General features: G+C 45.1%; 1 protein-coding gene across 5 annotated transcripts; it reads right to left on the minus strand.

The window, feature by feature from the left end:
* Positions 1-490: 490 nt before the first annotated feature.
* RNF130 (ring finger protein 130) lies at positions 491-111,006 on the minus strand. 5 transcript variants are annotated; one of them, XM_084885267.1, is made up of 9 exons: positions 110,683-111,006; positions 77,313-77,507; positions 67,158-67,408; positions 42,051-42,122; positions 37,436-37,518; positions 29,127-29,223; positions 26,734-26,938; positions 23,582-23,675; positions 1,688-2,413 (listed from the first exon to the last, which is right to left on the minus strand). In XM_084885267.1, exons 1-9 carry the CDS (start codon positions 110,927-110,929, stop codon positions 2,341-2,343), a joined length of 1,317 nt encoding a protein of 438 aa, XP_084741393.1. In that variant the 5' UTR covers positions 110,930-111,006; the 3' UTR covers positions 1,688-2,340. The 5 variants fall into 5 exon arrangements, with proteins under 5 accessions (XP_084741395.1, XP_084741393.1, XP_084741394.1 ...); XM_084885268.1 differs by lacking the exon at positions 1,688-2,413 and adding an exon at positions 17,419-17,612 and having other exon boundaries at positions 110,683-111,004; XM_084885269.1 differs by lacking the exon at positions 23,582-23,675 and having other exon boundaries at positions 491-2,413.
* Between the last annotated feature and the right edge of the window lie 33,173 nt (positions 111,007-144,179).

Below are 144,179 nucleotides of genomic sequence, written 5' to 3' on the forward strand. Positions count from 1 at the left end.
CCCCCTTTCCTCTGAGCCTGAAGTAACGGGAAAGGAGGGCTCCCGGGAGTTCTTCCCCTAGTAAGTTAAACATCACCGAATTGTAGGCATTTGCATTTTAACTGCCCCAACCCAATTCCTGCCGCTCCCATCTCAGCCACATGCGCCTGGGTCTGCTGCCAGCGGAGGCCACTGCAGGGACGGAGGCCTGCGGTGAAGTCAGTGTTCTGCCCCCTCTCTCTTCAAATAGTCCCCCCACTGCACCCCCAAACGATCAGAGGTCATACACTCCCCATAACATCTGCGGTGCTGCGAGGCCTGCACCAGCGAGACCTCTCTGCACGCCAACCGCGTGCGCCTGGCCACCCAGCTCCTGGCCACCCAGCGCCAGGCCACCCAGCTCCGAGCTGAGCTTCTCAGGGGGGCTGCCCCTGCGGAGGTGCGTTCTCACGAAGCTCCGGCCCAGCAGCCCTCCTGCCCGCCCCGCCCCGCCCCGCCCCGCCAGGCCCCCGGTGGCTGGAGGAGGGTTTCGCTCAGCTAGGCAAGGAGGCCGCTGTTGGAGAGATGGATTGATTGGTCAATGGTGCCACCCTCCCTCCGGCCGAAGCGCAGGGCCGCGGAGAAGCCTCTGCCCGGTGGCGGCGCCGCGGAGCGGGAGGAGAGCAGCTCGCTGCCCAGAGGAGAGGGAGCAGCTGGGCCTGGAGCAGGGGCCGCAGGGCGCTCCCTCTGAGAAACTCCCCGCTATTCGGCAGGAAACGGATGCCCTAGTGTCACCAGAAATTCAAACATGGTATCAAGAAGTGGGTTCTCAGGGCCTGAATTTGAATCTCTTCCCAGGAATGTGACTGCTTTTGGGAGGCGGCACAGGCGGAAGAAAACCTGCGCTGGAGCCGAGTTCTGGGCCAGAGAAGCGGCAGCGCGGGGAGCCCACCGAACCCATGTCTGGGCCTCCGTCCTCGCCAGCCAGCGGCAGACCTGCCTACGAACAGGGCTTCTTGAAACTGCTTTTTATAAAAAATATTTTTATAGTGCAACGACTGTAACTAGGAAACAAGCAAAAGCCCTGGGTAAAGGGGAAAGAAAAACCTGCCAAGACCTTAAACTTCGCACTGTTCCAGCCTCAAACTTCGAAAACCAAACGCTGCTGGTGGCGCCGAGGCTGCAGGGTTCGGTGCGGGTTTGTTCGGGCCTCACTGTGTCCGAGGCACCGTACACAAACCGCAGGCGGAGGCGCCGGGAGCAGCCGGTGCGGGAAGGGCCGCGTCCCCAGCCTCTCAGGCCGCGGGAAGAGCCGCCCGGGCGGGCGGTGTGCTCTGGTCTCACTCCGCGTGCGATGGGGGCTCCGGCACCTCTCCGGGCTGTCACCGCGAGAAACAGGCTGAACCGGCGTGTCCTTGAGCAAGAAGGATGTCTAGAATTGGTTTCGTAAATTTGCTCATCATGATTCCGTGTTGGGATTACTCTTATAATGCATGTTTCTTGTGATGTTAACTTGATGCCTCCCAGGTGTGTAGGAAGAGCACGTGTCCCCGATCTGTGCTGCACGGGCCACCATGTCTTCTTCTGGAAGCTTTGCCTTCATGCCGCCGCCAAGACCCTTCTGATTTGACACCCACTGGCTGTCATGCTCAGATAATTGCCAGGCTGGCCTCCTGGGTGCCAACCTTCCCCCCCCCCCCCCCACACACACACACTCCTTATTGCCAAGCAAATAAGTCCCAGGCCTCGGGGACAGAGCCTTCAGGGTTCGGGGGTCACATCAGGCCATGCTGGGACGATGGGGACGCCAGTGTGTCCTGCACAGCCCGCCTGCTGCCCGTGGCGACGCTCCGGGCGGTCAGTCTCAGAAGAGGGAACCTTCAGAAAGAGGCCTTTTGACAGGAAGTAGATTAAGAGACGGGAGGAGACAGAGGGCCATGCAGCAGAACTCGTGCCCACGTCGGTAAGAAGCGCGCCCTGGGCATCGCGAGGAGCACAAGATATTTAAAAATGCCAGCATCGCCCCGACCCAGAGAGCGCGTGGCTGCTCAGACTCGTTTACGACGCACCGTTCACAGGGCCGACTCTTCTGCAAACAGCCGGGCTTGTCGGGCCGTGGTCTGCGGCCAGCGGTGGGCGGCTTTGGGTGCCACCAGGTCACCTGGGAAATAGGCTGTTCTCGAAGCCTCACCAGGGGGTCTTTGCAATTCAACCCGGAGCCCCAACCTGAGCTTGGAAAGCGCCGCCGTTCTTCCAAAACAGACCGCTGACAGAATACAAAACAAGGAAGGTGATCATGTATCAAATCACAGAAGAGGTGACCCCAACGGCCCCTTTTTAAAAAATCAGGTTTTGTTCTCATCATACATGTCCAAAGAAGGTTCAAGTGTGGAGAATTCGCTCTCGTACACCAGGCTCCGAGGGGACAGAGAGCTTCGATGAAAGAAGTGGCCACCTGGAGAAGGAACAAGAAGCACACACTTACTAGGTCATCAGGCCCTACTCCCCTTCCCACATGGCTTGGAGGAAAGAAGGTGAATTACCTTCAAAGCATCACATTTCCTCAAATATGTGTCTTTATTTTGGGTTCTTACCGTGAGAAAAATGCAAAGAGTTCAGGCATCCTTCAATTTAAGCAACTTAAACATGCCAATTCCAGCGTTTGGGTCCCCAAAGACGAACCCCTGAGCTCTTCAGAGCAAAAGCTGCCTGGTGCGCTTACCCAGCCTCCACTCGCAAACTTGAAGACTGTGTCCGAGGACCCGCGACCACATGGGACATTCCGTGTCTCCTGTCCGCGCCGTGGTGGGGCACAGAGCCGCTTCACCACCGGGCAGGCCGAGGTTGTGACTCTGAGGCTCTGATAGTGCCCTACAAGTTTTTATTTATATTAAAGTCACACCTTAAAATGTTCAGACAGCTCCTCCCATATGTGCTATGACCAGTAATCTGCGACCCCCTTCCTCAGAGACAGCTCCTACTGATTTGTGGCATACTTCCCTCCTTGTCTCTAACTACATGTTTCCAGCCTTAGACTTTACCTGCTGAACCCCACTGTGGAGGACTCCCCACCTACCCCTTTACACAGCCAATTGATTTCTGGCAATTTTCATGTGCTTACGTACCAATCATCTATATTTTGTGAAGCATTTTGTTAAAGCCTTTTACCCATTTAAAAAAGTGGGTTGTCTTTCTATTATTGAGTTGCCAGAGTTTTTTTTGTTTTGTTTTGTTTGTTTTTTTTAGAAATTTTGGACACAGGTCCTCTGTCAGACATACATGTTTTGCAAACATTTTCTCCCAGTTTGTGGCTTGCCTTTTTATTTTCTTTGAAGAGCAAAAGTTTGAAATTTTAGTAAAATCTGATTTATTGATTTTTTCTTTCTAGAGTGGATGCTTTTGTAGCAGAATAAAGAAATCTTTGCAAACCCCAAGGCCATTAAGATTTTTATCCTATGTGTTCATCTATAACTTTTTTTTTTTAATAGTTTTAGTTCTTACATTTAGATAAACCACTTCAAATGCATTTTTGTATATGGTGAGAAGTAAAGATTGAAGTTCATCTTTCTGCCTGTGGATAGGTTCAATAGTTTCAGCATCATTTGTTTAAAGAATTAGCCTTTCCCCAGTGAATTGCCTTGAGACCTTAGTTGAAAATCTATTGCTCTTATAGGTATGGGTTTTACTGGGCACTATTTTGTTCCAGCAATCTGTTAGCCTATCTTTACTACAGCTTTTTAAAAAAATTCTTTATTGATTAAAGTATCACATATTTGTTTACTACAGCTTTAACTATTAAAGTTATCCATCTTGTCATTAGTTTCCTAAACATACTTAAAGTTATTTTAAAGTCCATGTCAGATATTTGCAATATTTATTTCTTGTGGATCTATTTCAATTCTTGTTTTTCCTCCTTTTTGGTCATTTGGTTTTCTGTTATACCTGTGTTTTTGTTGTTGTTAATCCTTACCTGAGGATATTTTTCCATTGATTTTAGATAGAGTAGAAGAGAGGGAGGAAGAGAGAGACATTGATTGGTTGTCTCCCACACAGGTGCCAGGAATCCAATGTGCAACCAGGTATGTGCCCTTGACTGGGAATTGAAACCAAGACCTTTCAGTGCGCTGGCTGAGGCTCTAATCATTGAGTATAGTGGCCAGGGCCAAAGTTATGACATTATTGAACATTCTCTGTGCTGTACATTATATCCTTATATTGGATATTACTTTGTAACTGGAAGTTTGTACCTCTTAATCCCCTTCACCTTTTTCACCCCTTCCCCACCCACTCCTCTGGCAACCATCAGTTTGGTCTTTGTATCTATAATTCTGTTTGTCCATTTGTTTTCTTAGATTCAACATATAAGTGAGACCATATGGTATTTGCCTCTGAGTTATTTCATTTAACATAATATTGATATATGTTAGGTCCATCCATGCTATCACAAATGGCAAGATTTCATTATTTTTTATTGCTGAATAATATTCCATTGTAACCTATATAATAAAAGCCTAATATTCAAATCAACTGAATGGCGGAACAACTGGTGGAACAATCAGTTGCTATGATGTGTGCTGACCACCAGGGGGCAACGCTCAACACAGGAGCTGCCTCTAGCTTGCAGGCCACAGGCCAGCCAAGGCGGGTTCCAGTGGGGCCCCTGATTGTCCTGCTGGTTACCCTGCAGAGGGAGGGGATTGGTGGTGGTGGTGGGGAGGTGGGGCCAGCAAGTAGGTGGCACCAGGCTGGCCAAGGTGAGTACCAGCTGGGGTCCCCTGGTCTCCCTGCTGGTTGGCCCATAGATTGGCCCTGATTGCCATCCAGGCCTAGGGACCCTACCCTAATATGCAAGTAGACTGAACAGTGGAACAACTGAACAACCAGTCACTATGACATGTGCTGACCACCAGTGGGCATGCACAGAACATAATGGGCATTGGCCACAGCGGGATGGTGGAGCAGGTGAGCGGGGCACCAGACCAAGGGGGTCACCAGTCTCTGTACATCATCAGTTTTGGTAGTTATATGGCTTTCATAGAAATTATGAAGATTTTTAAATAACTGAAATGTCCATCAATTTAGAATTGATTCAATATAAAATGCATTTATTGATATTAAAGAGAAGAGTGCAGACAGATCTATATGCACTGATGTAGAAAAATCTCTAAATATTGTGGAAGAAAAATATTATGATCCACATATTATTATTATTATTATTATTATTTTGGATAATCTATTGTTTCTAATATTCTTGGTCTCAAATTTATTAAGTACTTGTTTTCTGATTCATTTCTAGCAAAGATAAATGGAAGCCTGTCTATGCCTCGGGGGAATTGCTGATGTAGATGCCAAATGGGAAAAGAACTGTGTAGAGTTGAGTCATTGAGGAGAAAGCTGTCAGGTTAAGATGAAGACAGGAAACATTTACAAAAGCATAGGTCTTCCCTACTGACAAATGTAACCGTCAGAGAATCTGTGACAGTATTGGGGAAACCCTTCCCTGAGATTTCTGATCTTCAAAGATGTAGTTTTCTTCTGGGATGCTACATTTAATTCCTAAAACACCCTATGTTGTCCTGGCTGGGTGGCTCAGCTGGAGCATCATCCATCTGTACACCAAAAGGTTGCGGATTCCATCCCAAGTCAGGGCATGCATGGGAGGCAGCCGATGATGTTTCTTTCTCACATCCACGCTTCTATTGCCTCCTTACTCTCCCTCTCCTTCCCTCCCTTCCCCCACCCCTGCCTCGATAGGGGGAAGGATACACAGTAAGAATAGGATCACAGTTGTTTAATGATTGTTCACCTTACTAACTTACAGACCCTGGGAAACTGGAGGATGTGTTTTGAGGGGCTGTAAAAAAAAAAAAAAAAAAGAGATGGGAAATTTGAAGATGGCGGCATAGGTAAATGCCTGCACTTGCTGACTCCCACAACCATATCACAATTACAACTAAAATACAGAACAACCATCATCCAGAACCACTGGAAATCTGGCTGGATGGAAGTCCTACAACTAGAGAGGTAAAGAAGTACACTGAGACTCGCAGGAGGTGCAGAGGCCCGGGACAGGTTGGTCAGGCACCCACGTGCACCTTTTTTTAATCAGGAGGGCGACTGTCTCTGCAGAGGCTGCCCAGAACCCCAGCCCAGGGTCCCAGAGCTGGGAAGAGAAGTCCCTATAGGCAGTAAGAACTATGGGCTGTAAAAACCAGGACGGATTGGGGCTCAGTGACACAGAGGCTGCTGGAGACCCAGCTGCTCCTCTTAAAAGGCCAGCACCATGAACTGAACTTACAAGGTCCCACTTCTCTGAGCTCCAGCCCCAGGGGGTGCAGACACATACAAGGAGGAAGTGGATTGTCTGGCATCAGGGCAGGGACATGAGGGCAGCTTTCTCTCAGACAGAGATGCTCACAGGGGTCATTGTTTCTATGCTGGGACCTCCTGGGTTGCAGAGCTAACTGGCAGCCATTTATGTTTGCTCCACCTGGGTGATTCCCTAGGACAGTGGTCAGCAAACTCATTAGTCAACAGAGCCAAGTATCAATAGGACGACTGAAATTTCTTTTGAGAGCCAATTTTTTTTTTTTAAGCTTAAACTTCTTCTAATGCCACTTCTTCAAAATAGACTTGCCCAGGCCATGGTATTTTGTGGAAGAGCCACACTCAAGGGGCCAAAGGGCTGCATGTGGCTCGCAAGCCGCAGTTTCCCTGACCATGGCCCTAAAACCTTGCCTCAAGCTGTGTGCAGTGGCTTTTGCATATGAATGGCCTGTCCTTGCTCAGGCTAAAATCTGTCAAACAAGGGCCAGGTCAATAAAAGGCCCAACACCTAGCACCTGCACCAGTCTGCCTTGCTTCACATCTGGGCCTCATCTGGGCACTTCCAAAACGATACAAAGTGGAGGAATCTGTAGATCTTTCTGTAGCTCCTTCTGGGTGGTCTCAGGCAGTGGCTACTTTTCACCTCCCCGGTGACCCAAGTGCCAGTGTACCCAGTGGTCAGTGTGAGACCATCCCAGATTACAAGTAGACACACATCCATAAGACACACTCAAGGATCAGATTCAATGAGCACCAAAGCCCCGCTGAAGCAACACCTGCTCCATAGGGGTGTCTCCTGCACAGCAGCCCTTCTGCTGTTGTTAGAGATGGTCCTCACAGCCAACTGGCCCGGAGGACAATTCCTCCCAGTGACGGTGGCATGAGGACATGACTGATGTCCCAGAGGAAGTTGCAGTCGCTGTACTTGTCAGCCTTTCATTGTGATTTGAGAGTTTTAAAAAAGTAACTGGGGCGTTTTACTTTTTGCCTTTATAAATTGCCCCAAATCCCTAGGATGTAACCCCCCATTACAGTTTGTTAAGTATGTGACCAAAAGCAAGGTGCTGGAAATGCATTTTTCTGGGTTTGAAGAGCAAGAAGTCGCTCGTGTCTTTGAATTTTGAATGACTCTTCTCCGTCCATGAGCCTGGGCCATTCCTACCGTCATGTGCGGTGTGCTTTGGTCACCAGGAGAGCCTCCGGGAGGGAGGGAGGTGTCGGCTGGCTGCTGCCAGGACCCCCTGCCTCTGCCTCTGCCTGGAGAAGAAGGGCTGGGAGGGGAGGAGGAAAATGGGGGCTCTGACCCGGGTGGAGGAAACTCCTGCCCCTGTGCGGTAAGACAAACTGACATTTTCTTCAAAAGGAACTTTATGAAAAACTTTAATGAACACCGGAATGAAGGAACTGTGTAACTTTTACAGATTTGCTAGACTTCTTCTAGTTTTCAAAGCCTCCTCAGAGACTGCCAGGCTGCTGCTCCAACACAGCTCACCCTCCTGGGCATCTTCTCACTGGCTTTCCCTCACCCTTACCCCCAGGCTGAGCGCGGCTCTGATGCTGCCGGCTCCTCTGTTTGGACCTGCTTTTTAGGCTCCTCAGTGAGGAAAACGCTCTCCAGCAACATCTCGAGCTTCGCCCTTTGGTGGTTCTGCTGCTCTCCTGTCCCAGGGCTTCTGCCCAGAGGTCACTTTACCTATGGGTGTTGAGAATCTTCCTCTTGTCACTGACCCAACTGTGCCAGCCCTATTTCTTGCCCGTGGGCTTGTCTGTTAGGAAGCTCTGAGCTACAACCTTCTAAACCAGCTCCCCGTCCTGCTTTCTTTTGTGTCTCCGTTCTTTTAATTCCAAGAGCCAACCTGCACCTCCTTCACTCCTAAAATCCCTGGGCCTCCGCGTGGAAAGCCATGCTCTGTGAACGTTATAAAACTCTTAGAAGTTTTGTGATCTTCAATTACATAATCATTTCCTAGATATGACACCTAAAATACAAACCAAAGAAAAATTAAAAACTTGGAGGCGGGCCCAAGATGGGGGTGTAAGAGGATGCTGAGCTCGACCCTCCCAAGAACACACAGACCGCACCCCTCTATTTACAGCAATTCCTGCCGAGAGGCACGCGAGGGCCAGTTGAACAGCTTCTGTCCAACAAGTGAGGCGGACCTCCTACAGCAAGCTGGGCGCCTCACGAGTGCAGGGCTGCTGCGAGGAGTCTCCAGCCCCCCCACCCCCGGGGGCTAGCTCCAGCAGGAGTGCGTGCACGAGGCCCGCAGCTGGGGACCGATCCAGTGCGCACTGCAGGACACACACACATGTGGGGCTCCCCAGCCCCGAGAGTACCTCGCACAGGCTGTCCCCTGGAGAAAGTGCAGAGCAAGTAGGGCGTGCGATGGCAACAGACAAAGCAACGGGGCACGCCACATGCACACGGGGCAGCCGCCTGATCAGAGGAGCGAGGAGGCACACACCAGGCTGCCCAACCCGGAACCCACTCATTCTGGCCACGCAGCACACCAGGTACCCACATGCACCCACCCTGCCTAGGAACAGCCTACCCAAACCATCTGGCACACAGTCTATATAGAGACCACATTGGCAAGATTGGGAGAGAGAGCTATTTCATCAAACCCTTAGGAACAAACACAGAAAGTCAAACGGAAAATGGGAGACAGAAGAACATCTCTCAAATGAATAAACAAAAATAACTGGAGAGCCGAAGCCGGTTTGGCTCAGTGGTAGAGCGTCAGTCTGCGGACTGAAAGATCCCAAGTTCGATTCCGGTCAAAGGCATGTATAATACATTGGTTGTGGGCACATCCTCGGTAGGGGGTGTGCAAGAGGCAGCCGGTTGATGTTTCTCTCTCATCGACGTTTCTAGCTCTCTATCTCTCTCCCTTCCTCTCTGTAAAAAATCAATAAAATATATTTAAAAAAAATAACTGAAGAAAAACACTAATTAAACAGAGATAACTACTATGCCCAATAAAGAGCTCAACTTCAACAAAGAGGTAGAAAATATAATAAAGAGCCAATCATGGATGAAAAAAACAGTAACTGAAATGAAGAACATATCAGAAGGAATTAGAAAAGGGGCAGAAAGTATAGTTGAAGAAATAATGGCTGAAAACTTTCCTAATCTGGGCAGGAAACAGACATCCAGGTTCAAGAAGCACAGAGAGTTCCAAACAAGATGAACCCAAAGAGGCTTACATGAAGACATTCTGTAATTAAAATGGCAAAAGTTAAAGATAAAAAAACACACAACCAATTTTGAAGGCAGCAAGAAGGAAACAAGTCACATACAAGGGAAATCCCATAAGGCTATTATCAGCTGACTTCTGAGCAGCAACTGTGCAGGCCACAGGGAGTGACAGGAAATATTTAAAGTGCTGAAAGAAAGGAACCTACAATCTAAAATATTCTATGGCAAAGTTATCACTCAGAACTGAAGAAGAAAAGAGTTTCCCAGATAAGCAAAAACTAACGAACTGCATCACAATTAAACTGGCTTTCCAAGAAATGTGAAACTATCTTCTTTATGCAGAAAAGGTCATAACCAGAAATAAGTATAAGAAAAAAACCTCAATGGTAAAGGCAAATATATAACAAGCACAGTAAATCAACCACTTACAAAGCTAATATGAAGGTTAAAAGACAAAAGTAGCAACAATAACTATAACTAAATAGTCAAGGGATACACAAAACAAAAATATATAGAACATGTATCAGCTTAAAATAGACTGTTGTATATATCTATAACTATATATAGATGAATATGTATGAACCTCATGGTAACCACAAACCAAAAACCTACAAAAAATATAGAGGAACCAAACAAAACATTAAAGAATATCTGCAAATCAAAAGGAAAGGAATTAAGAGAAGAAAGAAACAGAGAACAAAAACAGCCAAAAAAATTAACAAAATAAGCACATACCTATCAATTATTACTAATTTTTAAAATAGATTTTTCAGAAAGGAAGGGAGAGAGGAAAGAGAGAGAGAGAGAGAGAGAAACATTAATGATGAGAGTTATCAATCAGTTGCCTTCTGCATGCCCCCTACTGGGAATTGAGCTGGCAACTCAGGCATGTGCCCTGACCAGGAATCGAACAGTGATGTCTTAGTTCATAGTTTAACTCTCAACTACTGAGCCACAATGGCCTGGCTCAATTATTGTTTTAAATGTAAATGCTCCAATCAAAAGAATGAATGGATAAATGAACAAGACTCTTTTACACGCTGCTTCTAAGCGATTCACTTTAGATAAAAACAAAACAAAACAAAACAAAACAAAACAAAACAAAACAAAACACTTAGACTGAAAGTGAAGGGGCAGAAAAAATAGTCCATGCAGGAAGAAATAAAAGTAAGCTGGGGTAGCAATACACATATCAGGCAAAACAGACTTCAAATCAAAGAATGTAAAAAGAGCCTGGCTGGCATGACTCAGTGGTTGAGCATCAACCTATGAACCAGGAGGTCACGGTTTGAATCCCAGTCAGGGCACATGCCCAGGTTGTGGGCTCGATCCCGTCATAAGACGAGCAGGAGGCAGCAGATCCATGATTCTCTCTTATCACTGATGTTTTTATCTCTCTCTCCCTCTCTCTTCTTCTTTGAAATCAATAAAATTGATTAAATTATTAAATTTACTAATATATTAAATATATTAAAAAGAAAGACAAAAGAATATTACATAGCCAAAACCAGTTTGGCTCAATGGATAGAGCGTTGGCTTGGGGACTGAAGGGTCCCGGGTTTGATTCCGGTCAAGGGCATGTACCTTGGTTGCAGGCACATCCCCAGTAGGGGGTGTGCAAGAGGCAGCTGATCGATGACTCTCTCTCATCGATGTTTCTAACTCTCTATCTCTTCCTCTCTGTACAAAATCAATAAAATATATTAAAAAAAGAATATTACATAATTATAAAGGAGTTAACCCAAAAAGAGGATATAACAATTATAAATATATACAGTATACACCCAACATAAGTGCAAGTATATATGGACATAAAGGCAGAAATTAACAATAATAATTGCCGAAACCGGTTTAGCTCAGTGGTAGAGTGTCGGCCTGCGGACTGAAGGGTTCTGGGTTCAATTCCGGTCAAGGGCATGTACCTTGGTTGCGGGCACATCCCCAGTGGGGGGTGTGCAGGAGGCAGCTGGTTGATGTTTCTCTCTCATCGACATTTCTAGCTCTCTATCTCTCTCCCTTCCTCTCTATGAAAATCAATAAAATATATTAAAAAAAAAGAAATTAACAATAATACAATAGTTGGAGAATTTGATACTCCACATACATCAATGGATAGATCATCCACACAAAAAATTAACAAGGAGATAATGGTTTTAAATGCCACATTTGACTAGACAGACTTAATAGATATTCAAGGAACATTTCATCCCCAACTGCAGATTACACATTTTTCTCAAATGCACATAGAACATTTTCTAGGATAGATCACATATTAGGTCACAAAATAACTCTCAACTTTAATAAGATTAAAATTATTGTATATCAAGCATATTTTCTGACCACCATGGCACAAATCAACTACAGGAAGAAAACTGGAAAAAACACACATATGTTAAGATTAAACAACATGATACTAAACAACCAATGGATCAAAATGGAAATCAGCCCTGGCTGGTTTCGCTCAGTGGTTAGAGTGTTGGTCTGAGGACCAAAGGGACACGGGTTTGATTCCGGTCAAGGACATGTACCTCAGATGCATGCTTAATCCTGCAGGAGGCAATCAATGGATGTGTCTCTCTCACATGGATGTTTCTCCCTCCCTCCCTCCCTTCCTCCCTTCTTCTTCCTCCCTTCCATTCTCTCTAAAAATCAATGGAAAAAATGTCCCTGGGTGAGAATTAATAACAACAAATAATCACAAAAAATATCCCCCAAAACTTCCTTGAGGCAAATGAAAACACAACTTCCCAAAATTTATGGGAAGTTCATAGCTTTATAGGCTTACATTTAGAAACAGGAAAAATCCCAAATAAACCAAACAATCCACTTGACACCTGAAGAAACTAGTAAAAGAACAAAACCCAAAGTAGAAGGAAAAAAATAACAAAGGTCAGAAACTACAAAACAGAGATAAAATAAAACAACAGAAAAGATCAATGAAACTAAGAGCTAGTTCTTTGAAAGGATTAACCTCTAGCAAGATTCAAGAAAAAAAGAGAAAGTGCCTAGCTGGTGTGGTTCAGTGGAGCATGGACCTAGGAACCAGGAGGTCACAGTCTGATTCCCAGTCAGGGCACATGCCTGGGTTTCAGGCTCAATCCCCAGTGGAGCACATGCAAGAGGCAGCTGATCAATGATTCTCTCTCACCACTGATGTTTCTGTCTCTCTCCCTCTCCCTTCCTCTCTGGGTGTGTGTGTATGTATGTGTGTGTGTGTATGTGTATGTATGTGTGTGTGTGTGTGTGTGTGTGTGTGTGTGTGTATATATATATATATATATATATATATATATATATATGCCATTAAAAAGAAAAAAGAGAAAGAGCTCAAATAAATACAATTAGAAATGAAAGAAGAGGGATTACAATCAACATCGCAGAAATAAATGATCATTAAAGAACACTGAACAATTATATGCCAATAAATTGGACAACTGAAATGGATACATTTCTAACAACATACAACCTTCGAAGACTAAATCAGAAACAAACAGAAAATCTGAACACACCAAATACTAGCAATGAACTTGAAACAATAAGAACTACCAAAAACAAAAGCCAGCACCTGTTGGCTTCACAGGTGAATTCCACCAAAAATTTAAAGAATTAATACCTATCCTCAAACTATTCAAAAAAATTGATAAGGCAGGCTTCTATACTCCTTCTACAAGAACAGCATTAACCTGATACCAAAACCAGGTAAAAAAAAAAAAGAGAATTACAGGCCCAGATCTCCGATGAACATAGATGTAAAAATTCTCAACAAAATACTAGCAAACCCAACTCAACATACATTAAAAAGCCTTTACACGATGATCAAGTGGGGTTTATATCAGGAATGCAAGGGCAGTTCAATATCCACAAAACAATTAATGTGATACATCACATCAAGAAAACCAACGATAAAAATCATATGAAAAAGTATTTAACAAAATTTAACATTAATCTCTGATAAAAGTTCTAAAATAAATAGGTACAGAAGGAATTTACCTAAAATAATAAGGGCCAATCCCACAACTAACATCATACTCAGTGGTGAAAACTGAAAGCTTTTCCTCTGAGATCAGGAACAAGACAAGGATGCCAACTCGTACTACTCTTATTCAGTACAGTATTGGAAGTGCTAGCCACAGCAATCAGACAAGACAAGAAAAAGAAAGCCATCTAAAATGGAAAGGAAGAAGTAAAACTGTCATTATTCGCAGATGACATGATACTATGTATAGAAACCCTAAAGAATGCACCAAAAAATTAACAGAAGAAATGAAGTCAGTAGAGTATCATGATACAAAACTAATATACAGAAATATGTCACACTAATAATGAATGATCATCAGAAGAAATTACAAAAAACAATTTCATCATTTACAATTGCATCTAAAGAATAAAATAATAGGAATTTAATGGAGGTGAAAGATCTGTACTCTGAAAACTGTAAGATGCTAAAGAAAGAAAATAAAGAGGACACTAATAAATGGAAAATATACGGTGCTCATGGACTATAAGGATTAATATTGTTAAAATGACCACCTAGCAGGCTACAGATTTCAATGTAATCCCTTCAAAATACCAATGGCATTTTAAGTTAACAGAAGTATAACAAATGATCCTAAAATTTATAAGGAATCACAAAAGACCACAAAGAGCTAAGCAATCTTGAGAAAGTAGAACAAAGTTGGAGATATCAGGCTCCCTGATTTCAAACTACTACAAAGCTATAATAATCAAAATAATATGGTCGTGGCACAAAAACAGAGCCCAGATATAAACGCTTGCCTATAAGATCAATTAATTGAAGACAAAGGGGGCAAGAATATACTATGGAGAAATGACGGTCTCTTCAAGTAGTAGTGCTGGGGAAACTGTACAGACATGTGCAAGGAAATAAAATAATATTGGACCACTGTCTAGTATCATATACAAAAATAAACTCTAAATGAATTAAAAGACTTAAATGTAAGACCTGAAACCATAAAACTCCTAGAAGGAAACAGGTAATAAACTATTTGACATCGATATTAGAATTATCTTTATGAATATGTCCCCTTGAGCAAGGGAAATAAAAGCAAACATAAATAAATGGGATTTTATAAAATTAAAAAGTTCCTGCACAGTGAAGGAAACCATTAATAAAACAAAAGGACAACCTACTGAATGGGAATTTATTTGCCAATCATATATATATCTGCTAAGGGGTCAATATCCAAAATATGTAAGGAACTCATACAACTTACCACTAAAAAACAAACAAACAATCTAAGTAAAAAATGGGCAGAGTACCTGAATAGACATTTCTCTAAAGAAGCATACATATGGCTGATAGATAAGCAAAAAGATGCTCAACATCATTAATCATCAAAGGAAATGCAAATCAAAACCACAATGAGGAATCACCTCACACTGTCACAATGGCTACCATCAATAAATCAACAAAGAAGCACTGGTGAAGCTGTGGAGAAAAGGGAAACCTCATGCATGCCTGGTGGGACTGCAAAATGGTGCAGCGCTAGGGTAAATAGTATAAAGGTTCCTCACAAAACTAAAAATAGAACTACCATATGACCCAGCAACCCCACCTCTGGATATTTATCTGAAGAAAACAAAAATACTAATTTGAAAAACATGCAGCACTATGTTCACTGCAGAATTATTTACAATAGCCAAGATACGGAAGCAACCAGGTGTTCATTGATAGAGGAATGAAGAGGATATGGTATATATACACAATGGAATATTACTCAGCAATTAAAGAATGAAATTTTGCTATTTGAGACAACATAGATGGACCTAGTAGGTATTATGCAAAATGAAATGAGAAAGACAAGTACTGCATTTCACTGATAAGTGGATTTTTTAAAAAAAGCATAACAAATAAAACAAAAACAGATTCAGAAACAAAGAATAAACTTATGGTTGTCAGAGGGGAGGGGTGAAAAAGGTGAAGGGGAATACAGTCAACAATGGTGATAAGTTAGCATGGTGACAGTTACTATACTTAGTATGATGAGCAGTGTAAGGTATATAAATGTCAAATAACAACACCTGAAACTAATAGAATACACATAGTTAACTATCTATGTACTCGTGGCCTGGTGCACACATTTGTGCACATTGAAAGGAAATTAGAAGAAATATTTTAATATCGCTATTCGCCCTTTCTCTATAATAGAAGTGTCAACCAAATTCATGATCAACAATGACAGATGGAAACACACACCTGTGATTGGCGCCAGCAAGAGCTTTATATGTATTGCGCATAAGCAAGTCGACTTAGCCTTTTATAGCTATAGAATAAAAACTTGATTAATTAGACCTGCTTTCTGATATAGCTAAACTTTTTCCAGCCCAGTGAAGCACCCCAACTACTCTTTCAGGTAATTGTCAGCAACACAGCAGTAAATATCAACATGAAGCAGATTATTATTGTAGATCTTGCAGGGAGAACAAAGGATAAATCAATAAAAAATCAATTAAAAAATATATACACAAGAGATCTGGTGCATGAAATTCATGCACAGATAGAGTCCCTAGGCCTGGCCAGTGATCAGGGCTGATCTGTGGGGTGACTGATGGTTGGTTAAAGGGCTCCCGCTGGCACCTGCCTTGGCTAGCCTGGCACTGCCCGCTTGCTGGCCTAACCCCCCACTGCCACCTGTCAGGGCCTGTGGACTGTGGGCAGCTCCTGGTTTGAGCGTCTGCCCCCTGGTGGTCAGTGAGCATCATAGCAACTGGTTGTGCCGCCATCCAGTCAATTGGCATATTAAGCTTTTATTAATAGGATTAAAAGGCCACATACTGTATAATTGTATTTATAGAAAATGTCCACAGTAGGTAAATCTATAGAGACAGAATGTGAATTAGTGAGAGGTTACTGTTAATGGGTATAGGACTTCATTTTTGAGTGATGAAAATGCTACGTAGTTAGACAGTTGTGATGGTTGTACAACCTTCTGAGTATACTAAAAACCCCTGAAATGACTTACCCTTTAAAAGGTGAATTTTATGGTATGTGGATTATAGCTAAAAGAAAAAAATATTCAACCCAGCCTACCAATTTGAGTGTGACTACTGAAAGAACCTACTACCAACGGGAACATGTTGCATCCTCAGGTATGCTGAGGTGGAAGGCTGAGAACTCAGTGCTCAAAATGTCACACATACGACCCCAGCCGGTGTGGCTCAGTGGTAGAGCGTTGGCCTGTGCACCGAAGGGTCACCAGTTGGGGCGTGTGCAGGAGGCAGCCACATCAACGTCTCTCTCTCACATTGATGTTTCTCTCTCTCCCCTCCCTCCCTTCCACTCTCTCCAAAAACACCAATGGAAAAAATATCCTCGAGTGAGACATAGACTGGTAATTCTTCAAGCTCATATGATTCAATATAACAAATATTTCAACATTTTCCTCATCAATAAATTATATATGTAAAATTGCTTTCATCCAACTTTTTAGAATTTGCTATATTTAAAATGATGCTGTAAAAACTAGATTTAAAAAAGTCAGACAGACTTATTAATCAGTGTGAATTTCGGAGATTTTTTCTTACACTCAACCCTTCATCCCACAAGTATTTATTGAGCACCTACTATGTGCAAAGCACTCTGCTAGGTAGGTGGATAGTGGCAGGCGATGCACTGTCTTATCCCTGCCCTGGAGCTGCCGCTGTGGCTGGAGGGATATCAACCACAAACAAGGGAACAAGCTGTGATTGGAGAGTGAATGGTGACATTGAAGAGCCCGAAGGCATTACCACACCCAGGTGCCCAGCCTGGGATCTATTTGGGTACAGAGGAGCCGACATGAAAACGCCAACAGAGAGAGGGACAGGCTCCTCCAGCGGGAGTCACAAGCACATTCTGTCTCTGAAGCAGAAATCTGGGCACGTGATCCCCAATCTGCCTTCCAAACACAAGTGGGTGATTAACACGCAACAGCACAGCCTTTTCACTTTATTATTTATTTATTTTAATACAAAGCTTTGGCATTAGCAATTTATGAAAAAATAAAATGTACTAAAAATAAATGCTTGTGTGGCATGATTGGTAAATGATGCACAAAAATAGGTTCTTTTTTCCCTTCAAGGCAATCAGTCAGAAAGCAGTTTGTTTCTTCTTTAAAACCATTCTACCCTAGGGGATAAAAGGAAAAGAGACAGGTCAAGCATTAGGTACAGGGTAGTTGTCAGTTTTAAAATAACAGAGAAAGGGATCTTGACTGGCAGTGGCCTCGGGCGGCCCCACGCCCACTGGGAAGCCAGTCAGCCGTCAGCACTTCCCTGAACTCAGCAGCTTCACCCTCAGTCACCTGAGTGTTAGTTCCCAGAGAAATGCAGGGACGTGCAGGCTAGCAGCTTCTCGTTTAAAAGGCGGGGACAACTCCACACTGAACGTTTCCTGGTTTGAACACACGCTCACACTGAGAGTTCTGCAATCTGTCGCTGTGGTTCTTAAAACATACTCCTTCTTTTTCCTCAAACACGAATGCTATTATTTATTCTGAAATAATATTTAAAGAGCACAGGATGTATGGCTCCTATGGGAATTCCCCAGATCAGGGGTGTGTGTGCTTTCATCAGGTGTCTGAGGGGCCTCAGGCCCTTTGCTGCTCCCTCACTGCCCTCGGCTGGTGCTGCCTGCCTGAGGCCGGCCTATGGGCTGCCCTCCTTCCGAACCCTGCGGGTCTGATTCACCTCCAGTTCCCACATCAGGTCCCCAGCTCTGTTCTCTCTCCTCTTTGCTGAATTCCAGGTCCATACTTCAAACCATGACCTGTGTTACCATACAATTTGCTAACATTTCTTGATTTCATCTCCTCCCTTATCACCCTGACTTCCTCATTCAATTTTGCATTTTTACCTCACTGATCTTACTGCCTCCAGTCTACCACACTGGAGCAACTTCTAGCCGCCAGGAGTTACTTTTTGCTGAAAAGCCTTACACATTACCCACCGTTTATAAGAATAATGTTCAAATTCTACAGATTGCCTCATTCTAGAGTCCTCCGGGGGGAGTCAGGAGCACGTTCTGTCTCTGCCACCCACAGTAGACACATCAAACTCACAACTCCCTCAACTGCTTTGCCTTCTCCTCACTTTGTGGCCAATTATATGCCCAGCCTGGCTCCGTCACCCCCTCCAGGAAGCCCCTCAGCCCCGCCGGGAAAGTGGAGGCACCTCACGGTGAGACACCGAGCTACGGAGCTCATTCCCGGTGGCAGGCGCTCAGCTGGCATGCAGAGCACACTGACATCTGAACAATGACACACCATTCACAGCGCTTCCCTGAGCGCTGGGCTCTGTGCACATGTAAGATACTTGTTCTGATCATATGTCCTAATAAAAGCCGGATATCAGATAGGAGGGCTTTGAATGGGTGAATAAAAATTTTTAAACTTACTTATTATAAACTAATGCAGTCATAACATTAAAGGTACTTCTGAAAAAAAGTACAGAAGTCCAATTAAAGGTCCCTCTCCTTTTAGTCCTCTTTTTGCCATAATGTTTTTAGAAAACCAAATTCGTCATCTTCACCCACACCGGCTGGAGCCTTACATGGCCTCTGGAGCAGCCAGAGACAAGCGGTGAGGGAAGGACTGACCCAGAAACTCCGGTTTTAATGCCGTGCTCTGCTTCCGACGGCATTTCCTGGGGCCACTTAGGCCATATAGGCCTTAGGTCACTCCTCTGTATGTATCTCAGGCTCAGAGAGGCTACAAGGAAAAGAAAATACTCAGATGAAGAAGAGGGAGGGTCTATTAACCAGCTCGGGCAAGTTCAAATCTCTGCTGGCATTGCTACAAGAAAGGCTCTCTCAGAAAGATAAACAAAGACGGGTGCTAGTGTGAGCAAAAAGTTGAAAACTAAAAATTCAAAGTTCTTAAGATCAGTGTTTTTCAAACTTATCAATGGATTGTAAGTCAATGTATGAGCTCACGACTAGCATTAACAACAAAGTACTGAACTGATCAGAGTAGTGCATGAATAAGGAAAACGCCCATGAAGTTTCTGCCCCAGCTGCACACAGGAGTCCTGGGTCACAATGTAGAATGGATCTCACAGGGAGATGGTCTAAGAAGCCCCCTTCCTCCTTGGAAACGGAGCCAGATGGGAGTGACAGCCTAGGACAGGAGTAAGGAAGGTCTTGGTAGGGGCTAGTCTCATCTTTGGGAGTTCTTCCAACACCTGGAGACCCCTTTCATCTCACCCAGGTTCCTCTTTTTCTAAGCTATGCTTTCCCAAGACATCAAATCTTGAATCTTCAGACCCTTTTATATTGAGACACGACTGTGTTCCTCTTAAAGCCGGAGCAGAACCATTCAGAAATGTTGAGTGGAGTGTAAACCAGAGACATCGACTCCTTTGATCTGGTCTAGACGCTTCTATCATGACTCCTCGGAGGACAGCTCAGGAGGGGTCCTGGGAGGCAGCCCAGGCCACGTGCCTGCTGCAGAGCTGGTGGTGGGGTCTGGGGCAGTGTTACAGGATTTGACATTTGTCCCTTCAGCATGCTAACCACAGCTGACGTATTCCTCCTGCTGAGACGGTTTCAATCTCAAAAGTTTGGGTTACACTCCTCTGCAAATTTTAGGACATGATTTCCATGAATCCAAATCTAGGAACTGAGAATGGGCTGTAGAGACTATCTAACTCATCCTTCCATTCAACTCAAACTCTCTCCTACATCACCCACAGATTTTACTTATAACTTGTTCCAAAAAAAAAAAAAAAAAAAAAAAAGAATATTTACTTCTCTTCTGTTGAGAGGAAATCAGCTCGATACAAACATAAGCCTGTAAAGCTAGGCTTTACCAAGGCTCATTGAATAATGAGGTAGAGGAGAAAGCCTCCTTGGAAACGGAACTTCAATAACCTTTCTATAATACTTAGGTACTAAGAAACAGAGGCATGAAACTCAAATTCATAAAAATACATTTACCTGGTTTATTTACTTCTTTGACTACTATCCTGTTTACATTGCAAAGTCTCAAAATTCACTAGATTTGCAATGTTAAACAATTAAAAAGCACAACTGGTGACGGTTGAGTACCTGGAATATTTCATCACAACAGGAGTGACCGCAGGTACATGGACTTTTGATTGACTTTTGATTAAGCCAATAGCGTTGAGCCCTGGGTAACCCTGCAGAGTGGTGAGGGAGATGACACTGTGTTCAGCCCTGGGGGCAGCAATCCTCCCCTGTGGGGGGAAGCCCAGGCCCACCAGGTGACGCCACATGCCCGCCCTTTCATCTAGACAGTGTGGCTTCATCTTGCTCACATATTTTCACAAGTGACTGGACTGGGTCTAGATCTGGTTTAAATCACAACACAAGTTCGGTGTCACACTGTCGGAAGAGTAAACTGTAATAGAAGTTTATCTTACAAATGAATGAGGTTACCTAGAAAATTAAAAGCGAACTATTAACTTGCATTCTCATTTTGGTTGTAAGTTTTTGGTAAAGGCAAAAAGGGAAGTAAGATAGATTGTAAAAAATTCATTAATGAAGAATACTTACAAATTTACTTGCTAAAATAAACTTTTCTCTGGAATTAAAATTTTTTATCAACATTTTGGGGAAAGAGACATAGAGTGATTATTATCTCCTACAATTAAAAGGGCTCTTAAAAATTAAGTAATTCATGCTATAAAAAATCAACACATAAAAGCACAATAGGAGGGAAAAACACCATAAGTCAACTAAATTAAGATTCACCATTAATATTCTGGTGACCATCTTTCATGCATCTCCCCACACTCTCTCACATTCTCTCAATTTCTCTCTTTAAATGGGATCATGAAAATCATCTTTCAGGATGGTTTTGATTGAAGGCACAGAAATAATATTCAAATGAATAATTGCAGTATTAAGGCTAATGGGAGAAAGGTGGGACTAAGACATGGATCTAAGATCTATGACTTAGTCTAAATCATGCAGGCATTTATGCATGGAATGGAAATATGATGTTTCCGGCACTTTGGTGTCTAACAGGTAACATGTCCATTGAGCATTCTAAAGTATCTGATGTATGAACTGAGCATCTGCCGATTCTGAGGGGCTGCAAGGTGACCATTAAATTACTTTAAAACTTTCTGAAAGTGATCATAGCGACACTATTTGCTGTGACTAGTTTTCACTCATTTGTAAAATTACCTAATCCAGTGGTCGGCAAACCGCAGCTCGAGAGCCACATGCGGCTCTTTGGCCTCTTGAGTGTTCTAATGCCATTTCTTCAATAAATAGACTCCCTCAGGCCGAAAACAACTTCTACGCATGGTCCATGAAGTTTCAATCGCACTGTACATTCGCCCGCACGTGGTATTTTGTGGAAGAGCCACACTCAAGGGGCCAAAGTGCCCCATGTGGCTCGCAGCTGCAGTTTGCCGACCACTGATTTAGTCTGATGGGCCAGCATTGGAGGAGGCAAAAGAGGTGACTGCAGGTGAAACAAATATTTCCCTCCAAACCGTGGTTTGAATCACAGTCACTCACACAGCTCTTATGACTCTGTAATCTATTTCATGAAAGAAAATGATAAAGGCAGATGGCGATCTTACTCACAGAACTTAAAAATCTCAGCGGAGCTAGTGGCTAACATTTATTGAGCACTTATTAGTACCAGGCACTGTGCTGAACACTTCAGGTGCTAATTCTCACAACGACCTACGATGCACTCCTACCGTTATCCTTGTTTTAGGAAGGACTGAGATGAGCTTCAGATAAACATAACTTCCCCGCTCAGGGAATCATGTTCAGGTATGTCGCCTCCTGAACACGAGCAGTTAACGCTGTGCTGCAGTAAAACTGTGCCAGCTGGGCTCAACAGAAACAGCCGGCTCCTGACCTGTGGCTGAGGCTGAAGGATTGAGGGTTGAAGAATGCCTCCTGAGTATGACGCCCCCAACGCGTCATCCTTCAGGAATGCCAAGGCACTTCCTACAAGCATCTAGCCAGCGGACCAGGTGAGGTGATAAGTCATGTCACTGAATGGGGGTTCTTGTCCATAGCTTCTATAGCCGAGCCCCTTACATGAGCGTGGCTGTGACATGGCAGACGTGACTGAACGTGAGCAGCACGTGAACCACCGGTACGTTTGTGTTCAGACCAGCGGCCAACGCACAAATGCGTGAAGGGGCTTGGCCCTCGCAGCCCAGGCTTTGTTTGGAAGGTCTGGAAGGTCGTTCAGCTGTCTGGACCAACTAGCATATTATGCTTTTATTATTATTGATTTGGGCAGTGTCCCAGGGGTGCTCCCGTCTTGAATTAGTTTGCCTGAATACTGGTAAATGATTGAATATTATCCTACAGTAAATGCCCAAATAAAACAAAACCAAACCAAAACCGTATTCTATATCTTACCCCTATGGAAAGCTAACCTTGGAAAATCACTGGGTCAAAATGGACTGGAACAGTCATCTAACCCAATGTTCTATCCTCTGAAAACCTCTCCCTACAGCAGCCCTGACAAGTGACATCCAGCCTCCTTGTTCTGGGCACTCCCCACAGCGAACCACCTCACTGGTATGTAGCCTCCGACAGACACTCTTCCTTTTGCCTTCCTGTAACCTGCTCTGTGGGCCTCATTTTGCCTATGGACACACATTTCACAGTTATTTCCTCCTCCCTTTACTCCTGACAGTTTTCCTGATTGCATCTCTGCCTCTTTCGCGCAGGCTAATCATTGGCACCCCTGTTCCTGGACTGCCGGCCAGGGTGCCGCTGTGCCGCCCAAAGCCCCGTGCATTGAACCAGGTGACGTCCGACAGGAGCGTGGCCTTTAGAGGGGGCTGTTCCTGCCAGTGATCAGGACACCAACGTCTTTACCCTTCAGTTGTACTGGTGCCCTTGGCATTAGCTTCACATCGCTGATTCACTCTAACCTTGTGGCTAATGAGAAGCCCTGGATCTTTTCTCAAGTGAGCTGAGCGAGGGGAACTCCCAATCTGAGGGACTGTTCCTGAAAGAAATGGTTTTGCTAGGAGTGATCCCATCAGAATCAGTATGAAACTGGTGAAAGCCAATTCTCACCACCTTATTAAAATTCCTCTACCTATTTTCCTGGGATCTGGCACATGCAATCCAAAAAACAATTTGTTACTTACTCATTAGCATTCAAGCTAGCTGTGGCTCTGATGATCATGTAGCAGAGTGTGAGAGCACTGAGGAGGCCAAAACTGGCAATAATAAACCATTCTTCTGTTGACAAAGGAAAGGGAGGAAATCACTCAGGGGAGAAGGCTTAAGTCAAATCGATGTAACATTCCCTCAAAAGCAACGACGCAGACGTCACGGAGGTGTGAACCCAGACTGGCTCAGGAAGTGAAGCAGGAGGAGGGTTGCCAGAGAGCTACTGACTGGAGAGGTTAGTGGAGGAGTGGTGAAAGCTGCAGGGAGAGAGGAAAGTACGGCCCACACATGTCTTCAGTCCAGGTCCTGTGGTCTGTGAGAAGTGTGGCCATCAACAACCGCGTAGTGAAAATATGTGGATAAAACTGCACATGGATGTAGAGTTCTTTACTTGTTAAATTAAGTGACAGTGAAGTGGACTAGCCATACATGAGACCTTTCCTTCTTCGTTTGTCACTTCTGCACGGTCATGCCATTCATTCTTGGAGGATGGCTTAGAAATATGGCGCGGGTTCCCGGGTCCTGTGGGCGGTCTGCAGGGGGCCTTCCACGGCATTCGCTTCTGCTGTCTTTCCTCTGACGCGTGGGTCACTCCGAGTCTTTACTTAAAAAGCACAGGCTCTCCTGAGGACTGCCCTTACCCCCTCAGTGCTGGACGTGGCACCGGCTGGTCTGGCTCTGCCAAGCTTTAGGAGGAAGGTAGGTGATTCACAAGATACGTGGCCCAGCACAGAGTTGAAAGCCTCTGCACACAGAACCCTAAGGATTTTTATCTAGTCTCACTTCAGGCCCAGGAAGTCATTTTATATTTTCCCTGACGTTTCAAAGTCTATATTGCAACTTTCCAAATACGGTATTTACTGAGAATCTTGAAAATAACCTGAGAACCAATCTGATGTCCTAAAATGTTTTCTGGAGTATACACTGACTAGGACTGGCTTAACCAAGTATCACACAGTAAACTCCTACATATCTGCATTAAGGCAGACAAAAGAGATTCCTGCTTGAAATGATAGTTGTTTATAAGCAAAAGCTGTGTGCAACTTGGTTGTTTCTCAATCTTGTTTTCATGAATCTTACAACTTTGCAAAAACAGTGTGTGCCTAGGAATTTTTCTAGAAGAAGATGATTCTACTTTCACTGGATTTTAAAAATGGTGATCTTTAATTCTCTGCCCAAGTTGGTTTAGATTATCAAAAGACTTGGCAAAGTCATTCTTTTTAAATAACAATGCAGCCACTGCTCCTTGGATTATAGATTTCTCATTAGAGTGAATTTATGAGGTTTTTAAGTAAAAATAAACATTCAAGAACCCATACAAAATGCACTATTTTACATGCATATATTTTAAGTTAGGAAAATGTATGCTGGTATTTAAAAAAAAATTAAGAGATGATTGGTCATTAGTATCAAGAAGCTTAACACAGCGTTTTGAATTTTTTCTACTCAGAGACTTTTATACAAGGAAAGGAGACTAACTTTTAGAACTTCAATGTCCATGCTTTTGATTTCTGAGTGTACCATCCACATATGCATGGACTTTCAGTGACAAAAACTAGTAATCAGAAGGAAAAAAACGCCTATATCGTAACAATGCCGGAGGGCTCAGGGGTGTGTTAGCAAAGGTGCACTGCAGCTGGGGCCGCTCACCTCTGACCCCCACGGTGTAGTTAGCACAGTGCCTTGCACACAGTGGGCGCTGTCTGAAAGCATTGTAGTTACTATGGTGCTACAGAGCTTCGAGGGCAAATAGAGGCAGCTGTGGCGTAATTTAACCACATGAATTTTATTTATTAGCATGCATAAATTCTTCTCACGGTGATTAACTTGTTGAGTAAGTAGTATCTTTTATCATCAAAATAGAAAATTGTGAAAGGACATTTCTACATAAGACATAATGGAATAATCAGTAGTTAATGTTGTAGTAGGTGCTCAATAAATGTTGATCAATGAAAGGCCTACAAAAACTCATGAATAAACAAACAACTTTCATCTCTTTTCTTACTACTTGATCAATTAAAAAAATGTAGAACATAAAACCTAAATACCAACGAAGAAAAATATGAAGTGCTGTTAAAATAAATCACTTGGAAATGGTCAGAAATGAGTCAAACCATATGGAAGACTAGTTTTACTTATTGTATAACTGAACAAAGTCTCCTTGAGTGTAGACAAATGATAGAATAAAACCCGGCAAATTATTTTCTAATAATTTCTGGTTGCTGAGAAACATATATACATTAATTGAACAGTCCACACGAGTCTTACTATGTGAAAATATTTCTTAACAGCTTTACTACTGCGCTGACTCTGAGTTAAGCAGAGTCTCATTAGGTTTAGGGCTTGAAGCTAGAGGCAAGCAATAGCACATTCTGGGAAAGGAAGCACCAGAGTGGTGATGAGATGAGGTGACGAGTTGTTAGATGAAAACACAAGGAAAGAACAGAACTGAAGAAAGCAGTGGACTGGCCACAGGTGAGTGTCCACAGGCCACACGCACGCCCCCAGCACTCACACGGACTTAGTCTGCCATCAAAACGCTGGGTTGTTTCTCTTTGTCAATGGTTCGGCAAAGATGATATTCACAACTTGCCCAAGAGCACTCAAGGCAGACTCCCTTTGGCTTTTCTCCCGCTTTGTGTACAATCACATCCAAGAGGTGAGTGCTAAGAGACCGCACTTCATACAAAGTGCGGAACATGGGGAGCAGCAAGAGGCCACCTCGGCTAACCCTGAAGCTGTGAACTTTTAGGTCAGATTCTGGGTTAGCTTCTCAGGAGGCTGTGCAGCCTGGGAACCGGAGCCTGGTGCTCAGTCACCCTCCCCACGGCCTGCAGGGCCTTGTGAAATGCCTGTCTGCAGCACATCACTTCAAAACATGTTATAAACAGCACTGAGACAAACCTCTCAACAAGTGCTGGTGAGGGCAGCTAGTCATTTAATTCCACACAATTACACAAGGTCTCTTCTATAAAGCAAGTTTCTTATCTCCAACAGCTGTTTTAGCAGAAGTACCGTCGGTTACAGACTAAGTCACTGCCTGTGATAACTCAGCTCTCCTCTGAACTGTCAACACACCAAACAGCAGCAGCAAATCCGCTGTTGGCTGGGCACAGGGCCCACTTACTTGTTACTGCGATGTTGATCTCTCCCGTCCTTGGAGTGAGCTCCCCGTCCTGAGGGAGAGGCGAGATCCCCGACGTTCGAAGCGGCTCGAGGCCGAGGGAGTTGTCGTTGGCGAGGTCAGCGAGGGCTGCTCTTCGGTTAACGGCCTGGGTCCTGGTGAGCCTCTCCATATCAAGCACTACGTTATCAGTGCAGGGCAAGTTTGGCTGCAAAATATTTTCAGATTAGAAATACTTGTAAGAATGACAATTTCTAAAGGTTTGAAATGACTTCAAGTTTTTTCCACATGATTTCCTCTAATTTTTCTCTCCATATACCTTTTCCACTCTCACCCAAGAGGTTTTCTTTAAAAGAAAAAGGTAAAAAAAGAAAAAAGAAAAAAGAAAAAAGAACGAGGTAATTTCCTCCCAAAAAGGTTACAAAGGAAAATCAAAATCCATTGCAGAACTGAGAAAATTGAATTACATCATGTTTATAAAGAAACAAGAACCGTGTGGATGTGGCTCAGAGGCAGAGCACATCTATGTATATAAAAGCCTAAGTCACTGTCACGACCAAATGACTGGACACGTCTACCAGTCACTATGACATGCACTGACCACCAGGTGGCAGATGCTCAATGCAGGAGCTGCCCCCTGGTGGTCAATGCACTCCTACAACCAACATCCAGTCTCCATGCGCCCCCATCCCCCCCCCCCCCCCCCGCCCATGTATGAATTAGTGCACCCGGCCTCTAGTCTTAGTATAAAGCTGACCAAAAGTCAAGGATGTAACTGGCACAATGCTCAAGGACAGCAGATAATATACTAAATAGTAACTTCTCTGTAATGCCCCATTTATCTAGTCGTCGGTTTCAAAATACCTTCCTCCTTTAAATGTAAGTAAAGCTTAAAACCAAGAGCAGATAATGCTGAAAAGACTTTTGAACTGTAAGAAAACAGTTTCAAAACCTCAGTGTCTGATCCTAGAGAGGCAGAGAGCTGCCTTGGGGCCAAAGCTTACCAAATGAAAAGCGGATAGGCAAGCCTTGTGATTTAACAATATGGATGTTTGGTTTCCCTAGCAACCTTCATCTTTTTAGCCGATAGCAGATAGCGTGTTAGAAGCAGGGCTGGGAATGGTGGCCGAGAGAAGCTTATGAACAGAGAAGTGACAGCCAACCAAACCTCACAAATAGCTCCCTGGGCAAAAAATTTCGTTCTACATTACTCCAAAGCCAACTAAAAACATGAGAGCACAGCATAATGACTGGGGCTTATAATGACACAGTTAGGCTTATTTTTTATTTTATTTTTTACATACAAGGAACCCTGGTAGCTTATAATACACTTTAGGAGGATTTTCATTAAAAACGGAGGAAAAGTATTAGGAGTTCAATTAGGATTAAAAACAAACAAACAAACAAACAAAAAACATCCAAGGAGGCTGGAGGCAACCAAAGAGGCTAAGTCAATATTTTCCAAAGTGCCTTCCACATGCAGACACTATAGCAGCTCTATGTTAAACCCCACAAATGGGGGAGACTTTGTCCCCCAGGGGACATTTGGCAATGTTGGAGACATTTTATAGCGTGACCAGGAGGCCATGCTCCTGGCATTTAGCGAGGCTGAGGACCCTGCGAGGCAGTCTGAGCATCCACGGTGCTGAACACCCTGCTCAACTCCACCAGTGACCGCTGAAGACAGAGGCTAAACGGGAGGAAGGCCCTTTAGGGCTGCACTGCCCCGTCTCCCGAGAGCACATGCCAAACAGGAGTGCTCAGCCTGCTCAGAGCACCAAGCTACAATGGGGACTCATCTGTTGGGTCAAAGTGAACTTTTTGCTCATAAGGAGATGATCCAGGCACTCTTATTTTTTGAGACCAGAAAGTATTTTGTCTAAAAAGCAACAATCCTGGATGTATACTTCTCTTAATGAAGGAACCGTAACTGTGGGAAGTCTGAGGTCCTCGAGCTTAGCGCCCACTCGCCCGCCAGAGCTGAAGAGCTCTTTGTGCCCCGACCAAAGCCACTGCAGGAGTCAAGTTCGCCCAGAGCTGCCACCGCCCACCTTCACTGCTGCCACGTACCAACGCCCAGGAGAATAAGCCAATTCAAGAGAAAGGAACAGAAGTGATGACATAGTTTTACATTATGCTGAATGCAGGAAAAACTGCTACTGGAATGAAGCCAAACATCTACATTCTGTTTCTTTTCCAGTTCTTCCCCACATGCCCCACCCGACAGAGGCGCCCTTGGGGGACAGCACAGGCCTGCCCCTCTCGTTGGGGGATTCCTGAGATGGGCTGGAAGACAGGCGCTGTCGCACAACCACGGCTGGCCACGGAGCCAGTGTCTCCTCGTGAGAGGCAACCGTCCACTTGTGCTGTTCAGCTACACAAAACAGGCAACATACCACAATTCCCAGGGCTTTCAAAATGTTAAGTTTGCACATAGGACAGGTACAATGTTCACTAAGCCAGGGATCCACGCAGGACTTGTGGAAAACATGCCTATAAGAAAATGGAGAATTATATCAGAAATTGTATACTGAATATTAGGTCAGAGTGCAAAGAAACTGTTTTAACATATAGCTGACAGAAAATCTCCCGAGCCCAAGCTATAAATATATAAAAGGCTAAGTGACCGACTGTCCGTCTGTCAGACTTACCAGTACATACAAAGCACAATGGCAATTTAAAAGTAAATGTTGACTCACGCATGCATGATGCATATTAAGCTCTCACTGGTGCCAAACTAGACAGAGTAGGAATATTTTGGACACGGTCAGTTATATGTTGCTTTTCTCTTGAGTTCAGAGAGCCTGTGACGTTAAAGTTGTAAATACTTCACCACCAGGGAAATCAGTCTAGCACTCTGAGAGTGTTTTTACTCTTAATGTGGTGTACAGGGAGACATTAGAATCAGTTTAATCACTTTATCAGTCATTGTTTTTATCAATGTTGTGTTTGTATCATTTTTTTTGTATGTTTTGTTTTTCCTTTTTTTTAAAATATATTTTTTATTAAGTTATTATTTTTGTACATATACCAATGCCCTCCCCCTTCCCGAACATCCCCTCCCTCCCCAGAGTTTTGTGTCCATTGGTTGTACTTATATGCATGTACACAAGTCCTTCGGTTTGTATCATGTTTTTATTTTTGTTTTTTCTATCATGTTTTGTTTTTATATATGTTGTTGTTATTAATCAATTTATATATGTATTTTACATACATTTTACCAATTTTCTTTAATCTCTGATACTTCTATTATAGAGAAAGGGTGAATAGTGATATTAAAATATTGATTTAATATTTCTAATTCATTTTCTTTCAACGGGCACAAATCTGTGCACTGGGCCACTAGTTTTATATATTGATGAAACTGTATAGTGAGAACTGATAAGTAGCATTTGGCTGTTTGGTCTTTTATTCCACCAAATTCCACAAAAAATTTGAGAAAACTTAGGAAATTAAGAATGAAGACAATGAATTACACTTTATAAACCAGTTATGTTTTCTGTAATGGTTAAAGCAGAAAAGTAGAATTTCTAAAAGATATTAAATAAAAGTTGAATGAAAAGAGCTCGCTGTATCATTATTAATTCACTAGAGGCCCAGTGCACAAAATTCATGCATGGGGTGGGGGGATGGGCACGGGTCCCTCAGCCCAGCCTGTGCCTCTTGCAGTCTGGGAGCCCTTGGGGGATGTAATACTGACGACATCCAAGGGGAGCGGACCTAAGCCGTAAGTAAAATACCCTTAGCTCTGCCGCGGAGGCATGAGAGGCTCCCGCCACCGCCGCTGCGCTTGCCAGCCATAAGCCCGGTCTCTGGCTGAGTGGCACTCCCCCTGTGGGAGCACATTGACCATTATGGGGCAGCCACTCCATTGAGCGTCTGCCCCCTGGTGGTCAGTGCTCATCATGGCAACTGGTTGTTCTGCCCGTTCAGTCGATTTGCATATTAGCCTTTTATTATATAGAATTTTATGGAACTCTGTTTAAATGTCATTTAAACATAACTTAAACCTTATGCTAAATGTCTGTACAAGTTACAGGGTAGCTGGGACTATTTTTAGGGATGAACTGTATTTCAGAATCAGATAACACTTAGCTAGCAGTTTCAGCTGTAATGTTACAGGGACAGAGAGGGGAAGTGATTCTCTCTTATTCAGAGGAGTAGAAAGTCACAATCTGGTGACTGGAAATCAGTCAGCCATGGAGGGTTTTACAATCCCAAAAAAGGAACTGTGTCCTTTGGGAGGGAGAAAAGGCGTGAGGGAGCGACAGCGAACACTGTTCTGCTCCAGTGCCCCTCACGGCAGCTCTGAGGGCTGAGATGCAGGTGTGTGAGCCGGGCCTGGCCACGCACACATTCCAGACGCCTTGGGAGGAACTGGAATTTGAGTCTTGGGATAAGATGAAAGAAATTTTGAGAAAGATACCAAATTGAACCATGGTCTGTTTTAAAACTTTGTTAATTTGTATCTAGCTTATAAAGTTATATACAGCTATTTAAACAAGCACTGTAAACTCACTGTCTCAATTGGATTTGAAAGAACTATCTGTGCTGACAGCTTCAGCCTGAACAATGCACACCCACCCACCTACCGCCCACACGGTGGCCTTGCGTCCATTTCGGGTAAGAGGAAAGCTCTTGGAGACCGATTTATCAATCTAACCCGAAGCTGCCAAGGACGCACTGAGCCAGAACCCGACAATCCCTGAAGGCTTGCATTTCAATCTGAAGGATTGTACTGAAGAGGTGAAGTCACCAAATAGTAGCTGAGATCTAAATACTGGGTGTCCCCCCAACATCGTTATCAATTCCAATGTTTCTTCCCTTTTCAGATTTAACCCGTTGGAATGAATGGTTCAAAGTGTGCATACATCTCTGGGGACACCCTGTACATGTGGTATTCATAAGGCATCATCATGCCCACTTCCTGCTCCTCCCATCTTTGTCTGAGTGCTCCCAGAGGGAGATGAAGGCCCTGGAGTGCTCGGAGTGGGGACTACCCCTGAGCTAACAACTGTGCCCAGCTGGCTGCAATCCAACCAAGACTGGAACCAGAACCAGGCTTCTGTTCTTTTTGGGGATAAAGACCCCGTTAGGTTTGACATCAAGGACAGATCCTCCCTTACAGGGTGCACCTGCCTAATGCCTGGCCCAGGTTTCTGGGCAGACCATGAACACCGAGGGTCTGGTCAGTGCTGGGGAAGGGGGGGAAGGCTCTCAGCCAGTTCTAAGTAGGTGGACAATGGACTTTGGCCAGGGAACAGGTGACCTCCCACAGGCCACCCTGTGCAGGGACGGGGCTGCTGACTTTGAGCAGTGTCTGCGGGGACTGCAGTGTAAACAAGCAGCAGTGGCCTGGAGATCAACAATGGTTTGGCTCTTGCCTTCCACTCTCGCCAGCATTTTTGGCTTCCCCATTTTTGTCCTGCCTTTCTTTCTATTTCTGGTCATTCAGGAAGAACAAAATGGCATACTCCCATATTTAGTTTTTAAAGCGGCAAGAGCTGAGCATTTCCTGCGCATGCCTTCCTTTAACCCTGAGCTATCGGTTTTCCTCCTATTGGGTTTGTTGATTTAACAGGAAGTGTTGGCCCCCTGCACTGGGGCAGCCTAATGGACAACAAAGACTACCTGGTTCCCAAGGTACAAACTGAGAACGCCTTCCTTCCCTAGACAAGTCAAAATCCAGAAGAAATACTCTTCAAAAAGCCCGACCATTTCCAGTGATTGTCCGTCCCTCACGGCTTCCTAGCCCCAACCCCCACCCGTCAGGTGGCTGCCCTGCTGCCCCACAGCACACCCCTCTCTTCTGAAGAACCCCAGCAGCTTTCCTCTCCCCCTGCTCGCCCTTCTGACACAGCCCTCCCCCTCTGGGGCCGCTGGAGGATCGTGGTGACACTGCCTGCACCTGCTTCTTCCCTTTACCCTCCAGCTTCCAGCTCCTCAGCTCTCCTGTCTCACGAGCTCAGCCCGGCCACTCCCTTCCTCCGGGTAAAGCCCTGGACTGCCATGGTCTGACCTGGGCAGATGCCCTTTCCGACTGGCAGCTGTCTCCTCTGAGAGCCGGGGTGGGGTGGGGTGGGGAGCACGGGGTGGCCGTCGGAAGCAGTAAGTGGAACACTGTGTACATAGAATTAGGACGTGCAAACGAAAGGTGCTATAAACACACACGCATGGAGAATAACATGGACATTTCACACGGAACCACAACAATGGTCAGAATCTGAGCGTGCCAGCACCAGAGGGACCCTTGCCAGCTCGCAGGCAGCCACAAGCATCCAGACGCCTCAGAGGTGACACCCGGGCCAGTCTGACCTCACAAAGAAGCCCCTTCTGTCACAAAGGCCTTGATAAGACAATAACACAATGAAATACCCACAAAAGCAGAGAAGGGCCCTCCATGTAGGGCGGAGTGCTGTCCCGGGAAGGAAGCAGGTGTGCTCAGGACAGGGACGTGGGAAAGGACAAGCAGAGCAGACTTCACCGAGCCCTTTATTCCTGTCGGATACTCCGCGACACAGAATGCGAGCGCACGGCACGTAAAGAACAACCCCAGGCCTGGGACATGCGCCTCCTCTCCTACCCCCCACACGCTGCGAGGACCGCGCTGGGGCGGGGAGGAGTCTACAGTGAAGGTGACTTGCTTTCACAGCTCTGCAGCCTCTTGGTGCCCTGCAAGAACTGGCGAACATAAAAGGATCCCGGATTATTCAAGGTCAGAGAAAGCACTGCCCCGCTGGGCTGGCAGCAGGCGCTGTTGTGAAGAGGCCCTCCCTGAGGGGGCAGCACAGGCCACGTCGGCCAGCAGCCAGATGACTGACCCATTTTAGCACTTAAAGTGGCATCTTTGGCATATGTTTATCCACAGGGCAGCACTCTGCTATGGAAACTATTTTTATCTTATAAAAATGTGGCTGACCTTTAAATAAAAGAGGGCTAAGGTGAGTTTTTCAGTTTCTAGGGCAAGTTGGCTAACAGCCGAAGGATGAGCAGCTGTCACCCTGACACAGTGGGAGGCCCCAAAGCAGCGCCAGCACAGGGATGCGGGAGGTGGAAGGAAAGGCCATGCACAGAGCCAGCAGCCCGCAGCGTGCTCTCCACAGCGGAGTCAGTCCAGGCTCCACACAGGCTGTTAACCCTGGGGATGGATGGACGGACAGACAGACATAACAGCACCTGGGCTCTCCCTCTCCCCTTCCAGGAGAAGAGGGGACGGGGCGCAGATCCCGCAGGGGGGCTGGAGGTGGTTTTGAGAGCTGTGAGAACGGAGCAGGAAGGGCCTGAAAGCTGATGAGCAGACAGAGGAAGAGGTGGGAGGGGGGAAGCGGTCAGAGCAGACCTGCACAGGGAGAGGGTGGGGGGAGGGGCAGTCAGAGCAGACCCGCACAGGGGGAGGGCGGGGGGGACGGGCAGTCAGAGCAGACCCGCACAGGGGGAGGGCGGGGGGGAGGGGCAGTCAGAGCAGACCCGCACAGGGGAGGGGGGGCGGAGAAGCGGTCAGAGCAGACCCGCACAGGGGAGGCGGGGGGGGGGGGGGGGGGAGAGAAGCGGTCAGAGCAGACCCGCACAGGGGGAGGGTGGGGGGAGGGGCAGTCAGAGCAGACCCGCACAGGGGGAGGGTGGGGGGAGGGGCAGTCAGAGCAGACCCGCACAGGGGGAGGGCGGGGGGGAGGGGCAGTCAGAGCAGACCCGCACAGGGGGAGGGCGGGGGGGACGGGCAGTCAGAGCAGACCCGCACAGGGGGAGGGCGGGGGGGAGGGGCAGTCAGAGCAGACCCCGCACAGGGGGAGGGCGGGGCAGTCAGAGCAGACCCGCACAGGGGAGGGGGGGCGGAGAAGCGGTCAGAGCAGACCCGCACAGGGGAGGCGGGGGGGGGGGGGGGGGGAGAAGCGGTCAGAGCAGACCCGCACAGGGGGAGGGCGGGGCAGTCAGAGCAGACCCGCACAGGGGAGGGGGGTGGCCGTCAGAAGACAGGAGAGAAGGCAGTGCCATGGAGCCGGGTGAGAAGCAGCTCAGCTGTCCATTAGCCACTGCTTTCTCTCTGATGGCGACGGCAGGTGCTGACATGAGGAACAAAGGACGAGTGAAGGTGTTTAAGGAGAACAAGTACAGCTGGAAGCGCTCTGTGAGGACCGGGGAGAGCCAACTGCGTGGGGGCTCTGCAGCACCGGAGGCAGATAAACCAGAGCTGCCTGGCAGCAGGAGGGAAAGCAGCAGCAGCAACACCTCTACCCAGAGCCCGGGAGGAAGGGCAGGAGCCCGCAGAGGGACAAAGTGAGCAGCGCACAGGCAAGGTGCTGAGAGGGAGCTGCTGAAGAGGCGCTGGAGAAGATCTGTAGTAAAAGGAGCGCCTGTGCAGCCTCCTCCAGTCAGTCCCTACTGGGAACCCAGAACTGTTAGCTCTGTGCGGGTGGGGGTGCTCCTGGCATCTACTGGCTGGAGCCAGGGGTCCTGCTGAACGCCCTGCAGTGCACAGAACAGCCCCACCCCGGCCCAACAGTGAACCATCTGGTCCAGTGGTTGGCAAACCGGTTAGTCAACAGAGTCAAATATCCACAGAACATCGATTGAAATTTCTTTGAGAGCCAATTTTTTTGAACTTAAACTTTTTCTAACGCCACTTCTTCAAAATAGACTCGCCCAGGTCGTGGAATTTTGTGGTAGAGCCACACTCAAGGGGCCAAAGAGCCGCAAGTGGCTCTCGAGCCGTGGTTTGCTGACCATGGATCTGGTCCCAAATGTCAACATACCATGGCTGAGAAACCCCGTTCCAGGCCAGAAGTTGTCAACTTGGGTCCCACAGAATGTTCTCAATGAGGTTACTCTTCATTAAGCCCCAGAACCGTGCATTGCTACCATCGCAGTGAGGTGCCGTGTTTGGCTGAGCAGGGCTGTGGTGTAGCTTAGAGAAAGCTACAACTTAAGACTAAGAGTAACCACCTGCTCCAATGCAAAAAGGGCGCTTGGACTCAGGTGCCCTAGCTATGAGTGTAAAGAAATGCAGTTAAGTTTACCCAAAATCTGATACTCAAAAACAGAGCACAGCCCTGGCCAATGGTTCAGTGATTAGAGCATTGGCCTGAGCACCTGGAGGGCTGTGGGTTCAATTCCTGGTCAAGCTCAGTTGCAGGTTCAATCTCCAGCCCCGGGTGGGGCACGTGCGGGAAGCAAGCAGTTGATGCCTCTCTCTCACATTGATGTTCCTCTCTCCCCCCCTCCTCTCTTTTCTTTTACTCTTTCTAAAAACCAATGGAAAAAATATTTTTGAGGGAGAATTAACCAAAATAAATAAATGTAAAAAAGCAGGTAACAGCTGACCACGCTTTATCACATATCCTGCCGACCTTTTCCTGATTTGTATTTGTATGTGTGTTTCCTTTCACTCCATGCTTTAGACTGTAAATGATTACAGAGAACAGAATACTGGAAATGCATAATTTAATTTTCTATAGGACAGCTCACATTTAATTTTATAGGTTTATCTTCATGTGTAAAGTAGTTATTCTTATGTTCCATGATTCTTTAAAACAAAGATCTTTCTAGGCTCAAAATAGACCACTTTGTGAATAAGTAAAATAATATCAGTAGCTCATGGAGACAACTCCTATTAATTATTTTATTCATTCCCATCCGGCATTGAGAGGCTCAGCATCATGGGGCTGTGTTTTAAAGCAAGGGAGAAGGAAGAGGAAAAATCTTTGATTTTAGGCTTCTCAATAGGTACTTCCTTATTTTTCCAATCAATGGTGGGACCGTGTATCTTCATGTTTTACATTCCCAGGCTCCCAGTGGGGAGCACCGTGAGGGGGCTGACACGCTAGCACAGAGGACGTTAGGCACCAAAGTGCAGTGAACACCTCCCTCTAGGGCCGGTATGGCCTCTGCCAGGGGCCCAGCAGTGCAGTGAACCTCCGTATCTGCTCTACCATTCCTTCTTTTTTTAAAAAATATATATTTTATTGATTTCAAAAGGAAGGGAGCGGGAGGGATAGAAACATCAATTATGAAAGAGAATCACTGGTAAGCTATCTTCTGCACGTCCCCTTACTGGGGATTGAGCCCACAACCCAGGCATGTGCCCTGACCAAGAATCGAACCCTGACCTCCTGGTTCACAGGTCAACGCTCATCCACTAAGTCACACTGGCTGGGCACCTCAGCCATTTTTGAATAGCATGACATTGGCAGGTACCGTTGGCTACACTACCCGCCATGGGGAGAAAGCACTGCCCCTTCCAGGGCATGGGGAACGTGGACTGTACAGCGCAGAGCTCCTGCCCGGAGGCAGCATGCAGCCCCTATCAGCCCCCCTCTGCAAGGCCCGGCTCAGAAAAGGGCAGCAGGTCCCTAGGGCTCTGGCACCTGCCCACTGCGGAGGCATTATCAGAAGGACTAGGGACAATGATTCAAGGAGAGGAATGGTGGCTAGTTTTGAAACCCAAGGATTCACAGAATTAATATTTTTACATTTATGCTTTCCAGACTACAGGACTGGCCAGAGGTCTGTCCTGTGTTTCTCCTAATGAGAATGCTGTGCCATCGGCCCTGGCTGGGGAGGGCAGTGCCCACCAACTGCGGCCCGCTCCGCGCAGTGCAGGGCCTGGCCGCAGGAAAGCCCGGGCTACGGCGGCTCAGAGCAGTCAGCACCTCCACGGAGGAGACAGACACACACCAGCAGGGTTTTTAAACCAAGGAGGTTGACATACTTGCAGGGGAGAATCCGGACGACGTCATTTTGCTTATAGCTCTCTATGCAGACGGCACAGTGATCGAAGTCCGGGTCTGTTTCCTGAAATGCAAAGCATAGGAATCAAAGTCACACGCAGCAGTGAGAAATGTATAAACGTGGAGAAACAATCCAGACAAGAACTTTTCTCAGGCAACTGTAGGAAACGAGTGATGGTGAAGTGAAAGGTTATAAAAACAATTTAATGTTTCTATTTGCTTAATCATATCAACCCAAATTACATCTAAACCAACCTATTTTGTCTTTATACTATGTTGTAACAATTAATACTAATTCTGTCTGTGTAATATCTTAGAAGAATCCCAATTTCCCCTACAACACATCATCTGTGCACCGTATTGTGTTCATCACCCCAAGTCAAGTGTCTGTCCCTCAGTGTTTGTCCCTCAGACCCTCTTCACTGTCCCTTCTCCCCTCAAATTCTAATTTTTTTCAAGATTCAAATGAGCTGTCACCCTGACCATTTTCCTGTCTTCTCATGTCTGGCCGCAGTGCTCTTCTGGCCCAGGAGGTGTCACCGCTCATCAGGAGTCGCCCAAGGCTAAGCACAGGCAGAAGAGATGACGAGCCCCAGGAGATAGCTCTCTAGAAGCCCACCCCAAGGACGGTAGCAGATTTGGGGTAGGAAACTCATGGCTCAACTTGATACTGGATCTTCATCCGGACTCAGGAAGCTGCAGCCAGGAACTCGGTCATCCAGAATTACCAATGTCCTTCCTCCCGTTTGGGGACGGTTTCCCCGGTTTGTCATTAAGCAGCATTTCTAAGAACCTAAGCGGGGAAAGGTGGCACTGTTTGTGGTGTCACCGCCACTTGGCCTGGAACTCAGGGGTGAGTCTTGGCGGGTCTGGAAGACGTGCACTGAGAGGTGTTGGCTCTAACGAGGGAGGAGGGTTCTGTAGCCTGAGAGACGAGTACGGTGAAATTGAGGTGGCAGCTGAAGGTGGGCCCAGAGAGCCCCCAGCTTACAGTGCAGCTGCTGCCTTGCTGCTTATATTCTCTGCAAGTGGCTGTAGTTTTTCCTCCCCGAGTGTACAGTGAGGTTTCCTGACAATGCCTCCACCTCAGGAGCTGGGCCCTGACAAATCACATGTGGTGGTTGGTGTGAAGGCAACAGGAATAAGGGAGTCAAGGCAACACAGTGGTAGAACGGAGGCCGGACAATAGGTGAAATGACCCTCCCCTGCTTTGTTAAAACAGTAGAGTGGGACTGGGTGTGCGGCAGAGGATGGTTTGGCTTTGTGCTTCCGGAGACGCACTTCTTTCCATTCTAGATAACCGGGACTGGACGAATCAGGGCCTAAGTTGGGTGGCTGTTTTGTCCTCACGGAGCAGAAGCAGGGCTCTGGCACACCTGAGCTCTGAGCTGGGAGTTGTGGAGAGCGGTCTCAGCCACAGCCTGTCGCTGCCTCTTCGGCCCAGTCTCCCTACGCCATCAGGTCTGACCCTTCTCGCCAACTGCTTAGCCCGCACGAATGCCCCTGTTCACCGAGACTCCCGTGACATCTGGATCTCTAGGTTTCCCTTTAATGATAAATAAAACACAAAGGGACCTGGCAAGGTGTGAGAAAGCATAGCAAAAAAACTGCAAGAGAAAGAGAGTTAGTTACCTACAAGGAGCTTCCACAAGACTATCTGCTTATCTCTACAGAAACATTTCAGGCCAGAGGGGATTGGCATGCAACACTGAAGTGATGAAAAGCAAGGACCTACAGCTAAGACTGCTTTACCCAGCAAGGTTCTCACTTAAAATTGAAGGAGAAAGAATAAGAAACTTCTCAGAAAAGAAAAAGCTAAAGGAGTTTGTAACCACCAAACCAGTATTACAAGAAATGTTAAAGGGCCTGCTTTAAAAAGCAGAAGAAAAACCAAAAGAATAAAAGAAAAATAAATGGCAATAAATATGTACCTATCAACAATCACTTTAAATATAAAATGGCCTAAATAGTCCAAACAAAAAAACATTGGATAGCTAAATGGATAAAAAAAACAAGATCCATATATATGCTGTCAGCAAGAGACTCACCTCAGAACAAAAGATACACACAGACTAAAGGTAAAGGGATAGAAAAAAGATATTTCATGCAAATTCAAGGGGGGAAAAAAAGCTGGAGTATCAATACTTATATGTGACAAAATAGATTTTAAAACAAAGGCTATAGTAAAATACAAGGAGGGTCACTATATACAGTAATGATAAAGGAAGCAATCCAACAAGAGGATATAGCCCCTTTAAACATTTGTGCACCCCAAAAGAGGAGCACCTAAATATATAAGGCAAATCATGATGGACATAAAGAGAGATATCAACAGCAATGCAGTCATAGCAGGGAATTTCAACACCCCATTGACATCAATGGATAAGTCTTCCGGACAGAATCCACAAGGAAACATTGGTCTTAGATGATACACTAGATCAGATGGATTTAATTGATATTTCCAGAGCATTTCACCCCAAAGCAGTGTTTTAAGTGAACATGGACCATTTTCTAGGACAGACCACATATTAGAATACAAGCATCTTCTCTGACCATAACGGTATGAAACTAGAAATCAATCACAAGAAAAAAACTGAAAAACATACAAAGACATGAATGGGTTAACAGTGATATCAAGGAAAAAATCAAAAGATAACTCTGAAACAAAACAAAAAAAGTGAGAATACAACATTCCAAAATCTGTGGACACAGGAAAGCAGTCCTAAGGGGGAAATTTGTAGCATTACTGACCTATCTCAAGAAACAAGGAAAATCTTGCCCTGGCTGGTGTGGCTTAATTGGCTGAGTATCATCCTGTGTACTGAGTGATCTCCAGTTCGATTCCTGGTCAGGGCACATGCCCAGGTTGTGGTCTCATTACCCAATAAGGGTTGTGCAGAAGGCAGCCAATAGATGTTTCTCTCTTTCCCTCTCCCTTCCTCTCGTCCTCAAACCAATAAAAACATATATTAAAAAAAGAGATAAACAAGAAAAATCTCAAATAAACAATCTAACTTTACACTTAAACTTGAAAAAGAACAAGAAATAAAGTCAGTAGAAGGAAGGAAGTAGTAAAGATCAGAGCAGAAATAAACAAATAGAATCTTAAAAAATAAATAAATAAATACAGCCTGGCCAATGTGGCTCTGTGATCAAGCACTGACCCAGAAACCAAGAAGTCACCAGTTTGATCCCCAGTGGGGAGGCATGCAAGAGACAGTCAATGATTCTCTCTCATCGTTGATGTTTCTACCTTTCTCTTTCTCTCCCTTCCTCTCTGAAACAAATAAAAAACAACAACAACAACAACAACAACAAAACTAATACAAAAGATCAATGAAACAAAGAGCTAGTTCTTGGAAAAAATAAACAAGGTTTGACAAACCTTTAACCAAACTCATCAAGAAAAAAAGAGGACTCAAATAAATGAAATGAGAAATGAAAGAGAAGAAACAATTGACACCAAAGAAATACAAACGATTGCAAGAAAATAAAAGCTGTGGTATATTTACACAATGGAAAACAACTTGGCTGTAAAAAAGAAGGAAATCTTACCTTTTGAGACAGAGAGCATTGTGCTAAGTAAAATAAGCCAGTCAGAGAAAGACAAGTACCACACAATCTCACTCATATGTGGAATCTAATGAACAAAATGAACTACAATAGAGACATTTTCATAGTAGAGAGCACACTGACAGCTTGTGGGTGGGTGAAGGAATTGAGTAAAATAGAAAAAACCCCACCACGTATGTACACAGACAACAGAGTGGTGATTGCCGGGGGGAGGGGAGAGGAGGAGGAGCATTGATGGGATTGATAGAGGAGGGTACAGGGTGATACACTGTGATGGACAGAGATTGACTTGAGGTGGTGAACACCCAGTACAGTGTCCAGATGATGTATTGTGGAATTGTGCACCTGAAACCTATATAATTTTGTTAACTAGTGCCATCCCAATAAATTCAATAAAAAAGAAAAGAAAAAAAGAAATTATAGGAAGTCAACACATATTTGTGGCTAATAGTGTATAAATTCTCCATCAGAGTTCTTCCCAAAAGGATACTAGATGTTAGCAGAAGAAAACTGTTGAATACCATAAGTAAGGTAACGATAAGTCATCCAGTAAGCTAATAACAGCAAGAGCATTAAAGTCCAGGAAAGGTAGAGAACTATACGAGGGCTTCCAAATGGCAGGCATATTAAGAATAAGATTTCAGCCCAGCCAGTGTGGCTCAGCGGTTGGTCGAGTGTCGACCTATGAACCAGGAGGTCACAGTTCAATTCCTGATCAGGGCACAAGCCCAAGTTGTGGGCTTGATCCCCAGTGTGGGGCATGAAGGAAGCAGCCCATCAATGACTTTCATCATTGATGTTTCTATCTCTCTATCCCTTACTTCTCTGAAATCAATTAAAAAAATAAAATAAAAAACATAGTAAGATTTCAAAGAGAAGCTAATTTAAAATAAAGCATTAGAGTATACTTGGAAAAAAATAATAGACTAACAAATGAGACACAATTGATATATTCTCTCCCACTAAATCAAAAGCAAATCTACGTTATGCTTTAACAGTGTTAAAGTTACTTCATTACTGTACCTTATCGCCTTTCTTCACTGTTCTGGTTGTCAATTTGCTGATGGCTTTCTTGGCTGCATCTCCAAGACGACGCTATGGACATTGCAAAGAAAAACAGACATTAGTGCAAGATCTCTGAATAATGTTATTTTAAAATAATTAAATGTATAACGTTCCTCGTATTCTATATCACTCTCCATGTCACAACATATGAGAGGGCTCTAAAAGAGAATTAAAGGTCAGAGAAACTGGCAGTTTTCCCAGAGACTCAGTATTCTGGTTGAATAATTAAAAAGGGAATATAGCTAAGGGGCCAGATAGCATAATCACCACTGCATTTTGTATTCAACAAGCATTGGAAATATTACAGCACTATCAGACTCTACTTGTTGTACCTGTCAGAGCTCCCAATGGTTTAATTTGCTCCACGATGCCGTAAGCTCTGTCCTGGTAAAAGGAAACCTCCAATGCTCCTTGAAATAGCTCCTCACGTTACCAGGCGTGGGAGAAGGACGTGGCCACAATTCTATTCTGTCTCTGTCCCCACAGCGCTCTGCCATCTTAGGAAGGTCTAGCTACCTTTCCAGGGTTGAGTCATGTTCATTTATCTGAGAGTTAAGTCAGAGTCTCTACAGAAGGCTGGGCTGATGCAACTTTTTGCCAGGCATTGATAGCTAGCACTGCCAGACACCAAGAGCCCAAAGATGAAAAGACAGCGGACCTCTGATCTCGCAAAGCAGACTGAGTTGGGGACAGCCTCGTACAGCTGCGCGTGCCTCGGGCTGGCAGCACTCCGAGGCAGGCTCAAGGGGAGAGGGCAGCGGAGCCATGCCAGGGAAGGCTCTGAGGAAACACTGCTGGGGCTCAGGCGTGGAAGACGGAGCAGGAAGGCGTTAGATAAGGAAAAGCACAGGGTCACCAGGGGATGCTGACAAAGAATCTAGTGAAGACCAGAGGTGAAACGTGCAGGCTGAGCATTATTCCCTGTTCAGATCAGAATGCTCTGGGAGTCAGAGCGCCCTACTAACAACTACACCGGGACGATAGGTGCAAAGGCACATGGGACAAATGGCCACTTGACACATAGCCAGATTGTGAACTGTGAAGCTAAAGAAGGAACACCTTGGTTCTATCCTGAGGATAAACAGTCATAAAACATAAAAAAATTCGGGGTAATTAAAATATGCAAAGAAAATAATTTAATGAACTTCTCTGCATCCATAAACCAGCTCCAAGTATCATTAGTTTATATTTTTCAGCTATTCTCCCTCTTTATTATATGAGGTTTTCAAAGCACATCACAAGCTTGTATAATTTCACGTATAAAGTCTTCACTATATTTAACAATGGGCTTTCATCTGTGTCACAGTCTTATCTAACAAAATTGACAATAATTAATCGACCTTATCAAATACTCAGACTATACTACAATTTTCCTAGTTGTCTCCAGAACATCTTTCTATCGTTAGCTTGTTTGAATCAGTATATGAAGTCCAAACACTGCATTTGGTTGCTATGCCTCTCAAGTAAGTCTCTTTTAATATGAGTCCCCTCTATAATGTATGTACATATATCCTATATAATAAAAGGGTAATATGCAAATTGACGTAACGGCAGAATAGCTGGTCGCTATGATGTGCACTGACCATCAGGGGGCAGATGCTCAACGCAGGAGCTGCCCCATCCTGCAGGCCCTGATTGCCCGATGGGGAACAGTAAACCGGGGGTGGTGGCAGCAGACACAGGTGACACCAGGCCAAGGCCCCCACCCTCCCACACAGTGCCTGTGACTTACTTTCTGCTACTAGAGCTGCATTTTCATGAGTTTTACATAAGTGGAATGATATTTACATAGATGGATGTACTACTTTGTATATGGTTTCTTTTACTCAGTATAACTATCTTGAGATTAATCATTTCACCTCCAGGGTTAAGTTTATTCCTAAGTATTTTATCCTTTTTGGTGCTATTGTAAATGAAATTATTTTCTTATTTCCTTTGGGATTGTTTGGAGTTACTGTCTAACAGGGCATGTGCTGAAGGCAGTTCTGAGAGCAGATGGGTCAGATGTGGGAACAGAGACAGACGGGCCAAAGCTGACGGCTCTGTCCAGGCCGCGGAGGGAGCAGAGCCGCGTCAAATGACGGGGAGATGCAGGAAGAGCAGCTTTGGGAGGATTCCGCTTTGGATGGGTGGCGTTTAAGGCCAAGGAGAAGGAGGACTGGAAGTGACGCCGGAGATGGCAGAGAGAGTCCTGGTGGCTTGATAAGAGCTGCTCAGGGGAAGGACAGGAAGAAAAGCCTGACTGAAGTGGCCTTCAGCTGGCACAGGTGGTGGTGCTGGTGATTTTTAAAACCAAATGTCCTCATAAAACCACACCGAGCAGCTTTAAGAGTAAAAGCAAAGTCCTCAGACAGCTTCTTCAACAAAACCAGGAGAGAGGGCATGGCACCCCTGACTGCAGTGGTGGGATCCGAGCACCGCACGGACACAGCGTCCTGCATAGACACAGCATCAGCGCTGGCTGGGAGGGAGGGGAGGAAAGGGAGTCTGCTCTGACAGGGATGGGACTCCAAGGGCCCAGAGTTCGGATTGCTCAGGCTCCTTCACAGGGAAGTAAACAGAACACCACGCGGAATCCTCTAAGGAGCCGAGATGAGGAAAAGCTAGGGCTTCCCCGGACCTGAGGATTTCAGAAATACCCAGCAGAATTAAACTCCACAAGGGAGAAAAGGGAGAAACAGCTGAGACATCAGGGAAGGAACCTGGGAGTAAAGGCAGAGATGCTTCCAACCCAGAGGTCGTCTCTGACCGCAGCGTCCTGGAGGGGCCTATGGAGCCTCAGCAGAGGATGGCACGCCATCCGCCCCACATGCAAATGCAGGACAGCCACCCACTTACATGTAAGCAACATTCTAGATGCCACAAGGGAGAAAACGAACCAAATAACCCCACAAAGAAGGCACAATGAATGTTTTGTTCAACTGCAGTTCTTTATATATTCTGATATGTATCCCTTATCAGATATGGTATTTGTAATAATTATCTTTTAAAGAAATTTAAGTGAGAAAAATATCAAGTACTTATATACTGAACACACTTTTCCCTCCCTCCCTCCCTCCCTTCCTCCCTCCATCCCTCCCTTTCTCCTCCTCCCCTCCCTCCCTCCCTCTCGTATTTCCACATCCACTGATGCCATCTGCCTCCTGCCAGGAGGACACCTCTTTAATGCTTCTGAGGTGTAGGTCACAGGTGATTAATTCTTCTAGGTTGTATAGGCGAATTGCACCTTCACATGTGGGAGATATTCGAGGTGCGTATAAAATGAAAGGTGTTGCTCTAGCATTCTCCCTGGTGGTGATCTCAGCGAGACAACCGCACTGTCCTCAGGCCTAGCCCCTTGTGTGTTTTGGCTGACATGGCCCCCATCTTCTGTTGGGCTCCAATGACATATCTGTTGGGTTGCTTGAAGCTGTCCCAGAGCTCACTGATGGTCTGCTCATAGTTTTGTATAATTCAGCATTTCATTTTTGGTAGTTTCTATGGCTATGACTTGATGTTCACAAATCATTTCTTCTAAAACACCTAATCTGCCATTAGTATAAGGTAGTTTACTTTTCCTTTCAGACACTAGTTTTTATCGTTACAATTTGGATTTGGATTTTTTTCTTGTAAACATTTTTGCTGTTTCTAATTAATAATTTGAATATATGTGTGATAGGCAGAGTAATGAGTTCCCCAAAGATGTCCAGATCCTAATCCCAGGAACCCCTGAATGTGTTGTTCCATGGCAACGGGAATTAATGTTGCAGGCAGAATTATGGTTGCCTAACAGCTGACTTTAAAACAGGGAGATTAGACTGGATTATCTGGGTAGGACCTATGTAATCTTAAGACCCTTGAAAATGGAAAGAACAGGAAGTGGGCAGCTGAGAGATGGCAGTGAGGACTCAGCCTTGAAGATGAAGAAAGAGGGCCATGAACCAAGGCATGCTGGGGGCTTCTCGAAGCCGGAAAGGGTAAGGAAACAGATTGGTGGCCAGAGCCACAGAGAAGAATGCAGCCCTGACAGCACCTTGATTTTCAGCCAGTGAGACCCATCGGGAATCCTCTCCCCGATGAACTGGGAGGTTTTGTGGTCTGGGACCAGGCATTGTTGCCTGGGCACTATTCCTTTGAATCCTTATGCATGGTTTTCTCCCAGCCTCAGGGAGCTTCCTCACACACCAGGGCTGATCAATAAATACTCTGCTAAATACCAACGGCGGTCCGACCCCCTACAGACCTGGGGCTTTGCTTTCCCTGTGTATTTCTCTGCTCTTCGGTAACTGTCCTGTGAATCTAGCCACCTCATCCGAATTCCAAGTCAGGTGGTCCACTGAGCTCAGCTCTGGTTTCCTCTCGGTGCACTGTGGACTCTTGCAAAACATCAAGCTAAATAATTCTCATCTCTTTGTTCCCCATTTTTCAGGAATCATCTGCCTTTGTTGTCTGTTGTCCAGTGTCTTGAAAACATTGTTTCATATCTTCTTTCTGTGTTTATTTTTCTTTTTAACTGTTTCAGGCAGGAGCGTGAACTGAGCCCATTACCCATCTTAGTCATAAGCAGAAGACTCTACCATACATTTTTTAAAATGCGATTTTTAAAAGACAACACTGCGTTATTTGTCCTACATTCTAAATTTGGCTGCTTGGCTCATTTCTTATAAGATAGTTGCTTGATTCAGGTTCAATTGCATCTCATCATGAGGACACAATGTTAGACTGTCCAACTTTCAGTGATATCAAGCATGATCAACAGGTTCAAAGCTCTGTCAGTGCGATCCATGCATTCTAAGTCCCATCAATTAGTATTTCAACTGATTTTAGCAGCCATCAATGATCACTGCCTAAATACATCATTTCATTAAGGAATGCAAAATGTTGATTTCTAAGTCTATAATTGATTTATTAGTTGGAATTCTTTTATAAAGAACTTTCCCTCATTAGCTAGTTGATTACTATGCAATATTATTTGTACAGAAAAAACCCCAGGATGAATATTTTTTATTTGTATTTTGTTTTATTTTTTAATCCTCACCCAAGGGTATTTTTCCATTAATTTTTAGAGAGAGTGGAAGAGAAGGGGAAAGACAGAAAGAAATATCGATGTGAGAGAAACACATTGACTGGTTGCTTCCTGAATGCACTCTGACCAAGGGCCTAGGCGAGGGAGGAGCTTGCAACCAAAGTATATGCCCTTGACCGGAATCAAGCCCAGGACCCTTCAGCCCACAGGCCAACGCTCTATCCAGAGCTGAACCAGATAGGGCAGGATGAATCTTCTTTAAAAACTTGATTTTTAGAATAGCAAGTTGGTCCTCTAACAACCTCCTGTTTCATTGGTCTGTCTCATTTGGATATGGCAAGCTCCGTTAAGATGGAACAAGGTCCTTTAGACATCATTTTAGTAGTTTCAAGTTTCCTTGCTTTCTGAAACTACATTCACCTTACATATAATATTTGCTGCTCTAAACCTTGAATAGGCCATTTCTCCAAGAATCCGTGGTTCCTTTGAGTGGGAAATGGCATTTAAAGATATCCCAGAGCAACTTAAAGGTGGAATGAGGGGGGCAGAGATTAATTATTTTATTAAGGATATAAAATGGTACTTTTCTAATTCTGTCATTCTCCAGTTAATAGTTGGAATCCTATACACAGGTGTACTGGTTATTAGGTTTTCATGGGCAGATGAGTGCTGCACTTTTTAGAAAAAGGAAAATAAAGGACTTCATATTGATATTTCCCATTCAAAACTAAGATTATAGGGTTATTACTTTAAAAAAATTTTATTAATTTTTTACAGAGAGGAAGGGAGAGGGAGAGAGAGTTAGAAACATCAATGAGAGAGAAACATCGATCAGCTGCCTCCTGTACGCCCCCTACTGAGGATATGCCCGCAACGAAAGTACATGCCCTGGACGGGAATTGAATCTGGGATTTTTCAGTCTGAAGGCCGATATGCTCTATCCACTGAGCCAAACTGGTTAGGGTGGGTTATTACTTAATTTCTTTGATTTTAATATCTTCTCTTATGCTGAAAATCTTGATTTTTAATATCATTAATATAATCACTTATTCATTTTATTCTAAAACAGACATATACTAGTTTCAAACAATCAATACTACTAACAATAAGACTCAAACAATGCACTTAGACTTTTTAAAATATTTTAAAAATATATCCCAATAGGAAAGTACTGTCAAAAAAATTTCCCTAAAACTATTCTTTTTTCCATCTGTTTATGCCACCATCTTGAAAAATATTTAGTTTGTTTCCATTTATTTTCAATTTTGATTTCATTTCTTTAAAAAAAAAATTACCTAAAAAACTTACATGGTTCCAAAATCAACCTATAAGACCAGGTTCAGGGAAGTCTCACTTATCTCCTCTACCCTGCTCCCTTTCCTTTTAAAGTAATACCTCTTTATGTTAATTTTTGCTTTATCCTTATATTTTTTCCTTTGAAGTTAGCATATATGTGTATGTGTGTATATATGTAAATGTGTGACATGTAATCCACATAAAGGAATGTATTTTCCTAGTTCCCCTCTTTCTTACAATAAACTAAAACTGTTCTGCATGAACCCCCAGCAGCACGTAGAGATCTTACAGAACCCCCTCTTTTACAGGTATGTTCTACACCAGTGGTCGGCAAACTCAGTCAACAGAGCCAAATATCAACAGTACAACAACTGAAATTTCTTTTGAGAGCCAAAATTTTTAAACTTAAACTTCTTCTAACGCCACTTCTTCAAAACAGACTTGCTCAGGCCGCGTTATTTTGTAGAAGAGCCACACTCAAGGGGCCAAAGAGCCGCATGTGACTCTCGAGGGGGTGGTTTGCTGACCACTGTCCTACACTATTGCATTTAGTGTATTTTACTGCGTAGAGTACAGTTTATTCAAGCAGATTCCTACTGATGGACATGTGGGTAGTCCAAGTCTTTTATTATAAATAATATCATGATGAACAGTATTGCATATATATCATTTTCAGTTTTTGTAAGTTTATCATCGGGCTATGTCTTTCAAATGGGGTTACAAAGACTAAGACAAAGGATAAGCATCTATCTAATTATGCTAGTTCCCACAAGAACTGTGTCATTCTGTGTTCCCATCATCATGTATAAGGATGCTTGTTTTCCCTGTAACTTTGTCAAGAGTGTGTTGTCAAACTTGGATTTTTTTTTTAAAACAAATTGATCAATAAGAAGTGGTATCTCCAATTTGATTTTAAGTTACATTTAACTTGAGTGCAATTGACCACCTTTTTAACATTTTAAATATCATTTGAATTTTTTTTAAGTGAACTATTTTTTTTCTATCAGGTTTTTAATTTAAAAAAATATATATATATCAGGGACACTAGCCTTTTGTAAAATGTTAAAATTATATTTTTCTAGTTTGTCATTCAATTATCTTTTTATTTTCCTTTAAAATAGTCATTTTTCTTCTATTTTACTTGGTTTTGAGCCATAATTCAAAGTTTTCCATATTCACCTTCATAAAGGGAAACTTTATCCCATATTTTCTTCTAATATTTAAAGTTTTGCCTGGCCAGTGTTGTTCAGTTGTTAAGCATCAGCCATAGTAGGGAGCATGCAGGAGGCAGCCAATCAATTATTCTCTATCACTGATGTTTCTCTCTCTCCCTCTTTTCTCCTCTCTGAAATCAATAAAAACATTTTAAAAAGTATTTTAAGTTTTATTGTTTATAATTAGACTTCTAATTAATTTGACATTTATCCTGTGTACACGTGAAGAATGAAATCTTATCCTTTTCCAGTCCCACAACCATTTATTAAAAAGTTCATCTTCGTCCTGGCCAGTTTTACTAAATGATCAGTGTCAACCGAAGGGTTGTGTGTTTGATTCATAATTCGGTTGCAGGTTTCTCGGCCCTGGTAGAGGCATGTGCGGGAGACAACCAATCAATGTGTGTGTCTCTCTCCCCCTCCTCCCTCTCATTTCCGCTCTCTTAAAGTCAAAGGGAAAAATATCCTTGGGTGAGGATTAAAAAAAAAAAAAAGTTAATTTTCCCTCACTGATTTGAAATGCTGCTTTCTATTACATACGGTATTAAATTTCCATATGCAGTTGTATTTTTAGATTTTGCATTTGTTCTATTGCTGTTCATTCATGGGTTTTTAACACGCTTTTAAATAAGAGGCTTTACTAGGGGCCTCGGTGTATGACATTCATGCACGGGGGGGGGGGGGGGGGGGAGTGTGTTCCCCTCAGCCCAGCCCTCTCGCAGTCCGGGACCCTCGGGGGACGGCTTCCTTCCTCAGAGCTACAGCGCTGGTCTCCAGGCTGCCTGCATTTTGGCCCGATCTCCTTTTCCTGGAGTTCTTGGAGTGATGTGCTGCTTGGCATCCATAAAGATCCTCTCTGGCCAAAACTGGTTTGGCTCAGTGGATAGAGCGTCAGCCTGCGGACTGAAAGGTCCCAGGTTCGATTCCGGTGGTCAAGGGCATGTACTTTCGTTGCAGGCACATTCCCACTAGGGGGTGTGCAAGAGGCAGCTGATCGATGATTCTCTCTCATTGATGTTTCTAACTCTCTATCCCTCTCTCTTCTTCTCTGTAAAAAAAATCAATAAAATATATATTTTTAAAAAAAGATCCTGTTTGTGGGTTTCTTTTTGGTGTGCTAGAAGCTCTTGTATTTTTAAAAAGAGATTTGGGAAGATTAAAAAAATATATCTACTGCTTCCCTGTTGTTTAGATCAGAATTCTACTGAAGAATTTTAAACACGAGATTCCAAGTGAGATCTGAATTTTGGAGAATTCAAATCTGGCTTCCTGAGAAGAAGGTAACACAGCAAAGACAGGGGGCAGTGAGACCAGGTAGGGTCTAGTATTTCAGCGAGAAAAGAAGGGCCTAAATTAGGCAAATTGTAGTGGGGAGGGGACCAGACAAAGTTAAGAACCATTTAGGAGGTAAAAGTGACAGGACCTAGTGACTGACGGGCAGGAGAAGGGAGTCATGGACGGCTGTCCCAGCCTCCTGTGAGGTGGTGACTGTGGGCGGGGCCTCACAGATGGGAATGTCAGAAAGAGGGGAGCCGGTGGGGGAGGGGGGCAGGTGTGGCGCCCTCAGCGAGATGATACCGATGCAGGCAGCCGTGCACATCAGCTTCCCAACACCTTTCTCTGTGTTTGATATTACTGTCAGATATCTTCACTGTCATGTTTTTCTCTGGACTTGGCTTCTGTGTTACCACCTTCTTATGGATCATCCCTTGAGTTTTTATTTATTTTTTATATATATATTTTAATTGATTTTTTACAGAGAGAAAGGGAGAGAGATAGAGAGCCAGAAACGTCGATGAGAGAGAAACACTGACCAGCTGCCTCTTGCACGCCCCCACCGGGGATGTGCCCACAACCAACGTACACGCCCCTGACCGGAATCAAACCCGGGACCTTTCAGTCTGCAGGCCAACGCTCTACCACTGAGCCAAACCGCTCTCGGCCATCCCTTGAGTTTTAAACCCCTCTTTCGACATTTCCCACCACTTCTGACAGGTATACCTCGCTATGGCTGTGGTCTCTCACGTGACTCTGAAAGCCAGTGCCCCCACCCCCCACTGGGTTGTGATGCTGTTAGTGTCTTGCTGGCTCTCAAATATCTAAGGTGAAGCACAAATTCCTTTTGTGAAGATCATTTTTCATGAAGGCCCCTTACCTTCACTTGACCACAACGCCATTAAGTCACTGTTTTTCAAGGTGTGGTCCATGGGCAAATTAAAAAAAAAAAATTTTTTTTTTTTTTTATCGATTTCAGTCAGAAAGGGAGAGGGGAGGAGAGAGAGAGAGACATCAATGATGAGAGAGAATCATTGGTTGGTTGCCTCCTGCATGCCCCAACTGGGGATGCAACCTGGAATGTGCGGGAATTGAGCCGTGATCTCCTGGTTCATAGGCCAACGCTCAACCACTGCGCATGCTGGTCAGACTATGGACAAATGTTTTAAATCTACCATAAATGCTTAATAATCTGAAACAAAAATGACATTTATAGTAACTAAGACTTATTCAGTACATACTATGTGCTAGGTGCTAAGCCCCTCACATGTAGTGACTCATATAATCCTCACAATCATTTTATGAGAAAGGAACTACATTATTTCCATTTGCAGAAGACGAGACTGAGACACGGAGAGATTAAGTAACTAGCCCAGATCGAAAGCTGGTAAGCAGGTCTTATCCAAACTTCCCCAATCAGACTGGAGAGAGAGGTGTTTTGGGAATTTGCAGTTTTAAAGTGCGCCCTCAGGAAAAGAAGGAAAATGAGGATAAGAGAAGGGAAGAGGTGGAAGAGGAGCAAGAGGCAGAGGAGGAAGAGCTGGAGCAGGAGGAGCAGGAGGGATACCTTTGTAATTGACCTAGTTATTAATAACAGGAACGGAGCAGAGAGAAGGCCAAATATTAAGGCATGTCATTTAGGCGATTCGCCAGGAAGCTACAGCTTTACACTCTCCAGGGGTCGCCGGTCTAGCCCCGAAGATCGATGGGGGAAGGGCCTGGACAGGGAGCAGACAGACGCCTGTCGGGCCAAGTTGGAGGGACGAGCGAAGGTGCTTGCTTCAGTCACACCTGGGAAGAGGTCACTGGTCAAAGCAGGCCTAGCCCCTGCAAGTGAGCCAAGATGTGAGATGCTTAGGTCCCTAAACAAAGGCGTTCGCTCTCCTGGCCCCTGAGTGCTCCTGGTTCTCTTGGCCATCCTGCGTCCTTGGTTTTCTTGGGGCTCTTGCATAGGAGGTGTGCTCTCTTGGCTCCCCTGCATTCCCCCACGTGCCTATGGCCACACGAACCCCCACCCCCGCCACACACACACACACACACACACACACACACACACACACACACCAGACTTTCTGATCTACATCTTTTCCATCGTAAATGCTTAAAGACCTGCTACGGATTGTAGGTTATCTATTTCACCTGGTTAAAGACACCAGCAATACGCTGTGAGCACTACTCTATGTTGGGATGCAGAGTGTCAGAAGCTGCACATTGGTAGAAAACAGCTCACACTGCTTATCTAACACTGTGATTTGTTCAAAGACAGACGCTCATGGTATACAGACAGGTTACTTCAATGAGGTCCCTCAGGTCCCTCTTTTAAGTTATCAGAACTCTCCCACAGAAACAGCTTTCGATCGCTATCAGTATCCAGCTGGTTTCTTTTAAACAATGGGGAAGTCCAGGTGCTGTGCGTGTGTCTCCCTGAGGGAAACTGCCTTGAAGACTGCAGCCGCTTGCATTCTCTCTCATCACTACCACCTTCCTGTCTGTCTCGAAAAAAGCATCCTCAGGCTTTTCCAAGGGAAACTTCTACCTATGCCCAACCCCCCAGTTCTCCACACAAATTGGCTTTATTAACCCGATCTTCTTTTGCTTTTCAATATTTCCCTTTAAGAGCTCCTTTCTCCTAAGCTTTTCCCATTTAAAAATAAAAGGTTGTACTGCTCCCCTGCTGAGAAGCCTTTGATGACTCCTTACAGCTTAGAGATAAAAGTTTAAGTTCTTCAGCATGAGATTCAAGCCCTTCATCTTCTAGTGCCGACACACTCGTCCAATGTCAGTTCACAGCCTCTGGACTCCTCCCACACTCCTCATGTCACTCAGCTCTCCTGTCTCCTTTCCTCTCTCCACAGCTAGGCTCGGAGGAAAATAATGCCCTGACTGACTTTTCTTCCAGTCTCTCTGTGATGAGTCTTATCCATCCTTTAAAATTCAGCACAAATGTCACTGCCTCCTCTGCGAAGTACCCTGACTTGTCTAGGGTAATATCACTCTGACCTCACCAATAACTCTTATACCACACAATATTTTAATGACATATGAATGCTTTCCCAATAATTCAGTCCTTAATTCATTTAAGCATTTACTGAATCAGTGTGACATGCCAAGCCTGATATTAAACCCCCACCTAGTATTCTATATAATAAAAGGGTAATATACAAATAGATGAAACGGCAGAACTACTGAACAACCAATCAAAGTGTAATATGCTAATGATATACTAAGGTTGTTCAACTGCTCACTATGACGTGCACTAACCAACAGGGGGCAGTCAACTGGTCGACCAGTCACTACCAGGGGGCAGATGTTCCAATCAGTAGGTTAGCTTGCTGCTGGGGTCTGGCCAATTGGGACTGAGCGAGGTGAGGTGGACACTTCCTGGAGCCCTCCCTCAGTCCCTCCCGCCCTGACTGTACACCAGTGTGGTCCCTCAGCCTGGCCTGTGCCCTCTTGCAATCCAGGACCCCTCAGGGAATGTCGGGGAGCTGGTTTCAGCCTGATCCTGCAGGCCATTCCCCTTTGGAGGGTGCCAGACACAGGGGTCATGACTGGCTGGCGAGTGCTGCTGTGGCAGTGCAAGCCTCTTCCAATCAGGACTGATTGGGCATGAGCCCGTGGCAGGCACCGTGGGGCCAGGATGAGCGGGAGAGGCAGGCAGGAGCTGCAGGCAGGGTTGGACTGTGGGTTTCAGCCTGATCCCTGCAGGCCACACAGAGGGACCCTACCTGTGCACAAATTCGTGCACCAGGCTTCTAATGTCTTAGAAACACTCTAATCTCAAGGTCATATTTAGTACTAGAAAAACAAAATCTTTACTCTTGATATATAATGTTTAAAAGGCACATAGTCCCTCTATGTAGAGAGTGTTATTTATTTACGTAAATGGATCACATTAGTAGGACATAAAACAGAAAAGGCAGTAATTGCGGTATATTAAAAAAGTAGTAAAATAATACATTCTCAACTTAAACATCTATTTTCCTTTCCTAGTTCTTCTAGAATTGTTAATCCCTAATAAACACAATAAAATTCAATCTACCATCCAACAATGAGTGACAGAAGAAGCCTATTTCTTCTGACTACATAGTGTTTTCCTCAGGGAGAAATGACAGTGTGCAGAACCCTTCACCCCCCCACCCCCCCAGCTTTGGAAGGGTAGACCTTTTGAACCCACCATTTTCCAAAGATCAATGGTCTTTATGCAAGTATTAGCCTTCCTCTTTACTCTCACATGCAAGTGCATGCTCCAAATAGCTGCCTTCCAAGAGAAAAATGGGCAACAAAAATAAACCTGAGATATTTATTAAGTCAAAGAATACTGTGTCACATTTTGGCAAGGAACATTAAAAAGTTTTAACCGGCCCAGCCAGTATGGCTCAGTAGTTGAGCGTTGACCGAAGAACCAGGGGGTCATGGTTTGATTCCCAGTCAGGGCACATGCCTGGGTTGCAGGCTCGATCCCCAGTGTGAGGCATGCAAGAGGCAACTGATCAATGATTCTCTTTCATCATTGAGTTTCTCTCTCTCTCTCTCTCCCCCTCTCCCTTCCTATCTGGAAAAAAAAAAAAAAATGTTTGTTTTTTTTTAAAAGTTTTAACCGTATGCATTTTCACAGAGATTTTTCATTAGAGGACCTTCTAAACTCAGGAGTCCATTAGGTTGTGGAATGTTTTTACATCTGCCCTATTCTTCAACGGTAACATTAAAATCTGTTGTTCTTTTGGGGAATCAAACTTGACTACCTTGGGAATAAAGGTATAATATTAACCATGTAATTCTGAAACAGCTTACATTTCTCAGAAAAACCTCAGGCACCCTTTCAATACAAACATACCAAACCTCCATCCTCTTTGTGTGACAACTGTGAGACTTAGAGAATGTGACATTTAAGCGTCCCATGAGCCATCCTCTGAGCTATTTGCGCTTATTTTCATAAAGAGCAAACCACACGTCTTTAGCAATATACCGAAAAGCCAAAGCATTAGACTCTCATTTCACATGTAAAATGGTGTCAATGGTGTACACTGGCCGTGCTTAGAAGGTTATTTACTACAATGCATGGCTCTCGGTAACATATTCTGTACAAAAGCCTCTTTGTGATGACAGTTTATGGGAGAAAATGAGTCTCTCCTTAAACTCAGTGTTTCCTTTGCTAATCGTTCTGGCTTCCCTTTTAAAAGAAATTTCTTATTAAACTTTAATAAACTAAGCTTTTTAAGCCACATAGTAGTTTTATCGAGTGTTTCTCAACATCAAGAAAAACGCAAGGAGGAAGGAAGGTCAGAACAGCACTTTCCACCACAGCTGCGCCTGGAGAAGAATGCTCAGGAAGCCTGGTGCAGTCAGCTGCAAAACGAGCGCTGGGAGACCAGTCCCCATTTGTGGTGCGCCAGATGGTGACCGCCCGGACCTGCACACACAGGCGCGGCCACGCTAATTAAAGCGCCGCTGTCAGACAGCAGGCTCCCGGGACAGCCTCGCTCTTCTGCAAGTCCTTGAGATGCTACATTCAACCCGCTGTTGTGAGGGCTTTCTGTCAAGTGCACCATTTCAGGGCAATTCTTGATCATTTTATTTTTAGTGTTTTATAATGGTAACATACTAAAAATCTTTATTTTTAAAAAAGGAATATAGCATGCTACTTAGATATCTGAAGTTGCATGGACAGAAACAGATAAAAGAGTTGACAGGGGTGACTTATTTCTGGGAAACAGAGTTAGGAGTAGGAAAAGACTGGGCAAGGAATGAAGACTTGTGCTACCATTTATTTTTTAAAATCATGCTCATGTATTATATCGGTTCACAATTTTAATTTAAAAATGAAGCAACATCATTGAAGAACTTCAACTGATGTCTAGTTTCTTCAAACGTCATTCGACAGAATTTGTCAGCTGCTTTTATGATTAATCTACAAATGCTGGCATTTTGCTAGTGTCGATCTGCCTCTGTATACCTCCATTCATCAGATTTTGATTTCACATCTATTCATTTTGTCAAAAATTCTGTAATACGGATGCATTCTATTTTAAGGCTGTAAGTTTGATTTCATAGATGTATATCAAATAATATTATCTATGGAAGTAGCATATTTTAGATAAGTTAACACTTTCATCTAATCGTTCTTCATTGCTTTGTTGCTTACGTCCAAGTCACACGTCATGTGAGATAGCAGGGGGATTCAGGCCACCCACTTGTACCTGAGACCCCTGGACTGAACACACGCAGGCACAGGAGCCGCGAGAGGAGGGCGTGAAGGGCCCTGAGACGTGAGGAGCATGGGCCAGCGAGTCCCCAGGCTTCCTAGGCCTCACACGTCCCAGACGACGCGCTGCAGAAGCCTCCATCTCACCTGCAGACAGACAGACCGACGGAGGGGAAAGCCTGACTTCTGTAGCTAGAGGACCAGGAATAGCGGCCAAAAACCAACGAAACACACACCCCCGTCCCACACGGAGGGAAAGGCCAGTGGAAGGTGACTTTTCCACCCCACCTTTTCTCAGAAGCAAGCCAAAGGCACCGATCTAACTGCCGTCCATAGAACACGCCACCCAACAGGAAGATACACATTTTCCCAGCACCCATGGACTACCCACCCAACTAGACCACATCCTGGCTCTGAAACAAACCTCAACAAATCTAAAAGTACTCAAGTCATGCTGGGTATTGCTCTGATTATGATGGAATCAAACTAGAAACTAGTTACAGACAACAGCAAACAAGTGAAAATTAAAAAACATGCTTCTAAACAATACAAGGGTCAAAGAGAAAGTCTCAAAAGAAAATATTACATATTATTGAATAAAAATGAAAATACAGAATATCAAAATATGTGGGACACAGCTGAAGTAGTGCTGAAAAATGTACATCACTAAATGCTTACATTAGAAAGACAAAGGTTTCAAATGAATAATCTAAGTTCATATGTTAAAAATGAAATGGAAAAAAGCTGTTGTTTTTTTTTGGAAAAATCAGTAATATTTAGAAAATTCTAGCATAACTGACCAAGATAAAAGAAAAGGTAAAATCATTAAAATCAGGAATGAACAGGGAATACTGCTACAGATACTGCAGCCATTAAAAGGAAGAAAATGGCATTCTATGAAAAACTATGCTACAAATTTGATATATAAAAAATGGGTCAACTCCTCAAATGCCACAATTACCAAAATTCAATAAAGTTGAAAGACAACATGAATAGTATTTAAAGAGATTCAATTTTTAGAATCCCCACCCAAACTAGTATATATAAAACTCAACAAAATATTAGCCAATATGATCTAGCAATCCACAAAAAATTATATACCTCAAGCAAGAGGGATTTATTATAGGTATGCAAGGCTAGATCATGTGCTAGTTAAGGTATGCAAGTTCTGGTTCAACATTCAAAAATCAATTAATGCAATCCACCATGTCAACAGTTAAAAGAAAACAAAAAAATTATATGATCACATCAATTGACACATAAAACCATTTGACAAAATTCAACACTTACTTGTGATAAAAACTCTCAGCAAACTAGAAGTAGAGAGGAGCTTCCTCAACTTGATAATAAACTCTATAAACACAACAGCTAACAACATTACTGACAATTAAATACTGAACCCTTTCCTCTAAGATCAGGCATAGGCAAGAATGCTCATTCTCACCACATTATTCAAAGTAGTACTGGAAGTTCTAGCCATTTCAATAAGGCAAGAAAAAATAAGACGTAAAGATTGAAAAGGAAGAAATAAAATGGTTCCTATTTGCAAATAAACATGATGGTCTATAAAGAAAATACTACAATCAATCCTATATAATAAAAGCCTAACATGTAAATAGACCGAACAGCAGAATGACCAGTTGCTATGATGCACACTGACCACCAGGGGGCAGATGTCAATGCAGCTAAGGCAGGTGCCAGTGGGGGTCACCCAATTACCCTGCCAGTTGCCCTGTAGATTGTCCCTAATCGCCAGCCAGGCCTAGGCACCCTACCAGCGCATGGATTTAGTGCACTGGGCCTCTAGTCTATAATAATAAGTGAGTTTACCAAGGTTGCACAATAAAAGTCAACCACATTTCAATACTAACAATGAACATAGTGAATTTGAAATTAAAACACAGTCCATTTACCATTATGTTACCATTAATAGTCACTCCAAATAAAGTGAAATTCTTAGGTTTTTAAACATATACAGGATCTGTATGCTAAAACCTATAAAGTGCTGAAGAAAAATATAAAAAAGGACCTAAATAAATGGTAAAAAAATGCAAAGTTCACAGATTGGAAGATTCAACATGGTAAATACACTGAATGGCCAGATTATTATGATCTCTGAACACATTATCCTATATAATAAAAGGCTAATATGCAAATTGTCCCCTCGACCAGGAGTTCAACCAGGCTGGCCAACCACCCATGTCCCCTCCCCATGGCCAGGCTGGCCAGACCCCACCCATGCATGAATTCATGCACCAGGCCTCTAATATATATATCCTAGAGGCCCAATGCATGAAATTTGCACATGGGAGGGGGAGGGTGTCCCTCAGCCCAGCCTGCACCCTCTCGAATCTAGGACCCCGAGAGGGATGTCTGACTGCCTGTTTAGGCCTGATGCCACAATCCAGGACTACTGGCTCCCAATTGCTCGAGTGCCTGCCTTCCTGACTGTCCCTAACCGCTTCTGCCTGCCAGCCTGATCACCCCCTACTTACTTCCATGCCAACTTGATTGATGTCTAACTGCTCCCCTGCCAGCCTGTTTGCCCCCCCAACTTCCCTCCTCTGTTGGCCTGGTCACCCCTAACTGCCCTCCCCTGCAGGACTGATTGCCCCCAACTGCCCTCCCTTGCAGGCCTGGTCCCTCTCAACTGCCTTTCCTTGCAGGCCTGGTGCCTCCCAACTGCCCTCCCTGCTTGCCTGATCACACACAACTGCCCTTCCTTGCAGGCCTGGTCCCTACCAACAGCCCTCCCCTGCTGGCCATCTTGTAGTGGCCATCTTGTGTCCACATGGGGGCAGGATCTTTGACTACATGGAGGCAGCTATCTTGTGTGTTGGAGTGATGGTCTATTTGCATATTACTCTTTTATTAGGTATTAGCTAGGATAAAGGCCTGGTACATGGGTGGGGGCCAGCTGGTTTGCCCTGAAGGGTGTCCTGGATCAGGGTGGGGGATCCCTTTGGGTGTGGGGTGGCCTGGACGAGGAGTCTGTGGTATCTGGAATTTATATATCTTCTACAATTGAAACTTTGTAGCCTGGAGTGGAGTCAAGCCTTCTGCTTGCTCTGTGGTTGCAGCCATTTCTGTTGGAATTTATGTATCTTCTATAATTGAAACTTTGTAGCCTGGAGTGAAGGCCTTAGTTGGCCAGGGCTGTAGAAGCTTGGCTTCCTCCATCGCCCAGGGCAACTCTAGCCTCCTGCTCTTCCAGCTCCATGGCTGCTGCCACTTCTGTTGGAATTTATTTACCTTCTATAATTGAAAACTTTGTATCCTTGAGTGGAGGCCTGGGCCCACCAGGGTATGCGGAAAGCTTGACTTCCTCCATTGCCAGGAAACCCAAGCCTCCCTCCTGCTATCTGTGGTCGCAACCATCTTGGTTGGGGTTAGTTTGCATATCCTCTCTGATTGGCTGGTGGGCATGGCTTGTGGGTGTAGCAGAGTGATGGTTAATTTGAATATTACTCTTTTATTAGATAGGACACACACACACACACACACACACACACACACACACTGAGTGGCCAGATTACTAGGTGTTCAGAGATCATAATAATCTGGCCACTCAGTGTATATCAATTCTCTCCAAATTAATCTATAGGTTTTGTTGGTTTATTTGTTTAATGTGTTTTAATTGAATTTTTAGAGAGAGAGGAAGGGGGAGGAGAGAAAGAGAGAGAGAGAGAGAGAGAGAGAGAGAGAGAGAGAGAGAGAGAGAGAGAGAGAGAGAGAGAACCATTGATGTGAGAAACATCAATAGGCTACCGCCAGCACACCCCCTACTGGGGATAGTGCCCTGACCAGGAATTGAACTAGAGACCTTTAAGTGCATGGGAAGATGCTTAACCAACTGAGCCACTCCAGTCAGAGCATTAATCTATAGGTTTAATGCATTCATATAAAAGCCCAGCAGGGTGGTATTTTTTATTTTATTTTTATTTTTGGCAGAGATACAGACAAGCTTATTCTTAAATGTGTATAAAGAGCACTGGCCAGATGGATCAGTTGGTTGCAGTGCCATCCTATAAATAAAAGATTGCAGGTTTAAAAAAAAGATTGCAGGTTCGATTCCTGGTTAGGGCAAATGTGGGAGGTAACTGATGTTTCTCTCTCACATCAATGTTTCTCTCCCTCTCTCTGTCCCCATTCCTCTCTATAAAAATCAATAAAAATGTATTTTTAACTGAGGATTAAAAAGTTTCTATATGGAGAAGGCTCTAAGTCCTAGAATAGCTAAAACAATCTTGAAAAATAAGAGTCAAGTGAGAGGACTCACCCTAACCAATACCAAAACCTAATACACAGACAAGACATTGTGGTATGGATAGAGGGACATCAGTGGAAGAGAAAACCTAGAAACATACCCACACAAAATATGCCCAACTGACTTGAAAAAAGTACAATATTGGACATACATAAGCTAAATAAGTAACCTCAACCTAAACTTCACATTTTATATAAAAATTAATTCAAAATGGACTTAAATGTAACATGTAAAACTATCAATAAAACATAACTATATACTTTTAGAAAAAGGAATCTTTAGACTTGACTAGAAAACCAAGACTCATAAAAGGAAAAAAAAAATCAATAAATTGAACCTCATCAAAATTTAAAAATTTTGAATTTCAAAAGAACCTCTTAAAAGGTTGAAAAGACAAGATACAAACTGGGAGAATATATTTGCAAACCACAATATGACAAGAACTTATATCTGGAATGCAGAACTCTCAAAACTCAATAGTAAAAATACAGTCCAAGTAGAAAATGGATAAAATACGTAAATGGACAGTGCACTGAAAAGGTTATACTGATGGCAAATAAGCATATGAAAACACATTCACCACCAGTAGCCATTAGGGAAATGTAAAGTGAAACCACAAAAGAGGTATCTACACCTACCGGAATGGCTAAAATAAAAAATAGTGACAACATCAAATGTCATCAAGATTACATAGAGGAACTGGATCAGGGAAATGTATCTACTGGGAATGTAAAAGAGTGATCAATTGGGAAAAGAGTATGGCAGCTTCTTATTAAATAAAGTAAATGCTTTCCATAAAAATCCCCAAATTTCAGGGAAATGAAAACTCATGTCTATACAACACCTGAAAATGAATGTTCATAGTCACTTTATTTATAACTAGTGGCTTGGTGAACGAATTCATGCACACTGAAAGGGAATTAATTAGAAGAAATATTTTAATATTGCTATTTGCCCTTTCTCTATAATAGAAATGTCAGAAATTAAAGAAAAGTAATAAAATGTATATGAAAATAATATGTAAATTTATTAATAAACAATAACATGATATGACAAATATATGACATAAAAACATAACATGATATAAAAACAACAAAAATAGGATATAAAAACATTGATACGATAAATTTTTTAAACTTATTCTAATATCTCCCTGTATATCACATTAATAGTAAAAACACTTCCAGAATGGTAGACTAATTTCTCTTGTGATGAAGTATTTACAACTTTAACTTTAACATCACATGTTCTTCAAACTCAAGAGAAAGCAATAACTGACCATGTACGAAAAGGGGTTCAAGTAGGAATATTCCTACTCTGTCTAGAGTTTGTCCTTGTGATTTCTTAATTGTCATCACAAATGTTGGTATCATGGGAAACTGTCTTCGAATTGATTTAAATGGGAGACCAACATCAGACAGGAACAAATTAATTCTTGGAATGAGAACAACCTCTCCTTCCTCAGATCCTGTTAATACTTCAGTTTTAATTATGTTAGGTCACAAACTTTTGATAATAAATCTAGTACCATTACAAAGACTCTATTTACTATTAAGATTTCTCAGTAGCATAATGATTGCACCTACTTTCAATTTTAATTTATGACACGGCATTCCTGAAGGTGTAATACTATTAAGAAATTAGATGGGAAAATTTCCCTTTTTTTGCATCATCCGTTGAATTGATGGAATCATCACTCAAATTGTGAAAATCTCCATCAAGTATATCCAAAATTTCTTTATTTAATTTATAAAGGTGCTCATTTTTAGGATAAAGAATTGCACATTTAGGTATATTTTTAACATTACCTATAGATACAATATTTCCAAAGCTAGCTTCAATAATAGATCCATTACAAATCATTTCATGGGGCATTTCAATAATATCCATTCCTAAATGAAAACTATCAAGTTTGCCATCTCCAAGTTTTACAAACCATCTTATCTAATAAAGAGGAAATATGCAAATGACCATCACTCTATCACAAAACGGCAGCACCCATAGCCACAAGATGGCGGTGCCCAGTCCTCTCAGCCCCGCGGGAGTTCCCCAGTCCAGGTGGGGGGTGTGTGGGGTAGCCGTTGAGAGCAGGAAACATACATGAGCAGCCTGGCGGAATGCTTGCTTTGTCGCCACGGTGACGAGGCAAGCATTCCACCTCAGCCATGGAGGGCCTCTGGGCAACAGGCAAGGAGCAGCTGGGATGGAGGGTGGGAGTGGGGGTGGGGAAGGGAGACAAGGCAAGCACTGCACCCGCCCGCAGATGGGCCTCTGGCATGGAGGGTGTGGAACGTTTGTGTTGTCGCCCCAGCAATGAGGCAAGCATTCTGTGCCCAGCTGTGGATGGGTCTCTGGCCAGGGAGGGCAGTTTGGGGCCATGAGGCTGGCAGGGAAGGGCATTTGGGGGTGATCAGGCCGGCAGGCAGAATGGTTAGGGGTGATCGGGCAGGCAGGCAGGCAGGTGACCGGTTAGGAGCCAGTGGTCCTGGATTGCAAGAGGGATGTCTGACAGCTGGTTTAGGCCCAATCCCACAGGGACATCCCCCAGCAGTCGGACATCCCTGAGGGGTCCCAGATTAGAGAGGGTGCAGTAGGCTGGGCTGAGGGACAATTTCCCTGTGCACGAATTTCATGCACTGGGTCACTAGCTCACTGTAAGCAGAATCCTCTGATCTGCTGACCAATGACCAATTCCGTGAGGAATGGGTCTCCCTCCTCTCCTGCCAGGGTCAGGGGTGCGGGTGAATGGGATTTGGGGCTGTCAGAGTGTTGACAGCAAGGTCTGGCTCAGTGCTCGCCATAGCTAACAGTTGGTGGTCTGATCGTTAGTCATTCTAGTCATTACACCATAATGGTTGCTTGGGCCTTTATTACATAGGCTAGCCCCAAACTGGAAACAATTTGGTTAACCAAATCCTGCTATATCCAAGCCATGGAATATCACTGAGCAGTAAAAATATTAATAACACACAACTTGGAAGGATCTCAAGGGAATTAATTAGGTTAGGCGAAGGAATCCAAACTCTAGAGGTTAAGTATTTATTATGTGATTCCCTTTACATAGCATCTTGAAATGAAAAAAACTATAGTTGTGAGACAGATTAGTGGTTTTTGGGGATTAGATAAGAAGGAGGTAGGTGGCTGAGGCTATAAAAGAAAGCACAAGGGGTCCTGGTGACAAACTTCTGTACCTTGACTGAGGTAGTGGTCACCCAATACTGCATAGACATAAATACACACACAGACACACATACACAAGTACAAGTCAAACTGGAGAAAATTTGAATAAGACCAGTGGATTATATCAATCTCTATATCCTGGTTGAGTATTTACTAGTTATGCAAGATTTTACCAGTGGAAGGAAATGGGTGAAGAGTATATGAGATCTGTCTCATTTCTTACAAATACATGTGAATCTACAATTATCCTATATAATAAAAGCCTAATATGCAAATTGACCAAACAGCAGAACGACCAGTCCCTATGACAGGCACTGACAACCAGGGGGCAGACGCTCAACGTAGGAGCTGCCCCTGGTCTGCAGGCCCCAGGCCAGCCAAGGCGGGTGCCAGCGGGGGCCCTCAGATCACCTCGCCAGTGGCCCCACATATCGTTCCTGATCGCCAGCCAGGCCTAGGGACCCTACCCAGGCACAAATTTCATGCATCGGGTCTCTAGTCTCAAAATAAAAAATCCAGTCCTGGCGGGTGTGGCTGAGTTGGTTGCACCAAAAGGTTGTGGGTTTGATCCCTGGTAACGGCATGTATAGGAGGCAACCAGTCAATGTTTCTCTTTCTCTCTCTTCCTCCCTGTCTTAAAAAAACCCCCAAAACTGCTGAAACCGGTTTGGCTCAGTGGATAGAGCATCAGCCTGCGGACCAAAAGGTCCCAGGTTCGATTCCGGTCAAGGGCATGTACATTGGTTGCGGGCACATTCCCGGTGGGGGGTGTGCAGGAGGCAGCTGGTCGATGTATCTCTCTCATCGATGTTTCTAGCTCTCTCTCTCCCTTCTTCTCTGTGAAAAATCAATAAAATATATTTAAAAACAAACAAACAAACAAAAAAAACCAAAACTTCAGCAGATATAAAAGACTGGTACTGCTGACAAAAATGCATGTAACCTGGATTTAATAATGAAGGAATAGTAGGCATCAGACAAACTCATAAAAAACTGGCCTATCCTAAATAATAAATGTGTAATATGCTAAGTGTCCAACCGATTGGTCGACAAGGGGCAGATGCTCCAACTGGTAGGTTAGCTTGCTTCTGGGGACATGACCTGGAGCCTTCCCACAGTCACTCCCTGGCTGGCCGGCCCAGAGAGGCCCCAATTGGGGCTGCTGGCCAACCTTCCATGGTCCCTACCAGCTGGCCAGCCCCCATTGGCCCTGATCGAGACTGGGTGAGACGGCCCTGATTGGCCCCAATTATTGGCCAGGCAGGGACCCCACCTGTGCATGAATTTGTGCAATGGGCCTCTAGTAACTCTTCATAAGTGTCAATGTCATGACACAGAAAAAGAGACATGACTAGTGCATGCAACATACCGTCTGACAGACCAATCCAGGGCTTTCTTTGCTATAAAAGACATTATTAAGACAATTTTACAAAACTTAGAAAAGACCTATAGTATTATATTAAAAAGTACATAATGAAGTATTTAAAGGTTAAGGGTCACCATTTCCCAAACTTACTCTCAAATGGTTAAAAAAAGAATATACACATAGAAAAGGAAATATATGGTAAAATGTTAATAGCTGTAGAATCTGGATAAGGGAATACTTTAGACTATTCTTGCAATTTTTCTGTAAGTCTAAAATTATAAATGAAAATTATAATAAAAAATGTTAAAGGAGTACAAAATACTACACAGAGCCTGGTAGATAAACATGCAATAAAGCAGTTTTCAGATATTTTATACTGATTTTCAGATGAAGAAACAAGTTGAGACGCTAAACAAACTGTCAGGAGGAACTATGGCAAATGGGTGATAAGGCCAAGATCTAAACTTATACCTGTTCCAACCAGTCTGTGCTCCTCTCCCTGGAATGAGGAAGGATGGAAATTTCACCCCTCCCTCCCACCTGAGGATTTGTATGGACTGTTTAAGGAGAGGATGATGTTATATAAAAAATGCCTTCAAACCATTCTCCAAGCAATTCACTTCTTAGTTTCCTATGAGAAAAGCCTTAAGACTGTCAGGGACTTAACACCTCGAACTCAACTCCCAGGGAGGATATTTTGCTGACAGCACATCAAAACGAATCAAGTCACAAATGTACTGAATCCTCTGTGTGGGGCTCCCCTACAAGCAGCACCCTGTCCTCCTGGGTCACTGTTCACCCATCTGAAGTCCCCCAAGCACTCAGGCCGCGCTGGTCCTTGGGATACCTAGGCTGGCTACTGTGATGCAGCTCTTCTATCCGTCCTTGCCCCTCTCACCAGCACCCAAGGCTAAGGTTAGCCAGGGTAGATACATTATTTTTAATAGTTTTACATTTTTATGAATAGATAATAACCACAGTTCAAAATTCTCATGGGAAAAATGTGTATCGTGAAAAGTTTCCCTCATCCACTCTCCATTCCCCTCCCCCTGATGACCAGTGCTACTAGCTTAAATATGCAACTTTCTGTATTTCCTCATGCTACTAGAATTAGCTAGATCACATTATGATATTAAGCTAACCATCTACCTAACACACTCCAAGTGATCACTATAATTTAGTAATTTCCCCATGTAGGCAGATATTTACAAACTCCTTGGCCGGTAGGCATCAATCACTAGAGTACTGGCAGCTCACCTGGTTCCTGTCACGTGCATTTGTGTATCTGATCTTCTGAATGAAGTAGAATATGAGCCATGCTGAAGAAATAATCATCAAAACGATAAAGGATATTGACACGAAGACTAGCGAGCCTCGGCTGAAGTTCTTTGGTGGCATTCGCGTCCCAACAGCTATTGTCATTTGTACAGAGATGTTTTTCTCCAGATAACTCAAAATATCCTTACCCCTCAGTTCTGTAATCATGACAGCAATAATATCTCCAGTGCCTGTAACATAAAATAAATACATATACATTTTAAAATTACGGGAACATCAAATATATAAAAATGCTTAGAAAAACTATACTACAATTTCTGCTAAAAGCAAGAGTTTTCAGATTCAACTTTTTAAAGGAAATGAAGTTACAGTTGGGTATATGTATGCTGGCACCACTCGAGAGGAGGAATTTGTTCTTTGTACTTAAGACTTAGATTTAAAGCATAAACAAATGCAGTATTAAGAGCCATATTAACTTGTATTACAACTATATTTTAAAAAAGTTTATCAGTCAAATGTGAAAACAGACAATATGAAACGTAATAAAACCATGGCTTAGTTTTCTTTGTTAAATGTTTTCCATCTTGAACTGCTTTTTAGGAAGTCCAAATCCTTAAGAAAAGGAGAAAAATGCTGTTATTTATAATACAAAAATTGGTACTTTTTACACTAATCATTCTTAGAAACATGATGTGACACCTGTTGTGTATAGAACTAGTACAAGAAATAGAAAGAATACAGGAGGTGCAGCTGTAAAATAGCACTGAGCGTTAGGACACAAATCTGATAACAATTAACAACAGCAAAATGCCAAATGGCGGTATCTTTTATTAAGAAGAGTTGAGCCTGGCTGGCATGGGTCAGTGGTTGAGTATTGACCTATGAACCAGGAGGTCTCGGTTTGACACCTGGTCAAGGCACATGCCTGGGTTGCAGGCTCAATCCCCAGTACGGTGTGTAGGAGACAGCCAATCGATGATTCTCTCTCATCATTGATGTCTCTATCTCTTTCTCCCTCTTCCTTCCTCTCTAAAACCAATAAAATATATATTTTTAAAAAGTTCCTAAGTCCAGACTGACTGGAGGAAGGCTGCTTTCTAGTTTCCCCCTGAACCCTGCTGGAAATCAAACTCTTTCTGAGATAAATCCAACCTTCAACACTCTGGACAAGTTTGGCGTCACACTGCTTCCAGCTCCTAACAGCTGTCAGAGGTTCTGCCACAGTCATGGGCTATTGAGTCCTATATAATAAAAGCCTAATATACTAAGTATCTAGTTGTCCATTCAACCAATCAAAGCATAATATGCTAATGATATGCTAAGGCCTCTCAACCGCTTGCTATGATGTGCACTGACCATCGGGGGCAGATGCTCCAACGGTAGGTTAGCTTGCTGCTGGGGTTCGGCTGATGGGGACTGATCGAGATGGACTGGACATGCCCTGAAGCCCTCCCACAGTCCTTCCCCCACCCCAATCGTGCACCAGTGGGGTCCCTCTGCCTGGCCTGCACCCTCTCACAATCCGGGACCTCTCAGGGGATATTGGAGAGGTGGTTTCAGCCTGATTCCACAGGCCAGGCCGAGGGACCCCACTGGTGCACAAATTCATGCATCGGGCCTCTAAAGATGTTTTCAAGTTGCACTTCTAATCACCTAGTTCTTTCACTTACATAATTTACTGTACTACAATAAAGGCAGGTGACTCTCGGATGCACAACATGAAATTACAGTCCATTCCTCCTTTTTCTTTCTTTTAAGGAAAAAGGGAAGCTTTTTTTTTTTTTTTTTACCACCAATTTAGCTGTCATTAATTGTCTTGTCATAAGCTGAAGCTGTCTGGGCAACATGCAACTTTTAAACCTTGCTTTCTTCAAAAAGCCCCAAAAACTCTGGCTAGTAGAGGAAGGAAAATAAACATTTTATTTTGGGGAAGAAAAAGTTATAACCACTATTAAAAACTGAATAAGGGCCAAAACTGGTTTGGCTCAGTGGTAGAGCGTCGGTCTGCGGACTGAAAGGTCCCGGGTTCGATTCCGGTCAGGGGCATGTACATGGTTGCGGGCACATCCCCGGTAGGGGGTGTGCAAGAGGCAGCTGGTCGATGTTTCTCTCTCATCGACGTTTCTAGCTCTCTATCTCTCTCCCTTCCTCTCTGCAAAAAATCAAAATATATTAAAAACAAAACAAAACTGAATAAGGTTTGTATATATAAATGTAGATCACCAAGACAAAATACCCCCCCATAACTTGCCCTTTCAAAGACTTCTTCAATGAATAATAACATTACTAAGTATTTATATGTTTAATTTATCATATCTATCTAAAATGACTATCCTTGTAACATGTGCAATGAAAGATCACATGCAACTGAAAATAAATTCAAAGTAGCTAATTAAAAGTAGTTTATGAAAAATTTAATCCAATGGAACATATACCTTTGTGTTATCTTATTCAAAATTGTGCCATCCACTTTATCAGAATAGCAATTTATCAAAATATTGATTTAAAAAAAACCCAAAAAATGAAAACTGCAAATTTAAAGCAAGCAACAAAGTTAACCTTTTAATTATCTGTCTGAAATAAAAGTTCTGATCAGTAAAGTTAGAGCAAATCATAATATTATGCTAAACCATTTAAACTTCAACTTAGAAACCTTAGGTTTGTGCGTTTAAATGTTGTTCAACAGGCAATGGTCTGTGGTGTAGATACGAGGTATGGCTATAAAGTAACTGAGACGGATCCCACACACGACACATGACAATCAGTCTCATTGCTTTATAATCACACCAGGTACAAACAGGGTTTTAGAACCAGTTCTGAGGCTCCCTCTTGAAGATCAGCTGGAAAGGAGCAGGGAAAGCTGGCAGGTAGCCAGCCAGGGGAAGCAATCCATCCTCACATTTACTCAAAGAACACTAAGTGGGCACCGCCTAATTTCAACTGGAAAACTGTGCGAGAGAAGAAGTGTTTAATTATTTCAACCATCCATTCAACAATGTTTGCTGAGCACATACTATAATCAAGGCTCCTTTACTTTCACCTTTCAGAGAGAGTGAAAAATTACCTACTGTGAAAAAAAATATACACTCACACACACACACACACACACACACACACACGTGTCATGTGTGGGATCTATGTGTAGGATATTTATCTCTACCTCTGGTTCCTGGCACAGGGCTCCTAAGACCCTTGAAACTTCCTAAGCAATAAGCATTAGGAACATCATGTCTTGTGGCCTTTGACATTGGTTCCTGACACAGAACTCCTCAATCCCTTGGAATTTTCTGGGTGATAGGAGAGTCTTTTGTTGTAATGAGGCCTCTCCTGACAGCTCCTGGATAGCTTGAGGATGGGGCTGGTCACCAGTAAAACCAAGCCACGATGAGACACCCAGAACTTCCCCCCCATCCCCATCCTCAGGGGAGGGAGGGCCTGGACACCGACGTAATGATCCATGAGGGCTCAGTGAGGAAGACGCCACACAAATCTCGGGTTGGAGAGCTTCAGGGTTGGAGAACATGTGCAGATGAAGGGAGGGTGGGTGTCAGAGAGCCTTTCCCATACCCTGTCCTCTGTAAGTGTTCATCTGGTTATCTGTCTGTAGCCTTTACAGGGGTGGGGAACCTTTTTCCTGCCAAGGGCCACTTGGATATTTATAACATCATTTGCAGGCCATACAAAACTGTCAACTGAAAAATTAGCCGGCTGTCTTTGGTCAAACATTTATTTAATTAACTCATCCCCAATGCCTTGGCAGGGCCAGGCTAAATGAGGGCCTTGTACGGCCCATGGGCCAGACGTTCCCACCCCTGCTTTTATATCCTTTAAAAGAAACCAGTAAATGTAAGTAAGTGTTTCCCCTAGAAAGGGGTTGTGGAAACCTCGATTTATGGCCAGTTGGTCAGAAGTATAGGCAACAATCTAGGACTTGTGAAGGTTTCTGAAGGTGTGTGTGCATGTGAGGGGCAGGGTCTTTTGGGACTGAGCCCCTAACCTGTAAGAGCTGATGCTAACTCCAGGTAGTGTCAGAATTCAACTGAATTATGGGACACCCAGCTGGTGTTGCTGAGATTGCTTGGTATAGAGAAAACCCCCTACACATGTGGTGACCAAAGTGTCAGAAGTGAAGTGCTCATGTGAGCAGGAAAGGAGACATATGCAGGAGTGTTTTCTCCTTCCACTTGCTCTTGATTATATAAAAACTCTATCCTCAAAGGGCAAAGGAGACTCTTAAAGCAACTAGAGAGAGAGCCAGACTCAGGCAGTCTCTCATCATGTTACAGAGGAGACCAAGTAGACTGATAGGAAAGGAAACTAAAACGCTGCAGGTGAAGCAAAATGAAAATAATGTAGTAGATCACCAGAACACTAGTGAAGGCACTGGTTAATCATTTTAGGTTGTAAATCCCTTGGGAATCTAATAATACGGATCCCTCTGAGAAGAAAAGTATCCCCCAACTATGGACCACCTCCTCATCCTTCACTCTTAAAGCCAGTCTGGCCTCAAGACCTTGATTTAAGAATGTCTCAGACACCTGACTTTAAAGATTTGCAAAAACACAGCAAGATGCAAAATAAATACCCAGAAATCAGTTGCATTTTATACACCAATAATGAACTATCAGAAAGGAAAACAAACAAAAAACCCCAATCTCATTCACAATTGCTTCAAGAAGAATAAAATACCTAGGAATAAATTTAACCAAGAATGTAAAAGACTTGTACTTGGAAAACTACAGGACAATGAAGAAAGAAACTGAGGGAGATACAAATAAATTGAAGCATATACTGTGTCTATGTATAGGAAGAATTAGCATCATTAAAATGTCCAGAAGACCCAAAGCAATCTACAGATTCGATGGAATTCCTATGAAGACACCAATGGCATATTTCACAAAACTGAACAAATGTTTCAAAAATTTATATTGAAACACAAAAGACCCCAAATAGCCACAGCAATCTTGAGGAAGAAGAACACAGTTGGAGGAATCATGTTACCTGATATCAAACTATACTACAAGGCCACAGTAATCAAAACAGCATGGTACTGGCATAAAAACAGATCAGTGGAACAGAACAGAGAGCCCAGAAATAAACTCATGCTTTTATAGTAAATTTATATTTGACAAGGAGGCAAAAACATACAATGGATTAAAGACAGTCTATTCAATAAATGATGTTGGGAAAATAAGACAGATAATGTGCAAAAAATGAAACCAGACAAACTTAACAAAAGGAAGACAATCAATCTAACGAAAAAATGGGCAAAGGACCTAGACACTTCTCCAAAGTGGACATACAGATGGCCAACAGACATATGAAAAATGCTCATAGTCACTGATGGTCAGAGAGATGTACATTAAACAACAATGAGGTATCATCTCACACCTGTCAGAATGGCTATCATCAACAAATTAACAAATGACAAGTGCTGGCAAAGATGTGGAGAAAGGGAACCCTAATACACTGCTGGTGGGAATGCAGACTGGTGAAACCACTATGGAAAACAGTATGGAGTTTCCTCAAAAAACTGAAAATGGAATTCCCATTTGACCCAGTGATCCCACTTCTAGGAATGTATCCTAAGAATCCTGACACCAATCAGAAAGAATGTATGCACCCCTGTGTTCATAGCAGTGTTATTTACAATAGCTGAGATCTGGAAACAGTCCAAGTAAGTGCCCATCAGTAGATGAGTGGATAAAAAAGCTGTGGTACATTTACACCATGTAATACTAGGGAGCAATAAAAATGAAGGATCTCTTACCCTTTGAGACAGCATGGAGGGACCTGGAGAGTATATACTAAGTGAAATAAGCCAGTCAGAGAAAGACAAGAATCACATGATCTCACTCATATGTGAAACCCAATGAACAAAATAAACTGATGAATAAAATAGATCCAGAGACATAGAAGCATAGATCAGACTGTGTAATCTCAGAGGGAAGGTGGAGGTGGGTGGAAAGAGATCAACCAAAGAACTTGTTGGCATATATGCATAGCCCATAGACATAGACAACAGGCCTGGGGTAAAGGGAGGGGTGGGACAGAGGGGGGAAAAATGAGAATATGGAATATCTTCGACAATAAAGGTTTAATTTTAAAAAAGGAAAGGGCTATCTTATAACTAAAATCTTGGTTCCTAAATGCCCATTCATGGTCCTTGGTTCTCTTCTCTGGAGAAGCACCAATAAAGAGATAATTGTATTTCACTTATTTATCGTGTGAAATACCATCAACTGTAAGATACATCATTATTGTATAATGAAGAAAAAAATCCTCTCAATAAGCTGTAAGATGCCATTAAATATAAGCTGTACTTCCCAGGACCAATGAAAATCTCTCTTCTACACAACAGTTGTTCAGATAGTCAAATACATCTTCCCTGAACTCACCTCAGTCTTTTCTCCATATTAACTATTCCTAAAGTCCCAAATTATTCATTTAAAAAAATACTGTTGCCGAAACCGGTTTGGCTCAGTGGATAGAGCGTCAGTCTGTGGACTGAAGGGTCCCAGTCAAGGATTCCAGTCAAGGGCATGTACCTTGGTTGTGGGCACATTCCCAGTAGGGAGTGCACAGGAGGCAGCTGATCAATGTTTCTCTCTCATCGATGTATCTAGCTCTCTATCTCTATCCCTCTCCCTTCCTCTATGTAAAAAATCAATAAAAATATGGAGGGAGGCCACTGGTCTTAGGCTATGCCTTAGGCCTTGGGAAGCTAACCATTCTATAATGCAAACTTCCTGCAGAGCAAAGAATTATCCTGCCCAAATACCTCTTTATCTGCACTCCCTTCAAGAAAAACCTGAATTGTGGGGCACTCTGAGGCATCAGATAGGGGTAAGGGAGCCCCACCAGACTCTAACACATGCAGCCAGGCTGCACCACCTTCCTTACACCTGTGCCGGTGGACTACTGCTGAGTGTGCAGCATTCAGTCCAGGGTCATCATAATGTCAACAGCTGTCAAGTGAAAAATGTCTTCCAACCTGCACCCTATGGGGCTGACTTCTCAGTCAGCATTCTTAACCCAGACCCTCTGTATCACTGTAGCTCCCTCCTCTTCTGCTGCAGGAAAGATAAAAAGGCAAATCAAGCGATGACTTCCAACAACCTGCTCAGTACTGCATGGAGCCTGCAATCTCTAATTCAGAAGGAAGGCTTGTAGAAAAATCATCTCAAGTATCTGACAGAGGTAGGGGTTCTCTACATCCATCTAAGAGTTAGAGACATAAAAGGAAAATCCGGAGCCTATGCAAAAGTTTTAAAACAAAGCCATCATGTCTTCATGAAATCATTTCTGTGCAGGACACTTATTGTGCTTCAGGTATGCTGCTGATTACTGCACAGAATAGAAAGTAAGACACAAACTTTAAAGAAACTTGCAGTCATTTTTTAAAAGCTATTTTTATTTTTTAAAAGTAACTACCTAAGTGATTCAGTTTTAGATAATTTGGGGAATAACTGTGAAATAAAAAAAATATGGATCACATAGATAAGATAAAGTAGAAATATTTGTAAACCAAGGCAAAAAAGAATACATAAAATTTAAACTCTTACTTCCTGTCACAGCAGTACATTTAAACTCCAGGCTCCACCTTTACTGAGGTAACTAAATCCACATTCAATTAGAACCTAAAAACTTTAAAGAATAAAACAATAGTATGACTATTATGTTACTCATTTTCTTGATGGGCTTTTAGAATAAAGGTAACAGGTTTATATTAAGTAGCCCAAATTATTGATATTAAAGGTGTTTTGCAGCCCTTGCCTGCTTGACTCAGTGGATAGAGCGTCAGCCTGCAGACTGAAGGGTCCCAGGTTCGATTCTGGCCAAGGACACATGTCTGGGTTGTGGGCTCGATTCCCCAGTAGGGGGCGTGCAGGAGGCAACCGATCAAGGATTCTCTTTCATCATTGATGTTTCTATTTCTCTCTCCTACCTTCCTCCCTGAAATCAATAAAGAAATATATATATTTAAAAATAAAGGTGTTTTACAAAGTGTGATTTATCTTGTTTTCATAAAGTGTGATTTTTATATTCACTTAGTGAATATTCTGCATTTTCTATACATTTAAGAGAATAAGATGGAAAAAAGGTGAAGAGGCACTCAACTAATTCTGTTCAACCAGCTGAAGAAACAATAAAAAGTATTTGATACCGTGATTGAAAAAAAATAGAAAAGCAACATCATTATTTGGTTACATGTGTATCTAAATTACCTCACTTTTCTTTAAACAATGAAAATAAGATAAATTCTTACAGAGACACAAATAAAACTATAAGAGATTTTCAATTTGACAAATTTAAGACTGTTAAATAACAGTAAAATCTATATACATTTTTAAAACCAGGAAAATAAATCTTGAACTTTCCCCAAATGTGCATTATTTTAAACTATCCAAGAGCCTATAACTTCCCCTTTATACTACCGCATATCCGCTAACTCATTCTGCTTAACAAATAAGACCACGGACTGAGCGTCCTTCCTGTCCATGATGTCACAGCACCGCATTGGGAAATGTCCTTCAGGTACCACATGAAGGGCACTGATGAGAACAAACATGAGCAACCTCTTGAAACATCCACAAGGCAAGAAAACAAAATACTTACACTTAATGTGGAATGTGAAAGTCAGTTATCACATGTATCTTAAAGAAAACTTAACAAAACCGCATGCCTTCATGAAATAATTTCCTGAAGCACACTTATTTCATTCCAGGTATGCTGCTGACTACTGCACAGAATAGAAAGTAAGACACAAACTTCAAAGAAAGTTGCAATACCTTCCATATTCTATCAAGTATAAAACAATGTTGACATGAAAGGAAAGGAAAGTACTGTCAAAGAGGCACAGAAAAAGGCCCTCTGAAGCCTGCTGGGGCCGTGGGTGGAAACCACTGGTCTTTTCTCCCAGCTCTTACCAGTTCATCTCAGAATGCACAGCACAAAGCTTTCTTTACTCAAATGAAGGGGAGACGACTGACATGTGAACAGGGCGGGCTAAACAGGGATCTCTGGGTCCAGTCCTCAAGGGCTGTGTGTGGTGGCCCTGAGGCAGGGTCCTTAACCCTCGCGTGAACAGTGCTGTCCTACTGGAGAAGGCCAAGAGCAGCTGAGACGCATGCATGAGCCGGAGAGCAAGTGATCCTCAGCACACAGACGTTCTGCTGCTGTCCGCCACAACAGAGACTCGTGGCCGGACACAGAAGTAGACTTAGAGTCACAAGAGGCCTTCCCGCTCAGGAGGCATCGTGGCCAATGTCCCGGAGGAAGGCGGTGGAAAATCTGGGATTAAAACCGATGTTGCCTATCTTTACTTCCTTGTTTCTCAAAGCAAGATCTGGGGACCAGGGTGGCATTAGAATCACCTGGAAACATGAAAAATACAGAACCTCGTGCTGTCCCCTACATCTACTGAACCAGAATTTGCAGTTTAATGAGATTTCCAGGTGACTGGTAGCATATTAAAGTTTGAAAAGTACTCTAGAGTATGTATCTTAGAACTACTATGTCTGAATTCTCGAATATATCAAGTAGTGCCAACTTCCCAAAGTACTGCACCAATTTACTTTCCCACATTATTCTAATTTTCTATGTATCTAAAAATAAAGTCTATTTATAAACAAAAAAAAGCTCATATTATAGTACCTGGCAATAAATTAACACTATTGTTATTAAAACAGTTACATTAGAAATACCCTACATATTTCTGCAAGAAATTAATAATATTGTTCCAACTGTAACTATGCTATACTTAAGTCAGTTTCAAAATTGATTCTGACAAGACAAAAGCATCTTCTCAAAGAGGTAAGCCTTGAGAATCCATGAGATACCTGGGTGAATGATTCCAAATCTAATACGCTATTTTTCAAAGTTTCCAAGTGAAATGTAAGAATGTAAAATGACTAATTATTCCATCAAAGCCAGCTTCTTAGTAAGTACAAGTTTTATAGGTTCTTATGGCCATTATTTAAGAAAAATATTTCAGCTACGGGGAAAAGAAAAATGGTGACATCAAAAATAAATGTATGTTGAAAACGATATGGTTTCAGCAGAGGAACGCCTACCTAGAAGGCAATGATTTCTAGGAGGGAAATAAATCTCCCACCTCCTCTGCTAGTTTACCTGGGTGAGTCATGGTGACTGGCTCCTCCTTGGACTTATTGTTGTAGATGACTACGGCCACGGCATTGTGGAAAGCAGCCCGTGATATTTTCTCTTTAAATGTGCAGTTTCCCCGCTGCAGCAAGGCAATCCACTGTTTGATATTGGGAGGGACAAAGAACCGGGTTTGAGGATCACAGCCCAGATGATCAGCAACTGAAGGAAAAGGAAAAAACACACATTAATTTTCTTTCTCAAGTAAAGATAAATAAAATCAATCATCGCTTTCTCTGAAGCACATCAAGCAGCTCACTGACAGCAGAGCTATGGATACATTCAGAAAAGACATTACCCCGAATCTAAATCCTTATCTGTACCGGGAGAAAGGTGCTCCTGCAACCCCAATGAAAAGCGAAAAATTCTGTTTATAGATCGACAAGAATAACGAAGACGGTGAACCCAGTGTAGGGTGGTGAAGAGAGGAGGAAGACAGGCGAGCAGAGAAACCAGGAGAAGGAGCCACCCCTGGTTTTGCTCACCCGTTTGGCATTTACTCCTCTCTCCACTCCCTCTCACTGCCTCCATGAGGAGACTGATTTTGCTTGGGGTAAGCAAGGAAGGCAAACTACTCTTCTGTTCAGATAACAAGTGGTCTTGCTGAGATTCAAGCATGCTTAAAAAAAGAAAAAAAGAAATTCAAGCATGCTTTAACAAATTTCTCAGTAAGTATAAGGAAATTAGAAAAGTTCACTTTTGGCCTGTATTTGAAAGTTATAATAGCTAAAATAACAATTAGAATAAATAGATTATTCCTTTAATTTATATCTATTGTTAAAATTACTCTATAATTGATTCCACATTAGGATACATATTAATAATTACTACTCTTCCTGTCTAAGGAGATGCACCAAGACTATCCTTTGGGACTACAAATTACATGGTCACTGTCCTAGACTTGGGGGAATAGCTTATTCAAACACCTTCAAAGACACGTGAAGTGGTTAGCGCCTCAATTTTTGATTCTGCAAATATGATCACCATGGCTCTGAGCCCTTTATACATCTTGAGACGCTGTGCCTGGCTGTGCTTCCCATTGCTCAGCCCTGCATCTGTAACAGCTAAAATGAAAGGGGGGCAGTCCAGGAGGGGGGACAGAGGCCACCAAAGGTAAACTTGGAGACGGGTCCCAGGGCCAGAGGACAGCGGGCCCCCTGCTTCCAGGTCAGTCACTGCCAGCACAGTGCACAGCACAAAGAGGAACACTGGAAGCAAATAAGTAATAAGAACTTTAAATAAGAATTGATAAAAATAAAGTGTGAAAAGAGATGCCACCAGTGGGGAAATGTTTGCTTTCCCTGAAAGCACACTGTTTATTAAAAGAAATGAAATGTTTATATTACTTAAAAGAAACTAAAATGTAGAGACGTCACCAACTACAGAGAAATGTTATATCTATCATTTCCATGTAAATATCTTTCCCCAAATTCTCTTATCATCATGGGAGGGCCAACGATGAAACATATCTGCTACCAGAGGTTTCTTAATACAGTAAGTGGGAGATCAGTGATGCCAGTTTGTCAGGACTAAGACTGTCTGCAACTATGATTCACCCTTCCCCTTACAGTTTAGTGCTTTCTTAATCAAATTAAACTTTAGTTGACAACTATTGCAAGACACAGTCAAGGCATTGTGAAACTACGAGATTGTGAAACACTTTACCTTCAGTGATATCTGTCTGTTTCACTGATTACTCTGCTGTTTTAAAATATAAGCATTTAGGTGATGTGCGAGGAGAACCAGTGTCTTTTTTTTTTTTTTTAAATATATTTTATTGATTTTGTATAGAGTGGAAGGGAGAAAGATAAACATCAATGAGAGAGGATATGCCCGCAACCAAGGTACATGCCCTTGACCGGAATCGAACCCGGGACCTTTCAGTTCCCAAGCCAATGCTCTATCCATTGAGCCAAACCGGCCTCGGCGAGAACCAGTGTCTTGGGAAAATTTCCAAATCTCTCCGCAAGTAGGTGCAAAGAACTTGTTTAAGTGCTTCATTTGTAATTTTTCAAAATACACTGCTGCACAAACCTTGAAGAAAATGCAGAATCAAGAATACCTGGCCAGTGTGGCTCGGTTGGTTGAGTGTTGACCCGTGCACCAAAAGGTCACCATTCGATTCCCAGTTAGGGCAAATACCCAGGTTGTGGGTTCAATCCCTGGTCGGGATGCATGTGAGAGGCAACTGATCAATGTTTCTCTCTCATATCAGTGTTTCCCTCCTCCTCCTCCTCCTCCTCCTCCTCCTCCTCCTCCTCCTCCTCCTCCTCCTCCTTCTCCTCCCCTCCCCCTCCTCCTCCTGAGAGGCAACTGATCAATGTTTCTCTCTCATATCAGTGTTTCTCTCCTCCTCCTCCTCCTCCTCCTTTCTTCTTCTTCCTCTCTCTCTCAAAAAAAAAAAAAAAAAAAAAGGCAACAAAAGCATTTAAAAAAAGAATATAGCAAGAGCTCTGTATACTTTCTGACCTCCCTGTGGTTTCCTACTGTCACTGTGCGGTAAAGAGGAAACAACACAGCTGGGGACCAGCAAGACCTGGGGGTCCCAATGGGCTAACCTTCCACTTTTACTTATTTGTAAACTGAGGTTGAATTCTCACCTCACGGAGTTAGGTATGTGTCAAAAGTCTTTAACAATTCCTCTCCTCTTGGTTCTTCCAATGTGTTTGTTCCCTTCTGCTGGTTCTATGGGCGCAGCCTGTCTTGTGCGAGTGACCCAGCCTGGTGACACGGGGACGCTATGCTGACGCCCATGAAGCCCCCAGAGCGAGCTATGCAGCACATCCCCATGTCCCCTCCCAACAGCTCCCTAGTCGCATCCTTCCTCCCTGTTGCTCTGACAATGTCACTGTCCATACAGAAGGACACCTTTCAGCAATGGCCACAAGGTCTGAGACCGAAAGAGAGCAAGGGGTGCAGCCAGAGTGCGATTTAGCTCTTGAAGGATCTCCATCTGCTAGAACAGACCCTGTGAACCGCACAATCCAAATACACCACCAGGCTGTATGAGCAACAAGAGCATCCCTGTCCCCCAACCACCATGTGTAAAGCTCTGAAGACATCCTATCGGTAAGAACAGAACACACAGTGATAAACAAGAATAAGATGTGCAAGTTCCTGTTCAAATGAGCCGCTTTCATTTATCAGAAAAAGAAAATAAGGTGTTTTTATAATCACTTAATACTATAGTATGCTTACTTTTATCCATTTATTCCTTCCAATAATTAAAAAATAACTTGAACAAATGTTAACAGCTAAAAAACCCACAATTTCACAAGAGGAATGACGACTATGGCTGGCGATCAAGTGGCACTACTTCAAAATTTAATACCAGTTATTTGTACTTGAAGCAGTTTATTAAGTGAAGACATAAAATGTCTATATAATTATGAACCATAAAATATGTCAATAGTAATTTTGCTCAAATTCAAAATCATTTACTTTTTTTAAATTTAATTTTATTGATTTTGTACAGAGAGGAAGGGAGAGAGATAGAAAGCTAGAAACATCGATGAGAGAGAGTCATCGATCAGCTGCCTCTTGCACACCCCCTACTGGGGATATGCCCGAAACCAAGGTATATGCCCTTGACCGGAATCGAACCCGGGTCCCTTCAGTCCCCAAGCCGACGCTCTATCCATTAAGCCAAACCGGTCTCGGCTACTTTTTTCTTTTCTTTTTACCTTCAAGTTCAGAAGAGGAAATCACCTCTGACTTCTTTGCATTTATCAGTGACAGTGTCAGGAAAAACTTACTTGAAGTTATCATGAAAATGTGAAATTACATACAATAAAAATACCGTACTACAATACCTTACAATTCTGACAATTATACCTAATAAAGCTGAAAAAATGCTGTATTACAGAAAAACTTAACTTCAATTCCCCCCCCGTATGGCCTTTCCTATAAAATCCAGAAATAGTATGGGACTTTTATTTACTCTTTGACCAGAACCAAACAATTCTCAACAGGAACAATTATGGAATCCTCACCTTAATGCACAATAACTTAGACACTCAGCATCACATGAAGTACTGCAGAGAAATAGAATAGAGCCAAACATTTGGTCCTAAATCTTGAAGCACCTCTAAATGTCCTGAGGAGGCACGCCTGCACAGAATGGAATATTCACAAGGTAGCAGAGAGCAGCAGCACGAAGAGGGCTCAGACATCCAGAAAGGAGAAGAGAAATAAATGGTCAGGGAGCCTACGTGGAATGCTGAGAACCTACTCCAGCGGGAAGGACTGATCCCTCCTCTTAAACGCTTGTGGAAATCAAGTAAGAAGATTATATAATCAATAAGAAGATTATATAGCCACAGCCATGACACAATATAAATTGAAGATAATCAAGTTCTAAAAAGAAGACTTCACTTGCAAAGGGGAAAGAGGAAGGCTGTTCTGGTACAAAGACTATGTAAATATTGAAAGGGTCAGTGATGAATAAGTAAAAATCACTCTTCCCCATCCTAGCAGCTGGAGAGGCTCCACCAGGATTCATTTGACTTAGTAAGACCTCATCTTTTAAAAAAAGGAAACATCTGAAGGGGGAAAATGGCGGCCGAACAGATGGACCTGTTCTGAGACTAGTCCCAGAGTAGATAGAAGGAGCACCTGAGAGTTGTTCGGGGAGTGTTAGTTGGCAAACTAAGGGGTAGAAGAACTCTGTGAGAAGGTGGGGGTCTGCTGGACAGGATTTCCTGACCAAGCAGCCCGCACTGCTGCGACCTCTCCCGGAGCTACGGGCTCAGAGGGAAAACTACTCCATCTTACAAAGAAAAGAGGATCTTATCTGAGGCCTGAAAAACCCACAACAGTGGAGACCACCAAACAGCTGTGATGCCCCAATCAGCGCAAACATGTGGATTCAAGGGAGTTCTTCAATCACCCATGGAAAGGAGAAAGAGAACTACATAACCAGACATCCTAAAAAGAGAAACTATGGGGAGACAAAGAAATAGCCCGCACATGAAAGAAAAGCAGGCATCACCAGAAAAGGAAATAAACGAGTTAGAGACAAGCAACCTACCAGAGCAAGAATTCAGAGTAATGATCATAAGATGGCTAAAAAGAATGGAAAACAAATTTGACAATATGAGTAAGAACCAAGAGGAAATGAAGATGAACCAAGAAGAAATGAAAAAAATGACATTCCTCTGTAAAGAACTACTATAAAGAACTACTAGAAAGCATCAAAAGTAGACTAGAAGAAGCAGCGGACTGAATCAGTGAGCTAGAAGACAAGATGGAAAAAAATACCCAATTAGAGCAGCTTCTAGAAAAAAAAAAATTAAAAAGCAGGAGAGCCTATGGGAACTTTGGGACAATACAAAACAAAACAATATTAGAATAATAGGGGTTCCAGAAGGAAAGTAAACTGAGGAAGGCATAGAAAACCTGTTTCAAGAAATAATGACAGAAAACTTTCCTGAGATGGAGAAGAAAAACCCACACAAATACAAGAAGCTCGCAGAGTCCCAAGGAAAATGAATCCCAAAAGACCAATGCCAAGGCACATTATAATTAAATTGGCAAACACCAATGACAAAGTAAGAAGCTTAAAAGCAGCCAGAGAGAGACAGAAAGTTACATACAAAGGAACCCCCATCAGACTAGCAACTAATTTCTCAACAGAAACTCATCAGGCCAGTCATGCAAAGGAAGGGTCTGAATCCAAGAATACTGTACCCAGCGAGGCTATCAATCAAAATTGAAGGGGAAATCAGGAGCTTCACAGACAAAAAAAGACTGAAGGAATTTATCTCCACCAAACCAGCAATGCAAGAATGCTAAAGGGTCTACTGTAAAAATAAAGAAATAGGAAGCGAAGAAGGAACACAAGGGTATAGAATAAAAATGGCGTCAAATAAGTACCGTATTTTCCGGTGTATAAGACGACCCCCTTAATTTTACAGTTAAAACATAGGTTTAGGCCTATATTCGCTGTATAAGACTACCCCCCACTTCCGAGGCAACACCAGTTCTTTTTTTAATAGACCGCCTCTCTGACTCTGGCCAATCTGAGCAGGCTTTTTTTGGTTTCAAAAGTCATCTTATACGCCAGAAAATATGGTACCTATCAATAACTTTAAATGTAAATGGATTAAATGCTCCAGTAAAAAGACAAAGGGTAACGGACTGGATAAGAAAACAAGACCCATATATCTGCTGTCTACAAGAAACCCATTTCAGAAAAAAAGATGCACACAGACTGAAGGTGAAGGGATGGAAAAAGGTTTTCCAGGCAAATGGAAATGAAAACAAAGCTGGGGTAGCAATACTTATATCTGACAAATTAGATCTCAAAGTGAAGGACATAACAAGAGATAATGAAGGCCACTTCATAATACTAAAGGGAGCAATCCAACAAAAAGAAATAACCCTGGTAAACATATATGCACCCAATACAGGAGCACCCAAATACATTAAAAAAAAACAACACAAAAAAACCCAAAAAAACCTGCGGGAGGACATTAAAGGAGAGATTAATAGCAATACAATCATAGTAGGATATTTTAATACCCCACTATCACCTAAACAAAAAACTAGCAAAGAAACATCAATCCTAAATGACTCATTAGCCCAGATGGAATTAATTGACATCTTCAGAACATTTCACCCCAAAATAACAGGATATACATTCTTCTCAAGTGTACATGGGTCATACTCAAAGATAGACCACATGTTGGGACATAGCCAAAGTCTCTTCAAATTCAAGAAGATAAAAATCATATCAAGCATCTTCTCAGATCATATTGGCATAAAACTGGAAGTCAACTACAATAAAAACAATCCAAAGAAATCAAACACATGGCGACTAAACAGCATGCTATTAAACAAGGACTGAGTTACCAGAGAAATCAAGGAAGAAATAAAAAACATCCTAGCAAAAAATGACAATGAAAACACAACAATCCAAAATCTATGGGACATAGCAAAAGCAATCTTGAGAGGGAAGTTCATAGCTTTACAAGCATACTACAAAAAAACAAGAAAAAATGGTAATAAATTATCTAACTCTACAACTCAGAGTTAGAAAAAGAGCAACAAGAAAATCCCAGTGTAAGCAGAAGGAAGGAAATAATAAAAATAAAAACAGAGATAAATGACATAGAGACCAAAGAAACAATACAAAAGATCAACAAAACCAAGAGCTGGTTCTTTGAAAGGATAAACAATATTGATGAACCTCTAGCCAGGCTAACCAAGAAACAAAGAGAGAGGAACCAAATAAACAAAATCAGAAATGAAAGAGGTGAAATAAAAACAGACCCCGATGAAATACAAAGGTATGTTACAAAATTCTATGACCACCTCTACTCAAACAAACTGGACAACCTGGAGGAAATGGACATATTCCTATATATATATATATATATATATATATATATATATAACCTTCCAAAAATCAATCAAGAATCTAAAAATCTCAATAGGCCAGTAACTTTGGAAGAAATTGAAGCAGTCATCAAAAAGCTTCCAGCAAACAAAAGCCCAGGGCCAGATGGCTTCACAGGAGAGTTTTACCAAACATTCAAGGAAGAACTAAAACCTATTCTCCTCAGACTATTCCAAAAAATTAAAGAGGAATTCCAAGCTCCTTTTTATTAAGCCAGCATCACCCTAATACCAAAACCAGATAAAGACAACACAATGAAAGAGAATTACAGGCCAATATCCCTCATGAACAAAGATGCCAAAATCCTCAACAAAATTCTAGCAAATCAGCTCCAGCAGCACATCAGAAAGATCATACACCATGACCAAGTAGGATTTATTCCAGGAATGCAAGGATAGTACAATATCCGCAAATCAATAAACGTGATATATCACATAAACAGACTGAGAGATAAAAATCATATAGTCATATCAATTGATGCAGAAAAAGCATTTAATAAAATCCAACACCCTTTCCTGATAAAAACTCTCAAAAAGGTGGGAGTACAAGGATCATACCTCAACATAATAAAAGCTATATATGATAAACCCATAGCAAATATCATACTCAATGGGCAAAAAGTAAAACCATTCCCTCTAAGAACAGGAAGAAGACAGGGATGCCAACTCTCACCACTCCTGTTTGACATAGTACTGGAAGTACTAGCCATTGCAATTAGACAAGAGGAGGAAATAAAAGGCATCCAAATTGGAAAAGAAGAAGTAAAATTGTCCATACTTGCAGATGACATGATATTGTACATAAAAAACCCAAAAGACTCTATCAAAAAACGAATAGACTTAATAAATGAATTCAGCAATGTAGCAGGATACAAAATTAACGCCAAGAAATCTATGGCATTTCTATACACCAACAGTGAACTTACAGAAACAGAAACTAAAAAAACAATCCCATTTACCATCGCACCAAAAAAACTAAGATACCTAGGAATAAACTTATATAAGGAGGTAAAAGACCTATATGCGGAAAGCTACACGACACTGAAAAAAGAGATAGAAGAAGATGTAAACAGATGGAAGAACATACCATGTTCATGGATTGGTAGAATCAACATCATCAAAATGTCCATACTTCCCAAAGCAATTTATAGGTTCAATGCACTCCCCATTACAATACCAACAGACCTAGAAAGAACTCTCCAAAAATTCATCTGGAACAAAAAAAGACCCCGAATAGCCACAGCCATCCTGAGAAAGAAGAATAAAGTAGGAGGGATCTCAATACCAGATTTCAAGCTATATTACAAAGCCACTGTTCTCAAAACAGTATTGGCACAAGAACAGATATATAGATCAATTGAATAGAATAGAAACTCCGGATATTGACCTAAACCTCTACACTCAATATTTGATAAAGGAGGTATGAACATACAATGTAGTCAAGACAGTCTCTTCAATAAATGGTGTTGGGAAAATTGGACAGATACTTGCAAAAAAATGAAACTAGATCACTAACGTACACCATACACAAAAATAAACTCAAAATGGATACAGGACTTAAACGTAAGACAGGAAACCATAAAAATACTAGAGGCATCCACAAGTAGCAAAATCTCTGACATATGCTGAAAGAACTTCTTCACTGATACTGCCCCTAGAGCAATGGAAGCTAAAGAGAAAATGAACAAATGGGACTACATCAAAATAAAAAGCTTTTTTACAGCAAAAGAAACCATCAACAAAACAACAAGAAAGCTCACTGTATGGGAGAACATATTTGCAAATGTTATCACTGATAAAGGTTTAATCTCCAACATCTATAGACAGCTTATACAACTAAATAAAAGGAAGATAAATGATCCAATTAAAAAATGGGCAATGGACCTAAATAGAATATTTTCAAAAGAAGACAGAAGGAAGGCCAAGAGGCACATGAAAACATGCTCAAAGTCACTAATTATCCAAGAGATGCAAATCAAAACAACAAAGCGGTACCATCTCATACCTGTCAGAATGGCCAACATCAACAAACCAACAAACGACAAGTGTTGGCGAGGTTGCGGAGAAAAAGGAACCCTCGTGCACTGCTGGTGGGAATGCAGACTGGTGCAACCACTGTGGAGAACAGTGTGGAGTTTCCTCAAAAAACTGAAAATGGAACTCCCATTTGACCCAGTAATCTCATTCCTAGGAATATATCCTAAGAAACCAGAAACACCAATCAGAAAGGAAATATGCACCCCTATGTTCATAGCAGCACAATTTACAATAGCTAGGATTTGGAAACAGCCTAGATGCCCATCAGCAGATGATTGGATAAAAAAACTATGGTACATCCACACAACGGAATACTATGCTGCCATAAAAAGAAGGAATTCTCATCATTTGCAGCAACCTGGATGGAAGTGGAGAACATTATGCTGAGTGAAATAAGCCAGCCAATGAAAGAAAAACACCACATGATCTCACTCACTTATGGATAATAAAGAACATTATAAACTGATGAACAAAAAGATAAATACAGAGACAGTAAAGCAACAAACAGACTGTAAAATTACAGCGGGGAGGATAGGGAGATAAGGAGGAGATAAGAGATCAACTGAAGGCCTTATATGCATGCATATAAGCAAAACCAATAGACAAAAAACTCTGGGGAGGGAGGGCATGTATGGGAGTGTGTGTGTGGGGAGGACAATGGTAAAATATGTATATATATAATACCTTAATAAAAAAATGGGGAAAAATAATAATAATAAAAAGGAAACATCCCACCTGAAGAGCAGCGGTCACTAAGTTACTAGTATTCCCTGGGTGATGTCTCCTCCCACGAAAAGCAATGATGATTCTCTCTCATCATTGATGATTCTCTCTCTCTCCCCTTCTCCCTTCCTGAAATCAATAAAAATATATTTTACAAAACAATAAAAGAAATACTCCTAACTAGTTACCCTGGCTGTATATTTCCATTGTCAGGCATGTTCTAGTTATCTGCTAACCCTAGAACCTCAGTGTGCTACTCTGAGGGTCACATGGGGCTGGAAAATGATGGAAGGTCACTGACTTCTCCGGGAGCACGGCACTGGTGCCTCCCGCTCTCAGAGCCCGTGTCTCCTTTTCTCTACCTGCAATGCCAATGCTAATACTCCTTTGTGACCACTTCCTAAGCTTCAGGGTTCTGCTAACATACCTTCTCCAGCCTCCTAAAGCTGAGCTGGGTGCTGTGTTCATGCCTCCAGGCGCCCCAAGATCACAGCCATTTTAGCATTCATTGCATTGGATTAGTAACTGGTTGTTTATTCTGAACGTCTCCTAAGTATGAGCTCTAGCATCCCCTTTAACATGTCTGGCAGTACCAGACACTTACTGTACCTGATGAAGAGAGAGAGGGAAGGATGACAGAGGGGGAACTAGGCAAGGACAAATATCAAGAAAAACGGTGTGCCCTGGCTGGTTTGGCTCAGTGGATAGAGCATCGGCCTGCGGACTGAAGGGTCCCAGGTTCAATTCCAGTCAAGGGCATGTACCTTGGTTGCGGGCACATCCCCAGTGGGGAGTGTGCAGGAGGCAGCTGATCGATGTTTCTCTCTCATTGATGTTACTAACTCTCTATTCTTCTCCCTTCCTCTCTGTACTAAAAAAAGAAAGAAAGAAAAGAAAAATCTTGTGCCAAAGACCTCTGTTTCATGTGGAAATATTCTGACTGGGGCAATATTCTATCGGCTGTTTCCTACAAAAGAAGTAAAAATAAAAATAAGCCCAAGTAGTCTTAGCCTGTTTGGCTCAGTGGATAGAGCATCGGCCTGCAGACTGAAGGGTCCCAGGTTCAATTCTTGTCAAGGGCACATGCCCAGACTGCAGGCTCGATCCCTAGGAGGGGGCGTGCAGGAGGCAGCCAATCAATGATTCTCTCTCCCCTCTCCCTTCCTGAAACCAATAAAAATATATTTTAAAAAATAATAAAAGAAATATGCCTAGCTAGTTTCCCTGGCTTTAGATATTTCCATTGTCAGGCATGTTCTAGTTATTTGCTTTCCTATTTCTACAGTAGATTACAATCTCTTTAATATGTAGGTTTCCTGCTTCTATCTTATTTTTTCTTTGTTAAAATCTTATTTTATGATTGAAAGGGGAAAAATGCAATTCTTTATTTTTGTTCCCAATTTATTTATTTAAACTATTTGAGTGAAGAGGAGGAAAATGAGGAGGAGGAAGAGGAGAAGAGAAACAGAGAGAGAGGGGGGGGGGGAGGGAGGGAGGGAGGGAGGGAGGGAGGGAGGGAGGGAGGGAGAGAGAGAGAACAAAAAGCAAAACAAAACAAAAACACTGATTGATTACCTCCCATATGCACCCCTACCTGAGATAAACTCCACAACCTGGGTATGTGTCCTGAATGGGAATCGAACCCACAACCTTTTGGTATATGGGATGGCTCTCCAATCAACTGAGCCATACTGGCCAGGGCTGTTCACAATTTTTTTTCTTTTTTAAAAAACAAATGAATCTTTTTATTTTAACTGACTTTAGAGGGGGGAGGAGAAGGAGAGACAGAAATGTTATTAGGCTGCCTCCATATGCACACTGACCAGGGATCAAACTCACATTCCTGGGTATGTACCCTGACCAGGAATCAAATTTTGATGCACTGGATAACTCTCAACCAACTGAGCCACACCAGTAGGTCTATTCCCTCATTTTCTTTCATCTATATATTCAAGTTCTATTTTTTAGTGATTACCCTTAAAATGTTAACCTGCATATTTGATAAAAAGTTAACATTTAATCAATATTCCTATTCTCTCCATGAGTAACACCAGGCTCATAAAACGTGTATTAGCTTCATAGGGCTGCCATAACACAGCCTACAATCCTCAGGGCTTAACCAGCGGAAGTTCACTCTCACATTCTGCAGCCACAAGTCTGCCAGCCAGGCCCGGGCAGGGCCACAGTCCCTGTAAAGGCCCTGCTGCATCTTCCCCGCCTCCTTCAGCTTCTGGTACTCCAGGCTGGGGTGGCATCACTCCGCTCTCTGCCTCCATCTTCACATGCCTCACCTGTCTGTACCTGCACTCTGTCTTTAGGTATAAAGACACTTCCTATTGGATTTGGGTCCACCTCCATCTAATGGGTAAGCCAGAACAACCTCATCTCAAGATCTTAATTTCATTTCCTCTGCAAAGACCCTTCCCTAATGTTTCACACCCGCAGGTTCTAGGGATGAGGACATGGACGTGGCCTCTGGGAGGTGCAACTCCAACGTCCAGTATTCAGTCTCACCTTGCTTTAATTGCACCTTCTCCAAAGTTAATGTTTCAGACAGCCAGTGATTGTTAAACGTTACCTACAGTTGCTTGTCAGTCCTTAGACTAGTCAGGGCTCTCCAGAGAAACAGACCAGTAAAGATGTGTGTGTGTGTGTGTGTGTGTGTGTGTGTTTGTGTGCGCGTGCGCGTGTGAAGACAGCTACTATAAAGAATTGGCTCACATGACTATAGAGGCTGATACCTTCCAAGATCTGCAGGGAAATTCAGCAAGCTGGAGAGCTCAGGGAAGCTTGGAACCCAAGAAGAGCCAATGTTTCAGTGTGAATCCAAAGGCAGGAAAAAAGCGAGTGTCCCACTTTGAGGACAGTCAGGCAAGAGGAATTCTCTTACTGGAGGAGAATCAGATCTTTTGTTTAGCCTCCAACTGATTAGATGAGGGATACCTTCCTCGGGGAGGGCACCCTGCTCTAATCTGCTTTATTCAGTCTGACAGGTTTAATGTCAATCTTCTTTAGGACAAGCTTATAGAAATACCAAGAATAGTGTTGGACCAAATATCTCCCCTTGTGGCCCAGTCAAGGTGACATAAATTTAAACCCTCGTGGTCCCCACGTCTCACTTTTCCTTCCGTGTGTCACTTCCTTCTTCCTTCTTCTACATCCTTAGAAGTTCTTTCAATGAGGATCTATTAAGGGCAAAGTCACTTTTTAAGGAAAACTGGTCTTTTTACATCTAAAATCATCTTTCATGTGTCCTCATTTAAAAAAATATATATTTTTATTGATTTTTTTACAGAGAGGAAGGGAGAGGGATAGTTAGAAACATTGATGAGAGAGAAACATCGGTCAGCTGCCTCCTGCACACCCCCTACTTGGGATGTGCCCACAACCAAGGTACATGCCCCTGACCGAAATCAAACCTGGGACCCTTCAGTCCACAGGCTGATGCTCTATCCACTGAGCCAAACCGGTTTCAGTTGTGTCCTCATTCTTGAATGGTAGCATAATCAGGTAAAAAATTCTGGATTATTATTTTCCCTTAGTACTTTGAAGACATTTTTCCATTGTCTTTTGCTTCTTATGTTGAGAAAGGCTGAACAAAACATTTTTATTGTGTAGGCTCTCAAATGTTAATGTATTTTTAAATTTTGAATCTAGCATTTTTAAAAAGTATATATTTTATTGAATTTTTACAGAGAGGAAGGAAGGGAAAGGGATAGAGAGTTAGAAATATCTATGAGAGAGAAACATCGATCAGTTGCCTCCTGCACACCCCCCACCGGGGATGTGCCCGCAACCAAGGTACATGCCCTTCACCAGAATTGAACCTGGAACCTTTCAGTCCACAGGCCAACGCTCTATCCACTGAGCCTAACCGGTTTCGGCGAATCTAGCATTTTTAAAAAGTAAAATAAGAGTGTTTTAAAAAATTCTTTTTTTTAGCTTATAAACATCAGGAATTTATTTCTCACTAGAGGCCAGGTACACAAAATTCAGTCTCTAGGCCTGGCCAGCAATCAGGGCCAATCAGGGCCTCTCTTCCTCTGGCTGCTGTTCCGCCCGTTGGTGGTCAGTACATGTCATAATCGGCAATTTTTACTTCTTTGGTTATATTCTAAAGAAACACATTTTTACAATAAATATCAGCCTTTCATATAGGTTTTTAAGAAGGCAACCTATAAAATATCTTTTATATACCTATAATGCTGAATATATCAATCAACATTGGAAGAAGGGCTATCCATAGCTGAACTGTCAGCAAGTTTAATTGTCGATAGCTATCCATTATCATTTGTCTTCTATACTTAGTTACTGTGTATCTCAAATGAATTTTGATTATTTTTCACATCCTTAGAACTTAAATATATCTGCTGAATGTTCTCCAGGACATAATAAAAAAATCTTAAGAGTAATTTTAAATGATGGCCAATACAAATCACTTTACTTACAAAGTCAGATTCAAAAATAATTTCTGTTACAACTGACACAACTAATAAGGGTGGGGCAAAAAGTAGGTTTAAAGTTGTGAGCACGTGAAAAAGAATTTATTCCTGTATTATTATTTGTTAGTTATAGTATTTTTCATATGAACAACTATAAACTTTTGCCTCATCTTGTACTTTATGCAAATCAAAATAACTAAAAATTACAGTTAGGTCCTTGTACAAACATGGCATTTCAGTACAACATAAGTGTTAATTATTTAATTCATATCATTTCCCACTCCATGAAAGCATTAAATAACAAGTACAACTCTTTCTGAGGCTCTTTCCCACTGGCTTCTATCCATCACCTTTTCTTCCAATTTCTCAGATATTCTTTCTCATTTTCCATTAGTAGCCTCTTCAGCTGAAGGTGTTTGTTCACCAAGGTTCTGCCTTAAGCCCTCTTTTCTCAGTGGGCAATCTCATCCATTCCCATGGCATCAATGATCACCTATAGATGTAGATGATTTAGATAATGTCTCAATCTCAATCTCTCTCTTGAGCTTTAGTCTTTAAGTTTCAACTGCTTGCGGGGTATTTCTCCACGAATAGTGAGTATCTCAAACCCATCTTCTTCACCCCTCAAATGTGTTCTTTCCATGTGGAATTCCTGAATGACAACATGGTCATCTACATAAATACGCAAGACTGAAATCCTTGCTGAAAAATAAGGACGTGGCTATTGAGAGACTCAGCTCAGTTACCAGTGTTCAGTGTTTTGGCTGCCACTAAGAGCCCATCAGGACAGAGCAAAGTCACTGACTATAACTCAACATTGTTGATGCACAGAAAGAAGCCAGACATCATCAAGGGCCCAGAGGAGTGTCTGAAGGCGTTACTTTCCCCCCCAGATTAAGGCATAATCAACAAGCAAACGTGTGTGTGTGTGTGTGTGTGTGTGTGTGTGTGTGTGTGTGTAACATATATACCGTGTTTCCCCGAAAATAAGACATCCTCCGAAAATAAGACCTAGCGCAAAGAAAGATAAGACATCCCCTGAAAATAAGACCTAGCGCAACTTTGGGGAAAAAAATTAATATAAGACACTGTCTTATTTTCGGGGAAACAGGGTATATATTACAATTTGATGATCTGATGCACCTATACTAAGTGAAATGATTACCACATCAAGCTAATTAACATATCCATCACCTCATATAGTTACTTTTTTGTGTGTGGTGAAAACACTTAAGATCTACTCCTTTAGCACATTTCAAATATCCAATACAGTATATTAACTATAGTCACCATACTAAATATAAAATACCCAGAATTTACTCATTTTATAACTGAAAGTTTGCAATATTGGAAGGCATTTTAAATTTGAGCATCATCTTGATATGTCAAAATTGTAGGTTCGATCTCTGGTTAGGGCACATACAAGAATCAACCAATGAATACATACTAGTAAATAAGTGGAACAATAAATCAATGTTTCTCTCTCCCCCCCCACTCCAATTAATAACAAAATAAGTTTAATTAAAAAAAACACGTTAGAACACCCCTATTTTGTTTTTATTTATCACTTATTTTTTCTGGTACTAGTACTTCTTGTACTAATGATTCTGATATGATGACAGTTTTGACAAAGACTGGGCTATCTGGAACATAATTTCAAAGATAAGAATGATAGATTCAACAATACATTAAAAGGATCATACATCACAATCAAGATTTATTCCAGGGATGCAAGGATGCTTCAACATCTGCAAATCAACATGATACATCCATTAACAAAATGAAAGATAAAACTCATATAATCATATCACTAGATGCAGAAAAAACTTTTGACAAGATTCAACATCATTTATAATTAAAAAACAACAACAATACCTTTCAACAAAGTGAGTATAGAGGAAACATAGTACCAAAGACAAGGATGCCCATCTCACAACTCTTATTCAACACAGTATCCTAGCCACAGCAATTAGGCCAGACAAATAAACAAAAGGCATCCAAATCTGAAAGGAAGAAGTAAAAGTGCCTTTCTTTGTAGATGACATGATATTTTATATAGAAAACTCTAAAAACTCTACAAAAAAAATAATTCAGTAAAATCATAAGATACAAAACTAATATAAAAAAATCTGTTGCACTTCTATACGCTATAACAAACCATCAGAAAGAGAAATTAAGAAGAAAAAAACAACCTCATTAACAACTGCATCAAAAAGACTAAAATACCCTGAAATAAATTTCACCAAGGAGGTGATGAACCTGTGCATCAAAAACTGTAAGACGTCAATGAAAGAAGCAAAGACAACATAAATAAATAGGTATTTTGTACTCATGGACTGAAAGAATTAATATTGTTAAAATGTCCATACTACGCAAAGCAATCTATAGATTCAATGCAATCCCTATAAAAATTTCAATGGCATTTTTCACAGAAAGAGAACAAGTAATGCTAAAATTTGAATGGAATAACAGAAGACCCTGAATAGCCAAAGCTATCTTGAAAAATGAAGAACAAAACTATAGGCATTATGCTTTCTGATTTCAAAATATATCACAATGTTATAGTAATCAAACATCATGATACTGGCATAAAAACACACACAGATCAATGGAACAGAATACAGAACCCAGAAAAACTCACACATATCTCGTCACTTAATTTATGGCAAAGGAAGCAAGAATATGTAACGGGGGAAAGATGGTCTCTTTGAGAAACAGTGCTGGGAAAACTGGGCAGACACATGCGAAAGAATAAAAGTGGACAGCGTTATCTTACACCACCCATAAAAATCAACATAAAATGGATTAAAGACTTGAATTTAAGATGTGAAACTCCTAGAAGAATATACAGGCAGTAAACTCCTTTGGTCTTGGCAATAATTTCTTACATTTGGCAACAAAAGCAAAAGTACATAAGTGGGACTACATCAAGCTAAAAAGCTTCTGCCCAGCAAAGGATATAATCAACCAAATGATAAGGCAACCTAAGAAATGGGAGAAAATACTTGCAATTCATAATCTGATAGGGGGTTAATATGTAAAATATATAAAGAACTCAACTCAAAAGGAAAAACATTTCTTCACCTTAGGGTCCCGATTTTATGCAAATCTCTATTCACAGTTTCCTATCATTTCTTACTTCACAGGTTTCATCTATGTGTGTAATATTGTTATCCCTTGAATTAATATGTGAATTTAGAAAAATGACTCAACACACACACACTAGGAAGAGTGTAGCTCACACTAACCGAGAAGAAATATTTATCCAGAGGTTGAGCTAAACTGCTGAGGAAGGAGGTCGAAGAACATGAAAATAAAATCATAAAATTAAGTCCTTTGGAGGACAATTAGAAAAAAATAACACTGGGGGAGACAACTCACATGACAAAACAAACACAAACTTGAGTCAGACAAGGAAATAACTATTATCTATAAATATTTGAACCAGTTGCTTTTTTTCAGATGAAATAAAGACTCTAACATTCTGCTTCCCTGGGATAAATGTGGTAGAACTGATACTTGTTTGTTCTAGCTGGAGCTGGACAATCATCAGATATGAATGCTGAGGCCTAGACTGGGGGCCTAAACTTTGACTGGCCATTATACAGAATCAAAGAACAATAAGATTCTATTAGTTGAGTGGGGGGAGTAGAGTGAAGGTGAGATGCCAGCCAGAAGGCACACATAGTAAAGAAAACCTGGAGGCCCAGGAACAAAGGATTATCAGAACAGCTTCAGCATGGTGAACAGGGTGAAGGGAACAGCCTGAGGAAGAAGAGGCTGGAGCCAGACCACGCAGTGAGTGCCTGTACCATCTTGAGTTCAGAGTTCCATTCCAAGATGAGGAGCCACTGAGAGGGGTTAAGCAAGAAGAAACATGACTGGGTGAAGCTTCAAGATCATACTGACTGCTGTAGGGAGGAAAGACTGATGGAAGTTAAAAGAAGCAGAGAGAACAAAAAAGAGTAAGAAATTACAATTGCTTGTACTAAGAGAGATACATCCTGAAGGTAAACTATGTAGGACAGATTAGATGTGAAATATGAGGAAAAGAAACAAAGATGACACCTAAATTTGTTTAAATAACAAGGATGTCATTTGACTGGGGAGCAGTAGTAGCAGACTAGAAGGCAAAACCAAAAACCAAAAACCCAACTCCATTTGAGATTTATCAATTTGGATATGTCCTCAAGACATTTAAATTAAAGATACCAAATAGGCATTGAATGTATGAGTCTAGAGATCAAGGAGAGAACTAGACTAAAAATATAGATACAGGAAGAGATAATAGGAGGCAAATGGACATAAAAAACATACGTTGTCTCAGAAAGTTGTATTATTTCTTTATGAGAAAATATTGGATTACTGCACAAAGGTAAGGGCCCATTTGTTTTTGCTTCAATTTTCTGATCTTAAACTTCCATCAGCTGGGTTCTGAGATGTTTTCCAGCAACATCAGCTGCTTAGAGATAGCAAGCACAGAGAACATTAATGGTACATGGTTCATCCAGAATTGAGATTTTACCAAATGAGTGTGACACAGGATACAGGGGAAGGGAGGTGATTATTACAAAGAATCTTGAAATCTACCTCAAAGAAGGAGAGAAGTGAGAAGCCAGGAGCAGGTGCAAGAGCTCACTCTACCTGATGGGGCCCAAGGAATGGGATCACACTCGGCTCCATTCAAATAATGCTGAGTGAGGGCTTACCACAATGGATGCGAGGGAGAGAGTTGCCAAAGACAAGGGGAACGCTGTGAGCCAGGCCATGTAGTAGCTGCTAAAATAAACTGTCTTCAGACCCACAGACTTAGATCTGTTCATGAAATATCACCAGTTAACTCACCGGCAGCATTTCCTGGCTTTGCATCTGTCAGTGTTGAACTAAGCAGACCTCCTGAGACAAAACCCTACATTCCACTCCATGTCACTGGAGTTGGAGAAGAATCCGATGTTGGGAAAACATAAAGCTTCTTCAAAGGAAAAATAAAACAAAAACAAAAACAAAACAAAACAGGGAGCAGAAGTCGCTTGCAGTGTGCAAAGGAAAAGGAGTGGGGATCTTACTGCACACCTGGATAAAAAGGACACTTTTGCCGAAACCGGTTTGGCTCAGTGGTAGAGCGTCGATCTGTGGACTGAAAGGTCCCAGGTTCGATTCCGGTCAGGGGCATGTACGTTGGTTGTGGGCACATCCCCGGTAGGGGGTGTGCAAGAGGCAGCTGGTCGATGTTTCTTTCTCGTCAATGTTTCTAGCTCTCTATCCCTCTCCCTTCCTCTCTGTAAAAAAATCAATAAAATATATTTTAAAAAATAAAAAATAAAATAAAAAGGACACTTTCACCCAGTGGCATGCCAGGAAGTTCACTTGCTGCCTTCACCCCGTCTTCCCAGCCACAAGTGGTAACCCATGTACAATTTTGGCAGCATTCTTGGTACACAGTATGTACCCACCACGTGCCTACCAAGAACAACCAACAGAAAATCCATCTTCCAGGTGTACTCTCTCCCCTTCATGCTGTCAATATATGGTAAATCCCACACTTTTCCAACTCACTTTTCGAGTTCACTGCTCGAAGTTTGATGTGGGTCTTTCTTACATCCATTTCTCTCAGCATGTTCATGTGGTGTTTTTTACCTCTTTGAGTAAATTGAGTATATTTATAATACTTTTAACATGCTTATCTGCAATTTCATCATTGGTTCTGTTTCTAGGTATGTTTCCACTGGTTGTTTTTGTCTAGTTATGGGTTATATTTCCCTGTTTCTTAATTTTTGATTGGATGTCTGACTTGAATTCTATGTTTTTTTGGAGCCAGATTTTAGTGTATTCCTTTAAATATTATTGTTGGGCTTTGTTCTGAACTAGTTCAGTTACTCCAAACCAGTCTGGTCCTTTTAAGATTTGCTTCTATAGGTGGGTCCAGACAGGCTTTTCCCTAGAGCTAATCTGGCCTCCCTCCATGCCCTATGCATTAGGAAGTCCTTCTCCTCTGATTAGTGGGAATATGAACAGCACCCCATTTTGTGTGAACGCCACCTGCTAGTATTTGACAGTCCTTCGTGAAACGTGCGATCAGTGAGGAACCATTGGCGTCTCCAGAGCTCGATCTGGACTCTTTTCCCGTCAGTCAGGAAGACCACAGGCTCCTTTGGGACCTCCCACTGCTGCACTGCAGCTTGGAAAGCCTCCAGGTGGTAGGAGAGCAGGTACAGGGCTCTTGTTTATTTCCCTCACTGTCCTGTGCAGTTCGTTGACCTATTTCTAAAATTGCTGTTTCATGACTTTGTCAAGTTTTCTAGTCACTTAAACCTGGTGCCTGCTACTCCTTTATGGCTGGAAGCCGAACTCATCAAGTTTGACTTCAAATTCCACATTTTCAATGAAACTTTTCTAGACTACAAGTCCAAATACGTTATTTCTCTGTTCTCCATGCCACTTACAAATCTAACACAATAACAGAGCCCCTACAGTATACTCTGTTCATCAATTCTCCCCTCCCACACCTTCCTACAATGCCTGCCATCAGTTCCAGTACACACCAAGCACCATAGGGTTAAGTTCAAATCATACAAAAAAAAAAAAAATCTAACCATACATTCCAGTGGCTTGCTAGTGTCGGGCAGTCCTAGGTGCTTAGTTGAAAAAAGAAGAGACTGTCCCTAACTTCCAAGAGGACCTCACAGTTTGGGACAATTTAGTTTAAGAATTAAATTCCCATCCAAAAACCTGCAACATACTTTTTGATGGGAAAGAGAAAGGTATAAATGAACCTTTAGAACAGGGATTGTTGTGGAGTTTCTCAGGTAGACAACCAGGAGAGGGATTGCTGGGTCATATTCTTAATTTTTGGAGGAATCACCAGACTGTTTTCCATAGTGACTGTACCAGTCTATATTCCCACCAGCCTTGAATGAGGGTTCCTTTCTCTCTGCAACCTTTCCAATGAGAGGGCAGGGCAGGGTGAGGATAAACTCCGGACTCCACTGTGGGGCAGGGCGGAGCTATCCTCCATTTTGTGTAACTGGACCCTAGCCCTCACCCAACCAATCAGGGTCAGCCAAAGCAGTGACATCACCACCGGTGTAAAACCCCTGGACTTGTCGAAGTTCACCCTCTCGTCCGCCATGCTGGCAGCGTGAGTGGCACAGAGCCCATGTTAACATGGAAGAGGCTCTCTTGTTAATTACATCGGACTTGGCTCCCTGCTGGTCTTGGGGATCACCGAATCTCACGGAAATCACGGTACAACACCAACCCTTACCATTACTTGTTGATAATAGCCATTCTAACAGGTGGGAGGCTATATCTCACTGTAGTTTTGATTTTTATTCCCTAATTGCTAGCAAGGCCATTTGTTTGTCTAATTGGGAGATGTCTATTCAGGTCCTCTGCCATTTTTTAAGTGGGTTGTTTGATGTTGAGTTTTGAGGTTTTTAAAAAAATATATTTTGAATTTCTATTTTATCAGAGCTATTGTTTGCAAATATCATCTCCCATTCAGTCAGTTGCCTCTTGGTTTTGTTGTTGGTTTCTTTTGCTGTGCAGATTTTGTTTAACATAGTCCCATTCATTTATTTTTGTCTTTACTTCCCTTGCCTTTGGGGTTCCTAAAATGTTCTTTACAACCAAAGTCCATAAGTTTAATACCCGTTTTCTTCTATGTAATTTATTTTTCAGATCTTCTATTTAGGTGTTTGACCCATTTTGAATTGAGTTTTGTACATGGGGACAACTGCAATCTAGTTTTACTCCTTTGCATACAGCTTCCCTTTGTTGAAGAGGCTTTCTTTACCCCATTGTGTTTCTGGCTCCTTTGTCGAAAATTATCTGCCCACATCCATGTGGTTTTATAACTGGGCTCTCAATTCTGTTCCATTGGTATGTGTTGTCTGTTTTTCTACCAATACCACGCTCTTTAATCGTAGCTCTGTAATATAATTTGAAGTCAGATAGGGTGATAACTTTGGCTTCATTCTTTTTCCCCCCTCAGGATTATTTTTGGCTATTCAGTCTTTTGTGGTTCCATACAAATCTGATTATTTTTTATTCTATTTCTTTAAAAAAAAAAGATATTGAGATTTTGATAAGGATTACATTAAATCTATATATTGCTTTGGGTAATATGGCCATTTTAATTATGTTGATTTTTCCAATCCATAAACATGGGATATTTTCCCATTTTGTTGTGTCTTCTTCAATCTCTCTTAATAATGCTTTTAGTTTTCAGTATATAGGTCTTTCACCTCCTTTGTTAAGTTTATTCCTAGGCATTTTATTCTTTTGGTTGCAACTGCAAAAGAAATTGTGTGTGTGTGTGTTTTATTTTTATTTCTTTTTCTGAAGCTTTGTTGTTAGTATACAGAAAGGCAATGGATTTTTGTGCATTGATTTTGTATCCTGCAACTGTACTGTATTTGTTTCTAACATTTTTTTTTTTTTTTTTTTTTGTGGAGTTTTAGGATTTTCTATGTAAAGAATCATGTCATCTGCAAAAAGTGAAACTTTTTCCTTCGTGATTTGGATGTCTTTATTTCTCTTGCTTTACTGCTCTGGCTAGGACTTAAGTAAGAGTAGTGAGACAACGGGGGGGGGGGGGGGGGAGAGCGGGGTGTGTGTGTGTGTGTGTGTGTGTGTGTGGAGAGACCATATGTAATACTTTCACTAATAAAGAATTTTCATAAAAAGTAAGAGTGCTAAGAATGGGCATCATTATCTGCTCCTGATTTTAGAGAAAAAGCTTTCAGTTTTTCGCCAGTGAGTATATTGGCTAAGGCTGTGGTTGGTAAACTGTGGCTCGAGAGCCACATGTGGCTCTTTGGCCCCTTGAGTATGGCTCGTCCCAAAATACCACAGCCTGGGCGAGTCTATTTTGATGAAGTGGGGTTAGAAGAAGTTTAAGTTTAAAAAATTTGGCTCTCAAAAGAAATTTTAATTGTTTTACTGTTGATATTTGGCTCTGTTGACTAATGAGTTGCCGATCACTGGACTAAGGGTTTGTCATATGTGGTCTTTATTATGTTGAGGGCCTTTCCTTCTATTCCTATTTTATTGAATGTTTTAATCATAAATGGATGTTGTGTCTTATCAAATGCTTTTCCTGTATCTATTGATAAGATCATGATTTTTATCCTTTCTTTTGTTAACGTGGTGTACTACATTGATTGATTTGTGTATGTTGAACCATCCTTCAGCTTCTGGAATGGACCCCACTTGATTGTGACATAATTTTTATTTATTTATTATTGTATTTGATATGCCAGTATTTTGTTTGGGAATTTTACATCTGTATTTATCAGAGATATTGGTCTGTAGTTTTCTTTTTTTTCTTTTTTTATTAATATATTTTATTGATTTTTCTTACAGAGAGGAAGGGAGAGGGATAGAGAGCTAGAAATGTTGATGAGAGAGAAACATCGACTAGCTGCCTCTTGCACACCCCCTACCAGGGATGTGCCCGCAACCAATGTACATGCCCTTGACCGGAATCGAACCTGGGACCTTTCAGTCTGCAGACCGACGCTCTACTGCTGAGCCAAACCGGTTTCGGCTGTAGTTTTCTTTTTTGAGTGTTATCTTGCCATGTTGAGGGTTATGTTGGCTTCATAAAATGTGTCAGGAAGTATTGCCTCCTCTTCAATCTTTTTGGAAGAGTTTGAGAAGGACAGGTTTTTAATCTTTGAATGTTTGGTACAATTCACTGGTTAAGCCATCTGGTCCTGGAATTTTATTTTTTGGGGTTTTGATAATTGCTTCAATTCCCTCACTCCTGATCAGTCTATTTAGATTTTCCAACTCTTCATGATTTCCAGCCCTGGCAGGTTATATATTTCTAAGAACTTATTCACTTCTTATAGGTTGTTGAATTTGGTGGCATATATTCTTTCATAGTATTTCACAGTATGATCCTTGTATATCTGTGATGTCTGTGGTGACTTCTCTTTCATGTCTGAATTTGTTTATACGGGTCTTTTCTCTTTTTTCCTTAGTGAGTCTAGCCAGGGATTTGCCAATTTTATTAATCTTTCCAAAGAACCAGCTCTTGCCCTGGCCAGTGTTGCCCATTTGGTTGAGTGCTGTCCCAAGAAGATGCCAGTTCTGTTCCTGGTCAGGGCACATGCCCTGGTTGTGGACTCCATCCCCAATAGAGGGTGTGCAGGAGGCAGCTGATTGATGTTTCTCTCTCACACTTACCCTTACTCTAAAATCAATTAAAAAAAACCCATATTTTTAATAAGGGAACCAGGGCAGTATAGGATGTTGTAAGGGGTTAATGGGGGGGGGGGAGGTTTGGCTCAGTAGTGAGTATGTAATACTTTCAACAATAAATTTTTAAAAAAGGAACCAGCTCTTTGTTGTATTGATTTTTGTAATGTCCTTTTGTCCTCTATTTCATTACATTCTGCTCTAATTTTTACTATTTCCTTTCTTCTGCTGAGTTTGGGTTGCTTTTGTTCTTCTTTTTCTAGTACTTTAAGATGTGATATTAGTTTACCTGTGATTTCTGTTTCTTTTTTATTTTATTCATTTTTTTTTATAGACAGGAAGGGAGAGGGTTAGAGAGTTAGAAACATCAATGAGAGAGAAACATCGATCAGCTACCTCCTGCACACCTCCTACTGGGGATGTGCCTGCAACCAAGGTACATGCCCTTTACCGAAATCGAACCTGGGACCTTTCAGTCTGCAGGTTGGCGCTCTATCCACTGAGCCAAACCAGTTAGGGCGGATTTCTGTTTCTTGGAATAGGCCTGTAATGATATCAAATTCCCTGTTACTACTGGTTTCACGGCATCCCAGAAGTTTTGATATGCCGTATTATCATTCTCATTTGTCTCTGTGTATCTTTAAAAAAATTTTTTTAATTTATATTTTGGTTAATCTTCACCCAAGGATATTTTCCCCCTTGATTTAGAGAGTGCAAGGGAGGGAAGGAAGGAGGTTGAGAGGGAGGGAGGGAAGGAGAAGAGAAAGGGAGGGCAGGGAGAAAAGGAAGGGGGGGAGAAAGATTGGTTTCCTCCCACACATGCTCTGACCATGGCCAGGGATCATATCTGCAATCCAGGTATGTGCCCTTGACTGGGAATCAAACCCATGACCCTTTGGTGAGTAGGCCTATTCTCTAACCACTAGACAACACTGGCCAGGCTGTCTTTATATATCTTTTAAACTCACCTTTATTTCTTCTTTGACCCAATCATATTTTTAGCAGTATGTTGTTTAATCTCCATGTATTTGCTGGTTTCTTTACTTCCTTTCTGCAGTTGATTTCTAATTGTAAGGCATTGTGTCAGAGAATATGCACAGGATAATTTCAATCTTCTTGAATTTGTTGAGGCTACTTTTGTGACCCAAACTATGGTCTATCCTTGAGAATGTTCCATGTGCACTAGAGAAGAATGTATAATCTAATGTAAATGTCAATCATGTCCATTTGGTCTAGTGTGTCATTTAAGGGTGATTTTTATTTTATTTTATTGACTTTCTATTTGGGTGATCCATCTAGAGCTATCAATGAAGTATTAAGGATCCCAACTATGACTGCTTTGATTTTTTTCCCTTTAATTCTCTGAGTACTTGCTGTGTATATTTTGGTGCTCCCTGATTGGGTGCATACAGATTAAGAAGTGTTGTTTTCTTGATGTAGTGTCCCTTTTATCACTATATAATGTCCACCTTTGTCTCATTATCTTTGTTATCTTGAAATCTATTTTGTCAAATATAAGTATAGCTAAACTTGCTTTTCTGTGGGTGTTATTTGCTTGGAGAATAATTTCCCTCCCTTTCATGTTGAAACTACCTTTGTCTTTGCAGCTTAGATGTATAGTTAGGTGTTGTTTTTAGATCCAATCTGCTCCTCTGTGCCTCTTTATTGGTGAATTCAGTTCATTTACATTATTGATGTATGAGGATTTCCTATAGCCATTTATCCTTTATTTTCTGGTAGCTCTGTGCCTCCACTGGTTCTTTTCCTGTGTGTTTCTGTCCGTTGTTTTTGTTTGGTGGTATTCCATACTTCTTTCCTCCTATTCCTCTCATTTTAGGTGGTGTATCTCACTTTTGATGTTTTTGTGTGTGGTTACCATTAGGTTTATGAAAAAGAAAGTTGGATATATACAGGTTTTTTTCTTTTGAGTGCATCTGATCTCCATCTTCCTTTGCCAATTCAGACCTTTACCTCCCTCCCTTTTATGTTTTTGTTATCACAAATTATCTGTTTATGTTTTAAGTTTTTTGGTGATCTTACATGTAGTGTTGTGACCTTATGATCTTTGTTTCAGATAGAATAACCCCCTGAGTATTTCTTGCAATGGAGGTTTTCTGCTGATAAATTTCCTCAGCTTCTATATGTCTGGGGAAGTCTTTATTTCTTCATATCTAAAGGATAATTTTGCTGGATATATTGTTCTTATCTGGTAATTTCTCTCTTTCAGTTGTTTTCAGTATTTGGTTCCAGTTTCTTCTGGCCTGTAGATTCTGCTGAGAAGTCCAATGATAATCTGATGGGTTTTCCTTTGCAGGTCACTTCCTTCCTTTCCCTGGCTGCTTTGAGAATATTTTCTTATCGTTAATTTTTGACAGTTTTAATACAATGTACCTTGGAGAGGGCCTCTTTGAATTGAGGTAACTAGGTGTTCTTTCCATAGGTTTGGAAAGTTCTTACCAATTATCTGAAGAGGCTCTCTGTTTCCCTCTCCCCTTCTTCTTCCAGTATGCTTATTAGTCTTACACTGCTTTTTCTGATGTGGTCAAATAGTTCTGGTAGAGCTTTTGTTTTTTAAATTATTATTTTTTTAATTTTTTTAAATTATATTTTTTATTGATTTTTCTTACAGAGAGGAGGGAGAGGGATAGAGAGCTAGAAACGTCGATGAGAGAGAAACATCGACCAACTGACTCTTGCACACCCCCTACTAGGGATGTGCCCGCAACCAATGTACATGCCCTTGACTGGAATCGAACCCGGGACCTTTCAGTTCGCAGACCGATGCTCTACCGCTGAGCCAAACCGGTTTTGGCTGTTTTTTTAAATTATTTTTTTAATGCTCAGGTCTCTCTCTTCTTCCCTCTGCATCATTATAGAGCCCTATCTTTACTATCACTAATTCTTTCCTTTATCTGGTCAGGTTTGTTTCCTATGCTCAGTAGTTCACCCCTTACATCCTTAACTGAATGCTTCCTTTCTAGGATTTCTGATGGGTTCTTTTTTAAAGTTTCGATCTCTTTAGTAAAATACTCATTTTGTTAATTTGTCTTCTGAATGCATTGTTGACTATTTGCATTTTCCCACATCTCATTATTTGCAGAACTGCAATTTTGAATTCTCTCTCATTTATATATTTCCATGTGTCCCAGTTTGCTTATGGAGATTTTTCTTTCTTTTTTTTTTATGAGATACCTTATTACCATGGTTATTCTTGGTATGTGCTGGTCTCCTCTGACTAGGTACCTTTCTCTAGCAACCCTCTCTGAAGAGGTCTATTATTTCCCAGTAGGTGGCACTGAATCCTAAGATTTTTACCTCTGTAACTCCCTCATTTGACTTCAGTAGCTGCCCTCAGATGGTACAGAACGGCCATTCTGCTTGCTGCTTGGGGGTGGGTTTGTTTGCCCTCACTATGATGGTGACTCCACCTTCAACTGGTTCCCCTCTCCCTACATGCTCCACCCGAGGATTAATCACGGAGGGAAACAATGATTCTGTTGTAATACTTCTCAGTTTACAGATAATGTGCTCCTCAGCCTGACACCAAAGGCAACAGGAAACAAGCTTTGGGAGTCTACGGGATGGCAGGGCTCTGTGGCTCCATTTTTTGGAACACCTACAGACGGACAACACGGCAGAATCCTTGCACTGTGTCCTTGCCCACGTGTCCTGGCTGACTCAGCTACGGTTTTCACAGCTTGCCCTGCTAGAATGCCCACGGAGACTATTCCGCCAAGCTGAAGGCAGCGCCTGCTACAGCCAGCCTTCGGCTGCAGGGCTGTGTATGTGGCCATCTGAACTTTTCTCACCACCCTGTTTGCCCCCCTTAGATGCTTCAATGCTTGGGTCTCTCAGGAGTGCCTCTGTGAGAGCAGGGAATCCTTTGCTGAGCTATAGTTGATTAACTTGTTAAAGTTCCAGGGGGAGAGGCGAAGGGGTATCTCTCACTATGCCATTCCTCTGACATCACTCCCCACGATAATCTATTTAAAACAACAGGTGGCTGGCCCTCTGATGTAGTTTGCAGAACCTGCTTCAGAACAAAGCCCCCCTGTGGGGTGAAGACAGCCACACTATCTTCTGCAAGGGCATGTCCTCATTGTGCCATGCAGACAGGGCTGAGGTTCTCAGCAAAAGGATGGAGTTCTCTCAGGCAGGAGTCACTTACCATGTCTTCTGCACACAGAACAGGACTCGCATTAGCACAAGCAGAGTAGGTACCTATTAATTATTTTAATTTATTTCATTTGACATCTGAAGGGTTCCCTTTTATTCAAAATTGCCTCCAACCCTAAAGAAGCCATACTTACTAAAATGTATGGAAAATATGACTATCTAATGAATAAAATACCCCAAGGAAGATGAATCAAATAAATGTTGATCGTCCTGAAAACTTAAGTTTTCTTTCTATAAGTCAAGACTGCTACCCTTAAAAGAACCAGCTCTGAGGACTCTGCATTTATACCACTAATGCAGAACCGAACTCCTCTATGAGCACCAGCTAAAGAGAGATTATAAGCACATGAGAAAATAACTGCCTCAAAATAACTGTCAACTGTCAAAATTCAAATCCAAAAAAGACAAATATTTGTTATACTGCATATAGAGAATATTACAAAGCAAATTCTTAAAGTTTTTGCATTTTTGTTTTCATTCCTGCATAATATGTGTATATACACATATATACACATATGTGATTGGTTTGAAAAACACAACACACTACTCTCCTTAATAGTTATATTCTAGCAGGTCTGTTTTAAAAGACTTTTTTTAGGGACTTCCAGCCAAGAGATGACGGCATAGGTAAAAGCAGTACTCGCCTCCTCCCACAACCTCATCAAAATTACAACCAAACTACAGAACAACCATCATTCAGATCCACCTGAAAATGAACTGCAAGATCCAATCCTGAAAATTTCTATGCAAAGCAAAAAGTGGCTGACACCAAGTTTTCCCCACCAGCACATCTGCATACATAATGACATCATCAACACAGGGCCCTCCTCTCACAACCCCACTCTAGGCCCAAACAAAACGTCCGTGTGTGCACACATAAAGCACATTTACAATGTCTGCTCCCCAGGAGATACCACACTAGCTACTTTCCATTGTTCTGGTTCCAAGCTCACCCTTTCCAAAAGAAACTGTGATCATCACATAAAACAAGACACGCTCCTTCACATGTCCATTTCTGAAAATGTATTCTTTACCAGTTAAAATATGCAATTTGTTAGTATCAAAAAAAAAAGGAATCTCCATTTACAAATGCATTCTATTTAAGAACAACAACAACAAAACGTATTTCAAAATACAGTTGTGTTTATGATGTATTTTATAAATTTCAACACTTGCCAAAATGTACTTTCAAAATACCACAGCACCTACGGAAAAACTGCCAATCTGCTCTTCAAAAGTATAGGACAAATCTTGCTCAGTAATTTATACATGTTTAATTGATAGTATTACAATAGTAGCAATGAAAAATAACAAGAAAGGTTTCTAATTTCACAAACCAGGTCAGAGACTTAAAATGAGTCATTGTTATGTTAAGCTCTAGGAAAACTGTCAAGTTATTTTGTCTTTATGTTCATTTCTACCATTTATCCTCAAAATGACTTTTCATTAATTTCACATCTATTGAGCACAGCTGTTTTATTTTTGCCAGGAACTGTTTCAAACTTTTCATTTTTATAATTTGAACATCCCTTTGTCCTGAATGAAGATGTTAAGAATTTTCTTCGAAACTATAAAAGTATGAAGGTCATAAAGAATGCAATATTTTTTCTAAAAACATAAAAATGTAAAACTCACTAAATCAAAAAATCATAATGTGAAATACCCAAACATTATTCCAAGTTTAAGCCATTTTCAAAAATTGCAATAGACATGTCATTTTCTTAAACATGAAACATTTTAACAGATTTCCACCATTCTTGTTTTTACAATACATTCCTAAGTTCCTGCTGTAAACACAGCAGAGTATCTTGGATTTCACGTCAACCCATAGGTTTAGAAACAATTTATGAGAAAATTGACTTACAGAGACAGCAACTAGAATGGGAACTTCAGGAAGGGAAGAGATATTTATCTGTTTTGTTCATGGCTTCTGCCCCTTCCTCATCCCCGATATCTTATAAATGGTGCATGGCATGCAGGATTTCAATGCAGGAGGATTTCAATTCATATTAGCTGGACTGACAGAACTTACGTGTGTAGACCCCTTAGCACAAACTACCTGTAGGATCCCACCAACACCATGAGAAAACCTGGAGAAAACTCATGTGCAATTACAAAATAAGCCCCTAGTACCCTAGCCAGTTTGCTGGGTGGTTAGAGCATCGGCCCTCAAATTGAAGGTTCCTGGGTTCGATTCCAGTCAATAGCACATACCTTGGTTGAAGGCTGGATTCATAGCCCCGGTGGGGGTGCATTGGGAGGCAACCAATCAATGTATCTCTCTCTTCTCTCTTCTTCCCTTTCACTCTTTCTAAAGATCAATGGAATAAATATCCTCAGTGTGGATGAACAACAACAAAAATTTCAAAGCAAGCCCCTGGAGAAAGGAGGAGAGGAAGACCAGAAAGACACTGAGGCGAACTAATCCCACACCCAGTCTTTACACACTGCTCCAATGTATTCACTTTGATGCAGTGGCTAAAACCCCACCAATTCAGAGATTCATTTAGGTTAACAAGATCCCTCTTTTAAAAACGCAGAAATCGGCCGAAACCTGTTTGGCTCAGTGGATAGAGTGTCGGCCTGTGGACTGAAAGGTCCCAGGTTCGATTCCAGTCAGGAGCATGTACCTTGGTGGGCACATCCCCAGTGGGGGGTGTGCAAGAGGCAGTTGATCGATGTTTCTCTCTCATCGATGTTTCTATCTATCCCTCTCCCTTCCTCTCTGTAAAAAATCAATAAGATATATAAAAAAATACCTAAGATAAAAAAATGACAAAACCCGACCTCAAAAAACAAACAAACAAAAACAAAACAAAACGCAGGAATCGTTTAAGCCTCTCACCAACCTTAGGAGGTATGTCATCATTCCATTTTGCAGATGAAACTGAGGTGCAGGGGCCAGATTGCTGTCCTGGTGTCACACAATCTGCCTACAGCATGACACAACGTTTAATCCTGCATAGCAGCCTCCCCAGTGACAGGGGAATAAATAACCTTCACCTACCCATCTGTGCCCCTCTATCCAAACACTGAACAAGCCTTCTCAAAGATGCGGCTTTTGTCCGGGGTGACAGGCAAGCAACAAGTAGGTTAGCACTGGGAGTGATGGTCACAGGCTTGGGGGCCTGGGGAACCAAACCCAAAGACAAACCACAGGTTTCAAAACACTGTCCGGGCCAGCTCTTGCTCCAGAAGAGCTAGCTAGCTGGCCTCGCTTCCTCTTCCTACCTTCCACGTGACTCACGGTTTTCCTCCACATCAGAAAATAGGCAGCCATTGTCAGAGCCACAGTGTGGCAATATTGTGTGTCCCAACCACAGTGACTGGCACAGACAAGGCACGCAAATATTGACAGAATGAATCAAAGCCCAGGCTGTTTCCATGGGCCAACTGGGGCCGTCTTAACAAAGCGGAGATGAGAAAGGCTGGTTATTGGTATCAAAGTGGGCATTTAAAAGGCGGGTCTCAGTGGGGCCAGCCTGCAATGAAATCCCGAGGTGACAATGAAATCTTCCTCAGCCAGACTGCCTCAAAGAGAAAACAACCGAGCACTTTGGCATACAGACAGAGACCTCATGTTAGAGCATAAAACACACACCGTTACTTTACAGAGGTTGTCTAGTCTAGGTCACCTTAACATGAAGAGCAGCTTTACACACACACACACACACACACACACACACACCACAAAAAACCAAAAACCCACTCAGCATTCTCAGAGTGACAGCGGGGGTGGGGAAGATAGCAGACATTTTCCGAAAAGTTTACAGTGGGCCAAGACAACAACAAAGAATCATACTCCCCAGAGGGGAAAGGGTTCCTTGACCAGTGATTTCTTTCTACAGACACGTGTTTTACACCAAATGATTACACGGAGCCCAGGTTTGTGCTCAGGAGAGGATGCGCTCAATGGCTTCCAGGACAATTCTGGGAAAACGCTATTTCCCCTTTGGCCAGCCGTCACCTGAACCCTGGCTATCAGATTCTCCCCACCTGAGATTTTAGGCGTCAAATGAAAGTCACACTCCGGGGGCAGAACAAGAGCCAAAGCAACAGGAAAGCGTCCCTTTCCTCCTCCATCCCCTCCGCCTCCCCTCGCCGCCGGAGAAACCGCACGTTCCCGCGGCGGCGGCGGCGGGCTGGCCCGCAGGTGCAGCCGCCCGGCTGGTCCGCGCCCTCCGCCGCCTTTGTCCGCGCGGCCCGCCGGCTCGCAGTCGGCGCCCCCGGTAAACAGCGTCCCGCACCCCCGGGGGCTCCCCGGCACCGGAGGACGGAACCGCCGCTCGGACCGAGCCTCCCGCCCCGGGGACAGGCCGGGCCCCCGCCCACCCGCCGCGGCGCCGGCCCCTCACCTCCGTGGATGGGCAGCGGCGCCAGCACCTGGCCGCGCACCTCGGCCTTGGGCGAGTCGAGCCCGTAGCGGCCGCGGTCGATGCGGAAGGTGAGCGGCGCGCCGCGGCCCGGCTCCGCCACCGTCACGTTGATGAGCGCCGTGTAGTACTCCTGGCTCGCGTTGTCCGCCCGCGCCGGCCACAGCCCGCAGGCCAGCAGCGCGAGCGCCGCGAGCCGGGCCCGGCCCGCCCGCGCCGCGCCGCCCATCGTCCCGCCGCCGCCGCCGCCGCCGCCGCCGCGGGCCTGGCTCCCGGGCCGCCGGCGCCGAGGGGCGGGGCGGGCGCTGCCGCGCGCGGCCGAGCGCCGGACACAGGGCACGGCCGGCTTCCCGGCGCCGCCGCCCCTCCCCCGCCGCGGGGACGCGCCCGGGCCTCGAGGAGGACGCCGGTCAGCGGGCGCGCGGCTGTCCCCTCGGGGCCGCTCCGGGCCGGGGCGGGCGGGCGCCCGCCATCCCCTGCGGCCGGGCCGCGGCGCGGGGCACCTGTCAAGGACGCGGGAGGGGACGCGCCTGAGGAGAGTCCGCGGAACAGACCGCGCTCCCCGCGCCGCGCGCGCCCGCCGCCCCGCGGCCCCGCCCCGCCCGCCCCGCGCCTGCGCGCCGGCCCGCGCTCCCGCGCTCCCGCGCTCCCGCACGCGGCCGGCAGGGCACTCGGGGGCCGCCCGGGGCCGGGTCTGTCTGTCCCGCTGGACGGGAGCGTGGACACGGGCGCAGGCCTGCAGCCTGGGACTCCCAGGAGCCTGTGGGAAAGTTTGAGACGCAAACAGGAGAGAAAAAGCTGGAGCTTTATCATGAAATCGTCAGAGATTCCAACCTCAAGTCCAGGAAGTGACAGCATGGGGCAGGGCCACTGTCTGTGAGAGTCTAGGGTTCGCCCAGCCGTGGCCCAGAGCCTGAAGGCGGGCACGTGCCCGGGTTACAGCTCCATGGGGGGGGGGGGGGGTGTGAAAGGAGGGAGGAGGGGGGCAAGCAGGAGGCAGCCGATCGATGATGCTCTCTCTTCATTGATGTGTCTCTTTCCCTCTCCCTTCCTCCCTGAAATATATTTACATAAATAAATGAAGAGCATCGGGAGCCCAGGACCTGTGAGGACACCTGAGTGGTTAGGAAGGACCTCTGCAGACTAGTGGAGACAGCCCGAGGACTTGGACAAGGAGGGATGGTGGTGAGCATCTCTACACCCCACACCCACTCCCCCATCTACACCCCCACATGCCCTGTGCGGTGAGCTCTGCCCCTCCAAACCATAGACGGAGAGGAGGATGGTTCCGGGCTGCTGAAGTGAGGAGTTTTTAGGATGTTGGGCAGGGTCCTCATTGCTCAGAGGTGGCCAGGCCTGTATCCCTGCCTCCTGTAGTGAGAAGGGGTGGAGCCAGCCTTGGTCAACCAAAGGGACTGAGAATTCCCGAGTTTTCCCAAAGGAAAACAGGTGCTGTTTCCTGGAAAGGGATATGGATGCAACACAGGTTAAAACATAAGGCCTCCACGGTGCCTTAGCGACATCCTTCACAATTTCTCTCCACAATTGTTTTCCCTTCCACCCTCTCACCTCCACCCCCACCATCACCATCCATCTAGTCTATGTCCTGGCTTTTTTGAGACTGGATTTTATTTACCTGCCTCCAGGAAGTACACTCCCTCGACCAAATGAGCCAGGCCCTTCCCTGAGCCCCGCACTTAAAGAAGGCTCTGTGCTGGCCCCTCCCACAGGGCTAGGAGTCCTAGGGACCAAGGCACCCCTGCTCAGACCCTGAGAGCTGAATTCCTGCCCAGGCAGCCTGGGGCCCGGGCCTGCACATGGGCCTCTTTTGGGTGCGGGTCTCCTTGCTCTGCTGCTTCCACTTGGCCTGTTCTGGCTGCTCCTGTCTGACACCTCTTGCCCTCCTCCCTTGTCCTTACAAGGGTCTATCAAAGTGTGGGGGCATCATGCCCCCTGGAATGAGAAATGATTATGGAGGTCCCCTGTGGGGAGAAGGCAAGTCCCTCTAAAGCGTTCTTTGGGCCCTCCTGAACTTGTCAAGGAGAAAGTGGGTTCAAAAACACTTTTAGCCCTAGCTGGTTTGGCTCAGTGGATAGAGCATCAGCCTGTGGTCTGAAGGGTCCAGGTTCGATTCCGGTCAAGGGCATGTACCTTGGTTGTGGGCACATCCCTGGTGCGGGGTGTGCGGGAGGCAGCTGGTCGATGTTTATCTCTCATCGACGTTTCTAGCTTTCTATCTCTCTCCCTTCCTCTCTGTAAAAAATAAATTATATATATATATATATATATATATATATATATATATATATATATTTTAAAGAACTTATTAAAAAAAAGAAACACTTTTAACACTTCTTTGGCACTCACTCATCTTTCTGTTGAGCAAAGTGTGACGAGGTCTCCATGCACAGCCTTAGCCAGCACAGCACCGAGGCCCTCTAGGGCGATGTTCACAGCACCTGCATTTGGAAGTGTAAGTACCTTTGTTTTAAGGAGACCTTGTCTTTAGGTCAAGAGGTTTTACATTTATGGTAGTGATACAAAAATACCTTTTAAAAATTGTAGTGACTGCTGTGGAATTGAGGAACCACCTTACCATTTTGAGGAACCACCTTGCCATTGCTAACCAGTGTCACCCCAATAGAGTCAATATAAAGGAAAAAACACACAAATAAAAATTGTGGTAAAAGACACAAAACATAAAATTTACCATCGTCACCATGTTTTAAGGGAACGGTTCAGTGGCATTAAATACATTCACCTTGCTGTGCAGCCATCACCACCATCCACCCAGAACTCTTTCCATCTTGTGAAACAAATACCCTATAACCGCAAACAACTTCCCATCCCGTCTCAGCCCCCCATTCTGTTTTTTGCTTCTGTGAATTTCACTACTCCAGGTACCTCGTACAAGTGGGATCACACAGGATTTGTCCCTTTGTGACTAGCTTATTTCACTTAGCATAATGTCCCCCAGGTTCATCCATGTTGTGGCATGTAAGATTTTCTTTCTTCTTTTTAAGGGTGAGTATATTTTGTTGTATGTATAGACCATGTTTTGTTTACCCATCTATCAGTGGACACTTGGCTTGCTTCCACCTTTTGGCTATTGTGGATGCTATCAACATGGGTGTTCAAATATCTCTCTGAGATACCAATTTAAATGTTTTGCATAAATACCTTGAAGTGGGATGCTAGAGCATGTGGTAATTCTATGTTTAATTTTTTGAGGAATCACCTTACCATTTTACATCCCCACCAACAGAACACAATAGTTTCACATCCATGCCAACACTTTGGACAAAACTACCTTTTTAAAAAGATATGTATATATTTTTATAGATTTCAGAGAGGAAGGGAGAGAGAGATAGAAACATCAATGATGAGAGAGAATCATGGATCGGCTGCCTCCTGCATGCCCCTACTGGGAATCCAGCCAGCAACCTGGGCATGTGCCCTTGACCGGAATGTAACCAGGAGCCCTTCAGTCCACGGGCCGATGCTCTATTCACTGAGCCAAGCCGGCTAGGGCAAAACTACCTTTTAAAACTGTTAAGTGTAAAAATGTAAGTCAATTTAAATTCTTAAGTAAATAAAAGCACTGGTGGTTCTTGTCAGATCTTGTGAAGGACATCTGGGGAGGTCTGAATCAGGCCCATGCTGGCCTACAAGCCCTTCTCTCCATTTCTCTGACTCCACCACACACAAGTTGCCCCTGCTCTGCTCCAAACTCCCAGCTCCTAAGAAATCCCAGGTCTCTAGCTGAAACCCCGCTTCTCTGCAGAGCTCCCGTGGGCCCAGGTGCCAGCCTCCCAGCTCCAGTCAGGCACACATGCCTTCCTTCCTTCCGGAGTCCGTCTGCCTCCTCTGGGCAGTGGTGACCTCCCGAGGGCCATGCAGACGGTGATCTCTGTGTAAAGCACACCGTATAGCTCTTGGGGGCTCCAGCGATCAGAGGCCAAGCCGGGTTCCCTGGGCAACCTTGGAAACCTCAAAGGGTTTTCCAGAGTTTCACTCTTCCCCCCTTCCTTATTCCCCACTTCCTCCTCCTCTTCCTCCTCCTCGGGGGATATCGGACTGCCGGTTTCAGCCAGGTCCCCGAAGGCCAGGCTGAGGGACCATCCTCTGGTTCCATACAAGATCTTTGATTAATCTCTTCCTACCCCCTTCCCTATGAGATCTATCAGTCTGTTCCATGTTTCCATGCCTGTGCATTGAGCGTCTGCCCCTGGTGGTCAGTATGCATCATAGCACCGGTGGAAAGGTGGAACGGTCATTTAGGCTTTATATATATATATATATATATATATAGATTTCTTCTTATATTATTTATTTTTCATATAAACAACTGTAAACCTAGTTTTTCCCACCACTGTATTACATCATATTTTTTGCTGTTTACACAGTTACTGTAACTTTCGTAATTTTTAATATACCAGGAACTTCAAAAAATGGAAGTGGTCCAGGCTCCTCTCTCCTCCAAGAGGTCTGCTAGAGGAAGGAAGCAGCTGCCCTTCCCCTGCCCTGTGGCCTGGCCGGGGGTGGGGTGTGGGGAGGGGCACTGGCAGTCTCTGAACCCTGTGCTCACAGGCCATATCAGGGAGGGGAGTGAAAACCCCTGTACACAGAGGACTGATGAGAGACAGAATGACTCAGATTTTGAACTTGTCATGGTCCAGGGACCAGAATTCAATTCTCCTGAGGACCCTCAGCCATAGGAATTATGACATCCATCTTGCAGCTGAGGGAACTGAAGCTCAGTGAAGTGAGCTCTTTGCCCTGACCCTGGCCCAGCTGATGAGCAGTGAGTGTGTTGCTGGCTCTGGACCCTCACTCATTCCTCTCCCACCTTTGGGCACCAGGCTGAGGATTCAGACCGCGCCTGGGCGTTGTGTTTTGTTTTGTTTTTTTTGTGCTTTTTTTCTTGATACCAGGCACAGCCTAGGAAGCCAGAGGCTCTGTCCAGGAATTCAGGTGGGGCCGGGGCTGGTGCTGAGTGGACACAGGCTGCCGGGGTGGCTGCCTTTTAGCAGGATCGAAGGCATTGCCTAGTCCTTTGTCAAGAAATGTTTGGTCAGAGTGATGAATGGCTGAGCAGAAAGAACCGAGAGGAGACGCTGGCTGGGCTGAGCTGGCCTGCCCAGGCCAGCCCTTGTGTCTGACTGCTGGTCCTCAGGCTGACCTGAAGTGGACCGCGGGGTGGCTTCATCAGGCACTGCTGCTGGCCCAAGTCAGCACTGCATCTCTCTGGGCAGGAAGCATCTGACCTGTCTAGTTGGAGTCAGGCACACATGCCTTGATCCTAGAAGTGCAGGGCACCTACCCTGACTCTCGGCCTGCCATAGAGCAGCCAGCGCAAAAGGAATAGCCCCCAAGAGTCGACAGCCCAGTGGGCACGGGAGACTGGGCACCTGTGTCTGCTGCCTGATCCCACGTCCTGCCAGGTGAATGCTGTGGCTTCTTCCAGAAGCAGAGGTGGGGTTCCAAGTTGTTCTCTTCAGACACACCATCGCGGGGGTCCGTGCTGCTTCAATCCATCTGTGGTTGGCCAGGAGGCTGATGCCAGGGCCCAACAGCTCCTCTGGCCAGCAGGGTGGGATTCAGGTGAAGCAAGGCAGTGCAAGCTCCCCGTCCAGAGCTGACACCAGCCTTTGTGGGGCTTTCAGAACAACATTCAACATAGAAAAATAAAACTGTGCACAAGGATGTTTACTGCAGCATTAGCTACAATAAATAAACTCATTGAAAATAAACTCATTTACGTGCTAAGCAAATTTGAGGAGATTATGCAGGTAATGAGTGCTTGGGATGTACTGTTAGGTGCAGAAGCAGAATACAAATTAAAACCCTGGTTGTCACTGTGTAGAATAAATCTGCATGTGTGAACAAGGCTTGGAAGGGAATTAGCAAAATGAAAATAGTTTGGTTTATGGGGGGTATTATGGGTGATTCTTTTTACTTCCATTTTTTTTTAAATTTTAAAATGTTGTGTTCTTTTTCCAATCAGAAAAAGGTGTCTTTAATGATCTATTAAAAGACCACTGAGGCCCCTATTAGAAGAGTGGGATTCTGGCAGGTGGAGCCAAGGGTAAAAGGATTGGGGTAATGTTGGGGGCTGTGGAGGAAGGGAGTCAGGCTGGTAGAGTTAGGGGTGTTCCAGGTCACCCTCAGACAAATTCTCCTTTACAGGTCATTTATTTTCCATACATTTAATGATTCTATCAATATCCTTTGGGGGAAAAATAGACATAAATTTGGTCTGTCAACCAAATTTTGCTAAAGATAAATTTCACATTATTGCATTGCATAAGATATGAATGCTGGCAATTCTATATAATAAAAGGCTAATATGCAAATCAACTGAACTGCAGAAGACTGGTCGCCATGACTTGCACTGAACACCAAGTGGCAGACGCTCAATGCAGGAGCTGCCCCCTAGTGATCAATTGGGGAGTACTGCTCAGTCAGAAGCTGGGCTCCTGGCAGGTGAGCACTTAGGTGGTGGCAGGAGCCTCTCCCACCTTCGAGGCAGTTGGACATCTCCAGAAGGCTCCTGGACTGCGAGAGGGTGCACACTGGGCTGAGGGAACCTCAAAGTGCACTAATTGTGTGCACCAGGCCTCTTGTGTTCTTATAAGAAGTCTTTTGTTCAAAATTGGATGAGCTTGGGTTTAATATTGTTACTGAAGGCAGAGGAAATCAGCTGGTTGCCCTCACTGGAGTCACAATTGAATCTCATCCTGTCAATCATTTTTACTCCAGGATAAGTTACAGAAAGGTGGAGAACATGTTTCCCCAGTGAAGCATGTGTCCTGTGCTGGGTCTCAATATCCTAAAAAAGTTTGAGATTGGATTATCCAGATCTGCTCAGATTTATAAAAGAAATCTCCCAAGAGATCCTACCTGTGGGGAATAAAGGCCCATGGGGATGGGATGCCAGGAGACTGTGTGACTCATGAGGAATGGGTGGCAGATGCTGCAGGGGATCTCAGTGGCCATTCTAGCATCTTTTCTCTTGCCTGACTCCACTATACGGGCTTTAAAAAGTAAAAACTCAGCTTTTCTGTATGGATCCACCCATCCACCTGCCCATCCCCTCCATGCACAAATCCACTCACCCTCATGTCTCTCTACCCACCTACCACACATCCATCTATCCATCCATCTACCCACCCGCACATCCATCCATTCATCCATCCATCCACCCACCCACCCACTCACCCACTCATCCATTCATCCATCCATCCATCTACCCACCCACACATCCATCCATCCATCCATCTACCAACCCACAGATCCATCCATCCATCCATCTATCCACCCACACATCCATCCATCCATCCACTCACCCACCCACCCACTCATCCATTCATCCATCCATCCATCTACCCACCCACACATCCATCCATCCATCCACCCACCCACCCACCCACACACACACACACACACACATATCTATCCATCCATCCATCTACCCACCCATGGATCCATCCACCCACCCACCCATCCATCCACCCACCCACATATCTATCCATCCATTCATCTACCCACCCACACATCCATCCATTCATCTACCCACCCACACATCCATCCATCCACCCACCCACATACACATCCATCCATCTATCCACCCATCTACACATCCATCCATCTATCCACTCATTCATTTAGCACATATTTACTGAGAAGGAGTTCTAGATACTTGGAATACATAAGCAAATAATTAAAGATCCCTACAATCAGTGCATATTCTAACCAAGATGGGTTTTTGGTCAATGCACTGGAAAGGGGGGTCGCTGTTGCCATATCTTCTTCTTCCGCCTACCCACATGGGATCATGAGAGAAGCTACACACTAAGGGTGATGGAGGAGCAAGGGTGAAGGAGCCTGGGTTCATGCCCTGGGCATTCTCCTAAACTTCTTTATTTAAAAACCTATGTGAAAGATTTCCTGTTATTTGCATCTGAGCACAGCCCTATGCCTGGGCTGTAGGTGTCTTGGCTTTCTGAAATTTCCCCCATACTGCTTATTTTTTAAAACTTTTTTTTTACATATACTCGAGGCCCATTGAACAAAGATTTGTGCAATAGATCTTCCTTCCCCTACCTGCCGGCACTCGCTTTCTTCTGGCACCCAAGAACCATGCCTTCGCTCTGGCCACTGCCTTCCATCTTCACAATCTTTGCTCCAGGCAGAGCACCACTCCTGTAGCTCCCTCTGCCCCCCGCCCTTCCCCTCATAGCAGGCGTCCTGCCCTGCCCAGCCATTCTGTGCCTGCATGTGTGCTACCCAGAGGCCCAGAGCAGTTGGAGGGCGGGGCTTCCACCATATTTGTTGGGGTAATTTGCATACTAATTCCTGATTGGCTGGTGTCACTAAGTGACAGTCAATTTGCATATTTCTCTTTTATTAGTGTAGATATGCACTGAGTGGCCAGATTATTATGATCCCTGAATGCATAATAATCTGGCCACTCAGTGTTTATCCTATGTAATAAAAGGCTAATATGCAAATTGTCCCCTCCACCAGGAGTTTGACCTGCAGGCAGGCCAGCCAACTGCCCATGTCTCCTCCCCCTGGCCAGGCTGGCTGGACCCCACCCATGCATGAATTTATGCACTGGGCTATACACACACACACACACACACACACACACACACTGTGTCTCATTGGTCATGTCATGAGTTCACCACCGAGCCAACTGCTGTGGTCGAGTGAATTAGGTGCTCTGACTGGCCAGACCTCACCGTTGGAGGCAGACACGAGTTCCCTTGATCTGACCCCATAGATTGAGAATGCAGGGTATATATAATAAAAAATAAATATTGATTCTTTGCCCCTGGTTCCTGGAACACAGCTCCTAAAACCTTGGCATCTGGGAGTGACAGAGTGTCTTTTGTATGCTGAGGGGATGAGGTGCTGGGGGCCCCTCAATAGCTTAAGATGGGGGCTGATTGCCAGAAAGAACCAAGCTTGATCAGAGGATTGAAACTTTCAGCCTCTCCAGCCCACAGCCTTCAGGGAGGAGATTAATGTAATGGCAATGATGTCCCTGTGTCGGAACCTCCATAAAATCCCAAAGCACCAGGGCTTGGAGAGCTCCCCGCTGATGAGCACATCGAGGTGCTGGCGTGGACACTCACTCCCCTCTGCCTTATCACATGATCTCTTCCACTTGGCCATCCCAAGTTATCTATAATAATAAAAGGATGACCTTCTGGGAGTCCTTCCGGACATCCTTTCGGACAAAGCCATGGTTAGGGCAGAGCAGGAGAGAGAGAGAGAAAGAGAGAGAAAGAAAGATGGGGGAGGGAACAACATGAGAGAGATGTGCAACCAGCGCTGGGAAAGAGACCTACAACCAAGGTATGTGTCCTTGACTGAGGATTGAACTGTGACCCCTCAGTCTGCAGGTTGACACTCTAACCACCGAGCAAAATTGGCCAGGGCTGTCTTTGCATTTTAGAAAATCCATTCAATTTCCTTTTATCAGCCTTCTATACTTCGACTTGAAATGCTAGCATGATTTTTATTTTCCTGTCTGGATTCTGATGGATTTGTGTCCTACATCCCTGTGCAATCATTTAGGGACAGCAGGAATTATATCCAGGAAATATGCAACATAATTTTTTCATAATACTGTTAAAGTGCTTGTCAGCCTGGCTACCACACAATCTCTCTCGGCAGGAACTGAGAGCCAGCCAGCACGGTCTCATACATATTTCATATTTTCTACCTTCCGAATTTTCAACATTTGGATATAAAATGGTGTTTCACCTTGATTTTTATAGTGCTTTTCCCCCTGATGTTTTAGTTTAATTATATATATATATATATATATATATATATATATATATATATATATATATATATGTCTTCACTGCTTACTTTTAAATTGTGTTCCCTATCTTTTTACTGCTGATTTACAGCAATTTGCTGTGTTAGATCCTTGCCAATTTTAGAATTCACAAGTATTTTCTCCCAGTCTATTTAGTCAAATTCAATGATTTTTTGTTGTTGCATTCATTTAATTTCTATAGAATTACAAATATAGTACAGCAGGACACACACACACACACACACACACACACACACACACACAATATTTTAATCTTGTTTATAGTGACAAAAAACTGTGCCCCTTCTTGTTGTTTTCCCCCAGTCCCATGTCAGTAGAAGAGAGGCTGAGTAACTGAGAAACACCCATACTTAGTGTCAGACAGCTATTTTTAAAAAGTGAGAAACACCTGTATATATTGCATTCAACAGGAAAGAGCCAGGTGTAGAGTAATGTGTACAAGATCCAATTTTGGTTAAAAATCGCTTCACCACTATCGATATACGTTTATAAGAACCAAGAGAAGATGAGAAAGGATACCGAGGAGGCTGTAAATACTGTATTGAATTTATTGGGTGACAAAATTACACAGGTTTCAGGTGCACAATTCTACCATCATCTGTACACTGTGCTGTGTACTCACTACCCCAAGTCAAACCTCTGCCCATCACCAATTATCCCTCCGCCCGCCTCCACCTCCCTTCACCCGGCTCCCCAGCGATCACCACACTGTTGCCTGTGTCCATGAGGTTTTTCTTTTGTGCTCACTCCCGCCACCCCGCACCCAGCCCCACGCCACCGGAGAGCTGTCAGCCTGCTCTCTGAGTCCATCTCTATTTTGCTTGTTAGTTCATTTTGTTCATTCGATTCCACATGTGAGTGACATCATATGGGGAGAAGAGTCTATTGCTTTAAAACTGGTTCCTCCCTTCTGTCTGTTCTGTTTGCGAACTCTCTGTGAGCTCTCGACTGTCTGAAATGAAACGTTAGTTACAGTTGTCCTCTGCTTGCTTTCCTGTCTTTTGGGGAGTTGGTTTTATCATTGCTGTTTCAGGCATAGAGGGAGTCCTCTGTCTCCACCGCGCAGGCTTTGTGCCCTTCAGATCTTGTGAATGCCATTGACAGTACCAATGGCTGTGAGGTCAGATTCTAAGGCCAGTGTCCCAGTCTCTCCTCTCAGAGCAGCGGTCGCCAACCTTTCGGACCTCACGGACCACCTGTGGTCCAGGGGCCACCAGTTGGTGACTGCTGTTTTAGAGGATTTGGTTTGTTTGAACTTTGTCTTTGCTTTAAATATTGTTTTTGTTTCTGTTTTGAAATGAGCAGCTATGCCTCCATCCCATCAGAGTTCATGAGATCTCATTTTAGCTGACTTACAGCTTTACCCCAATAACTAACTGGGATTGTGTTGCCAAAGGTCTGGTAAATGGAATAAGATCACTTATTGGCAAGCTTTCATCATGTTATTTAGCTTCCATGTCTTTGTGTGTTTTTCAGTTTTTCTCTTCTTGTTTCATACCATTATGGTCAGAAAAGATGCTTGATATGATTTTGATCTTCTTAAATATACTGAGACTTGTTTTGTGTCCTAACATATGGTCTATCTTGGAAACTGGCCATATGCACTTGAAAAGAATGTATATTCTGATGCTTTGGGGTGAAATGTTTAGTATATGCCAATTAAATCCACGTGATCTAAAATGTCATTTAAGGCCACCATTTCCTTGTTGATCTTATGTCTGTAAGATCTATTAACTGATGTCAGTGGGAGTTAAAATTTTCTTACTATGACTGAATTAGTCAATTTTCCCCTTTATGTCCATTAGATTTGCTCTATTTGCTAGTATTTAGGTGCTCCTATGTTGGTTGCATAAATATTTATAAGGGTTATTCCCTCTTGTAGGATTGCTCCCTTTAGCATTATGTGTGTTCTTCTTTGTCTCTTACTAGTCTTTATTTTAAAGCCTATTTTGTCAGATATAAGTATTGCTACTCCAGCTTTTGTTCCCTTCCATTTGCACGAATCTTTTTCCATCCCTTTACTTTTAGATCGTGTGTATCTGTTGTTTTGAGATGGGTCTCTTGTAGATAGCATATATATGGGTATTGTTTTCTTATCCATTTAGCTACTCTATGTTTTTTGTTTGGAGCATTTAAGCCATTTACATTTAAAGTGATTATTGATAGATATGTATTTATTGCCATTTTATTCTTTTAACCATATTCTTCTGTGTTTTTTTCTTCTTTTTCTTAAAGCAAGCCCTTTATCATTTCTTGTAATACTGGTTTGGTGATAACAAACTCCTTTAGCTTTTTCTTGTCTGGGAAGCTCTTTATTATTTCTCTTTCAGTTTTTTTAAATGATAGCCTTGCTGGGAAAAGTAGTCTTTTCTTTGCTTTGAATATTTTTTGCCAATCTCTTCTGGCTTGAAGTGTTTCTATTAAGAAATGAGCTGACAGTTTTATGGAAGCTCCTTTGTAGGTACCTAACTGTCTTTCTTTTATGGTTTTTAAGATTCTCTCTTTATCTTTAACTTTTTCCATTTTAATTATGAGATGTCTTGGTGTGGGCCTCTTTGGGTTTCTCTTGCTTGGGACTCTCTGTGCCTCTGGGACTTGTGTGTCTTTTTTACCCCACCAGGTTAGGGAAGTTTCCAGTCATTTTTTCAAACATGTTCTCAATACTATGTTCTCTCTCTCTCTCTTGTTCTTCTGGTGCCCCTATGATGTGAATATTGCTATATTTCATGTTGTCCCAAATGTTCCTTAAATCATCCCCATTTAAAAAAATTATTTTACTTGTTACTGATCTGATTAGTTGTTTTTTTCTACTTTGTCTTCCAAATTGCTGATTCAATCCACTGCTTCATCCAACTTAATATTATTCCTTCCAGTGTATTCTTCATGTCAGATATTGTATTCTTCATTTCTAACTGATCCTCCTTTATGGTTTCTACTACAGGCCCAGTGCACAACATTCATGCACTGGGGAAGGGGGGGGTCCCTCAGCCTGGCCTGTGCCTCTTGCAGTCCTGATCCCTTGAGGGATGTCCACCTGCCAGCTTAGGCCCACTCCCTGAGGCAGGTGGACACTCCTTGAGGGGTCCTTAGCACTGCCACAATGAGAGAGAGGCTCCTACCACCATTTCTGTGCTCACCAGTGGTGAGCCAGCTTCTGGCTGAGCAGCACTCCCCCTGTGGGAGCGCACTGACCACCAGGGAGCAGCTCCTGCATTGAGTATCTTCTCCCTGGTGGTCAGTGAGCGTCATAGTGACCAGTCGTTCCACTGTTCAGTCGATTTACATATCAGGGTTTTATTATATAGGATGTTCTTTTTCATACTGTTGAGCATCCTTATAACTATTACTTTGAACTCTATGTTAGATAAATTGCTTGCCTCCATTTTGTTTAGTTCTTTTTCTGGAGACTTCTGTTATTTCATTTCAGGCTTGTTTCTTATCTTCCCATTTTGACTGCCTCTTTGTGTTTTTCTTTCTATGAGATAGATCTGCTACAACTCCCAGTCTTTGAGGAGTTGCCTTATACAGTAGGTGCCCTGTGAGGGCCAATGGTGTAGTCTCCTTGATCACCTGAACTGAGTGCTCCAGGAATGTCTCTTGTGTCAGTTATGTGGGCCCTGCTGTTATAGGTGAGCCCCTATTGCTATTGGCCCGTTCATGCTTGGGATTGACCCTTAGGCTGGCTGACTGTGAGGCTCAGTCCTGACCATGGTGTGTGAACTGCTGTGCAGGTGTTGACTACACAAAGTAGAATTTGCCTCAGCAGGTCTGGTGTCTGCCAAGATTGCCCTGTGGATATGCCACTTGTGAAGCTTCATGGTCCTGCTCTGATGTTGTCTAAAGCTGGTCACTGGGTCTGTTTGTTCTGGGCTTTTAGAAAGGGCTCTGGTGCAGCATGTGAAATGCTGCCTGTGACTGGCACTCAGTAGCCTGTTTGGAGCAACGAGGGATCCGCAGTTTTTAGCTGCCTCTGCTGGGTCTGGGTGCACACAGGAAGGGCCTCACTGGGCGCCAGGCTGGAAGTCACCAGCACTGGGCCTGGGGTCAGGTCAGTAAAAGTTCTAAGGCATCCTGAGATTGGCCTCTGTGGCCTCCACCTGCTGGCTGCCTCTGGTGGTACTCAAGTTGCATGAGGTAGGTTCACAGTGAATTGCCAGGTAGAACGAGTCATGTTTACCAAATATATATACAGGTTCAAACTCAGTGCCATGCTAAGTCTGAGGCCACTCAGCAAATGTGCCCAGGTTTACCAAATCTAGCCGCCACCCACTGGGTGCTTTCACACCTTTGTGTTGGGGCGGGGTCTCAGAGAATTGTCAGGGTGAGGTCAGCAGAATTTTTCAGGCCCAACAGACCAAGATTTGACCATGTGAAGGGAGGGCTCTGCTCCGGTTGGGTGTGTGAGGGGAAAATGGTCCCTATTCTAGAGCCACACAGCTCAGTCTGTCCCATATTCTTCCAGGAGGAGATGGTGGGGCTGCCAAGAGTTGGGAGGATGGGGATAGTGGCTCTCCTATGAGGGGGAGGTGTCGGTGGGTCACAGGGAAGGTGGGAGTTGTTGCCCCAACCCCAGAGACACAGCACTCAGTCTGCCCCAGAGTTTGCCCTACCTCTGGCTGGATGGAGCCACTATGAGTCCAGTGGTGGGGCCTCTGAAACCAGAACCAGAGGTCAGAGGGTGGTTCTAGTGGATCTCTCATGAGGGGTAGCACCAGTCAGGTACCCAGGAAAGTGGGGGAATTGGCTCCCATCCCAAACCACACAACTCAGTCACTGATAGAACTCCCTTAACCCCTATCCCAGCCTACCCAATCTCTACACTCTGGCCAAGGCAACTGACTCCTCAGCAGGACAGAAGCTCTGCAGGGGGAGGGGGAGGGAGTGGAGAGAGTGGGGCTGTTGCTTCCCCCCAGGCTGTTGCCACCAGAAGGGAATGCTGCACCCAAGAAAGATGGCATCTGTGGTATGGGAGAATGGTTCAGTACAGGGATCCTGGTGGCTGCTCCTTCATCTCTCTTCCGAGAGCCACAAAATCCCAGACTTGCATCCCACAACTCCAGGCCACTCTGCCCTCCCTGTGTTGGAGCCCAGAGTGAGTGGCTGTGAATGAAATGCTGTGTGTTGGCCCTGTGTCTGTAGTGGACTCCCATCTCTCCCTGATGGACAGAAGCCCTCTGCTTTTCACAAACAGGTGTTATGTGAGCACCTCTTTCTTGCTCCCGTGCTCTGGGCTTGGGAGTCGGGCTTGGGGTTTAGACACCATGCTTCTCCTCAGAGCCTCCCGCAGCTGAGATATCCCTTCAGAACCTCAGCCACTGCCTGTGGGAAGAGGGCCAGCCCTTTATGTATCTCCACCCTTCCTACCAGTCTTCTGTACACTCCCCTTGTTATAAGACTATTCTTCAGCTAGTCTTCAGTTGGTTGTTCAGGATTGTTCTATCATTTAGTTGTAATTCTAGTTTTGTCCCAGGGGCAGTGAGGGTAGCTTCCACCTACTCCACTGCCATCTTGGACCTCTTCTCCCAGGCTGTTCATATTGATTAACTAGGATATAAATGGGTGCAAGTGTAGGAGCAGAGGGTGGTGGGCAGTGTTCTGGAGGTTGTGTTAGAGCCCTGGGCTTCAGCGCTCCACTCCCTCACTGCCCTGACATTCGTTCCCATCTTGTTGTCCCATCTAGCCAATCATCCCATTTCCCCTCCCATCCTTCCTCATTTCTTCCCTCCTTCCCTCAGTCCATCCATCCATCCATCCATCCACCCACCCACCCATCTACTAGGCAAGCTTCACCCCCTAACTCTTTACCCACTTTCCTTTTCCCATGATGGCCTGTCTGCCTTCAGGGGTGCCCTCTCCCAACTGGTACACTGACCACAGGAAAAGAATGTGACCCTTTCAGGGACCATGACCCTTCAGTGGCTGCCAAGGACGTAGAAGGTAAGAGCCAAAATTCTCTTCATGCATCAGCCACTACTTCGCTTTGCACGCCATCATTCTTACACCTGCCATTTAGTCACAGGACCCTTCGCTTCTTGGCTTGTATCTCCCAGTGTGGAACCTCCACCCTAAAGTGAGCTGGGGTAAGGGCAGTCAGGGCTTCAATATTCTCTGAATTTTTGTTTTGTGGTTGTGGGGCTGGTGGAGGAATGGGCCCAGACCACTCAGCTCGTGCTTACTCAGGATTTGCCTTTGGCATGACATAGCTGGGGTAGGGGTGAGACATGCTGACAGACTGTTCCTCTTCGGGACATATGGTGGCCTTTGACTAGGACCTGGCTGGGGAGGGAGCCCTGTGCTCTTGGCTCACCTGCCCGGAGTGGAGCTTCTGTCATGCTGAGCTGAGAGAAAAGGCTGGGAAAGTGGATCACGAGCCAAATGACATAAACTCTGGCTATTCCAAGTTTTAGTATATTTTCTTTCTTCACTTTATGCTCTGAAGACAATTTCCAGAAGCATTTTCCTTTTAAATAATTTTCACCACTTATGCTTGTTTTGCTGGGAGTAGATGGAGCTTCTTTCACCACCAGCCTGTTCTGTGAGATTTCTGCTCCTGACGCTGGGAGGAGACCCTCCATGGTCTCTGCCCTGAGAACTTCCCTGTCCCACTTCACCTCCCCCTCCCCCTCTCCCTTAACCCCAGGTGTTTCCTCTGCGGGCAGCCCTGCCTGTTTGGGATCATATTACTTTGGAAGGAGACAAACTTGAGAGATCCATCCTCTTTTGCTGTCCCTGTGCTTCCCTGTTGCCTTGGTTACCGCTCTGGGTGCAGACTCCTTTGCAAGGTCACAGGCCCTCTCAGGTTTGGGAGCCCCACCCTACCTCCCACAGGGATTCACTGTGATTTTTTTTTTTTTTTTCACTATGATGAAATGAAATTTTATGATTAGGCTTTACAAATATATTTTTGAAATATGTTTTTATTAATTTTGGAGTCAGAGGAAGGGGGGGGGGGAGAGAGAGAGAGAGAGAGAGAGAGAGAGAGAGAGAGAGATTGATGAGAAAAGGAAACACTGATCAGCTGCTTCCTGCACAGCCTCTACTGGGATTGAGCCTGAAATGCAGGCATGTGCCCTGACTGAAATTGAACTAGGGACCTTCTGGTACATGGGAAGATGCTCAACCAACTGAGCCACACTGGCCAGAGATAACATAAATTTTAAAAGCAGAGTATTACTTGAAAATAATTTATAATGTTAGAGGGTTTATAAGAAAAGCTAGCCATTCCTCGTCTGCCCCTCCCCTCCTTTGTTCCATCCCCCAGGGGCACTCAGGATGGCCATGCCGGCCAGCCTCCTCCCCTGATAGGCCTTTCCTGGAGCCCCTGCCTGCTACGCACTCGTCTGCCTGGTGCTTCCACACACTGTCCGTCTCTCTCCCAGGACTGGCCTTGTTCTCCCCCGGGGTTGGATGCTATGGTTTCTGACTTTCATCGTCTTTCCTGATTTATTTCCTCATTTGGTTGGTGCACGTATCTCGCAGCAGGAGCACATCTAATGATATTAACTGTGGGTAAGGATTGGGCGGCTGGGGCGTCCTGGGCTATCACTGTCACAACAAGACGCCCTCCCAGGGAGCTGCAGGGCGTGGGAGATGGTGGGGTGGTGGGGGGCTCTCCAAGAATGTCACAATGTGTGGCAGGGGCAGCAGAGGACTCCAGATCATCCATGTGAGATCCAGTCAGGTCTGAGGCCGCTGTGGCAAGCCCGTCAGGGAGGGTCCCGTTCCCGGCCCCCCTGATCCCGCCCCAGAGGGCTCGGAAGAAAAGTGCGGGCGACACAGGCGTGACCATGGCCACGGCCCTTCCTGGCCGTCCTGGAGCCTGAGCTCCAGGCACCTGCTGCCGCCAAGCTGGCAGCTTTAAACCCGGGGGTGGGTGTTGGGTGTGTGTTACCTCAGGGGTGTCAATCCTGGGCATCGCCTGTGCTGCTGACACCTGCCCCCAAAGTGGAGGGCCCGTCCAGGATGGCAGAGGGCCAAGGGGTCCCTGAAGGGAAGGGTGCGAGTCCTGGTTGTGGCTAAGGAACCATCTGTGTGGCTGCCAGCAGGGTGCCATCCTCTCTGGGCTCTGAAGCGGCACCCACAGAAAGGGTGACTGATGCCCACCTGGGAGGGGCTGCTGGACGGGTCCTCTGAGAGAAGGCCTCCTCCTGGCTGCACTGGGGCCTGGGCCCAGCGGCCGCTCAGAGACGAGAGCAGGCCAGCGGCCCTTCATAAACCGGAGGCACGAACGCGCTCGGCCTCGCAGGGCCGGGTAGGCTGTCTCCTTCCCTCCTGCTCTGCGCCCTCCTCCAACGGGGGTGACCCCTTGGCTGTCTGGCGTCAGTGTGAGTGAGGCAGGCAGGAGCCTAGCTCGGTTGAAGTCCAGTCCCTGTGCTGCCACCTGTTCCTGCATGGCTCACCCTCTCTGGGTCTCAGATGGAAAGGGGTGGGCTGGTTGGGCCACAGAGCAGATCCTGCTTTGCTGTGGCAGAATGCACGGGAGAGCAATCAGCCAGCAGCACTCTGAGGGAGGAGAGTGTTACTTTTATTTCACAGATCTGAGAGTCCAGAATCCGGATCCAAAGATTCCGGATCCAAAGCCTGAACTGAGCTTGTGGGGAGGCTCTGGCCTCACATCTCCTCCTGTGGCGGCCCCTGAGGGCTCTGAAGCTCTGACCAATCAGCTGTGGCGGGCCCTGGGGGGAGGCTCAGTCAGAGTGGGGAAGTGAGACTACAGCTCAACCAGACACTGAACTAGGTTGCAAGCCCCTTCATTTTCCTTTTCAGTTTGACCCTGACATGCCGCTTTGCCCACCTCTGCCCGGCGGCTGGCCCTCTGGCTTCGTGCAGCCAGCACACCCCTCTGCCCAGCAATCCTGACCAGGAATAGGGGTGCACATCACACCCCCTGACGGCCTGGCTGGGGACCTGGTCACATGCCAGGTGAGGGCTGAGCAGCTCCGCAGCGTAGCTAGTGGTGAGCTGAGGGCCTTCCCTGCTCCATAAGCCCCTGCTGCCCACCCCCAGCAAGAGAGGCGCCTCCTGGGGAGGGGTGGGCCTCAAGGACTGCTGGGAGGAGGAGGCTGGGACCACAGCCTCTGCAGGCTGGAGGTCTTTCCAGCACGTTCTGTGCCCCAGGCCGTCAGCAGGGCCTGGGCTCTATGGCATGGAAATAATTACACTTCCTGGCAGAAGCCCCTGTGAGAGCCGATGTGGCCTGGACATGCACTGGTGTTTATACCAACGCTGGGGGTCACCATGTGCTGTACACGTCGTCAGCTCTGACTCGCACTTGTCCTGCTGACCGGCATCCCAGCGATCATAAACAGCTACCCCTGGGACCAGAAAGATCCCGAAAGGGGGCTCATGGGGCTGCAGACACCAGCCCATCTCAGGGCAGGGCCATCTGCAGAGCAGCAGGGCCCTGTGGGCTGTGAAGGGCCCCAGGCACCTGGTGGCAGGCACCTCCTGGGACAGTAGTGAGCTGGGTTCTCCCGAGGACGGACAGACTGCTCAGCAAGGTGACCGCGCCGTCCTGAGGCAGGGCACCATGTGGCTGGAGGTCCTGGGCCCTGCCAGGGCTGAGGGTCCACAAAAGGGGAGAAGAGTCTCCTGAGCCTTGTGGTCACTGTGGCAGGTCCCAGACCATGGGGTCACCGTGTGCAAAGCGCTGAGGCAGCCAGGTCTCCCCTGGCCCCTGGGCCAGCCTGGGCAGGGCTGCAGAGGTCTCTCCTCCTCCTCCTCCTCCTCCTCCTTCTCCTCCTCCTCCTCCTCCTCCTCTTCCTTCTCCTCCTGCTCCTCCTCCTCTTCCTCTTCCTCCTCTTCCTCTTCCTCCCCGATCCTCACGTCTTTCCCAAAACAGAAGACGTATGGATTTAAGCAGGCCGGCGGCCATGGTGATTTTCCTTTCCCTCGGAGAGTTACCTTCTCAGCAGGCAGCCCCACCCCAGGAGGGCATCGTGCGACGTCCTTGGCTCAGCCCCACGTGGGTCCTCTCCACTCCGCTCTGAGTGCTCACGGCGGAGCGAGCAGGAGGTGCTGTGTCCCACTTTCCAGCATAAGAATGTGGACTAGGGCTCCAAGGATGGGACACACGTCTTCATTGCCCACAGGTGCAGCCACCAGCCGCGAGGGGTTGTGGTCCCAGCCTCCCCTTCTATGCAGTCTTTGAGGTTCACCCCCACCCCAAGATTCTGGCCAGCCCAGCCCTCTCTTCATGGGTTGGGGACACTCCTAGGAGGTGAATGAGCTCGGTCCGATGAGGTCCCTCAGCCCTGTTCCGGCCCCAAGCACCCCACCCCTCTCCTCTCCTCTCCTGCATCCTGTCCTGGCACACAGACTCCCTGCCCCACCGGTCTCATCCAGACACACAGACTCACCTTAGGGATTTCCATCTCTTTTCCTGTGTGGTTCTCTGGGCTCTCACTTTCATAAGAAGCCGAATAAAGATCTAGTCAGAAAATGAAGTGAAATTACACAATTATGGTTGATGATAATAACCTGTTCTACACGCAGAGTCTGACCTACTTTTTGGTTTTAAAATTAAACTTGTGGTTGGGAGATAATTGTAGATTCACATGCAGTTCTAAGAAACAACAGAGAGAGATCTGTGTACCCTTTACCAAGTGTCTCCAAATGGCCATCACTTGCAAAACTATAGGACCGATGGCCACGGGGACACTGACCCTGCTACAGTCAAATGCTGAGTATGCATCACCACTAGGACCCTCATGGTGCCCCTAAGTAGCCACACCCATTTCCACCCCTGGCAACCACTAATCAGTTCTTAACTCCTGGCAACCACTAATTGGTTCTCCATATCTAAATGTTGTCATTTCAAGAATGTCATATAAATGGAATCATTTTTCACTCAGCAGAAATCTCTGGAGATTTGTCCATGAGGTGGTGTATCAATACTTTACTTCTTGGTGCTGTGTGCATTCCGTCGTGTGGATGGACTAACCCTGTTTAACCATTCACTCCGAAGGGCATCTGGGTTATCTCCAATGTTTGGCTATAACAAACTAAGCTGCTATAAACATCACTGTATGGGTTTTTGCATGAATGTGAGCATTTATTTCTCTGGAATAAATGTCCAAGAGTGGAATTGCTGAGTCATATTTTGCTTTATAAGAAACTCTTTGTTTAGTTCCACATCTTAAGAGATTTTTCTGTGTGCTTTTTCATAGTTTTACATTTGAGTCTGTGATCCTTTTGTTATTTTTTGCATAAAGATTAAGATTTAGGTCAAGGTTCATTTTGGGCCTATGGATGTCCAAGTGCCCATATTTGTGTGGGTCTATCTCTGGGATCCCTGTTCTGTCCCATGGACATATGTTCCGTCAACAGCACACTGTCCCTATTACTGTCGCCATATAATATTGGCCTTAATATTTTGTAGAGTGATTTCTTCCATCTTATTTTATCCCCCAACACCACTTCAACTATTCTAGATCCTTTGTTGCTCCTTATAAATTTTAGAATAAACTTATTTATAACTGTCAAAAGAAATCTTGCTGAGATTTTGGTAGGAATTGCATTAAACCTGTACTTAAATTTGAGGAGGAGAATTAGTATCTTTGCTATGTTGACTCTGCAAATTAACCTGGTATCTTTTGGGGTTATTTTGCATACTCACTCCTGATTGGCTGGTGGGAACCACAAAGGTTTAGTCAATTAGCATGCAATTCTTTTATTAGTGCAGATTTCTTTAGAAACTTCTTCGTTAATGCATGGATTATTTAGAAGTGTGCTGCTTAGACTTTAAGTGTTTGGAGATTTTCCTGTTATCTTACATTACTGATTTCTAGTTTGATTCCATTTTGATTAGAGAACAAACTCTGTATTATTTCAATTATTTTAATTTCTTACTGCTTGTTTTATTTACTTAGGGTATGGTCTATTTTGGTATATATCCTGTGGGCAATTGAAAAAAGTTATTTTGTAAATGTGTAGTTGTATGGAGAATTTTATAAATGTAGATCATGTTATTTGATGGAATTGGTGAACTATTCTATGTCTTTGCTGATTTTCTGTCTAGTTGTCCTATCAATTATTGAGAGAGTGGTATTGAAGTCTCCAACTGCAATTGTGGATCTGTTTATATCTTTTTCAGTTCTACCAGTTTTTGCTTCATAACTTTTGCAACTCTATTGTTTGGTGGATACATCCTTAGGATTTCTATGTCTTCTTGGAAGATTGACCCTCTTATTATTATACTAGAGGCCCGGTGCACAAAATTTGTGTATGGGTGTGTGTGTGTGTGTGTGTGTGTGTGTGTGTGTGTGTGTTTCAGCCCTGCCTGCAACCTCTCCAATCTGGGACATCCCTTTCACAATCCAGGACTACTGGCTCCCAACTGCTTGCCTCCCTACCTGCCTGATTGCCCCTAACCACTTCTGCCTGCCAGCCTGGTCACTCCCTAACCACTCCCCTGCCAGTCTGATAGATGCCTAATTGCTCCCCTGCTGGGCCAATTGCCCCTAACTGCCCTCCCCTGCAGGCCTAGTCACCCCCAACTGCCCTCCCCTGCAGGCCTGGTCACCCCCAACTGCCCTCCCCTGCTGGCCTGGTCACCCCCAACTGCTCTCCCCTGCAGGCCTGGTCACCCCCAATTGCCCTCCCTGCTGGCCTGGTTGCCCCCAACTGCCCTCCCCTGAAGGCCTTGTCCCCCCAACTGCCCTCCCCTGCAGTCCTGGTCACTCCCAACTGTCCTTCTCTGCAAGTCTGGTCGCCCCTAACTGCCCTCCCTTGTAGTCCTGGTCACCCCCAACTACCCTTCCCTGCCAGCCCCGTTACCCCTAAGTGCCCTCCCCTGCCAGCCATCTTGTGTTTGCATTGGGGCAGCCACCTTGTGTGTTGGAATAATGGTCAGTTTGCATATTACCTCTTTATTATATAGGATAAAGTCCTTCTCTGCCTCTGGAAATTTTCTTTTCTCTGAAGTATATACTTTATCTGATATTAATGTTTTAATTCCTGCTTTCATTTGATTAAATGTTTCCCCATTTTAACTTTCCTTTTTTTCTTAATCCTTACCCAAGGATATTTTTAAAATTGATTTTTAGAGAGAGGAAGAGAGAAAAAAACATTGATATATTGTCTCCTGTATGCACCCTGACTGGGGATTGAACCTGTAACCTAGACATGTGCTCTGACCAAGAATCGAACCAGCAACATTTTGGTGTATGGGATGTTGCTATAGCCAACTGAGCCACCTGGCCAGGGCCCCATTTTTAACTTTTTAACGTGTCTATATTATTATATTTGAAATTAGCTGCTTATAGGCAGCAAATAGTTTGTCATGATTTTAAATTTTTTAAATTTTATTTTAGAGAGGAAAGATGAGAGGGAGGGAGGAAGGTGAGGAGAAAGGGAGGGAAAGATGGAGAGAGAGAGAGAGAGAGAGAGAGAGAGAGAAAGAGAGAGAGAGAGAGAGAGAGAGAGAGAGATATGAAAGAAAAACATCTATTGGTTACCTCTTGTATGCACCCCAACTGGGGATCAAACCTGCAATCTAGGTATGTGCCCTGACCTGGAAGCCAACCTCTGACCTTCTGGTGCATGGGCCGATACTCCAACCAACAGAAATCACAGTGGCCGGGGCAGGTCATGCTTTTTAATTTACTCTGCCAACGTCTTTTACTTGGTATATTTAGACCGTTTACATTTAGTATAATTATTGATGTGTTGCACATGTGTCAAACACAAGGCCCGCGGGCCAAATCCAGCCTTCCAGGCCTTGCAATGTGGCCCGCACCGCGCTGTCATCACTGCACTCCGCTGTCAGTTTATGACATTGTCAGTTTATGACTGTTCAGTAAACCATTCGGCCCGCGATTTAGGCTGGATTTTAGATTTTGGCCCCTTCTCTGATTGAGTTTGACACCCCTATTTAGAGCTTGAGTCTGCTATTTTATTTATTAATTATTATTATTTTTTTTGTTCTCTCTGTGTTTTGTGTTTTGTCTTCCTATGGGTCACCTGAACAGTATTTTATTATTCAATTTTGATTTATCTATAGTAAACTCCTGAAAGATAATCTCACTGAATTATCTTTCAGGAATTTACTATATTTTATCTTTCAGGAAATTACTATGGAATTCTAGTTGATATTATTTTCTTTCAGCATTTGAAACATGTGCCATTGCCTCTGGCCACATGGTTTCCGATGAGGAATCTGATGTCGTTTGGATTGTTTCCCCCATACAGGTAGAGTGCCATGTCTTTCGCAGTGCTGTAAGAGGATCAGTTTGTGTGTTTGTCACCCAGTTTGAGGTGATTTGTTTCAGCACCAATAAGAAACTAATACAACTAGTGTTGAGTGTAGTCCTAACGGAAGTAAATCTCACTTGGCATTGGGAAATAGGCTCTCTCATTCCCCACTTTCTAGAAGCAGCAGAGCAGGCTCAAAAAAAGTGAGGGACCTGCCCAAGGTTACACAACACACAAGTACACACTCACACAGCGTTGGAATGATCCTAACATGAGCTCTGGGAAGGCGGTTCTTACCATCACCCCCACTTTTCTAAAGATGAAGTGGGGTAAGACAGATTTACAGTCCAAACTCTCCAGGGGAAACCTGGGCCTGGAGGACCCCACTGCAGCTCCTCAGGCTCTGGGGAGGCAGCCAGGTCGTGGACGGGGGCAGCAAGCATGGGCATGGTGTGTGGTGCTCAGAGCTGGGGCCCTGCGTGGCAGTGTGACTAAGAGGCCCCAGGAGCGTCCCATGGCCCAGGAGTCAGTGAGGCAGGGCCACCTTACCGTCCTCGCTGAAGACGGGGCGGTGACAGGAGTGGGTGACGCTGGGGTCCTGCTCAGAGGGACACTCCACCTGTTTCCATGTGATGAACCCTCCTCCCTGCTTGGCCAGCCCGGAAATGTCTGCCAGGTCACAGAGACGGGACGGCACTCCACTCCCAGGGCCTCCATTCCCTGGGAGAGCAGGCCAGCCCTGCAAGGCGTGCTCATCTCCGCTGGGCGAGCAAGTGGAACTCGGGCAACAAAGGGCAATAAGTGAAGGGTGTCCATCACTGCTCTCCATCCCCTCCGAGGCAGCAGCCGCACCGCCACCTGGGCCTCCCCAGCCCCGGGCCATGGGGACAGGGGCCTGGGCTATGGCCCTCATTAGCCAGGGCCTCTAGCCAGAGGTGAGCAGCACTTCAGTTTCATTCTGTTTATTTCCTAGAGGCCCGATGCACGAAATTTGTGCACGAGTAGCCTTCCTACTACCTGGCTGCTGGCACCCGCTACCCTCTGGCACCCGGGACCCAGGCCTCCCTCGCAGCCCTGCTTTGTCTGGTCTAATTAGCATATTATGCTCTCATTATTCTAGATGTGGCTGTCCCTGCTTAGGGCAAATTTGTTTATTTAAAGAACTGGAGGCCTGGATGAGGGCCTCTCGGGCCGAGTTGGCCTGGGGGTGGGAGGGGGAAGGCTGCAGGAGGTTGGCGAGCCGGCCTGCCTCCTCGTCAAACTCCAGGTTGAATTCCAGGTCAAGGGGACAATTATAGGATATGCAAATAAATTTAAATAAATGTATTTAATTAAAACAAGAAAATTCACTGACAGAATTTTTTTAAAGTGAAATTTAAATACATTTATTTAACTAGAACAATATGTGCTTACTCAGAGAAAGATTCTGAATAAATAGCAGCACCAAGCCATGGCTGGGTGGGAGCCCCATTCCTGGTCCCCTGTGACGGCCCTGGGCCGACTCCGCCCCCACGGGTCCCCCTGAAGCTGGGGCCCTGCAAGCAGCTTGCAGTCTTGCTCTTGCCAGTCAGCCTCGTTCTGAAGACCAACCCGAGAGGGAAAAGACAGGGTTCCCGGACCTGGTGGTGTTGGGGTAGCCTGAAGAGGGAGCTCCCAGGCCCCCAGGCCCCTAGGCCTCTCTCAAGCCCAGCCTCTGCCATGACACCTCCAGCCTGGACTGCCCTGCCTGCTGGACTGGCCCTCCCCGTCACGCTGGCTCTGGGGTGAGCAGGCCTGCTGGGTGTCTGTGAGGCCCAGGTGCCTGCTGGGACCCGCCACCCGAGGGCCCTGCAGAGCCCTTCCCAGCTGCCTGCACGTCCTCCTGGGCCCGCTGTGCTGCCTGGTTTTACAGGAGGAGACGGAGGCTCAGAGCAGGGCCAGCCAGGACTGACGGCCCTTGGAGTTGGAGGCTGGAGGGAGCCAGCACCAGGGGGACTGGCCCTCCTGGGGGAGAAGAGTGTGTCCCCCCCCCCCCCCGCGGATTGGGGGTACACAGTCTGACTCAGTGACTCCCTGCTGTCAGCCCCACACCCACAGCTGCCTAGAGCCACGTGTGCTGGGTGGCCTGCGAGGGGCTGGAGGACGGAGTGGAGCAGCCGTGCCTGGCTCTGAGGCGCCCGGGGACGGGAGCAGTGTGACCAAGGGGTGCCCGGTCTGTTCAGCAGGGTCTCCCTCTGCCTGGGCGGTCAGGGCCTCCTGGAGTCGGGACACTTGAGCTGACCGTGGTGAAGGTCCCTTGTGCCCATTCTTCCCTTCCTCTACCTCCTCCTGCTGCCCAGGGCCCTCCTTTGGGGGCCTCCCCTGGCCCCCCGCCCTGCGCCCTGTGCCGCCTGTGGGCACCTCGCCAGTTGTCAGCCTGGTGCTCCTCAAGGGCCGGGAAGAACTCTGCCTCACGTGTTCTGCACAGTGGGAACCAACTGAGTGGGAACCAACTCTGCAGAGACTCAGTTTCCTGCGGAGGAGGTGGGTGGGAGGCCCACCTGCCTGACATCGCGGTGAACTGTGGCCAGGCTGGCACTCGGGCTGGCGGAGCTGTGACTCCTGTCTGACCCTGGGCCCGGGCCCTACCTCAAAGTTGAGTGCCCGCTGGGGAGGCGGCTGGCCAGCCCTGGGGGCGGAAGCAGATGTCTGATGAGCAGGCTGAAGAAGGGAACGACGATCTGGAAGGGACAGGGCAGGCCAGCCTTTGCCAGCACCCAGCCCGGGGCCTCGGGTGCAACCTTAGGCCACGGAGGGCGGGGGACTTCTGGGCACAGCTGGCCGGCCTTAGCCGGGCCTCGGGGGGCAACGTGGAAACAGCAAGAAAGGGGGTACAGGCAGCGGAGCTCAGCCTGCGGGCCCCGCCTCCCGCCGGGCCGTGCTGCTCCCTCTGCTGAGCCCGGAGGACCGAGCCCTCTGCTCCCAGCTCGGCCTCCTGGTTTGAGCTGTGTCTCCACAAAGATGTGCTGGTGGCCCACATCCTGGTGGCCCTCATTCGGAGCCAGTCTTTCAGGATGGGATCGAGTCACGATGAGGTCACACTGGCTCTGCGGGGTCTGATCCAGGACCGGTGTCCTCGTAAAGAGAGGGGACGTGGGACTCGCGGGGAGATGGCCGTGTGGAGGCGGAGGCAGCGATGGGAGCAATGAGGCCACTAGCCAAGGGGCCCTGGGCCACGGAAGCCGGGAGGGCCCCGGAGCCTCCGGAGAGACCTGCCCTGGCGCCTCGCGTGTGGGGCAGCCCTGCTCGGGGCCAGCTCTGTCCTAAGCCGCCAGTTCCTGTGCGCGGCCCCCGGGGTGCCAGGATGCTAGCCCCCGGCTCTGCCCCGGGTCCAGCGCTGGACACAGGCTCTGGGGCCCAGACTCCAGGCCTGGACGTTCCTGGTTTAGGGAGTGCTGAGCCCACCCCCACCTCCGCTCCATTCGAGTCACCTAAGGCTTGAGGTGCGGACCTGGTCGCTGACCGCTCTGCAGGCACAGAGCATGGGTGGCTCAGCTGGGCGGAGAGAAGAGGATGCCGAGGCCGGGGAGGGAGTGACCGAGCAGTGACCACCAGGCCCAGGGCCGGAGCCAGTCAGCAGGGAGGCCCGGGACCAGGCGCCTCGACTGTAGCCCTGCAGGGGGGGGGGGGGGTATGGGGCCAGGACCGCCGCCCTGGATTCTGTCCGTCCCACAGCACTGCCCTGGTCCAGGTCTCGGTCTTGCTGTGCCAGGGGCAGAGCTGGGGGAGGGAGGGTGTCCGACACACGCAGGCCTGGTCTCGGGTGGCAGGACAGTCTCAGGAACAACCACCGCGAGGAAGGCCTGGCCGGCCCATACTGCTCAGTCCCTGTCCCCCCGCTCCCAGAGCCCCCCTCAGCCCCGTCACTGGAGCAACAGAGGCGGACGAGTGCCTCACTGCTGAACCCAGCCCAGCCGGGAGGCACCGAGATTCTCTGTGGAGTGGGCCTGGGACAGACAGGGGAGAGGTAGGCGGGGGAGGGGACGGGCAGACGGGAGCCGGCCACAGGCAGGAAGAAAGCACAGTGACCACTGAGACCTCCTGGGTTTCAAGTTTCAGCTGCAGGCACCGGGGGCTGTGAGAGCATCTCCCCCCTCCCTTCCCCCTCCTCGTCTCCCTCCCTCCCTCCCTCCTTCCTCCCTTTCTTCTATATATTCACCCACCCTCCAGCCGCCCAACCGTCTGTGAAACGGCTTCTGTGGGCCCCCCTGGAAGTCGGCACCCTCCCTGGACCTCGGGTGGGGCTGCGGGCCAGCGGGCACTGTCTGCGCAGGGAGAGCCCTGCCTGGGAGCCGCCTGCCTGGGAGCCGCCTGCCCAGGCCGGACTGGCCAGCTCCTCACAGAGGACGGCCATGGGGAGCTGGAGCTCCGAAGTTGAAGCCCTCACTGGCCCCGGCAATGAATTCGATCGCCTGGGCCTCCGCTTCGTCCTGGGCAGCTGGGAGGGTGCCCGAGCCTCAGCAGTGAGGGCCCGTCCTGCCTGACCCCACACCCCTCCCCGGCCCGGCCTCAGGCGGCTGGGACCTGTGACCAGGGCCATCTCAGCCTCGGGCTCGGAGCCCAGACAGAGCAACAGCACAGGCCACAGCAGCCAGGACTGGGGGCCACCTCCTTTGGGAGGCCTTCTTCCCTGGCAGGGCCATGCCCCTAGCAGAAAGCTCCCTGCTCCTCCTCCTTCCTCCAGCCTCAGGCTGGCTCTCCCAACCAGGACACACCTACACCATGCTGACTCCAATCAGAAAGCCCAAGCCACTGCCAGGGCACTCCTGGCCGCTCCTGCTCTAATGCCATCTCTCTGCTGCTCTCCCTCCAACTCACTCCTGCTCTCCCTCCTGATCTCCCTCCAACTCACTCCTGCTCTCCCTCCTCCTCTCCCTCCTCCTCTCCCTCCTCCTCTCCCTCCTGCTCTCCCCCCTGCTCTCCCCCCTGCTCTCCCTCCTCCCCTCCCCCCTGCTCTCCCTCCAACACACTCCTCCTCTCCCTCCTGATCTCCCCCTGCTCTCCCCCCTGCTCTCCCTCTGCTCTCCCTCTGCTCTCCCCCTGCTCTCTCTCCTGCTCTCCCTCCTGCTCTCACCCCTCTTCTCCCTCCTGCTCTCCCTCCTGCTCTCCCTCCTGCTCTCCCACCTCCTCTCCCTCCTGCTCTCCCTCTGCTCTCCCTCTGCTCTCCCCCCTGCTCTCCCTCCTGCTCTCCCTCCTCCTCTCCCTCCTGCTCTCCCTCCTGCTCTCCCCCCTGCTCTCCCTCCTGCTCTCCCTCCTGCTCTCCCCCCTGCTCTCCCTCCTGCTCTCCCTCTGCTCTCCCCCCTGCTCTCCCTCTGCTCTCCCTCCTGCTCTCCCTCCTGCTCTCCCCCCTGCTCTCCCTCCTGCTCTCCCTCTGCTCTCCCCCCTGCACTCCCCCCTGCTCTCCCTCTGCTCTCCCTCCTGCTCTCCCTCCTGCTCTCCCTCTGCTCTCCCTCCTGCTCTCCCTCTGCTCTCCCCCCTGCTCTCCCTCTGCTCTCCCTCCTGCTCTCCCTCCTGCTCTCCCTCTGCTCTCCCTCTACTCTCCCCCCTGCTCTCCCTCCTGCTCTCCCTCCTCCTCTCCCTCCTGCTCTCCCTCCTGCTCTCCCTCCTGCTCTCCCCCCTGCTCTCCCCCCTGCACTCCCCCCTGCTCTCCCTCCTGCTCTCCCTCCTGCTCTCCCTCTGCTCTCCCTCCTGCTCTCCCTCCTGCTCTCCCTCTGCTCTCCCTCTACTCTCCCCCCTGCTCTCCCTCCTGCTATCCCTCCTCCTCTCCCTCCTGCTCTCCCTCCTGCTCTCCCTCCTGCTCTCCCCCCTGCTCTCCCCCCTGCACTCCCCACTGCTCTCCCTCTGCTCTCCCCCCTGCTCTCCCTCCTGCTCTCCCTCTGCTCTCCCTCCTGCTCTCCCTCTGCTCTCCCTCTGCTCTCCCTCTGCTCTCCCTCTGCTCTCCCCCCTGCTCTCCCCCTGCTCTCCTTCTGCTCTCCCCCCTGCTCTCTCTCCTGCTCTCCCTCCTGCTCTCCCTCTGCTCTCCCCCCTGCTCTCTCTCCTGCTCTCCCTCTGCTCTCCCTCCTGCTCTCCCCCCTCCTCTCCCTCCTGATCTCCCTCCTGCTCTCCCTCCTGCTCTCCCCCCTCCTCTCCCTCCTGCTCTCCCACCTCCTCTCCCTCCTGCTCTCCCTCTGCTCTCCCTCTGCTCTCCCTCTGCTCTCCCCCCTGCTCTCTCTCCTGCTCTCCCTCTGCTCTCCCCCCTGCTCTCCCCCTGCTCTCCCCCTGCTCTCCCCCCTGCTCTCCCTCCTGCTCTCCCTCTGCTCTCCCCCCTGCTCTCCCCCTGCTCTCCCTCTGCTCTCTCCCCTGCTCTCCCCCCTGCTCTCCCCCTGCTCTCCCTCCTGCTCTCCCTCTGCTCTCCCTCTGCTCTCCCCCCTGCTCTCCCCCCTGCACTCCCCCCTGCTCTCCCTCTGCTCTCCCCCTGCTCTCTCTCCTGCTCTCCCTCCTCCTCTCCCTCCTGCTCTCCCTCCTGCTCTCCCTCTGCTCTCACTCTGCTCTCCCCCCTGCTCTCCCCCTGCTCTCCCTCTGCTCTCCCCCCTGCTCTCTCTCCTGCTCTCCCTCCTCCTCTCCCTCCTGCTCTCCCTCCTGCTCTCCCTCTGCTCTCACTCTGCACTCCCCCCTGCTCTCCCCCTGCTCTCCCTCTGCTCTCCCCCCTGCTCTCTCTCCTGCTCTCCCTCCTCCTCTCCCTCCTGCTCTCCCTCCTCCTCTCCCTCTGCTCTCCCTCCTGCTCTCCCCCCTGCTCTCCCTCCTGCTCTCCCTCTGCTCTCCCCCTGCTCTCCCCCCTGCTCTCCCCCCTGCACTCCCCCCTGCTCTCCCTCTGCTCTCCCCCTGCTCTCTCTCCTGCTCTCCCTCCTCCTCTCCCTCCTGCTCTCCCTCCTGCTCTCCCTCTGCTCTCACTCTGCTCTCCCCCCTGCTCTCCCTCCTGCTCTCCCTCTGCTCTCCCCCCTGCTCTCTCTCCTGCTCTCCCTCCTCCTCTCCCTCCTGCTCTCCCTCCTCCTCTCCCTCTGCTCTCCCTCCTGCTCTCCCCCCTGCTCTCCCCCCTGCTCTCCCTCCTCCCCTCCCCCCTGCTCTCCCTCCAACACACTCCTCCTCTCCCTCCTGATCTCCCCCTGCTCTCCCCCCTGCTCTCCCTCTGCTCTCCCTCTGCTCTCCCCCTGCTCTCTCTCCTGCTCTCCCTCCTGCTCTCACCCCTCTTCTCCCTCCTGCTCTCCCTCCTGCTCTCCCTCCTGCTCTCCCACCTCCTCTCCCTCCTGCTCTCCCTCTGCTCTCCCTCTGCTCTCCCCCCTGCTCTCCCTCCTGCTCTCCCTCCTCCTCTCCCTCCTGCTCTCCCTCCTGCTCTCCCCCCTGCTCTCCCTCCTGCTCTCCCTCCTGCTCTCCCCCCTGCTCTCCCTCCTGCTCTCCCTCTGCTCTCCCCCCTGCTCTCCCTCTGCTCTCCCTCCTGCTCTCCCTCCTGCTCTCCCTCTGCTCTCCCCCCTGCTCTCCCTCTGCTCTCCCTCCTGCTCTCCCTCCTGCTCTCCCTCTGCTCTCCCTCCTGCTCTCCCTCTGCTCTCCCCCCTGCTCTCCCTCTGCTCTCCCTCCTGCTCTCCCTCCTGCTCTCCCTCTGCTCTCCCTCTACTCTCCCCCCTGCTCTCCCTCCTGCTCTCCCTCCTCCTCTCCCTCCTGCTCTCCCTCCTGCTCTCCCTCCTGCTCTCCCCCCTGCTCTCCCCCCTGCACTCCCCCCTGCTCTCCCTCCTGCTCTCCCTCCTGCTCTCCCTCTGCTCTCCCTCCTGCTCTCCCTCCTGCTCTCCCTCTGCTCTCCCTCTACTCTCCCCCCTGCTCTCCCTCCTGCTCTCCCTCCTCCTCTCCCTCCTGCTCTCCCTCCTGCTCTCCCTCCTGCTCTCCCCCCTGCTCTCCCCCCTGCACTCCCCACTGCTCTCCCTCTGCTCTCCCCCCTGCTCTCCCTCCTGCTCTCCCTCTGCTCTCCCTCCTGCTCTCCCTCTGCTCTCCCTCTGCTCTCCCTCTGCTCTCCCTCTGCTCTCCCCCTGCTCTCCCCCTGCTCTCCTTCTGCTCTCCCCCCTGCTCTCTCTCCTGCTCTCCCTCCTGCTCTCCCTCTGCTCTCCCCCCTGCTCTCCCTCCTGCTCTCCCTCCTGCTCTCCCTCCTGCTCTCCCTCCTGCTCTCCCCCCTGCTCTCCCCCCTGCACTCCCCACTGCTCTCCCTCTGCTCTCCCCCCTGCTCTCCCTCCTGCTCTCCCTCTGCTCTCCCTCTGCTCTCCCTCTGCTCTCCCCCCTGCTCTCTCTCCTGCTCTCCCTCTGCTCTCCCCCCTGCTCTCCCCCTGCTCTCCCCCTGCTCTCCCCCCTGCTCTCCCTCTGCTCTCCCTCCTGCTCTCCCTCTGCTCTCCCTCTGCTCTCCCTCTGCTCTCCCTCTGCTCTCCCCCCTGCTCTCCCCCTGCTCTCCTTCTGCTCTCCCCCCTGCTCTCTCTCCTGCTCTCCCTCTGCTCTCCCTCCTGCTCTCCCCCCTCCTCTCCCTCCTGATCTCCCTCCTGCTCTCCCTCCTGCTCTCCCCCCTCCTCTCCCTCCTGCTCTCCCACCTCCTCTCCCTCCTGCTCTCCCTCTGCTCTCCCTCTGCTCTCCCTCTGCTCTCCCCCCTGCTCTCTCTCCTGCTCTCCCTCTGCTCTCCCCCCTGCTCTCCCCCTGCTCTCCCCCTGCTCTCCCCCCTGCTCTCCCTCCTGCTCTCCCTCTGCTCTCCCCCCTGCTCTCCCCCTGCTCTCCCTCTGCTCTCTCCCCTGCTCTCCCCCCTGCTCTCCCCCTGCTCTCCCTCCTGCTCTCCCTCTGCTCTCCCCCTGCTCTCCCCCTGCTCTCCCCCCTGCACTCCCCCCTGCTCTCCCTCTGCTCTCCCCCTGCTCTCTCTCCTGCTCTCCCTCCTCCTCTCCCTCCTGCTCTCCCTCCTGCTCTCCCTCTGCTCTCACTCTGCTCTCCCCCCTGCTCTCCCCCTGCTCTCCCTCTGCTCTCCCCCCTGCTCTCTCTCCTGCTCTCCCTCCTCCTCTCCCTCCTGCTCTCCCTCCTGCTCTCCCTCTGCTCTCACTCTGCTCTCCCCCCTGCTCTCCCCCTGCTCTCCCTCTGCTCTCCCCCCTGCTCTCTCTCCTGCTCTCCCTCCTCCTCTCCCTCCTGCTCTCCCTCCTCCTCTCCCTCTGCTCTCCCTCCTGCTCTCCCCCCTGCTCTCCCTCCTGCTCTCCCTCTGCTCTCCCTCCTCCTCTCCCTCCTGCTCTCCCCCCTGCTCTCCCCCCTGCTCTCCCCCCTGCTCTCCCCCCTGCTCTCCCTCTGCTCTCCCACCTGCTCTCCCTCTGCTCTCCCTCTGCTCTCCCCCCTGCTCTCCCTCTGCTCTCCCCCCTGCTCTCCC

This window comes from Pipistrellus hanaki, assembly GCF_964339955.1.
Source record: "Pipistrellus hanaki genome assembly, chromosome: 5".
NCBI classification, from domain to species: domain Eukaryota; kingdom Metazoa; phylum Chordata; class Mammalia; order Chiroptera; family Vespertilionidae; genus Pipistrellus; species Pipistrellus hanaki.

Coding starts and splice junctions, on each gene's coding strand:
- RNF130 (XM_084885267.1), bottom strand. CDS start 110,929: ATGGGCGGCGCGGCGCGGGCGGGCCGGGCCCGGCTCGCGGCGCTCGCG. Junction 37,519..42,050: donor CAGTGAAGAAAGGCGATAAG/GTACAGTAATGA, acceptor TTTGCATTTCAG/GAAACAGACCCGGACTTCGA. Junction 29,224..37,435: donor GTCCGGATTCTCCCCTGCAA/GTATGTCAACCT, acceptor ATTTTCTTATAG/GCATGTTTTCCACAAGTCCT.